This window comes from Phoca vitulina, unplaced genomic scaffold (genome assembly GCF_004348235.1).
Source record: "Phoca vitulina isolate PV1807 unplaced genomic scaffold, GSC_HSeal_1.0 scaffold10, whole genome shotgun sequence".
Taxonomy (NCBI): domain Eukaryota; kingdom Metazoa; phylum Chordata; class Mammalia; order Carnivora; family Phocidae; genus Phoca; species Phoca vitulina.
In genome coordinates, this window is record NW_022589713.1 from 40,664,708 (window position 1) to 40,808,886 (window position 144,179).

General features: G+C 38.0%; 2 protein-coding genes and 1 non-coding gene across 5 annotated transcripts in view; 1 reads left to right on the forward strand and 2 right to left on the reverse strand.

Annotated features, from left to right (window-relative positions):
- Positions 1 to 2,804: 2,804 nt before the first annotated feature.
- On the forward strand, positions 2,805 to 101,899 carry STT3B (STT3 oligosaccharyltransferase complex catalytic subunit B). Its single transcript, XM_032408849.1, has 16 exons — positions 2,805 to 3,553; positions 42,742 to 42,850; positions 46,229 to 46,516; positions 65,078 to 65,143; positions 66,857 to 66,956; positions 81,612 to 81,710; positions 83,283 to 83,429; positions 84,350 to 84,398; positions 85,782 to 85,936; positions 87,923 to 88,134; positions 89,823 to 90,010; positions 90,599 to 90,770; positions 91,637 to 91,810; positions 94,611 to 94,724; positions 96,985 to 97,197; positions 100,267 to 101,899. The coding sequence occupies exons 1-16, from the start codon at positions 3,240 to 3,242 to the stop codon at positions 100,345 to 100,347; spliced, it is 2,481 nt and encodes an 826-aa protein (XP_032264740.1). The 5' UTR covers positions 2,805 to 3,239; the 3' UTR covers positions 100,348 to 101,899.
- On the reverse strand, positions 88,975 to 89,073 carry LOC116635368. Its single transcript, XR_004300150.1, has one exon. It is a non-coding gene; the product is annotated as a U6 spliceosomal RNA (small nuclear RNA).
- A 15,942-nt stretch (positions 101,900 to 117,841) lies between the features above and the next one.
- OSBPL10 (oxysterol binding protein like 10) overlaps positions 117,842 to 144,179 on the reverse strand; it is a 307,285-nt gene continuing 280,947 nt past the window's right edge. For 2 of the 3 annotated variants that reach the window (XM_032408852.1, XM_032408851.1), the window contains exons 8-12: positions 135,661 to 136,138; positions 127,193 to 127,379; positions 124,969 to 125,151; positions 122,407 to 122,560; positions 119,980 to 120,090 (exon numbers count right to left, since the gene is read on the reverse strand). In XM_032408852.1, the coding sequence (XP_032264743.1) occupies positions 120,046 to 120,090; positions 122,407 to 122,560; positions 124,969 to 125,151; positions 127,193 to 127,379; positions 135,661 to 136,138 (1,047 nt within the window). In that variant the 3' untranslated portion in view covers positions 119,980 to 120,045. Of the gene's footprint in view, positions 120,091 to 122,406; positions 122,561 to 124,968; positions 125,152 to 127,192; positions 127,380 to 135,660; positions 136,139 to 144,179 lie in introns of all 3 variants that reach the window. The other variant, XM_032408850.1, reaches the window with a different exon arrangement.

Consider the following 144,179-nt stretch of genomic DNA (forward strand, 5'->3'; position numbering starts at 1 on the left):
CCAAAACACTTAGCAGGATGATCAAGAAGCTCAAGTGCAGAGAGGCAGAACAATATACTCAAGTTCATCCACAAACTGAGTCACTTTTCTATGTTGATGGCTGGAAATTGAGAATTCACCGTATTGCAATTTATTTTTATGGATTCCTTAGTGGATCCTCTGTAATGCATTCCTCACAAAAGTAACCTCTACAATCTCAGATGTTGGCACAGGTGGACTGAGGTCCCCTCTGCAACACGCTTTTCACATTGCACTCTCGGTAATCTTTTCAAAACACACAGCTGATGACACTCCATCTCATACACACCAAATTCTGCTTAAATCCCTTTATGGTTCCCTATTAGTCTCCCATTGAAACAAAACAAAAACACCTCTTAACATGACCTATACTCTCTGGCCATTTATTCAACTCCTATTTCACGTTGTCCCACTGTGTTGCAGCCATTCTGGCCATTTTCTGGGTTCCTTGTACCTGCCTCCCCAGGCCCAAAGCAGGGTCTTTGTATGTGCTTCTCTGGATAATTCTTTCCTTTCTTCTTCCCCTGGTCATTTTATCCTTATCCCCAGTGCTGCTTCCCTGGGTAACATTCTCATCTTGTGCAGATCAAATCCCCCATGTGTCTCTCTTTGATAGCGTATGTCACGTTGCATTTTGGTACTTAGCAGTGTGATGGTTTACTCAATGCCCATCTCCCTAGGACTGGCTGGTGAGCTCTGTGAGGGAAGAACCACGCTTCTCATGTTCCCTACTGCATCCCGGGCCCACATAGTGCTTGGCATAAAGGAGCTCAATAAATACTTGTTGAATGCATTAGTGAATAAGTGAATAAACACCAAGAATAACAGGGTTTTTTTCCTACTGCTTTTACACTCACTGCTAAGCTGCATTTGCTTATGATCCGTAACAATTTTTCAAAGTATTTTCAGATAAGCTATCTCACATGATATTAAGAACTGACTTTATGAGTAGAAGGGTAACCCATGCAGGTGACTTGGCCAATGTTACCTGGCTAGTAAGCAACAATGGGCAACTGGAACTGAGTCTTGTCACTTTTCAGACCAGGACTTCGGCGATTAAAAAACCAAAAAGGAAGCAAGATAATGTGTAACTTAATAGAGAGCATCTATACAAAAGATAGTAAAACGGAAATATACAAATAAATTAAAAATACAAAATAAATTTTATTTTAGGTTGATAGAACTTTGGTTCATGGAATATGGGCACCAATACTCTAAATGCTGGCATTTTAGCATGTACAGTTTGGCTCTGAGAAAGAGCATGTCACCTTTCTCCTACAACAGGTCTCAGTTAATATTCTATGATAATTCTCACTAAAATTTAGATGTCCAATAAATGTCAGCTATTAAATTGTTGGTGGGAAAGTCTACTTCTGGAAACCTTTCATCCTTTCCTTGAGACTATTTACTTATTTTTGTAAGGAAACCAGAGAAAAGTCAATCACTTAGGTTAAAAGAGTAGCTGGATCCATTAGTTTCAAAGACCAATCTCAAACTTAGTCGTTCATTTATCTAACAAGACCTACTGTTTAAACACAATTTCTAAATGTTTAAATTTGCTGTGTTGAAATTTAATGGCTTAATAATTGAGTTCTTTCATAATATTATGCGAACACAGGCTTTTAAGTTCACGTTATTCACCTAAATAAAATGGGCAATTACTTTACATGAAAAGTGAATCGAATATTTATGGAATCAAAGCTCCATGCCCTTCGCGGGGCGTATATTAGAGTAACTCTAGTCTCCTCACCACTCCATTTACGTTTTAACTCATTCTGACTTGAATTTAGTCTCCCCGGTGGCACTTTCCTGGGGGTAAGAAGAAGGGGAAGGAAGGTATAAAAATACAACCTAGACGTGCAAAACTTTGTGGACAGGGATCTTCAGTCCGTTATTATTCACTAAAGAAAATTCAGTAACAGCTGACAAAGTTTCACTCGTTCGGTGGACTGTATGCAGCCCGTTAACAATGAAGCCCTGCATCTGCTCGTACTTCCAGTGAACAAACACGACCTTTCCAATCAGAAAGATACAAGAAACGAAAAAAGCGAGAGAAAGTCGCACTTTGCCTGCCCCCTAGGTCTCTTCGGAGCTAGGAGCCTGTTTTCTGGCTCCGAAGAGTTTTCAGCGCCGGCAAAGTTGACTTCGCTCACAACCTCTTTAGCAGGACGCCCGGCACAGCCGGCAGGGTGGACCCGTGCGCCGCCGCCGACGCTCACAGACTGCGCAGGCTGTATTGGGCGCCCCGGGCGGCAGAGCCCCGCCAGCCAGTCCCACGCGCGCAAGACTAGTGTAACGCGCCTGCGCGCTCAGTCACGTGACGGAGCGCTCCGCGCAAAGCGGGTTAAAAGTCACGACCGCCGCAATCCGGCGAGTGCCCGGTCGGTCGGCGCAGCGCTGTTCGCCTTCCTTAAGCTAATTCTGACGGAGGTTGCTCCGCTGTTCTCGATCACCTCCCGACCCCTCGTCCTGGCCCAGCTTCATGCAACGAGCGGAGCAGCCTAGCACCCTTCCTTGCCGACAACACAGGCGCGCGAAACCGCGTCTTTCAACTGACAATGAAGTCGTAGCCGCGCAGCACGGCCGCCCCGGGCGAACGGGCGCGAGGCGGGAGGGGGAGGGAGTGGGGGAGAGCTGTTGGGCTAAGCCCCGCCCCAGCTCGCGCCCCCATTGGTGGGCACCGCGGTTCTGGGCCCGCCCCCTAACGGACCTGTCGCATTGTGACAGGTGGAAGGGCCAGTTCCTGTTGGGTCGGGGGCGGAGTCAGAGGTAGCCTGAGCTCCGCCCGGACTCCAGGGGGCTCCTCCCCCTGCTCTTCACCGCGGGGCGGGCGGCGAGTGTGAGGGGGAATGTCATTGCTGCTCCGGGCTGTGGTGCCGCCTCCGTCTGCTGCTTCTTCTCTGGCGCCCTCGTCCCGTCGGCTTTCGCCGCTGCCGCAGCTGCACGGGGGATACGGATGGCTAGTGGGGCGCAAGGGCCATCCGAGTTGAGAGCGCGGCGGTCGCGGCCGCTGCTGAGGCGGAGACTCCCTGCCGCCGCCTCCACCCCCTGTCCCCCGGCCTCGCGGCGCTGAGGGCGGGAGCGCGCAGCGCTCTTCCCTCCTCCTCCTTTTTCTTCCTCCTTCTCCTCCTCCTCCTCCTCCGGGTCCCCGCCCAGCACCCCTCGCACCAGGCGGCGGCGGCGGCGGCGGCGAGGAGGGAGACCCGCCGCCGGGGCACAACATGGCGGAGCCCTCGGCCCCGGAGAGCAAGCACAAGTCGTCCCTCAACTCGTCCCCGTGGAGCGGCCTCATGGCCCTGGGGAACAGCCGGCACGGCCACCACGGGCCCGGGGCCCAGTGCGCGCACAAGGCGGCGGGCGGCGTGGCGCCGCCGAAGCCGGCCCCCGCGGGGCTGTCCGGGGGGCTGTCGCAGCCGGCCGGCTGGCAGTCGCTGCTCTCCTTCACCATCCTCTTCCTGGCCTGGCTTGCCGGCTTCAGCTCGCGCCTCTTCGCGGTCATTCGCTTCGAAAGCATCATTCACGAGTTCGACCCGTGGTAAGTGCCCCGCCGCCCCTCCCCCGCCCGCGGCCCGCGGCCCGCGGAGACCCGGGACCGGCGCCTTTGCCCGCCGCGGCTCGCCCCGGACTTGGCCCGGCGCCGCCGCCGAGCCCCACTCGCACCCCGGCAGAGGCGAGCGCGGGTCCCGGAGCTCCGGGCGCGCCCCCTGCCCGTGGGCGAAGTTTCCCCCGCGCAGCCCGAGGCGGGGCGTCGGGGGTCCCCGAGTGGGACTTTGGCCCCCAGCCGAATAAGTGTGACGCCTCCCGGGAGGGCGAACGAAGCCCCCTTGCAGCCCTCTTGGGTTGCCCAGTCCAGAGTGGCCACGCCGGGAGCCGGCAGGTCTCCCCTCGGCCGACTCGTGGCGGACTCCCCGCTTCCCCGCCCGTGGCTTTCGCGTTCTCTTTTTTGCTGGCGCGTTTTTGCTGGTTGGGATGGGATCGCCCAGGGGTTGCCCTGTTGCCGTTGGAGGTGAGGCCAGATGTGCAGGAGCCCTGTCTACTCAGCCTCGCAGTTTTACGCTTTTAGTGTTTCTCCTCTTTTATACAAGAAGGGGAAAAGGGAGTGAGTAGTGAGGTGTTGTAGGAAAGGAAATAATACCCCTGAAAGTAATCTGAAAGCTAGGGACTCTATTTAACACTAGATATTTTCAGGAGTGGCTTTTTTCAAGGCCCCTAAGTGCACTCAGCACCTCACTGTTCCACAATTATCTTGGTTTGCTTTTTAGAGCAAGAACATTACTCTGTTAGCCCAACTGTCACCCTCAGTATGTTATGCACAATATCCGAAAGCATGGCATTAGTTCCTTTATTGGTGTCTGCAGGAAGGTTTGTGGTTAAGAGAACAAACTGCCACAGTGATGGGGAGCCTTAGGTTATAATACAGAAGTTGCACGTGGTATCCGGGACTGACCTGAATGTTTTAGGAAATTACCCTACTAAGAGCACTAGCTAATTTAGGCACTACCCTGGTTTGTGAATTCTATAGATAGGAAGATTGCTTTAATTTTTTACCCAGCTTTCCCAGCCTATTTGGTTTTTGTTTGTTTTTGCTTTATATCTGAGCCTGTGCCTTTTAAACTAAATTCATGTTGACCCGACTTGTCAGCCTTGAGTTAATCTTATATTCTTATAATTAGATCTAACTAAATTTTAGGATATTTATCATTTTAATACAAAGAATCTTCTTGAGAGCTACTAATATATGGATTACAAATATTTGGGGTCATGAATTATCCATATATTAAAATACTGGATTGAAGTTCTGTTATGGATAGAAAAATTGGTAGTGCTGCATCTGTTGAACACGACAGGGGCCCACTCATGGAGAATTCAGTTTAGGTAAACAATTACTGGGACATTCTTCGTGAAATGAAGAGGTTTTGATTTTTTTCTAACATTTAAAAAAAAAATAACTTTATGTTACTTGGAATCACAGAAGAAAATACTGTGAAGCCTTGGGAACTAGGTACAGTGTTCTTAGTCTTAGGTTTGAAACACTTAAGCAAATTAGATAAAAATGAAATTGGAACCGGAAAATGAAAACTGCTAATATTTTACTGAACAGTGTAAAAAGAGAAAGTTGTCTTTTTAGATTACAACAGCAGAAGTGCATGGCGACCAAACATCACGGGTAACAAAAATTGTGAATAGTATTTCTACAGAGAGTATCATTTTTACAAAGGATGAATATTGTTTAGTAGTAACTTTGAGGCTGCAATTAAGGATTGCAGAAAAATTCACAACTGAATGATGAGACAATTTTGTTATTTTTCCTTATTTTGAAGGAAGATTAGAAATTGCATCAAGTCAGCCCAAAATTACTATTGAAATTGAGTATTGTAATTATGAAGTCTTATCAGGTTGCTTCACCAATAATAATACTTTTTTCTTTTTTTAAAGTATGGCAGAGAATTAGAAGTTGATCTTTTTTCAAGTTTCAAGAATATGCTTGGAGAGCATAACCCTTTTTTATCCACATGAAAATTTGTTTCACTTCTATTTTTTTATGTATAAACACATTTATGTAGAAACACATTTCAGAAACACTGTCTTTTAGCTAAATGTATGAAATTTGAACTTTAATTCATATAAGCTAATCTAAAGATCTACTTTAGGTGTTCTGCTTACTAATAGTTTTGATATTTACATTTTATCATATTCCTAATTAAATGTTTCTGTTCATACTATTAGATAATTGTCATTAGTATTAGTCTTTTTACAATAAAGGAATTGTCCCTATCCCTTACTGTGAACAGAGATTTGTCAATATAAATTTGATGTCTAAGTATAATTTGGATTGACTTAATGAGAAAATTAGGTTTTAGACCAAAAAAATCCCTTCTTCGCTCACTTTTGTTTTTCTTTTTATATCTTTTGAAGATCTCAAGTAGTTAGGTATCTCATTCTTATAATCCATTCTTGGTGAAAAATTTTGAAAAAGGGTTAGAGTGTCTATCATTATTACTCTGGATTTTTTTTTTTTTTAAGATTTTGTTTATTTATTCATGAGAGACAGAGAGAGAGAGAGAGGCAGAGGGAGAAGCAGGCTCCCAAGGAGCAGGGAGCCCGATGTGGGACTCCATCCCAGGACCCTGGGATCATGACCTGAGCCAAAGGCAGACGCTTAACCATCTGAGCCACCCAGGCGCCCAATTACTCTGGATTTTAAAGCAGTTTTTCCTTCCAAGCTACTAAGAATACCAATATTTTGATCTTTAATCTAATACTCTAGTGTTATACTAGCTTGGGAGTCTCCCAGATTACTATTTTATAATACAGCAATGCCATGAACCTTTAATAATATTTAAACGTTTCTTTCAGATTTTGTATCAACAAATCAATTTGTTCTGGCCTTCTCTGTTTCCTTTTTTCATGTCTTTGTTACTGACTTCATTTCTGAAGTCTTTTTAGTGAAAAGTTTACTTTTTCTGTTTGATTATGAGTTATTTCTATAATTTTACAGTAGTTCTTAAATTGCGTAAGACTCTAGTTAGTTGCCAGAGGTGACTCATTGTCACAAAGTTATACTTGTTTTTTAAATTTGTCACTCAATTTATTTTATAAATCTTGCAGTTGTTGTAAGTGGTGGTATATAATGTTGGCTATTATAGATTTATTGAATTTTAAAGTACACTACACTTTTTTAGAACTTAGCAACATTTGTGGTATGATCTCCTTACCACTTTAGTAATTTCCTCCCTTATCAGTTGAGTTGATCAGACATGAGGAAGCAGTTTGAGAGTATGTTGTCTGTACTTGCCAGACATTTGGTTGAGCAACTAGTTTAACAGCACCTAATTTTACCTTCTTTTTATCTGGAGCAAAATGTAGTTTCTACTTATTTTTGTATGTTAATACTTTTATATTAACCAAGTACCTTTTTCACAGCCGTTATCTTGTTAAATTGTAGTAGCTTTTCCCACAGAGGTGATGTAAAAGCTACCTATATAAGGAGAGCTGCCCTTTTCCCTGCCTGCACAGGTTGCAGTGGGTTCTCCCTAGAGCCCCAGAGAGAATTCTCTGAGCCTCTCTGAGTTTTGGCTGCAGTTAGCTGTAAAAGGGCAGCGGATGTCTTTTTGCAGGGCAGAAAGCTGCAGCTTAGAATTGAAACTTGGAATACAATTTTTCAAAGAAACTATGGTATAAATAGATTAATTAGTGCAAACATGTTTTCAAAGGATTGATAAACCTTTGGAACATAAGCTGTTTGTAAGCTGGGAACTAGTTCCTGTACTTTGAGGTCTCCATGTTTTTCTTCCCTTTGCAGATGACAAAAAGGGGCTATTGACCTCAGTTCTGAAGAAGACAAAATGGGTAACAAAACCAGGTTTAGAAAAAAACATCCCAAATCTTAAAAAGTTACTTTGACTGTGGAATCATAAGCAACAGCAGTCCAGCTGCTCTTCAGAACAGGTATCCTGTCACTGGAGTCACTGTAATTTACAATTTTTCTAGCCTTGAGCTTAAAGTCGTTGTAAGTTACAAGAACACTTAGGGAGGAGATGCAGGGAGTGTCTTGACCTGCTGCATTGGATAATGGAATCGGACTTGCTCCCATTTGGTTTAAGTGTGGTGGTTCTTATAGGTTCTTATGCCTCATAGGTTTCATGAGGCATATAGAATAGGTCCTGGGGTAGTTAGGATCTGTCAGCAAAGACTTTGGAACTTTTTCTTTTTGTTCTGGATTTTCGTATTTTGAGTGCTAACCTGAGTAAGACTGCAGATCTCTTATTGCCATGAGTAGTTTGCATAAATTCAACATTGGTTGTAGACCAAGCATTAGAAGCTCATTATGGCTCTGACCCAGTTGTTAACGAATATGGGGAAACTTACTGGCCTGTCTGTACTTAATCTACTTCTGATTTTTATACTCCCTATAAGTTATGAGTAGTTTGGGATATGAGAAAATGTTAAAAGTTCTCTTCATTGTACCTTCTTAGTATTCATTAGTGCATACATGCTCTCAGAAAAAATGGAAAGATTAATATTCTGGAGTGACTGAATCATATTTTTTACTTGTTTACTTTGAAAACTTAATGCTCTTAGAGACCATACTGCTGTTAACCTAAATTATAAAGCATCCCACAATTCAACAGATTTGTACATTGCTAGATTGTTACATTATAAAAATTTTCATACAAAAAAGTTGAAAGAATTTTATAGCAAACACTGCTACACCTAGATTCTGCAGTTAGTGTTTTACTTAATTTGCCTTATCATATCTTTCTAATACTGCTTTTAAATCCTGCTTGTAGACACTGATAGTACATCATTCATGGTAATATGAAGAGTGTTATCTTTGTTCTCCAACTCCATAATTAAGAGGATCTCTTATTTCTGGACAACATTTGTTTTCTATAATACTTGAACATAATGAGTATAAATACTGTTTCTGTATCACCCTCAATTGGACTGCAGGTTAGAATCAAGATTTAATCTTTCTAGGTTTTGGTTAGTAAATTACCTGAGTACATCATAAGTCAATGGATGTCTGTTAAATGACCTGACTGCCAAATCTGATGTCACAGAAGAAACCCTGAAGTTGTTAGAAGGGTATTGATATTGGTTTTACTAGACTTAATTTTTGTGGAATACCTAAATTCCTTTTGGGTTATTAGAAGCCTTTTATTGGTCCGCCTGTTGCTTACTCTGAGTCATATTTATGCTCTTTTATTGCCATGTTTTGTCCAGATAATAATGCTTAATTTATGTATAATTGCAAAAGTGACTTCTTTCAGTCCCTACAATAAATAGGAAAAAATGAAAACATTTTCAAATAATACAGGGCCCATGAATACAATCTATGGGCCAAATTAATACTGTTGAAAGGGGAAAAAATGTAAATGGTTAACATGCTACCCCATCTTAACTCCTTTACTTCCTTTACCTGATTCTGGTGGATATTTTTTGTTTTTAAATCACTTATTCTTTTCTGAGAAAGTTTCTGTGTCCTCACTTGACCTAATTCAGACACAGATAATTTCCAGGGAGTTAGAAATTGATAGAAAGTGTCAATACCATAGGATTTTTTTTTAAAAAGTGTTAGGTGGAGGTAAGGTTGGAAGAGATAGGAACAACTGCCAGAGGTTCTCATATTTTAGGTAAATGTAAGTAAACTGGCATTTGTAGACTTGGAATTTTATTTCTTTGTAAAAACACCTTCAGAGTTTCAAATGAAAGGCATCTAAACATACTTTGGAATATAACCTATACATAGGTTGGTGAATGCCTTTATGTTGGTCAAGTTTATACTATTTTTAGAAATACACATTTGTAAAGAATTGTGACTGCTACGCTAATTAAATTGACCATATCATTAGTGACCATTTTTTCTTTCTGTGGAACTTAGTGCTGCAGGATAACTTTAATATACGTTCTAAATGATAGTAGATGCTTAGTTTTTACAGTGTCTTACAACTTGATTTTAGATCTTAGAATTAAGGAGATAAGGTAACATCTCTTATTTCTGTAGATAAAAGGTACTTCAGTATTCCACTAAGAATTGAATAATACAGGTTTGCTTGTCTCCAAAATCTATGTCCTTTTTACTGCATCTTCTGCCTTCAAGACAGGCTTAAATGAAAATGTCCTCCATTTAATTTATGTTTTTTAATCAGCTGCCCTGATTTAAGTCTTAACATATTGGCCTATCAGAGTGCCTGGGCACAATCCATGCCTAGCTAACTAAGCTCACTAGTTGGATGATGGCTAATTACTTGTTTTGATGTAGGGAAGAGAGAAGAGGTGATGATGACTTCAAGTTTTTATTTATTTTTATTTTTTGTTAAAGATTTTATTTATTTGTTTGAGATAGAGTGAGGAGCAGGGTCGGGGGCGGCGGGGTGGGGCAAAGGGAGAAGCAGGCTTTCCACTGAGCAGGGAGCCCGACGTGGGGCTTGATCCCAGGACCCTGGGATCATGACCTGAGCCACCCAAGTGCCCCTGACTTCAAGTTTTTAAACCGAATGACTAGGGAGTTTTCAGAGATGGGGCTTTTAAGGGGAATAGCTGAGTGAGAAGAAAAGATGAATGAATCCAAGTGAATGTTGTTTTATTTAGATTTATCTTGTCTGTAAAAAGTTCATTGTAATAAGGTTGGAAATATTAAGCCATTCCAGTTAAGGGACTTTTACAGGGTGGGAGTTCAGAGTAGACCCAGAATTCTATGGTCTGCAGGGCTTCCAGAGTGTTTGCTGGCTTGGCTTGTTTTCAGGGCAAAGAAGCTGAACACCAGAGGGGTGAAGTACTTTTTATAAGGTTGTAGTTTGGCTAGATTCTTTTCTGTTTTCTTTGCACCTTTGTTTGCATTAGAGGGCGTTTTGTGAGAAGTTGTTTGAAAATTGTTACTTGAGAAGATGAAGGGAAGTTTGTTTCTACCACTCATTTTAAATTGACAATATTGGAAATGTTGGCAATTGAAGTTCAGCTATGAAACTATTTTTATGTGAAGTTTGACTTCTTTAGAATTGGTGATATAAAACTTGTGTGCTTCACTCATCTGTAGTTTCGTTAATAGTTTTCATGCTTTAGGTTTTCAGTTTTTTTTAACTTTTTTTATTCATTCCTATCTGAGGAGAAAGACTTCATAAAATCATAAAGAAAATTTATGTTTATATTAATAAAGTATAAATGATTAGTTGATAACTAAATTGATAATGTTTCTTTTGAGGTTTTCTTTTAATTTCCTTTTTATGCCTTACAGGTTTATCAGTTTTTCTCCAGTAAAGATTTTTCTTCACAGTGCAGTGTTCTTTTCTTTAGTGATATCTAGCAATCTTTCCAACCTACACATGACTTCAGATGAATTTGGTTTTTAAACTTAAGTTATTGGGTCTTTCTCTCCGTAGATAGATGGATAGATAATATTGTAGCATATGCTGTTTTCTATACTATTTTTAAATTAAAATGTAGTAATTCATAATTTGTAAAGTTCCTGTATATGCACAGCTTAAATTATTGTTTGTTGCTGGCCAAAAGGGTAGAGTAGGATTGGTGAAAGGAATCACCACAGGGAAACTCACTTGTTACCACCATGTTTACTTCATGCCTATTCTTTTTTTTAAAATTGAAGTATAATTGACATGACATTTTATTAATTTCAGGTGTACAGCATAATGATTCGGTATTTGTATACATTTTGAAATGATAATAAGATGTTAACATTTGTCACCTTATATAAAGTTACAAAAAAATTTTTTATTGTGTTGAAAACTTTTAAGATCTACTCTCTCAGCAGTTCATGCCTATTCTTAAAATGCCAGTAACTCCTTAAAATAGAATAAATTCTATTTAAGTAGGTTTTATTATTCAGGTTAATTATTAAACCATCTTACTTGTATAATCCACAGGAACAGTAATGGAGCACAGAATTATTGGAAGGCAGCACTCTTGAAGTTTTTGAGATGTTCTTTGAAAATGTCTTAAATGTTTATATAAGCATGAGAAAAATGTTTTGCAAAGGCTTTTGCTGAGAAAATGTTTGGTTTCAGTCTTTAAAGAAGTTTTTCTTTTATGGTGAAATATAACACATTCTGAGAAGTATATAAACCAAATGTACAATGTAATGACTAATTATAAGATAAACACCCATGTGATCATCACCCAAATTAAGAAATAGAACATTGGCCCCACCTCAGAAGCCTTCATGTGTGCTTGCCTCCCTTGCTTCCCACTTGTGTAGTAATTACATACTTGCTTTTCCTCATAGGTGGTACAATTCTGTGTGCATTCCTAAATAATATAATTTAGTTTTGCCTGTTTTAAAACTTGAGATAAATGCACTTAGAGCTTTTGTGTCTTTTTTTTTTTTGCTCGGCATTGTATTTAAGACCCATCTTCATTAATCAAAGGGTTGTGGAGAGTATGTGGTAATAAGGTTTAGCAATAATTTGATTAACCAGGCTTCTTACCCCCCTGAGGAGGTTGCCTGCTCTTTTGCAACAGGAAGTACTTGTAGGAAAGGGAAAGCATCCTTCTCTTCACTTGAGATCAAAAATTATCGTAAGATTGATATTTTGAGCTGGAGTCAACCTTGTCAAGAGATAACCTTGACAGCTTTTCAAAAAGTACTAACTGGCCAGAGAGATTCAGTCTTTCAGCAGACACTGAGACTATAAGGAAGAGAGGGTGAGGGAGGAGACATCACTGTCATTCAGGAGACAAATGATAAATAATCAGATAAATGCAAAGGACTGGTTTTTAAACTATAGCTTTTGCCAACTATTGTCACTTTAAAACATATTAAAATTTATATAAGGTAGGGAGTGGTTGTTAGTTCTTGAAAGAAAGAAGGAAAGAGAATGTTGGAAAGAGATCTGAACTGAAGGAATTTAGGAGAACCCTAAGAATGGGCTGTTTAATAATGTATTGGTGTATTTGTAAAGGATTGCTCTCTATTCTTCTTCCAGTCTTCCATGGCTACTATTGTTTTTCTTTCCCATATCTTTATTTCCTTTATTGATTTATTAACTGTCTTGGTCTTCAGGAATAGGAGAGGTTTGATAGTAGTAGGTTCCTTTCAGAAACTGTCTTCAGGGGATAAAAAGTTTTATTCAAAGAATAGTAAAAGGCATTGAGTAATGTATACAATTGTCTAAGCACTATGTTGTACACCTGAAACAAAGGCAACATTGTATGTCAACTATACTTCAATTAAAAAAGAGAATAATAAAGCAAATGATTTTTTTATGTAGGATTCCACATGATTATTTATGTAGGAGCTTGGAATCTGTTGGGGCGTGGAAATTTGGCATTATGTGTTAGCAAATGATTAAGGATATTGGAAATGAGATTCTAGGCCATGACTGGCTAGCTGGATATCCTAGGAGAACTTTAACAGAGGAAGATTTTAGTTCAGTGAGTATTTCTTCCAAGTAAGCTTTTCTTTTAATTAGAAAGCAGTTCTTAAGTGAAATAGTAAACAAGAATGCTCTCTAACGCATGTCTATTTATTGGTCAGAATGATTTTGATCAAATTTGGTGGTATTTTTCTGCTGCCCGTTAGTATGTAACCCATGCTCCATGAATGGATAACAGTTGATTTCTTTTGTGAACAAAGCTTGTTTTATAGTTAATGCATTGTTGAAGAATTTAAATCTAGGACTGCCTTTCTTCAAACTCCCAATTTAGTCAGTATTTCTACAGAATTCAAACTTAAAATTTAAACCAAGTATCATAAGGAAGGTATATACATACTTACTATCCCTTGTTCCCTATATCCCTTGTAATATATGCCAAAGAGAAATATAAATGACTTTGAATTAGGCTGTATTTGGATATTGGTCCAACCTAATGATTTAAGCTTCTTTAATACCGCTAGTATTTCTCTTGTTTGAATTCCCCAGGGAAGTAGGGATAATTTTTTTGAAATGTATTAACTGTTAGGAAACATGCCAGGAATACTTCTTTAAGAAATAACAATCTAATATAGTTTATCTGCCTTGTGTGAGAGGTATAGATACAGGTTTTATTGATCCCACTATAGAACAAACTTACTTCGGTTAAATTTTGTTCAGGACTGTTCATTTAACTAAATAGGCTAGATCCGTTTTGAAGATTTTTAACACCTGTAATGTAAAAACATTCAAGGGGATTTAAGTTATTTGTTTTTTGCCTAAAGTGGTAAAATACTGTTACGGTGATATGGTTCTTATTTCCCTCTCTAATGAATAATAATTACTTACTGTTATTATAGAGAGATGAGATCCTTTCAGGTAAGAACATCATTTCTAATCATGCTAGAATATCCTACACTGTATTAGGAACGTAGTGGGTACAATTTATGTTTCGGTGATAAAGTAATAGCACAGGAAGTCTCTATTGTGTAATACCTTGATAAACCTTGGATTTGACTGTGATATCAGTAGAGTGTGGTGATATTGTGATTCATAATAAGAAGATATGTTTGGTCTTCATCCTCGTTTCTGGCACAGAGCTCCTAAAACCTTTGTAATTTTCTAAGTGATGGGGCGGGGGGGGGGGGGGGGGGGGGTTTGGCATCTTTTGTTATGTTAATGAAGTGATTTTGGAAAGCCTAAGGGGATAGGGGCTGGTTGCCAGTGGAACCTACCCTGTGATTAGAGGGTTGGAAGTGTTAGTTCTTCCTCCTGACCTCTGGGAAGGGGAGAAGGGCTGGAAGGTTGAATCACCAGTGGTCCCAATAATTTAATCAATCATGCCAATGTAATGGGAGTCTTCATGAAAACCCCAAAGGACAGAGTTTGGAGAACTTCCATATTTGTGACTGTGAGGAGATTTGGGGAGGGTGGTATACTCAGAGAGGGCATGGAAGCCTCGTGCCCCTTCCCACATAATCTTGCCCTATGAATCTCTTTTATCAGTCTTTTCCTGAGTTCTGTCCTTTTATAATAAATCTGTGATCTAGTAAGTTAAATATTTTCTCTCAGTTCTGTGAGCAGCTCTACCAAATTAATTGAATCCAAAGAGGGGGTCACTAGAACTTCTGGTCTATAGCTAGTTGGCTAGAAGCACTGGTGGCAACTTGGACTTGTGATTGGTTTGTGAAGTGGGAGATTGGGGGCTGGGGAGGTCAGTCTTGTAGGACTGAACTTTTGTGGGATTTAACACTAAGATAGTGTCAGAATTAAGGTGATTTGTAGGACAGAGATGTTAGAAAAATGATTTTTGGTGTGGAAACTCACCACCCCCTCATTGGAATTGTTGGTGGACCTCTTAGTAGTGAACATCATAATCTCACCATCAATAAAGGTGTCATTTTAATCTTACAGAAGAAGGAAAGAGTTGATGATGCAGAAAGGAGGTGATAATGCTTATGGAAAAATAATTTATGTGAGTAATTGCCATCAGCAATTGGGAAATGACTAGCTAGCTGAATATCCTAGAAGAACTTTAAGGGAGGGAGATTTTCAGTATTTCTTCTAAGTACAGATAACTGTCTCAAGTTTTAACTCACTGTTAAGGCATATTGAATAAGAAAAGACAGACCAGTTAATACTGCTAACTTTTGAGCTGATAAATGAAAAAAGACATGTCAGCAATAAAAGTAAAGTTTACAAGGTGGCATTTTGTTTGAACTTGAGAAATATATCTTGATGTGGAGGAATAGTAAGAATAGAAATGATCATTGGGTATGTAGGCATTAAATTCATGCAAGTGATGAGTTTGGGTGGGGTTGGATTAATGATCCATTTGCTTTCTTGGCTCTTGATTTAACTCTGTGATTACAGCATCCCCCATCCAAAAGTAGAGCATTCCAACGAAAACTTTTGTAAGCCAAAAATGCATAAAGCAAAGAACCATTCATTTATGTGGAAAAAATTGTTTTTGGTGTTCCTAGACCCAAAAAATAACCCTGCATTTTTCTGATGCACAAGAGGCTTAGGCCTAAAGGACGCACAAAGTAAAGAGAGATAAGGAATAGACAGACGCAACTCAAAACTATGGTGGCTTGATGCTGAGTGTTGTTCCCAAGGGATGGAGCTTGATGGTGCCATTCTCACTGCTCAGGGTGCAGGCTGCCTCCTTAATGGCATGCTGCAAAACAAATAGTGAACCCTGTTTTTCCTTTTTTCCATTTTCCTTAAGAGTGAAAATCCTCTTTGATTCTTTCGGTTATTGACAGTAGGTACTAATGTAGGTTGGTGGTGAAGTTGAAGGCGAAGTGGCAGAAGGGGAAATTTCAAAAAGCCCTCTATTGGTAATTAATTTGGAAATTAAGCAACACTTTAGGAAGCCATCACAGCTCTGACTGATTTCATTTAAACCTTCCCACAAGAGGTTAAAGGATACTAAATAAAAATACTCATTGGGGTTAAATAAATCGCCTGTCTCCAATAAAGTGTCTCTGCAATAGAAATAGCTTTGTCTATGTCTAATTACTGGGAGGATCATTGAATTTGTAGATCCCGAGAGTTAAGTAAGCCAAAATATAAAGTCATTACCTTTTTTTTTAATAGTTTTTATTTATTTAAGTAATCTCTTCACCCCATGTGGGGCTCGAACTCACAACCCTGAGATCAGGAGTCCTGTGTTCCTCCTACTGAGCCAGCCAGGAGCCCCAAGCCTTTACCCTTTTTTTTCTTTTTTTTTTTTTTTTTACTATGGATTGAACTCTTAACAAAATGACTGGTCAACTCTTTATAGTATTCCATGTAATAATAGCAACATTCCTGTGAGTCCTAAAACTGATAGGTTGTAATGGTCTCACCAGATGTTTTTGTGTACTTTTTTTTTTAAAACCTTTATCCATCAGTGTGCCTTTAAATCTGTTACAATGAACAGGGTTTGTTGAATGTACTGACAATTAAAATATTGCATATGTTCTTAATTTTTAAAAATTTAATAAGCTTCATGGAAGTTTAATTTTAATACTAAAATCATTTTTACTCTACACCATATATAGCTAAAGAAAACTGTATTTTAATAGGCCAAGCAGCTTTCTGGTATTAGAAGAAATAGGATAATGAAACAATGTGTGGTAGATGAAATAAACCTAATCTTAAATCTATAAAGGCCAGTTATTCACTGAAAGTAGAAAAATGAGCTTGAGAAGCAACGAAAATCTTTTTTTTTTTTTTTTAAGATATATTTATTCATTTGAGAGGGGGGGAGCACATGCAGGGGGAGGGGGAGAGAGAGAGGATCCCCAAGCAGATTCCCCACCCAGCGTGGAGTGGTGAAAGAGCTGCAAACCACACAGGGCTCCAACCCCACAATCCATGAGATCACCACCCTACCTGAAGCCAAGAGTCCAACACTTAACAGACTGAGTCACCCAGGTGCCCTGCAACTAAAATCCTTTTAAGTATTTTTTTGAAGGTTGTTAAAATGAATGGCTCACTTCTTTAGAAAGGGAGATCTTTTCTCTTGTTTAGTATACTTTATTTTGATTGTTGAAATAATTTACCACATTTAAATAAAGTGTAAATATAAATGGCATTTAAAACAAAAGGTTTTCCTTTTGAAGTAAAAATAATTCTAGACTTTTAAAAAGTTTATAAGTACTTGTTATAATTGTTGGATATGAATTGCAACATAATATAAAGCTATAAAAATTTTTATAAATCAAACTATATTGAAAATGGAAATTACATATAAAATAATGTGTATGCCATATATGTAATTATAAACAGAATGATAAACACCCATGTGAAACCCCTACCCAGCTAGGGTGTTACCAATTTCACATCCATCCATATTTCTTCTCTAGCCTGTCCTCCTGGTTTTCCTCTTAGCACTAAGAAACCGTTATCTGAGTGTTTAACATCTCCTTTGTCATTATTAAATATATATATATATACATATGTTTGTGTCTCTAGACAATGTGTTGCTAAGTTTTGCTTTGTTTGGAGCTTTAAAAATAGTATTCTGTATATAATTTTCTTTGATTTGTATTTATACATTTCCTAGATGGTGACTATTTGGGTTTCCAACTTTTTGCTTTTATGAATAATGCTACTATGAACACTGAAGACTGTTTTCTGATGCATATGTGTGGATGTTTGCTTGAGTATATACCTGGGAATTTTGTTGATTATTTTTGTTTCAATTCATAAAAATATAATACACCACCCCAAAATTTGGTGACAAAAAGCATTTCATTGTTTCACAATTCTGTGGGTGGAGTGGGAGTTTTTTCTGCTTCGCGATGTCAGCTGTGGTGCTGGGATGATAGTCATCTGGAGGCTCAACAGGCTGCAGTCAGCTGGGGCTAGAAGTGCTGGGATGCTATATTGCTTATGAGTCATCTGGAGTCTTGATTGGGAGCTCAGCTGCAGCTTTTAGTTCCTTCATGTGGCTGCTTAGGCTGCCTCACAGCATGGCAGCTGAATTTTAAGAAAGCATTCCAAGAGCAAGAAAGCTGCTTGTCCAATTAAGGGCTAGGCATAGAATGATCAGTGTCACTTCCACTATATTTTATTGTTCAAAATAGACACAGGCCTATCAGAGAGTCATATATACTGTTAGGGACAGAATTATTTCGGACCATCTTTGGAGACTGGTTACCATAGTGTATCATTTTTATTTCTTCTGTCATTCACAGAAGACTTTGTGCTTTTATGTTTTATGTTTGTGTCTCTGGTCAGTTTTCCTTTTTTTTTTTTTTTTTTAACTCAGTTATTTTGTATTTTGCGGGGAGGGATACTAAGTCTGGGCTAAATTTGTTGCAAATTTTAATGTATTTTGTGGCTTGTTGGTCCTTAAGCACTTTAAGATAGTTATTTTATTACCCCCGTTTTACAGATGAGAAAAGGAAGTACTGCTTAGTATATTGAGATAATACTTTGTGAAGTCAGAAGCCTCGGGTGATATTTTTGGTTTTAAAAATAGCATGTGCAAATGTGTGCAATTATGAAATGACATGATGCTTCCATCCATCTACTTATTACACCCCTCCACTTCCAAAAGAATGAGGCTTGGAAAAATTTACAAGTATTTTTTATTCACTTAGGATTTATTATAATATTCTCGGTAAAGTGCTAAATGACTTGGCCAGAGTGACAGAGTTAGAACCAGTACATTCATGTCTTACCTGTCTTGCCTATACCCATATTTCAGTTTTTTTCCCACTAAATTATTCAGTTGGATCAGTCAGTCACTATCTGCCAACACATTTCAAAACTTGTGTTTTTGATAGCCAGACTAGTTCCGCTATTAGTTCTCCCACTTTGAGGGTATGCTGGAGATCTCAGAAGACAGTGGTAAGGAATTGGCAGATATTTGAGATTTTCTTGACTGATCCCACTTCCAAACTTTATCATGGAAATTAAGTTTCTTAAGTGTTGTGGTCAGAATATTTTTTCAAAATAATAGAAGCCAGAGATTCACAACCAATATTCAAATATTTGCTTTATGTATTTTAAAAAGCACACTTTGAGGCATTGAGTGCAGTGCAATACAGTGTTAATTTTCTTTAATCTGGTGTTTACCATATTTAATTTAGGAATTACTGTAGGATTTTTTTTTTTAAAAATAAGTGTTCCATACAATGCATACTTAATGTTTGTTAGTTGGAAATCTTATTTCCATAGAATATGAATATATGTCCTGACTTAAGTATATGTAACAATACATATTTATATTTTTAATGCTTATTTGGAAATCTTATTTATATAGTATGATATGTAGCAATTATATAATATCAATAAGTAGATATATAATAACAAGTAAGTGTAAATATGACACATATATATATATGATGTTTGTTGGAGATCTTATTTCTATAGTATATGAATGTGTATCTGCGCTAAATATGTATTACATGCACATGTATGTGTGCTCTGTGGAGAGAAAGAGAATACATCCCAAGTGTGTGCAGCTCTTGCCTTTTGCCCAGGTGTTTTAGATTTCAGTATATATTGGATTTAACTAAGCAAAAAATATCATTGGATAGTTTTAATTTATCAAATCCACTATTTTATTATTTGATTTTATTTCTTTTAAAGATTTATTTATTTGTGAGAGAGAGAGCGAACGCACCAGTGGAGGGGAGGTGCAGGGAGGGGGGGGGGAGAGAGAGAAAATCCCAAGCAGACTCCTCACTGAGTGCAGAGCCGAACGTGGGGCTTGATTCTTGGGTGGCTCATCAGTTAAGCGTCTGAGAGCCACCCAGGTGACCCCAAATCCACTATTTTATATGTGATCCTAGAATTTTTTCAGATTTTTTTGAATGGCATTAAAATACTTTTATCAGTCTTATTTTGATATAATTTTTTGGTGCCAACTTTTCATTGTCCTTTTCTTTTTTCCAGTTAGTTTATTAAGTGCCCTTTTTAAAGCAGAACAGATTCTCCTTTTTCAAATGAATACTTAGGAAAATTGATAGCTGTCACGGTCAGTTACAGCAGAAGTTAAGAGATAGGACTGTAACATAGATCTTGTTTTCAATTAATAATGTTTGGGAGTTTTGCTCTGTTTGTTCTTATGAGTTCTAATATCTTTTTGATTTGTAATGCATCTCATCTTAAGTGAGAAGGTATGGAGAGAAGCTCAAAAAAGTCTGCAGGACAGTATCAGCTTTTGAACAACCCCCCCCCCCTTTTTTTTAAAGATTTTATTTTTTTGTCAGAGAGAGAGAGACAACACAAGCAGGGGGAGCAGCAGGCAGAGGGAGAAGCAGGCTCCCCGATGAGCAAGGAGCCCGATGCGGGACTCGATCCCAGGACCCTGGATCATGACCTGAGCCAAAGGCAGATGCTTAACGGACTGAGCCACCCAGGTGTCCCAACCCTTGTTTTTTGTTTTTGTTTTTGTTTTTTTACCGTCTGTTGCTCAAATAGAAAAACAGGTAGTTTGTCCATCTGATAAATACAGCATGGACTCTGCTTAGGGAAGATCTTGAATCATTATGACTGATTCATCGGTTTTAAGAGCGGAGAGGTTAGTGAGAGTAGTCTTAAGACCCAGTTGGAACTGCTTGTATATAAACGAGTAGTGGTGATTTGGTGGCATGGTAGTGGTCAATCTGTGTGTTCCTGGGTCTTTACAAACTTCAGAATTGACCTAGTAAAAGTAAAACAGTAGGAAAAAAATGACTACTTTATTCTGTATCATTAGTAATTCTTTGAAATTTTCTTGTTTTGCTGTTGTTAATTAAACAATGATGAATCTGTTACCCTACTAGGCTTGAATGTGTCCTTGCAGGAGTTTTCATTGTTTAAGTAATAAAATTGGCTATGTGTTTAATATGTTACCTAGATGGTGTTTATATGTAGAGGTGGTAGGACTGGGTTTAGATTATTAGTTTTAGTAGTCCTAGTAAACTGGTGTTTTTTTCTCCCAGGTGTACCTACCTGTTTTAGCCTGTCAGTCTGGTATGCTTTTGTTTTTGATCCTGCCACTAGATGGCAGGAATAATAAATGGTAGATTGAAATGCCATCTTCAGCTGGTGGCCTTAGCTGCTTTGTACTTTTCCTTTACCTTCATTCTCTATTCCCATTAGTGCTGAATTTGGGGTATATATGAAGTCTCTCAACTAGTGGGATTTAGGTAGATCTGGTACCTTGTAGCCTGAGAGTGTGCCTAGTGACAGGGTAAAGGAGAAGGAACAGAAAACCTTTAATCCTAGATATAATCATTGGTATTCTAATACTTTGCTTTTTACTTCTATTTTTATTTTTTCTTTGTGGAATTCTGTCCTTTCCTTTATTTCTTGATTCTCTTACACTTACATTGGCATCCATAATTGGTCGTTTCTGTTGGTGGAACTAGTTGCCTTCTCATTTACTAGGTGAATACATGTTAACTTGGCCAATTTTGTAAAATCTTAACACTACACTTTGCAAACAAACTCAGAGTTATAATTGACTATATGAATCTTTTCAGAGAATATTATTTTCAAAGTAGCCTGTTGATAGCCTTTGAAAAGTAGTGTGATGGACAAAGTCTAGGGTGGTGGGAATGTAGCTTCCATGATTATGTTATGTAAGACTGTGTTACTAGTGGACTTGTACCAGAGACTCCTTGCTGGCTTATGAAGTAAGCAGCCTTGTTGAAGTCCATGCACAAGGAACGGCAGGAAGCCTCTTAAGAGGCTCCAACCAATAGCCAGCAAGAAACCAGGGCCCTTGGTCCTATAGCCTCAAGAAAATGAATTCTGCCAGCAACCTAAGTAAGCTTGGAAGTCAATTCATTCCCTGAATGAGTCTCCAGATGAGAACCCAACCCTGTTAACTCCTTGATTTCACCTTCAGACCCTAAGCAGGGGATCCAGTTAAGCTGTGCCTAGATATGTGACCCATGAAACCATGAGATAATGTGTGTTGTTCTAAGCCATTGATTTTGTTGTAATTTGTTATACAGCGATAGAAAATTCATACCAAAAAAAATTTTTTTAAGAAAATTAATACAAATACCCTTGATAAACCTTTCACATCTCTGAATGTTACCTATTTGCCAGGGTTTTGTGGAAACAGTGGTGTGAGCCCAAATAGAAATGGTTCTAGTCTGGGGGAGAGAGAGACTTGTAACCATTAAGAATGACAAATACTCTGAAGACCTATGATGCCGTGAGAGCATCTGATAAACATAAATACCCCTTTAGGACTTAATTGATCTTTTTAAAACTTACTCTTCCTAGGTTGTTTTCTCATTTTTTTAGCATAATCTTGACATCACAAAACTTGATCTAGCTTTATTTCCTGTTAGTATTATGAAAATAACTTATGTGTATTTTTTAGCCCTTGCACATGCTCTTTCTTCTTTTTAAAACACTTACATTCTTTCCTGCCGTTTTGCTCAATAATCCATCCAGGGTTAAGTTAGATGTCAGTTGAGTTCCATGAGGGAGCTTTGTGAGGACAGGTCTGTTCTGTTTCTCCAGTACCTAGCACAGTTCAGGTAGGCCCATTAAAAAAAAAAAAAGAAAAGAAAAAACAACAAAAAACATTGATAGGGAGTATACCTTACTGGTGGAAGTATTAATGGTACACCTATTTTGGAGAACTGTTTGATGTTTTTAAATATATGTGTACTCTATAATCTAAGAGTGGTTATTGAGTGAAATGCTAAATATTTATCCAGAAAAAGAGTGGAATTGCTAAATATTTATCCAAAGAAATAAACACATGTCCTTAAACAAGACAGAATTTACTGTAGTATTCATAAAATGGAATACGATTCAGCAATAAAAAGAGAACAAACTGCTGCTACATGATAAATCTCAAAAACATGTTGAATGAAAAAAAACCAGACACTTATATAGAAAGTAGAAATATATAGAAAGTAGAATCTATGATCTATATTTATTTACTTTAATTTACTTTAAATTTAAGATTTATTTATTTGAGAGAGCACATGAGTGTGAGGTGGGGGTGCGGTGAGGGAGAGGGAGAGAATCTCAAGCAATCTCCCCACTGAGCACAGAGCACAGAGCTTGATGCGGGGCTAGATCTCATGACCCTGAGACCATGACCTGAGCAGAAACCAAGAGCCACTCAACTGACTGAGCCACCCAGGCGCCCCTATGCTATATTTATATGAAATCTGAGAACAAAATGAATCTATGGTAAAAGAGAATTCAAAGTGTTTGGGAGGGAGAAGTGACAGGAAAGGTTCACATGGGAACTTTCTGGGTGATGGTTTTGGGTGATAGTTTTGGTTGATGGTATATATAAAATTGTCAAAACTCATTGAATCAAACATGTAAGGTCAGTATATTTTAATGCTTAATATAAATTATTCTTCGGAGAAATGTTAGATGTCCTTTTGTATCCCTTCTGTCCCCTTCTCTGCTTGATTTTATTTGTTTGTTGCCTGTCCCTCCTGCCAGATTGTCAAAGATTGTCAGCTTTATGAGGTCACAGACCAAATTTGCCTTTGGTTCTTAGAATTGTGAATTTGTATGCATAATGCCCAGGCTTATTGGCTCTGAGGGAAAAGTTATTTGTGAACTCTAATTTATTCATAAATTGGTGTCTATACTTTATGGTTGCATTTTTAAGAAAAATATTTGCATTATTACAGAATCTTGTATTCAGTGTTTTTCTTTATGTAGCTTCTAGCTTTTTCTGCTCTAGGATGCACAAAAGACATCTGTTTAAGTGTTGGTAGAGTAATCTTGCTCCAATTACAGCTTTGCCAACCACAGTTTGAGATAGCACAGTGCTATATTTATATACCAAAATTTAAAAATCCAATCTTTTTTATAAATGTGAAGTTTATTTTATTCCTTTAAAACAAATGAAAACTAAATATTAATCTTGTTTTCTCCTGAATCTTTGTCATCTCTCCTTAATTTTTTGAGAATGGGCAAAAAAAGGATAACCTATTATTTTACTTTTTAATACAGAAAGCCTTATGCACCACAGTAATTTGAAAGAGACCCTTATTACTTCCCTTATTAAAATAATATTGTTTTAAATGATTTCATGGCTGAAAAATAACTATAGTCTTGATTTCCCAAAACTGCCTCAGTGGATCACAGGTGTAGTTTTTTCCAAACTATTGAACTACAAGGTAACTCACAGCAGATTTTTCAGTGCTGGAAAGAAATGCCTTTCTAATATGACTTATGTGTTGGGGGTCTTCTAAAATTAAGTTTAAAATTCTGCAGAATTTTTATGCACATCTTCTGGTGAGAGAATCTGTGTTTTCATCAGATTCTCAGAGGCCCTCACCCAGAAAAATGCAAAAACCTATCTCAATCTGAGGTTTTTTTTGTTTTTGAGGTCTTTTTCATTGCCAGTCCATGGTTTTGCCAACTTTTCAGAAACAACCAACTCTAAGGTCGGGAACTAATTCCTTCATATTGAGTGTTTACCTGTACTGAACACTGTGGAAGTGTATTTGATGTCTCTGTTGGTTCTCTTCATGTCTTCATTGTTGTTTTGACTGTTTTTATGACCTTTTTAGTTGCAGAACTAAATCATAATAACTGCCCTCTTTGCTTCTGTGTTCCAAACCATCCCAGATAATAAGAATGATGAAGAAGAAATACTTCCTTTAGTAAACCTGATTTTTTGGGTTTTTTTATGGACTCTCTGGTCAGAAATGCTTGTTCCCACTTATTATACCAGTTTTGTGGGGGAAATGTATACTTGGCAAGATTTTTAGGTATATCAAAATCTTAAACTATGTGGCTGCATACATATCTTATCTGTCACCTGATAACTTACTCTGTCCTGACTCTCCTATTTCTAATCTTGTTGCTTTTATCTTTGAGGTGGTACCTAGCTATAAAAACCTGTAAAAAGATAAAATGTCATGATTGTAAAAATTAAGAAAATTCATGTTAGAGTCACTGCGTTTTGATATCTGTTTTCTATTTTAGTTTAACAAATAGACTTTAGTATTGTAGTTAAAGACCGTGGATTTTTTTTTTTTTTTTTTAAGTAAGCTCTATGTCCGACATGGAGCTTGAACTCACGACCCTGAGATCAAGAGTCACATGATCTACCACCTGAGCCAGCCACGGGCTCCCTCCTATTTGGCTTTGATTCCTGGGAAATGAAGTTAGGTTTAGTTTTAGTCCATTATGACTACATTTTATGTGTGTCCTTATGACTTACATTTTTGTGTGTTTTTATGTAGTCTTGAATTTTTATATCTACACTTCTCTTGTCCTTTATCTTTCTGTGTTACCTTTATTTTATTATTTTATTATTTGTTTTTGTGGAATAAGAGATAAGATGTCTTACAAATCTTAGGATTTTAAAAATAATTTTTTATAGGCTTTGATTACAAAAGCTTTTAGTACTAAGGGTACATTCAACTTTCACGTCATTTTAACAAATATTTATTATGTGATAATTGTGCAGGCATAGTACCAAGGATTAGGAATATATATAGGGGTCTCTGTTGTAGTGGAACTTATTTTCTGGCAGGTAAACATGTAAACAAAGATCGAGGTAATTTCAGTTGTGAGAAAGGCTCTGAAAAAAAATAATATGGTAGCTAGTGTCTGGGATGTGGCTTTGGGACTACCACTGTAGATATGGAAGTGAAGAGGCCTTTTTGAGATGATATTTAAGCCAAGATCAAAATGACAAGGAGTTAGCTATCCCTGTGAGGATCTTAATTAAGAGCATCCCTCCAACCAGGAACACCTTGGAATGGTGAATGGACAAAATAAGGCCCCCATGGCTAGGATATAGTGACAAACATGGTATGGATAGTGTTAGGATAGGGCCAGATCAAGTGCTGAGATTGGTAATTATGGAAGTTAAACTCTTAATCAGAATTTCAAAAAAAAAGAATAAGTGGAACAGAAATTCTTTTGGTTGCAGCAGGTGTTTTTCATTTCTACATACAATACTGAATAGTTTTATGAGTGATGAAAGGCTTTAGAGGCCAGAACATAAAAAGGGATCCAAATGCATTGACTCAGGTATATGGAGTGTTCACACATGAAAATTTAATTAAATCAATTACACTATTTTTATTACCTTCTACCTGAATAGTATATTTTATAGAAAGAATAGTTTACCTTAGAGTGGGAGTTAAAACATTTTATACAGCTCCTAACCTCATACTAGCACTAACTCACTTAGGACATTTGTGGAAAATGTTTTACAATTGGATGATATATAAAATGTTCACAGGCACTTTAACAAACATTTATTGAACTTATTACATGCCAGGCAGTGTGCTTGGTGCTAGGGGTAGGAAGATCAATTCATTTATCTTTGCCTAGAGATCAAGTGAAATAGACTCTGGGCTTTGCTATTCATTAGTTGAATGACCTTGAGCAAGTTACTTAACCTCGTCATTTGTCTTTTCATCTGTGAATTGGGAATGATAATATCTATATCAATAAGTTGTCATGAAGATTAATACAAATGAAGGTACTTAGAACAGTGTATAATTCATAATCATTAAATGTTCACTGTTGTTATTATTTACTTATGTTGGAACCTACTAATAGTAAATTAATTCTGTTTAATATGTTGCATTGAACAAGGTAAAACAAAAAGTGCAAGATCGAGGTATAAAGGGGGAAGTGCCAGCTCTTACCTGAAAAGGATAGTTAAGGCTTAGAAAGAGGTGTCTTGAGTTAGGTCTTGAAAGATAGGTGTGGGAGGATACTAAAGGAGGATTTGCTCTTCGGTAACAAGAACAGCTTGTGCACAGGTATGGAAGTATGAAAAATCATGAATAGTATTTGTTTAGCGAAAAACCTGACGTTGAGGTATATAAGGTGAGAGAGAAGTAGGGAGGAGCCATTTCAGGGTAAGGGTAGGGAAGGGAGTCTTAAAAACATTAGGACTTTATCCTGTAGATTTTGGGAAACAGTTGAAGGATCGGTATAATCGTTTTAGAAATTTTTCTCTTGTGTGGGGGATGGATTGTAAGGTTGGAAGGAAATACCAGAAGCTAGGAAGTCTGTAAGAAGGCAAGTGAAATAGTCTAGATAAAATATGAAGAGAGCTTTAACTAGGGGAATTTAAGAGCTGGGTATAGGGAGTGAGGATTTTATGATTCCCAGATAAGATACCAGTGATAATGGTAACATTTTAACTAAGATAGAAAGCAACTTTTTTTAATTAACTTTTTTAGAGTGGGGCAGGGGGAGAGTGAGAGAGAGTGTTAAGCAGGCTCCACACCCAGCTCAGAGACCTGCAGGGCTCCATCTCACTACCCTGAGATCATGACCTGAGCTGAAATCAAGAGTTGGATATTTAACGGACTGAGCCACCCAGGAACTGCAAGAGCTACTTTATTAGTAGAGGGCAGAGTAAATGATGAGTTCAATTTTAAGTATGTTGAATATCATATCTGTGGAGACATCTAAGTAGATACTCAAGTAGGCTGTTCAATATATAGATTTAGAATTTAGAAAAAGGAATTGCGTACTTATACATTGTAGTCAAAGTTCAGGAAATGAACGAAGGAAAGAGGAGAGGTAACAGTGAAAAGAGAACAGTGAAGACCAAGCTTTGACATATTTGGAGCCATTTAGCATCGTGACTAAGAAAATCTCCGTCTTTGGCCCTCAGTTTTTTCATCCAAGGGATTTAAGGGCATGTGACACTTGTAAAAGAATTAATTTTCAGATTCTCAGCTTCTTTATGTACTTAAAACTGGAGTTTAGGCATCGTGCTGATTTTTTTCCCCATATCTTATTGCCGTTATCCATCAGCTGTTTTATAAGAGGAAAGCATATCACTCACCTGTCCTATATGTTGCCCTAAGATATGAAAATCTAGGGTTCCAAATGAAGGCACAATTCACAGTGTTGGTGTGGAAATACTGTGCTTTCTCTAAAGAGAACAAGTAAAATACATGTTACTGAGACAACTCTATGATTCTTTCTGACAATTTCAGTTCTTAAAAGTTTGTTTGCTGTATCATAATGTATAGAGATCAAGCATAGCAAATTTATCGTTAAGGTACTAATACATATCCTAAGATATTTATGAGAGCAACTCAAAAAAATTATAAAGACGATCTTATGAATTCTAAAGCATGAGGTAGAGCAGAAAAGTAAGTATTAGTTGAGAAGAGAAAAATGAACAGAGGTCAGCTTCAGGGATAGAAATTACAATTCAGATCTTACAATGCTTTGGTGAATTGTGTCTCATTTGGAATTTTGGTATTCAGATGGTCTTCCTTAGGACAGAGCGAACCTTTTATATAGTTAGCACAGATTTTCTCATTTTAATAAAGCTGATCATGGTTAAATAGCATTCTTTAGGAAGCAGTGTAGAATTCTAAAATTAGAAAAATAGGTCTTTTCTGTAAAAACAGTACCTTCTTTAAAAGACAGTGCTTTTTCTTCTTGTGTTTTCATACTGCAGTTTTTGCTACAGTAGTTGAAGAAATAGGAAAAGTCTTTTTCTCTTATGGAAGACCTAGATTAATGCTAGGAAGAAAAGAGCCGAATTGAAATAGTTAAGTATTGGACATATGTAATGGAGAAGGTGAACTTCCATTGCTTCACTTAAGGTGGAGATTGTATTTTTAGATAGATTATTCAAGTAATATGTTACACTAAGAGTGAAAGCCAAAAGGAGCTGCAAATTAGCTACTTCTACAAATTTTTGGCACTTTTTCCTTCAGAAAGAGGGAGAATGACTTAAAACAGACAAAATAAGCCATTTATAGACTTCATTTCTGAAATGGGTATATGAATAATTTTCTGACTTGTTAGTAGCAAGGTTGTTTAAAGATTTAATGAAAAATGAGAAACAACCATACTTGAAATTCCTATGGAATTAGAAAATACTTGATAACAGGGGAAAGAGGAAGAAATTCAAAACAAACTGTTAAACTAAATCTCATAAGTAGTTTGTTCAGGTCAAAATATTGATAGATGATTATGGTGATAATAATGGAAGTTGTATATCTCTTGGGAGATGTTGCAGTAATGGGCAGTAGAAACAATAGAATTTACATGTGTCTCTCTGTCTTGCATTCTTTCTTCTCATGAGAACTGAGACTTTGCTTTCTACCCAATAAATTTTTGATCCATGTATACTATAAAAGTGAAACAGCCTGTTTAGGTCAAATAGGAATTCCTAATTCTCTGTTTTATACCTTGTAAGCAGTTTTAAAACCATGAAGGAGAAAACTGTGTGAGAAAAAATACTCCCATCCTTTCTCGTTTCTTTTTTTTTTTTTTTTTTTAAGATTTTTATTTATTTATTTGAGAGAGAATGAGAGAGAGCACATGAGAGGGGGGAGGGTCAGAGGGAGAAGCAGGCTCCGATGCGGGACTCGATCCAGGGACTCCAGGATCATGACCTGAGCCGAAGGCAGTCGCTTAACCAACTGAGCCACCCAGGCGCCCTCGTTTCTTTTTGATACATTGAATATGCAAATGATAGCAGACATTATTTTCATGTTATCATTAGACATTGTCCAGGAGTAGTTGTTTAACATTTATGTGGCAAGCTTGTCTATAAGGGAGGAGAAATTGGGAAAAACAAGCCTGTGTTGATAGTGGAAGGGGAAGGAAGGATTGCAAGTCTTTTGGAAAATTATGTGTACCCATGCTTACATATAACTTTTAAAGATGAGAAATAGACTTTGAGGGAGTAAAGATTAGAAATTATTGTGTATGGGGCGCATGGATGGCTCAGTTGGTTAAGCATCCAATTCTTGGTTTTGGTTCAGTCATGATCTTGGGTCCTGGGATTGAGCCCTGAGTTGGGCTCCGCACTGAGCCTGGACTTTGCTTGAGATTCTTTACCCCTCCCTCTCCCTCCCCCCCACTATGTTCCTTCCCCTGCTCTTTTGCATGCCCTTTCTCTCTCAAATAAATAATAAAATCATTAAAAAAAAAATTAATAGCATACTGAGAAGAGTATGGTTGTCTGGAGACACACAGTGGTTGATTTGATTTCATATATGAAGCATAAGAAAGGTGCCAAGAAGGGGAGAAATTTGAGGCAGAGATGAGGACCACTTGCTTTGTATCTTCTTTATGAGAGTAGTATTTGTTGAAGGGTTTGGTAAAAGCATTTTGTAGATTGTGTGTGATGGTAATAAGATGGTGTGATAATGGTTATTATCGGCCATACAGTACTTAATAATGTTTTCTGGCTATGATTTTCTTTTTCTAGGCTTTTTGTGTTTTTTTTTTCTTTTTAATTTTTTCTTTAACAATTGCTCATTGTTTCAAAAAAAGTCAAAGAATGAGGCACAATCTATTGACAACTCATTATGTAACGTCCTCGGATTTTTTCGAAGGATACCCAGTCTTTGAAATATTTATGTGCATATACATGCACATGTAACTTTTAAGTTATTGGCATGAATAGGATCATATATATTAATGAATTTTGCTTCATCTACAAAACAGCATGACATATATGGTAGCCGTTAGTGCTGTTCACTAATGCCTCCTTTCCCTGTTTTCTGAGCACAAGGGAGCCATGTGACTAGAACTGGTAAATGAATTGAGAGTATAAATGGTATGTATTTCTTCCCAGCTGAGAATTTGCTGTGCTCCATCTTCTAAAGTTCTCTCTCTGGCAGAATGATTGTAACATTCAAGTTCATGGGTATTCTTGCTGTGATTGTTTAAAAGGTAATATGTACCAAAGAGTTGAAATCTAAAAAGATATAATCAGTGATATATTGGTCCTCTCTGTCCTTTTGCTTCCAAAGTGACTTAAGAAGGGGCATAAACTTCAGGATTCAAAGTTTCATCTTAACACATCTTAAGAGAACTGTGCTAATGGTGTTTTTGTGTATATAATTTTAAACATACCACTGTTTTTCAAATACTTGTTTCAGCTTTTTTGAACCCTTTCTTGAAGTGAGAATTTACACAAGAATCTAATATATAAACAAGTATATTAAATAGGATGGTGCCCTTTTCCAAAGTGTGTATCCCACTCCCCTCAAAGTTTATACCTGGCTCATGTCAGAAATGTAGTTCTAGAGGGGCACTTTGGAATCCCTGAGGTATAGGGAACTTTGAAATCCATTTATAAGGTTCTCCACTGTGCCCACCAGAGTCAGAGCTCCCTAGTTTAAATCACAGTTTGACCACTTAATTGCTGTATGACTTTGGATTTGACATCTTTGTGCCTTAGTCTAATCATCTATAGACTGGGCATAGAATCCTATCCTACCTCAAAGGTTTTATTTTTGTGTGTGAGGATTAAATGAAAGCTATTCTTTCATAGTACCTGACAATTGTTAACAATTTTTAAAAATAATTGTAAATAAATAGGGTAAATAGGGCCCAAAACTTGTCTCCTTACCACTCCCCTTCTTAAACCTCTTTCCCTTACTTTTTAAACATGCGCAACACACCCACCTTAAGGTCTTTGCCCTTGGTTGTTTCTCTATCTAGGGACAGCTCTTTCCCCCTTTTGGAATGGCTGGTTACTCCCATCCTTAAAAGTCTCACAAATATTATAAGACTCCACTTACACCTTGATTAAAGAAGTCTTTACCCCTTCCTCCCTCTTTCCCTTCTTCCTATTTCACTCTTTTATTTCGTCCCTTTAATTTCTTCCAAAGCTCTTGTTTCAATCTGAAATTACCTGGTTTGTGTTTATTGCACTTAAGCTCCAGGAGAGCTGTGACTTTGCCTGGCCTTTTCAGTGCTCTGTTCCTAGTGCCTAGCAGAAACCTGGTGCATATTTGTTGCTCAAGAATTTAAAAAAAAAATTTTTTTTTTATCTTTCAAAAATGAAAACCATACTAATGCCCAGTATAGAGTAGCCACCCTTAGAGGCACATACTGTGTTTTGACAGGCAAGAGTTTTGGGGAGGTTTTGAAGGACATGGTGTCAAATTGAGATGTTATCTATCCATAGAGGACAACCCTGAGCCCTCACTTGGAGTCCGTGTATCCTTATTTTTGATAGAAACTTAAGTTTAGTGAATCTGGTTTCTTATCTCAAGGCAAATTAAAACACTAGGGTGATTCAAGGCTTCTGTCTTAAGGGGACTGTGTTGAAATGTGGTAATACTTGGTATAGTACTCCACCACCTCACTCTCCTTTTTGCTCTATCTCCCTCCCTTCCTTCCCTCGTTTGCTACTTGTATTTGTTGTTCTTTAGCACCATCATTGATCAAAGCCGCTTGCCTCTCCTTTGTTTCTTTCCTCCTTTCTATTTCTGATTGATTCCTCTGTTTCTTAAGATTTTATTTGCAAAGGCCGAGTTAAACTAGACTTGTGTTGTCTTAAGAAAATTAGATTTGTGGACTGAACACTTGGGAGGTGGAACATGTTTGCCTCTCATCGCCTCTGTATTTATACTGGTTACTTCTAGTTTGAATCTATTCTATAAGTCCTGGTTTCTAAAGTTCTGACATTTTTACTGTGTTTATTTAAAACTGTATCAATCTTGTATCTGTATAGGAAAAAGGTAGGAATTATTATAGCAGGCACTTATTTGAGACAATCAGTTTAATGCCAGTGTTATGAAACAGCAACATCGTCTGCCCTCACCTCCCTTCTCCAGAAATGTCAAATAGCAAACTTTAAAGATTTAATTATTTGTATGCATTTGGTAGATAGTTTTAGAGAAGGAACATGGTTTAGGGAAAAGAATGACAGAATTGGCCCTTGGAAAACTTGTGTTTTACTTTCAGTGCTACCTTTAGCGCCTGTCTTGAGGCTAGAACTTTGTCTTTTACTTCCTCCTATAAATTAAGTGAAGCTTTTATTTCTTAGCTTTTCCAGTTCAAATTCTACACATACCATATATTACGTTTCAAAAGCTAGTCACAGGGTAAGTATTAGGTGCCTTGAGGTTGGTCATAGCATTAAGATAACAATATACTGACTGTTCTTCCCCTTAATTTATTCTTAGGCATTTTCCAATTATGTTAATATTTTTTCTGACACACTGCCATATTTTTGTAGAGAATTGGAAGTGTTAAACGTACAAATCCCTTTCCCACCTCAGAGGTTTCTGTTGTTTCTTCTTCTCCTTCCCCCCCCCCCAAAGGTTTCTTCTTGAAGGTAGAAAAGCTATAGGTTGATTTTAGGGCTGAGGCATAATTTTTTTTAACCCTCTTTAAGATTAAGAGTATATTGTGGTATGTTGCTTCATAATCATGAGATTCTGTTTTTGTTTTTATTGTTTTGAGTGTACATTAGGTAATTCATTTAGATGAAATAAATCCAAAATCAAATGTACAAGTGGTTACATCTTCAACAGGATTTATAGAAGGAAAATGCAGAGGCAGCTGTTAGTGGCTTTTTCTTCTTGTTCATAAAGGTAGTTAGTACTAGTTTACAAATAGGATGGAATTTAGTTTTTGTTTTCAAAAGGAAACAATACAGTATATGCCGGATAAACCTTAAACCAGCTTGTAAAATTCTTTTTAAGCTATAATGTTTTGAATACAGCATTGTAGTAATATCTCTACTAGAACCCAAGAAATACAACCTTTTTTTCATGAATAAGAATTAGGGAATAGTGCAATTGCTGGATCATAGGGTTTTTTGGGCACACCAATAATTAGAACACTGACTTAAATTTTTGTCTTCTATTCCTTTCTTCATTAAACTCAAGCAATTGTGTGCACAAAAGCAGTCTTCAATTTTAGCATGTCCAGTTCACATATTAAAAAATTTTTAAGTAGCTGGAGTGTTATAGACAAAAGGACCATCAAGTGGTAACTGTTGAAGCTGGGTGATACATACCTGGAGGTTCATTATAGTATTAGATCTACTTTTGTGTATGCTTGAAATTGTCCATGATATTGTGTGTGTGTGTATACATATAGTTTACATATACACACACAGGTATGTTATTAATTGTAATAAAATTTATATACAGATACATTATTTACATAATTATACAGGGAACACAATACATATATATGTATTTAAAAAAAAACAAACAGGTAGTGGCTTCCAGAAGCAAGTTCTTTATTCCTATTTTCTTACTTTTCATTGTTTCCTATAGATATAGGGAAAGGCAATTATGAAATACAGTGTCTCTGAATAGTCACACAATACATATATATGGAAACTTTATTATGGAAAATATCACAAATTGGATAGAACAAAATGGAAACAAACTATTACCTCTTACAACAGGGTTTTCAAAACCTGAAGTTTGCCAAGTTGTCTTTGACACATCTGTTTGTTTTTAACAGTCACAGGGAAGTTTATTGATTTTCAAATTTAAAGTCTGAAGGAATCTAGTGATAAATTATTAGAATTAATAAGCATTTGCAAGGTTTCTGGTTACAAAATCAATGTAAAAATATCAAGAGATTTCATGTCAATGTCAAACAGAATTTTTAAAAATTAAATGAAGATACCATTAAAGATAGGAAAAAATCTAAGCAAAGATGTGCAAGACCTCTAAGGTTAAGTTATATATTTTCTGGAATGACATTAAAGAAGATTTAAATGAAGGAGATAAACTGTATTAATAGGTTTGATGAGTCAGTATTGTAAAGATGTTAATTCTCCCCAAACTGTTGTGTGGAGTTAATGGATTTTCAGTCAAAACGTCACTTTTTTTTTTTTTTTTGGTGGAATTGACAGGCTTATTTTAAAATTTATATAGAAATGCAAAAGGACAAAATAAAAAACACAGTTAAAAAAAAAGTTCTACCAGGTATCAAGATATAATTTAAAGCTCCAGTAATGAAGCTTACATATTATTGATGCAAGGATAGACATAAAGACCACCTGAACAAAAAAGAATCCAAAAACAGATCTGCACATTAACGAACCTTAATATATGATGGAGGTGGAACTGTAGAGCAATGGAGAAAAGATAGTTGTTTTAATAAATGATGGTGGAATGATTATTTATAAGGAGAAAATAAAAATAAAAATAAAATTGAATCCCTATTTCACACCATGTGAAGTAACCCATTCCAGGTGTATTAAAGATCTAAATAAGTAAGTTGAAATTATCACGAAGAAGAAAATAAAACAAAATCCTTATGACTTTGGGGTAGGGAAGGACTTTATTTTTAACCAGGAGTAAAGCACTAACCCTATAGCAGAAAGTTGGTAAATTAGGTTTATGTCAAGAATTTCTATTCTTTTGGGGTGCCTGGATGGCTCATTTGGTACAGCAGCTGCCTTTGGCTCAGGTCACGATCCCAGGGTCCTGGGACTGAGCCCCGCATCGGGCTCCCTGCTCAATGGGGAGCCTGCTTCTCCCTCTCCCTCTACCTGCTGCTCCCCCTACTTGTGCTTTCTCTCTCTCTGTCAAATAAATGAAATCTTAAAAAAAAAGAATTTCTATTCTTTTAAATACCATTGCAAGTGAAAAGAGAAGCCATGGAAAGAAGCTTACAGCTTATAAAAAACTTATTTAAATCACCTAGAAAAAAAAGTGTGCAAAGTATTTCAACACACACTTTACCCAAGAGGAAATTTTAATGACCAGTAAATATATGAAAAGTATTCAACCTCAGGAGTTCTCATGGAAATTTCAAACATAGTTACCATTGTTGGCAAGAATTAACTTTGGTGATCCTGTGTTGGTAATATTACTAAGCAACAAGAACTCTTGGATAGAGTGTCCACTTTTTATTTATTTATCCCTATAGTCATAGTTAATTTAGCTATCACACTGGGCTTAGATTAGTTGAATGGTATGTTGTGTGGGGGAAGGATGAGAATGGCGTACTATATTATGGGTCTAAAAAAACTAGTGACTAACACTGAAAGTGCCCGGTGAAATGAGTGTACTGCCTTTTATAGTCCTGTTGTTTCACTTCCAGGAGGTAAGAGATGAAAGCCATAAGGGCATTCAGAAGAACATTCATGGTGATGGGTTGGAAACTGAGCCAGAAAATGGATAGAAAAACAAATGACGGGCGCCTGGGTGGCTCAGTCGTTAAGCGTCTGCCTTCAGCTCAGGTCATGGTCCCAGGGTCCTGGGATCGAGTCCCGCATCGGGCTTCCTGCTCGATGTCAGGAAGCCTGCTTCTCCCTCTCCCACTCCTCCTGCTGTGTTCCCTCTCTCACTGTGTCTCTCTCTCTGTCAAATAAATAAAATCTTAAAAAAAAACAAAAACAAATGACAATTCAGGCAGGAGGAAGTTAACTGAAAATCAAAGAGAATGTGTATGTAAGAATCCATAAAGGAGTTCTGGGAGTCTTGCATACCAGGAGAAACTTGATCTTTGGGATAAAATTGGACTAAACACATTCTACTTATGTTTATGTTTAGTTTTTAGGTACCTTGACTAGGTTTTCAATAGAATCTTAATGAGCTTTCTTGTTTGTTCTAACTTTTTAATTATGCCTTCAGGCTTGGATCTCAGAAGTATAGTTAAATCTGTCTTTGTCTTTAATTTGGGGATACCATTTAAAATTGGCATTAGGTACAGGTACCTATCAAGATAGCTTGATTGTATCTCACCCCCACTGAAAAACATATTTGTGAAATCAGTTATTCATTTAACATATTTGAGGGCTACTGTGTGTTACGTGCTGTACCAGATGTTGGAGACACAGTGGTATCCTAGTGGGAGCATTTATCTAGTGAGGTGAATATTAAGTGAACTAATGTGAAACTAGATCTGTGGCAAGTGCTAGGAAGAAAAGTACACTGAACCATTTCAGAACAGCATCCCTATAAATGCTGAAGTTTGAAGGATGAGTTATTTAGGCTAAGAAGGGGAGATATTAGTGATCCAGGGAGAGGGAATTAGCAGTCTGAAGATCTTAGGAAGGAATAAAGTGAGTCTGGAGAACTGAAAGATGGTACAGTAATCCCCCCCCCCCCCATATGTGATTTCACTTTCTGTGGTTTCAGTTAACTGTGGTCAACTGCAGATGATCCTCCTGTCAGAAGGTCAACAGTAGCCTAATGCTACTTCACAATGCCTACATCATTCACCTCACTTTATCTCCTCTCATAGGCAGTTTATCATCTCAAATCATTATAAGAAGAAGGAGTGGTACCACACAATAAGATACTTTGAGAGACCACATTCACATTACTTTTATTATAGTATATTGTTATAATTCTATTTTATTATTATTGTTAATCTCTAACTGTGCCTAATTTATAAGTTAAACTTTATCATCATAGGTATGTATATGAAAAAATGTAATATATATAGGGTTCCATACTCTGCAGTTTCAAATAGTCACTGGGGGTCTTGGAATCTATCCCTCACAGATAAGGGGGGCTACTGTATATGGGAAGTAGGGAGATAGTAAGGTATGAAATGAGACTGTAGTGTTATATAAGAGCTAGAGTGTGTGTGGCTTTATGTTAAGAAGTGGAGGTTCCTTCCCTTAAAATTTTTCTTTTTTTTTTTTTTTACTTTTAAGAGAGGAAGCCTTTGAATAGTTTAGCAGAAGGTTGCAATATGATCACATTTGCATTTTGAAAAGATGTTCTTTGTTGAGATGTATACAGATTGGAAATTTAGGAGATAGGCAAAATGGATCTAGGGAGATGAATTGGAGACTACCACTATAGTCTAGTTACGATGATAGCTTGGATTAGAGTGCTAGTATCAGAGTAGGAAAAGAGTGGACAAATTGTCCAGTTTGTTGGTGTATACTTGTTCATAGTAGTCTCTTATGATCTTTTGTATTTTTGTGATACCAGTTATAGTGGACAAATTTCAGAGATACTTAAGAAGTAAAATGACAGGGCGCCTGGGTGGCTCAGATGGTTAAGCGTCTGCCTTTGGCTCAGGTCATGATCCCAGGGTCCTGGGATCGAGTCCCGCATCGGGCTCCTTGCTCAGCAGGGAGTCTGTTTCTCCCTCTCCCTCTGCCTCTCCCCCTGCTTGTTCTCTCTCTGTCTCTCTCGCAAATGAATAAATAAAATCTTTAAAAAAAAAAAAAAATGGAAGTAAAATGACAACTTGATTATGATCTGTGTATAGGATGTGAGAGGGAAGGAACTATCAAGGACGGCATCTAAATTTTTGTCTTTAACTTAGGTGGTAGAACACCCTGAAAGCAGACAGAGTGTATATATATGTTTGGAGGAGTCTGATCATGAGTTTAGTTATTGAGTTTGAGATGCCTTTGTGACATTCAAAGACAAAACCAAACTCAAACAAAAAAACTGACGTAGGCAGGGAGAAAGGATTGGTAAATTGTTGGGCATGCTGGTAATAATTACTGAAGAGACCCAGGTGTAACTGACATCTCTTGGGGGAGAGTTAGAGTGAGTTAATGAGAGGGTAAAGGAGGCTGTCTGTACAGAAAGCAGGAAGAGGACTGGAGATGTGGGGTAAAAATCTGGAGACTTGTAGTAATCCTTAGTGTTCTGAAATTTATTGAGATGTGTATGCGGTTTCTTTTTCCCAGTTAAAAGAAATGTAAAAACTTTCTGGATTTATCTTTAGATTTCTTAATTTTTTTCATAATACTTTTTCCAGCTTTATTGAAATATAATTGACAAAGTTGTATAAAATGTACCGCTTGATGATTTGATAGCCCTACATTGTGAAATAATTACCACAGTCAATTTAATAAACATATGCATTGCTTGGATGAGGACCCTGAAGATCTACTCAACAAATTTCAAGTATATAGTATATTATTATTAACTACAGTCACCATGTTGTACATTAAATCCTTAGAATTTATTCGTGTTATAACTGAAAGTTTGTACCTTTTGATCATCTCCCCATTTGTCCATTCCCACATCCCCTGGCAATCACCATTCTACTGAGTTAAACTTTTTTTTTTTTTTTTTTTAGTAGTTCACTTATGAGTGATAGTATTTTTCTTTCTCTGTCTGGCTTATTTTTTCATAGCATAATACCCTCCAGTTTCATCCATGTTGTTACAAACCAAATGACAAGATTTCCTTCTGCTTTGTGGCGGAATAAGATTCCATTATATGTATTTACATTTTCTTTTTCCATTCATCCATTGACAGACATTTAGGTTGTTTCCATATCTCTGCTATTAGGAAAAATGCTACAATGAACATGGGAGTGCAGGTATCTCTTCCAGATACTGATTTCTTCTTTAGGATATATACTCAGAAATAGGGTTGCTGGTGGTTCCATTTTAATTTTTTGAGGAGCCTCCATACTGTTTTCCATAATGGATGTTTTCCATAATTTATATTCCCACCATCCCTGTACAAGGTTTCCTTTTCTCAAACCCTTGACATTTGTTACCTCTTATCTTTTTGATGATAGCCATCCTAATAGGTGTGAGGTGTATCTCATTGTGGTTTTGGTTTGCATTTCCCTGATGGGTAGTGATGTTGAGCACCTTTTCCTATACCTGTTGATCATATGTATATCTTTGGAAAAATGTCTGTTCGGCTCCATTTTTAAATCAGATTTTTGATTTGGGGAGGTTTTTGTTGTTATTGAGTGGCATGGGTTCCTTTTATATTTTAGATACTACTCTCATTCCATAGATTGCCTTTTCAGATATTGTTTATTTTTTTCTTTGCTTTGCACAAACTTTTTGGTTTGATACAGTCTCAATTTTGTTGCTTGTGTTGCTTGTTTTTGGTGCCCCCCCCCCCAATCATTGCCAAAGGCAATGTCAAGGAACTTTTTCTCTGTTTTTTGTTTGTTTTAGAGTTTTATGGTTTCAGGTGTTAACGTGTAAGTCTATAATGCATTTTGAGTTAATTTTTTGTATGGTGTAAGATAAGGGTCCACTTTTATTTTTTCACATATAATGTCCAGTTTTCCCAACACCATTATTGAAGAGACTATTCTTTCCCTGTTATTGTTCTTGGCACCCTTGTCAAAGATTAGTTGACTCCATATGTGTGGGTTTATTTCTTGGCCCTGTATTCTGTTCCAATGATCTATTTCTTTTCTTTTTTCTTTTTTTTTTTTTAATGCCAGTACCATACTGTCTTAATTACTATTGCTTTGTAATAGAGTTTGAAGTCAGGAAGTATGATTCCTCCACCTTTGTGATACCACCTTCTTCTTTGTCAAGATTGCTTTGGATATTCAAAGTCTTTTTTGGTTCCATATACATTTTTGGATTATTTTTTTTTATTTCTGTGAAAAATGTTGTAATTTTTATGGAGATTGCATTGAATTTATAGATTGCTTTGGGTACTGTGAACATTTTAACAATATTAATGGTTCAATCCAAGAACATGGAATATCTTTCCATTTACTTGTGTCTTTCATCATCTTACAGTTTCAGTGAACAGGTGTTTTACTTTGGTTAAATTTATTCCTAAGTATTTTATTGACTTTAATACTATTATAAATGGGATTGTTTTCTTAATTTCTCTTTGAGATATTTCACAGTTAGTGCATAGAAATGCAACTGAGTTTTGAATAATAATTTTGTAACCTGCACCTTTACTGAATCCTCTTTGTTAGTTCTAACGGTTATTTGGCGGAGTCTTTAGGTTTTTCTATATATAAGATTGTGTTCTCTGCAAACAGTTTTGCTTCTTCTTTCCCAGCTTGGATGCCTTTTATTTCTTTTTCTTGCCTAATTACTCCGGCTAGGACTTTAGTTTTGTCTTGAATAGAAGTGGAAGAGTGGGTACCCTTGTCTTGTTCCTGATCTTAGAGGAAAAACTTTCACCATTGAGTTTGATGTTAGCTGTGGGCTTGTCAAATGTGACCTTTATTATGTTGAGGTACCTTCCTTTTCTACCCAGTTTGTTGAGAGTTTTTGTCATGAAAGGATGTTGAATTTTGCCAAATGCTTTTTCTGTATCTATTGAAATGATTAGGTGATTTTTTTCTTCATTTTTATTAATATGGTCTATCACATTGATTGATTTCCATATGTTGAACCATCCTAGACTCCTAGGGATAAATACTTGTTGATGCTGTATGATCATGGTGTATTGAAGAATGTGCTATTGAATTTGGTTTGCTTGTATTTTCTTGATTTTTACATGTATGTTCATCAGGGACATTGGCCTGTAATCTTGTATCTTGTAGTGCCCTCATCTGGCTTTGATAAGAGGGCAAATCTAGTCTCAAAGTGGGGGTTGGAAGTGTTGTCTCTTCTTTGATTTTTTTGGAAGAGTTTGAGAAGGATTAGCATTAATTATTCTTCAGATGTTTGGTAGAATTTGCCATTAAAGCCATCTTGTTGGTTTTCTTTTTGGGAGGTTTCTGATTACTGATTCAATCTCCTTGTTATGGTTCTCTTTAGATTTTCTATTTCTTCCTGGTTCAGTCTTGATGCAGGTTATATGTTTTTAATTATTCATTTCTTCTAGGTTGTCCGATTTGTTGGTATATAATTAATTGTTCATAGTAGTCTCTTATGATCCTTTGTATTTTTGTGGTATCAGTTATAATGTCTCCCCTTTCATTTCTGATTTTATTTGTCTGAGTCTTCTCTGTTTTCTTAGTCTAGCTAAAAGTTCATCCATTTTGTTTATCTTTTCTTAGTTTTGTTGATCTTTTATGTTTCTAGTCTCTATTTCATTTATCTTTGCTCTGATCTTTGTTATTTCCTTTCTTCTGCTAACTTTGGGAATAGTTTATTCTTTTTTTTAGTTCCTTGAAGTGTAAAGTTAGGTTGTTTGAGATCTGGTTTTATATTAATGTAGATATTTATTGCTCTAAACTTTCCTCTTAAACCTGCTTTTGATGCATTCTGTAAGTTTTACTATGTTGCATTTCCATTTGTGTTTGTCTCAAGATATTTTTTATTGTCCTTTTTATTTCTCCTTTGGCCTATTGATTGTTCAGGACTGTATTTTCAATTTCCACATGTTTGTGAATTTTCCACTTTTTTGATATCTAGAGTCCTACCATGGTGGTTTAAAAAGATACTTGATATAATTTCAGTCTTCTTAAATTCGTTAAGACTTGTTTTGTGGCCTAACATATAATATATTCTGGAGAAATTCTGTTCGTGCCCGAGAATAGTATGTGTTCTGCCACTGTCAGATGTAATGTTCTATATTAATCTGTTAGATACATTTGGTTTGAAGTGTGGTTCAAGTCCAGTATCACCTTATTGATACTCTTTTTGTATGATCTCTCCAGTATTGAAAGTAGGTATCGAAGTCCTCTATATTATTGCATTGCTGTCTGTTTCTGCTTTTGGATCTGCTACATTTGCTTAATATATTTAGGTGCTCTGATGTTGAGTGTGTATATGTTTACAGTTGTTAACATCCTTTCAGGCTGCTGTGGCTTGTCTTAGTCTCTGCAGATAGTCGTATTTCTGCTTCCTATGGTATTCTTCCATTGGTTTTTGATGCATAGCTTTCGTGTTGCTTACTTTTCTCCAGTGTTTGGTTTGGGGGTGTGCTTATTTTTGTATTTGATGAAATTTATCTGAAAATGCTGCAGTGCATTTCTTCTCATTTGTCTTTTGTCTTCCATTGATTAAATTTCTCATTCCTGAAGGTCATATTATTGTTTCACAGTGCTCTTATAGTTTATTTATAGTTTATTCTCTTATGGTTTTAGTGCTATTATAATTTATTCTTTAGTCCTGTTATTTTTAGGGTTGTAGGATTGGAGGCGATCATGTCAAGTGTGCTCCTTTCATTTTGATGCTGTCTTTTGTTAGTGGTTCTTAATCTTTTGAGAGTCACTGACTTGGACCATGTGGTGAATTCTGTGTACCCTCACCGTTTTTTGTTCAAATGCATAGCTGTGTACCGCTGCCGGTACCCTAACAATGGCCAAATGTTAATTTGAGCATTATTAATTTTGTAGGCATGGTTTTTTTGGGGGGGGATCTTTGTTTTTGGTTTTAGGTAAGTGGTATAAGCCTATTCCTTGGAGAATAATGTCAATTTCTATGAAAGAAATATGTATGTAGGCCATACAGTTAAATATAAAGATATTTACATTTATAATAGAAAGATAGGGCTATTTCTTTCTACTAAGCAAACTTTTATAACATTTCCTTTTTTCCTCTTTTCTCTAGGTTTAACTATAGATCAACACATCATCTTGCATCTCATGGGTTCTATGAATTTTTAAATTGGTTTGATGAAAGAGCATGGTATCCACTAGGAAGAATAGTAGGTGGTACTGTAAGTATATCTGCAGTTATTTGTTAATCATAGTAGTTATGTTAATCATAAAGTTTTTATAGCTATTTGAGTAAATCATTAGTTGCTAAGGTGATGGAGATTTTTGAAACCTTTGTATAGTTAACTAATACAGTTTTCTGTGACTGATTAGTATTTAATATACTAAATCTCTTTTTGACACTCGTTCTCTTCCCCCACCCCTTTCCCTGCACTTGTTTGGGTTATCTCACACTGGCCATTATTTCTGACAAGTGGAGGCTGGGAGGGGACATTTCTTGTCATAGTACATCTTAAGTTCATGTTATTTGTGGTTTTGTTCTATAGCAACTTCATTGAAAAAATATTTTTTGGAAGAAAATACAAATTTAGAAGAATCAGATAATTTTATTTACATTGGGGGGTGGAGGCGGCAGAGGGAAAGGGGGAAGAGAGAATCTTAAGCAGGCTCCACGCCCAGTGCAGAGCCCAGCGCGGGGCGCAGTGTCACAACCCTGAGACCATGACCTGAGCTAAAATCAAGAGTCAGACACTTAACCAACTTAGCCACCCAGGCGCCCCCAGATAATTTTAATTTTTAGGTCCTAAAGCTGCCCTAAATTATTTCAGGTAATTGAGTACTGATCATATAGCTCATAGAGAGCGATTATATTCAGAATGTGACATAAGGGACATATTTTTACGGTCTGGAATGTAAGGAGAATGTTGAAGAGAAAGTGCAAGATGGATATCTTTGGGGAAATAAATGTTTAGTCTTATTTTTTTCTTGAAATTTTGTCAAATGTTTATCAATTTTATTAGATCTCTTAACCCAAAGAAACTAACTTTGTTGATTATCTTTATTATGTGTTTGTCTTTTATTGTATTTCAGTTTATTTCCTTTCTCCCATTTTCTTGAGTTTATTTTGATGTTTTTCTGACTTCTTGATATAGTTTGCTCATTAACTGTTCTTTGTTATTAATGTATTTATTTTAAAGCTATAAATTCCCACTAATCACTGTTTTAGCTACATTTATAATGCCTAAGTTTTGATACGTAGTACTTTTATTTTCATTCAAGTTGAAATTTATTTCAATTCCCCTTATCATTCCTGCTGCTTCATGGGTTATTTAGAATTGTATTTAACTTTTAAACGTAAGAGGACTTCCTGGTTATCTTTTTTTGCTTTATATTATGGTTAGAGAGCAAATTCTGTAATTTCAGTCCTTTGAAATTTATTGAGACTTGATTTGTGGCCTAGCATATAGCCACATTTTTAAATGTTCCCTCTCTGTTTGGAAAGAATATGTTCTCCGTGATAGTAAGATGTTGTTTCTAATCTGGGGCATTTTCTTATCCTTAATGTAAACAGAGATAGAAGGAGAGGAGTCGTGGTCTCCAGGGCAAATTAGGAAGGTATTGAGTGGTAAGAGATGTGATAGATGACTATTATCTGCACTTCATGGTGCTAATCCTGTTATGTACCTTATTGTAATATTTGATGACTACAGTTTGTTTCTGGGTGTGTTTATAACTTTTTATTTTGAATGCATACTTACTAGAGGTTTGTTTTCTGAGACTCCTGGTGTCCCTAGTATTTAGGACCATTTCTATAATAATCTTTCTCATTTGCTTTCACTAGAGCCCATAGGGGTTTCACTGGTTCTAGGACAGTTTTCAGAGGTTATTTCTTAGCTTGAAGTTTCTCACACCTGAAGTTGTTATAAATGTGGAACCCATATTCATAAATGTATTGAATGAGTTTATTTCTCATTTTGTTTCTATTCAAAGCTTTGGAAGTAAGGCATAAAGTTCCTTACTGCTTCCCTTGGTGGATGGGTATAATTTGTCTAGTTTCATAAACAGGCCCTGGATTTGTGCCGGGAATTAGGCATTTTCTCTGATCCCTGTATTGAGCAATAATCCTACCAACCTAAGGTGTGTATCGGCTGGAGTGCTTTTTTCCTCTTTTGGGCTCCCTTGGCTTCAGTACCTACTTTGAATTCCCTCTTTATTTTTGGAGAGTTCTCTTTCTTTTGAGCTTAAATATGTTTTTTTGTTGTTGTTAGACAGGTTTTTTGTTTGGTTGGCTGGTTTTTAAGGTCCTTTGATCCTATAGTTGTATGTGTTTTGGCTGTATTTTGTGTCAGTTTAGTCTACCATATTATCGTGGATGTATTGACTACCTTTAGAGGTATTTGGATTTTTTTTCATTTTCTTTGAATATGACTGTCAAAATCATACACTGGAACCTGGTATTATATGTGAAAAGGAACAAAATTTTAATTTTTAAGAATTGTGATGATTGCCACACTTTACACCCTTCTTTAATTCTATCCTCCTTCCATGCAACTCAACAGGTATTGTGTGTCCATTTTGTGCCAATCATTGTTCTGGGTGCTGAGGAAAATTTTCCTGCTCTTCCAGAGCTTATATTCTTGTGAGGGTGTTGAGTTAATAGACAATAAAGTAAGTAACATAAAAAGTATGTGAAATGGTGATAAGTATGAGGGAGAAAAAGCAAGGGAAAGGGGTAAAGACCATAGGGAGTTTGCAGTTTTAAATAGTATTGCTAGGAAAGGAAATTTATAACTTTTTTTTGTAGTTTCTGTGATGGAGAAAGGAAAGAATCTTTTAGGATTTAGATAAGGATGGAAATGTAATTACACATTTTAATCAGCTGTCAATAGCTCAAAAATAATATCCTACTTACTTTTCTCATCTTCCTCTTTCAGGATGAGGGTAAGGAGTATAACTGTTAACTGGCTTCTTCTAGTTTATTATTATTCTCTTCCATCCTTAAATACCTTAAGTGGTGTAAAAATGTTCAACCTTCCAGGAGTCCAAAAACATTTCTTTGAATTCATCAGCTGACTAGGTTTTTTGTCCCTAGCTAGAGTTGTTTACATTCCAAATCTTGGCTTTGAAGGGAGGGAAGATACTTACATAATATTGCACGTAACTTTTCTTATCTTCTCTTTTTTTTCTCATTCCCTTATATACATAAAAGTGTGGGCAAAGTTGGAGCATGTTAAAACCCTAAATTTAAGAGTAAGTTAGACTAGGACCCTGTTTTATAGTGAAAAAATAGTGAGTAGAATTAATAAGAAAGTTGCCTACTGTTTTTCATTTCTAAACATTTTCATTTTTAATGATTCATTTTGTCTGATCTTCCTTTATTTAAATATCTGTTGCTCCATATATGAGCTTTTCCTTTGTATCCAATATAAAAGAACGTTTAATTTTGTTGTATAGGAATGTGGTGAAGAAGGCAAACTGTTTTGAGACCTTATTCTCAAGCTTACTATAAAAAACAGTGTGTAATAATAAAAGAACTCATGTTAGTGTTTTGAGCTACCTCATTTTATATGTAATTAAATTTTCCATTTTTATCTTCCTAGGTTTACCCAGGGTTGATGATAACAGCTGGCCTTATCCATTGGATTTTAAATACATTGAACATAACAGTTCATATAAGAGATGTATGTGTGTTCCTTGCACCGACTTTTAGCGGCCTTACATCTATATCTACTTTCCTGCTTACCAGAGAACTTTGGAACCAAGGAGCAGGACTTTTAGCTGCTTGTTTTATTGCTATTGTACCAGGTTACATTTCTCGGTCAGTAGCTGGCTCCTTTGATAATGAAGGCATTGCTATTTTTGCACTTCAGTTCACATACTACTTGTGGGTAAGTAACAATGTTTTGCTTCCATTTAATACTCATGAACTTTGTGTGGAAATGCTGTAGGTTGTACACATTTGTCCTTTATCAATTATAGTTCCATACAGGGATCTATTACTGTTCATAGTAAACTTAATAATGAATAACATTTAAAAATGTCATGTACTGCTGCTGTGCACACTCTCCCTCACCCCCACTCCCCCATGTGTATATGATTGTTTTCAACAATCCTGTTATGCCTGTTTTACAGATGATGATAATATATCCTTACTTTTTATGTCATAGCTCCAAAAAAGAGGTTATCAAAAAGCCATCTAGTGGTTTGTTTGTTTCTTTTTGAGTCGAGAAAGGGGCCAAAAATACTTAGAAAGGTTGAAATGTGATTTAATGACTTGGGATTTTGAATTCTGTTGCAAAACTAGCATTATTTTGCTGTTTCCAAGTTATTTCTTCCCAATCTATATACCTGTTATTGTCTTTTTGCATTAGCTAGTACTTACAGTACAATGTTCAAAAGAAGTGGTGAGAGGGAACATCCTTGCCTTGTTCTTGAGCTTAGTGGGAAAGCTTTGAGCTTCTCAACATTAAGTATGATGTTAGCTGCAGATTTTTGGTAGATATTTATCAACTTGAAGAAGTTCCACTCTATTATTAGCTTGCTGATAGATTTTTATCATGAATGGATGGATTGTGTCAGATGTTTTTTCTGTAGCTATTGGTAATTTCCCCCCCTTTTTTTGATGTGATACATTAATTAATTTTCAAATGTTGAACCAGCTTTTCATACCAGAGATAAATCTCACTTGGTCATGGCATATAATTCTTATAATACATTGTTGGATTTGATTTCCTATTATTCTGTTGAGGATTTTTACATCTGTATTTATGATACATATTGGTCTGTAGTTTTTTTGTAATGTCTTTGCTTGGTTTTGATGTTAGGATAATACTGGTCTCATAGAATGAGTTAGGAAAGTATTCCCTTCACTTATATTTTCTGAAAGATTACAGAGAATTGGTATAATTTCTTCCTTAAATGTTTGGTAGAATTTACCAATGAACCCACTTTGGCCTGGTGCTTTCTATTTTGGAAGGTTATTATTAATTGCGGGGTGAATTTATTTAATAGATACAGGCTTATTTAGATTGGCTCCTTGTGCGAGTTTTGGCACATTTCTCTTTCAAGGAATTGGTCCATTTCATTTAGGTTATCAAATTTGTGGGCATTAGATTGTTCCTAGTATTCCTTTACTATCCTTTTAATAAACTGTCTGTGGGATCTGTAGTGACATCACTTCTTTTATTTCTAGTAGTAATTTATGTCCTCCTTTTTTTCTTTGTCTAGAGGCTTATTGATTTTGTTGATCTTTCAAATAACCAGTCTTTGGTTTCATTGATTTTTTCCTCTATTGTTTTCTGTTTTTTGATTTCTGTTGTAATTCTTTTTTCTTCTACTTCCTTTGGATTTAAATTGTCCTTTTTTTTTTTTTTCTAGTTTCCTAAGGTAGAAACTTAGGTTACTGATTTAGATCTTTCTTTTTTAATATATATGCATTCAGTGCTATAAATTTCCCTATAAGCACTGCTATTTCTGTATCCCACAAATTTTAATAAGTTGTGTTTTTATTTTTAACTTTGTTAATATTTTTAATTTTTTCTTGAGAGTTAATCTTTGACCCATGTGTTACTTAGAAGCATGTTGTTTAATCCCAGTTCTTTAGTTATCTTTCTGTTACTGATTTTTTAGTTTGATTCCTTTGTGGGCTAAGAATGCACATTATGTGACTTCTATTCTTTAAATTTGTTAAGATGTATTTTATAGTGAATGTTCCATGTGGCCTTGAGAAGAATGTATATTTTCCTGCTTGTAGATGAAGTAGTTTGTAGATCCAGGATACCTAGTTTATTGATGATTTTGAGTTTCACCTACATCCTTACTGATTAGCTGCTGCTTCTGTCCGTTTCTGAGACACAGAAGTTTTGAAGTCTCCAATTATGATAGTGGATTCATCCATTTCTCCTTGCATTTCTATCAGTTTTTTCCTCGCTTAGTTTGATGCTCTGTTGTTATGTGCATAGACTTTAAGGGTTGTTATGTCTTCTTGAAGAATTAATCCCTTTATCTTTATGTAATGCCTTTTATTATCCCTGATAACTTTACTTGCTTTGAAGTCTGATCTGAAATTAATATAGCTACTCCTGCTTTCTTTTGATTAGTGTTAGCATTGTACATTTTTTTGCCATCTGTTTATTTTTAATTTATATATATCTTCATATTTAAACTAGGTTTCTTGCAGACAGCGTATATTTAGGTCTTGTTTTTAGATCCACCCTGTCAATTCGTTTTTTAATGGGTGCATTTAGACTATTGACATTCAAAGTGATTATTGATGCAGTTGGATTAATATTTATACTAAATGTCTTACTGTTTTCTATTTATTACCTTGATCTTTGTTTCTTTTTTTGCCCTTCACTCTTTTTCTGCCTCTTACGGTTTTAAGTGAACATTTTGTAGGATTCCATTTTCTCTCCTTTCTTAGCGTATCAGTTTTTGTTTTGTTTTTTATTGTTTTAGTGGTTGTCATAGAGTTTGCAGCATACATTTACAACTATTCCAAGTCGCCTTTCAAAGAACACTGTACCACTTCACAGGCAGTGTGAGTACTTTATAATAACATAATCCTAATTCCTCCCTCTTGTTCCCTGTATCATTACTGTCATTCATTTCATGCATACATAATCATATATATATGTAAGGTATACTCACTAGCATACATAATAGAATACATAGTTGGTATTATTTTCAAAAAACTTATGCGTTAGCTCAATTAAGAATGAGAAATAGTGTTTTTTTAAGATTTTATTTGAGAGAGAGAGAGAGCATGAGCAGGGGGAGGGACAGAGGGAGAAGGAGAAGCAGACTCCCTACTGAGCAGGGAGCCCGATGAGGGGCTTGGTCCCAGGGTCCTGGGGTCATGATCTGAGCCGAAGGCAGATGCATAACCAACCGAGCCACTCAGGCACCCTGAAATAGTTTTTATTTTAATTTATTCCATCTTCAGTGCTCTTACTTTCTTTATGTAGATCTTAGTTTCTGATCTATGTTATTTTTCTTCTCACTAAAGAACTTTTAATGTTTATTCCAAGGCAGGTCTACTGTCAACAAATCCTCTCAATTTTTGTTTGTCTGGAAAAGTCCTTATTTCTCCTTAAATTCTGAAGGATAATTTCACAGGGTACAGAATTCTGGGTTGGTGTTTTTCCCTCTCAGTACTTTAAATATCTGATTCTGTTCTATTCTTGCTTGCTTGGTTGGTTTCTGAGTAGATGTCATATAATTCTTTGTTCCTCTCTAGGTAAGGTGTCTTTCTTTTGGCTTCTTTCAGGATTTTTATTTTTAATTTTCTGTAGTTTGACAGAGATGTGCCTGGTACAGGGTAGTTGGATTTTTTTTGGCATTTATTCTTTAGTGCTTGAATTTCCTGGATCTATGGTTTGGTGTCTGACATTAGTTTGGGGAAATTCTCTATCATTATTGTTTCAAATACTCTATTCTTTCTCTCTTTCTTCTCCTCATGTACTAGGTAAAAGGAATTATGGTAAATAAGCCTTTAGTAATGTGGAGTTAAGGTGTGTGGAGAGGGAAAGCATTCTGTAGTTGTAAGATTAGGTCTGAGTCTTTTAATAAGCAGGATTGTAAACTTTATGTGTTGCCCTTCTCCCCCCTGCCTTACTTAAGTAGACAGGGTTGGCTGGAGCTGACTGGAGTTGGATATTCCCCTCCCTGACGTAAGTTTCTCCAAGGATAGGCCTTGTTTTATTTATTTATTTTTTTAAGATTTTTTGTTTATTTATTTGTTAGAGAGCACAAGTAGGCAGAGCAGCAGGGAGAGGGAGAAGCAGACTCCCCAATGAGCAGGGAGCCCGACGTGGGGCTCGATCCCAGGACTCTGGGATCATGACCTGAGCCGAAGGCAGTTGCTTAACCAACTGAGCCACCCAAGCGCCCCAGGATAGGCCTTGTTAAGAACAGAATGCTCAGGCATATTTCAAAATGGTTCCTTTTCCCTTCCTTGTGCTGGAAACAAGGGGATTTGTTTCTTACATTTACTTGTAAGAACCTGGTGGAGACCCTGGAGGTAAATCCCACAGAATTGTGGGGGCCTTTGTATGACTGGGTCCACCCTGTACTTTTTAAGTTTCCACACTGAGCTTCCAGCCATTCCTCAAACAGTTTAGGTTTTCCTGTGTTCTGTGTCTCATACTGTTTCCCATATCAATTCCCATTCGTGTGACTGTGTGTTTGCATGTGTCTCTAATCTCTCTCTTTTTTTTAAGATTTATTTATTTGTGGGAGAGATACAGAGCAGCAGGCAGAGGGAGAAGCAGGCTCCCCGCTGAGCAGGGAGCTTGATGTGGGACTCGATCCCAGGACCCCGGGATCATGACCCGAGCCCAAGGCAGACGCTTAAATGACTGAGCTACCCACACACCCCTGTGTGTCTCTAATCTTGTTGATTAGAGTTATTGATTTTTCGACTGTTCAGCTTTTTACTTTTTGTTAGGATAGAATGGTTCCTTACATTTGGAACCAGAAACCAGAAGTATGTTGCCAAGTTATCTAAACTTAATATTCTTTTTAACATGTAAAAGGAAGTTACTTAGTACTGGCTTCAACTTAAAGCTTGCATTTATTTTATTTTACCTGTAGCCTATGCTCATACTTTTTCAGTGTTGAAAATTGCCAAATTTTTTACATGTGAATACTTTTTTATATGTTAAGTATATTTTTAGGTATCTAGGTGAATTGGAAGTGTTATTTTCTCTTTAATAATTACATCTTTTAAAATTACTTAGCCCTTGGAAATTTTTACTTTGGCAAGAAATTTCAGAGGAGAATGTTTTAGTCAACAGTGTAGATGGTTGCTTGATTTTGAGTTTCAGAAGAAAACACCCATGGAGATGAATATGATGACAAGCAGTAGGATGCTGCTAATGCTGCTGTATTCATCCAAAAATGTTTAAAAACATAGTCTTTATTTTGTGCATATGAAGAAAAAACACAAAATTTGGAACATCTGTTTCAGGCCTTTTAACATACAATTTAAAAAATTTTAAAAGTATGTATGAATGTTGATAGATCTTTATAATATAATGCCAAGTGGAAAAATAAGTTGAGGTGCAATATGTACAGTATGATATCTTTATTTAAATTTTAAACAGTACAAATCATACCATATGTTGTGTATAAAAATATAGCATATATATCCATCATGTACATGGTAGTAGGTATTCTCAGTATGAGTGAGTGATTTTGAGGAAGGAATTTTAAGGGAGGTTCAACTATGTTGTTAAAATTTTTAATAAAATCATCTGAAGCAAATAAGTATTCTCATTTAGAAGTCTGTGTGGCTATTCTTTACTCTTCTATATATTTTGTAATTTAAAAAATAATAATAATAATCAAAAATAATATATCCTGGTGTGCCTGGTGGCACCATGCTACATTCCTACCAACAATTTAGGAAAGTTTTAATTTCTCTAAATCCTTGCCAATACTTATTTTTTTCTGTGTGTGTGTTTTTAATATGTCACCTGTTGGTATGAGGTCATATCTCATGGTTTGTTTTTATTGTAAAATACACATAAAATTTAACCATTTATAAGTACATTAAATACATTCACCATCACTACTATCCATCTTTATAACTTTTCACCTTATGAAACTTGAAACTATATCCATTAAACAGTAATTCCCCATTCTTCCCTCCCCTGTCCCTAGACAACCACCATTCTACTTTTGGTCTCTGTGGTTTTGATTACCCTGAGTATCTCATATAAGTGGAATCATATGGTTTTTGTCTTTTTGTCACTGGCTTATTTTACTTAGCATAATATAATGTCCTCAAGGTTTATAAATGTTGTAAGCATATGTCAAAATTTCCTTCCTTTTTAAGGCTGAATAACATTCCATTCTGTTTATATACTGCATTTTGTTTATCCATTTCATCTGTTGATGGACACATGGGTTGTTTTGTATTTTAACTATTGTGAATAATGTTGCTATGAACATAGGTGTACAGATATCTGTGAGATAATATTTGCATTTCTTTGCGGTATATACCCAGAAGTTTGAAATGCCAGATCATTTGATAATTCTGTTTTCCATTTTTTGAGGAACTACCATTCTGTTTTCCATAGCCACTGTACCAGTTTACATTCCCATTAGCAGTACACAAGGGTTCCAGTTTTTCCACATCCTTGTCAACACCTGTTATTTTCTTTTTCTTCTTCTTCTTCTTCTTTTTTTTTTTTTTTTTTTTGGATAGTAGCTATCTTAATGGGTATGAGATGGTATCTCATTGTGGTTTTGGTTTTGGTTTTGGTTTTCACTTTCCTGGTACCTAATGATGTTGAGCTTCTTTGCTTGTGGTTAAAAGGCCATTTGTAGGGTACCTGGGTGGCTCAGTTGGTTAAGCGACTGCCTTCGGCTCAGGTCATGATCCCGGAGTCCTGGGATTGAGTCCCACGTCGGGCTCCCTGCTCAGCAGGGAGTCTGCTTCTCCCTCTGACCCTACTCCCTCTTGGGCTCTCTCTCTCACTCTCTCTCTCTCAAATAAATAAATAAAATCTTTAAAAGAAAAAAAAAAAGGCCATTTGTATATCTGGGGAAATGTTTATTCAAGTCCTTTGCCCATTTTTGAATCAGGTTTTTGTTGTTGATCTGTTTTAGGAGTTCTCTATATATTCTCAATATGAATCCATTATAAGATACATGACTTCTGAATATTTTCTCCCATTCTATGAGTTACCTTTTTTATTGTATTGTCTTTTGACAATTTTTAATTTTCCCTGAAGTCCAATTTGTCTGTCTTTTCTTTTGCTGCTTTGCCTTTGGTGTCTTATCTGAGAAATCATTGCCAAATTTAATGTGATGAAGCTTTTTGCCCTGTGTTTTCTTCTAAGAGTTTTAGGTCTTACATTTAGATCTTTTTGAGTTAATCTTGTATATGGTGTTAAGTAAGGGTTCAACTTCATTATTTTGCACAGATGTCCCGCTTTCCCAGCACCATTTATTGAAGATTGTCCTTTCCCCATTGAATGGTCTTGGCATCCTAGTTGAAAATCAGGAAGTGTGTTTTCTCTAGCTTAAACTTTTTCAAGATGCTTTTGTTTATTAGGGGTCTTTAGAGATGCTATATGAATTTTAGAATGGATTTTTTACTTCTGCAAAAAACATCATTGGGATCTTGAATCAGATTACATTGACTTTGTAGATCACTTTGAGTAGTATTATCATCTTAATACTGTCTTTCAATTCATGAATGAACATGGGATGTTTCCATTTATGTCTTTAATTTTTTACAGCAGTGTTTTAGAGTTTTCATTGTTCTAAGTCTTTTATCTCATTAGTTAATTCATAAGTATTTTATTCTTTTTGATGCTATTGTAATTGAATTTTTTCAGTAATTTCCGTTTCAGATTGTTAATTGTTGGTATAGAAATACAACTGATATTTATATATTGACTTTGTATCCTGCAGCTTAGCTGAATTCATTTGTCAGGTCTGACAGTTTCTGTGTGTGGAATCTAGGGTTTTCTACATATGAAAACGTATTATCTGCAAATAGGAATCATTTTTCTTCTTTCTAATTTGGATGCCTTTTGTTTTCCTTGCCTGATTGCTCTGACTAGAACTTCAAGTACAGCTGACCGTTGAACAACACAGATTTGAACTGTGAGGATCCACTTAAGTGGTTTTTTTTTCCAAGAAATACAGTACAGTATATAAATGTATTCTCCTTATGATTTTTAAAATATTTTCTTTGGCTTACTTTATTATAAGAATACATTGTAAAATACATGTAACATATAAACTATGTGTCAACCAGCTGATTATATTAGGGGTAAGGTTCCAGTCTACAGTAGGCTATTAGTAGCTAAGTTTTTGAGGGTCAAAAGTTATATGCAGATTTGCAACTGTGTGGGGGCCAGTGCCCCTAACCCCCCTGCATTGTTCAAGGGCCAACTGTATTATGTTGAATAGAAGTTGCAAAAGTGGGCCTTGTCTTATTCCAGATCTTACAGGAAAAACTTCAGTCTTCTACTATTGAGTATGTTTGCTGTGGGTTTTTCATATATGGCTTTTATATTACATGTTGTATATTAACATAATGTTACTAAGTATGTAATATGTATTAATACATATTTTGTATATTTAAAAAATATTTTTAAAGGTTTATTTATTTTAGAGCATGTGTTCCACATGTGCGTGTCGGGGGGGGGCAGAGGGAGAGAATCTTCAAGCAGACCCCCGCACTGAGCACAGAGCCCGATGTGGCCCAGTCCCACCACCCATGAGATCAGGACCTGAACTGAAACCAAGAGTCGGTTGCTCAACAGACTGAGCCACCCAGGTGCCCCTTAAAATATTTTTTATATATATTTCTCAGTTGGACCAAGGTATTCCTCTAGTAGACACCTTAGGAAGGTCTCAAAGTACAGTATTTCTCAAGTCCTTGCATGTTTAAACCTGTTTTTCTGTAGCCTCATACTTGATAGTTGGACTGATATAAAATTCTAGGCCATATAGTCTTTGCTTGAATTTCTTGAAATTGTACCACCCTCACTTTATTTTGTTTCCTACTGTCAAGAACCTAATTTTATTGTTTAATAAGAAACATGGGGGTGCCTGGGTGGCTCAGTCAGTTAAGCATCTGCCTTCGGCTCAGGTCATGCTCTCAGGGTCTTGGGATTGAGCCTCTCATTGGACTCCCTGCTCAGCAGGGAGTCTGCTTCTCCGTCTCCCTAGCTCCCCCAACTCGTGCATGCTCTCTCTCTCTCCCTCAAATAAATAAATAAATAAACTTAAAAAAAATAAATCTTCTTGGGCAAAAAAAAAAGGAAGAAATGTCTTCTAATCCTGAAGTAATAGAGATTTTTTTTCTGTATCAGTAAAGTAATAAATTTCCTAGATGTGTCTGAAAGCTGACCTTTCTGGTAATGTTGATCCCTTTCAGCATGTAGATTGGTATTATTTCTGAGAAGTTGTTTTGTTGCTGTTGTCTTTGCATGTTTATTTGTTTTTAAGATTTTATTTATTTGAGAGAGAGAGTGCAGGCACGCATGAGCAGGGGGAGGAGCAAAGGGAGAGGGAGAAGCAGGCTCCCTGCTGAGCAGAGGCTCATTCCCAGGACTCTGGGATCATGACCTGAGCTGAACGCAGATTTCTTAACCAACTGAATCAACCAGGTGCCCCTCTGAGAAGTTGTTTTTGATTGTAGTTTTAAATATCAGTTTGTTTCACTGTTTTTCTTGGATTTTCTAAGTGCCTTCTATATCACTTGGTTTATGACCCTTTTTCTTTATCTTGGCTGTTTTCCTTCTCTCCTTATAACATGCTGCTGAATTTGGTTTTTAGTATTCTGTTGAGGGTTTTTACATCAGTGTTCATAGGTGATAACTGGTCAGTAGGTTTTCTTCTAGTGTTTTTTGTCTGTTTTTGATACCAGGGTAATGCTGGCCTGATAGAATGAATTAGGAACGATTTCATCCTCTTCAGTTGTTTTTGGAAAAGTTTGAGGATTGATATTCTTTCTTTTAATGTTTTATAGAATTTACCAAGGAAGCCATCAAGTCCCAGGCTTTTCCTTGTTGAAAGATTTTTGATTACCAATCCAATCTATTAGTTACAGGTCTATTCAGATTTTCTATTTCTGCATGATTTAGTATTGGTAGGTTTTATATTTGTAGGAATTTGTCCCATTTCATATAGGTTATCCACTTTGTTGGAGTACAGTTACTCATAGCACTGCCTTATAATCCTTTTAATTTCTACAGAATTAGTAACGTTTCCATTTTTATTTCTGATTTAGTAATTTGACTTTTTTTTTTCTTAGTTCGTCTAGCTAAAGATTTGTCAATTTTGTTGATACTTTCAAAGACTACTTTTCGGTTTTATTGATTTTATTATTTTTTTTAAAGATTTATTTTATTTATTTATTTGTGAGAGAGAGCACACAAGCAGGGGGAGCGGCAGGTAGAGGGAGAAGCAAGCTCCACACTGAGCAATGAGCCCAATGTGGGACTTGATCCCAGGACCCTGGGATCATGACCTGAGCCGAAGGCAGACATTAACTGAGCCACCCAGGTGTCCTAATTTTATTATTTTTTTATTCTCTAGTTTACTTATTATGTTATTTATTCTAGTAGTTTTGGGTTTAGTTTGTTCTCTTTCTAGTTCCTTAAATTTTACAGTTAGGTTGTTAATTTGAGATCTGTTCTTTAATGTATATGTTTATAGGTATAAATTTTTCTCTTAGCAATGCTTTGCAGCATCCCATAAGTTTTGGTGTGTTGTGTTTTCGTTTTCATTCCTCTTTAAGTATTTTTTAAATTTCCTTGTTATTCCTTCTTTCATCCATTGGTTGTTTAAGTGTTGTTTCATTTCCACAAATGTGTGAATTTTCTAATTTCACTTCCATTATTGATTTCAAATTTCATCCCATTGTGGTCAGAGAATATACTTTCTATGACTTCTGTCTCTTTAGAATTAATTTGTAGCCTAACATATGGTCTATCCTAGAAAATGTTCATGTGCACTTGAGAAGAATGTGTATCCTGATCTTATTGGGTCTAGTTGGTCTATTGAGTGAAGTCCTCTGTTTCTTTACTTATGTCTAGTTCTACCAATTGAGAGTGGGGTATTAAAGTCTCCAACTATTATAGAACTATTTCTCTCTTAATTTCTGTCAGTTTTTGCTTCATATATTTTGATGGTCTGTCATTAAGTGTCTAAATGTTGTAATTGTTATACTTGGAGTATTGAATGTTTTATTAATATACATTGTCCTTTTTTGTCTTGCAGCCTTTTTTGATTTAAAGTTTGTTGTGTCTGTCATTAGTATAGTTACCTGTTCTCTTTTAGTTACTGTTTGCATCGAATATCTTTTTACATCCTTTAACTTTGAATATATTTGTGTCTTTGGATCTAAAGTGAGTGCCTGGTGGAGAGCATATGTTTAGACCATGTGTTTTTATCCATTATGCCAGGCTTTATCTTTTGATTGGAGAGCTTGACTAAACCATTTACGTTTATTCCTGATAAGAAAGATCTTATTTGTCATTTTGCTATTTATTTTCTATATGCCTAGTAGCTTTTCTGTCCCTCATTTCCTTTATTACTGTCTTTTGTGTTGAGTTGATTTTTTTTGTAGTGAAATGTTTAAATGCCTTTCTCATTTCCTTTTGGTATATATTATATTGCTGTTTTCTTTGTGGTTACCATGGGGGTTACATTTAGCATTCTAATATTATAAAACTCTTATTTCAATTTATATTAGCTCATCTTTAATAGTATATAAAAAATCTCCTTACAACTCTTTTCCTACCCCTTTTGGTTGTTGATGTCACAAAATTTAAATTTTTATACATTGTGTGTGCAAAAACAAACTAATAATTGTTTTGATTGTATTAGTCTCTTAAAGTATCTAGAAAACTAAATTTGGAGTTACAAATCAAAGTTAAAATAATGCTAGCTTTTATACACTGATAATTTTTGTTTGGACATTTAAGGTCCTTTGTATTTCCATATGAATTTTGCATTGGATTCTCCATTACAACATTGTTTTTTAAGTCGCATAATTTTTTTTATTAATTCAACAGGTAATTTTGTAGAACACAGTGTGGAACTGGTGCTATTTTATATGTTGATTATACAGACTTAAATGAAGTTGATGAGCTGGTAGGGGAAATTATGAGTATCCTATTGCTTTTAATAATAGCTTGACAGAATGATAAAGCATACTCACTAAGGACTAAAAGATTATTTTGTGAGTTTTTCCTTTGTTCTGTTTTTTAAAGCAACATATTTAAAATAAACTAGGTTTAAAGTAGAAGCAGCTCCAGTATTTGAAATGAGGAGTTGGTTTGGAGTTCTGGCATAAAAACTCATTTTCTGACTTGTGGCAAGGTGTTTGACACTTTACTATCCTTCACTTTTCTTATAAATGAAATATAAAAAATGTTTTAGCTACAGAGTTGCATTAGATAATTAACGTTTATGTCAAATTTGATCTTTACCAATTGAAAGTAAAAATAATAACAGCTCTGACTACTCTGAAAAGTTTTTTGTAGCCAAATGACATGAAGCTGAAACATTTTACATTAAGTTGTCTGCTAATTCCTTATCTGGTGTGTTTATTTTTAAACTGCTCAACAGTCTTTAAAATTTTTTAAATACTTTGTTTTCAAAGCACCATTTCCAGACATTTTTGTGTATGCTAATTTGTGTTCTATAGTTTCTAACCTTTTTTTGTCAGGATCAAGTGCTTAAGAGTAGAGTCTTTGGAGCCAAACTGCCCTGGTCTGGTTTCCTCTTTCCTGGATTTCAGTTCTTATCACTAGGAGTTATTTAAACCATCCCCATGTCTATTAAATCAACTATAAAATGGAAGTAATAATAGTACCTACCTTATATGGTTTAAATAAGTTAATGTGTAGAACATTATAGGAACACAGAAATTGATGAGTACATGTTTGTTTTTACCTCTGTGTTACCACTCACCAACAACAGAGCTGATGCAAGTAAAATAGTACTGAGAACAGTACATATCATTGCGACCTATAGAAATTTTTTTTTAAGGTTTTCTCCCCTGCCTTTGTAATCAGTCCTCTCCTTAACCCATATTTCTTGCAACCGCAGATCTAATTTCTGTCTTCATATTTTTGGGAGTTTGTTTTCCATAATGCCATGTTGTAGAAACATACAGTGAGGGGTGACCCTTTATGTATGGCTTACTTCACTTAACATAAGACTTTTGAGAGTTATCCATGTTGTTGCATGTTTTAGTAGTTTGTTACTTTTTATTGCTGAGTAGTATGGGGGTACTATATGGATATACTATTGCTTATTTTGTTTCCCAGTTTTTGGCATTTATGAATAAACTAGCTATAAATATTTGCATACAGTTCTGCATATGGGCATATATTAGTATTCCTTTTGGACAGATGCCTAGGTGTGTGGGGTTGCTGGTTTGTAATATAAGTACATGTTTAATTTTATAAATAGCTGCCAAATAGTTTTCCAGAATGGCTGTGTTATTTTTCATTCCCTCCACCAAAGTATGAGGCATTGCATTTACTCTGCTTTTACCAGCATGTGGTATGTTCAGATTTTTAAATTTCAGCCATTCTAGTAGGTGTGTAGTGGTATCTCATGGTTTTAATTTGCTTTTCTCCAGTGAGTAACAATTGAGCATGTTTTCATGCTTATTTTCCATTCTGATTCTTCTTTGGTGAAATGTCTGTTCATACCTTTTGCCTACGTTTTGGTTGGGTTGTTTTCTTATTATTGAGCTGTAAGAGTTCTTTATATATTTTGGAAACAAGTTCTCTATCAGATGTATGTTTTGTAAACATTTGCTCCCGGTTTGTAGCTTGTCCTTTTATTTTTTTAACAATATCTTTCTAAGAGCAGAAATTAAATTTTTTTTTCTTGCCTCATTATATACTGGTTGGAACCTCTAACACAGTGTTCAGTAGAAGCATTGAGAATTTTTTTATCCTTTCCTTCCTGATTTTAAAGGGAAAGCATTCAAGCTTTCACCATTAAGTATGATGTTAGTTGTTTTTTCTAGATGTCCTTTATCATAACTTAAGGAAGCTTTCTTATTTTTAGTTTGAGAATTTTTATCACGAATGGGTGTTAGATTTTGTCAATAGCTTTTTTGTATCTATTGATATGATCATATGGTTTTGTCCTTAATTACATTAATTCAAGGTTTCTCTAGTTTAATACTATTGACATTTGGGGACAGGCAGTTATTTCTTGTGTTGTAGAGTGTTTAGTGCATCCCTTACCTCCACACACTAGATGCCAGGAGTACTTTCTCCCTATTCCTCACTTGGGAACCACCGCATTTTTTTTTTTCAGATGTTAAAACAACCTTGAATTCATGGAATCAATTCCATGTTCATGACACATAATCCTTTTTTTTTACATTGTTGGTTTTGTATTTATATTTTGTTAAGAATTTTTTCATCTGTATCCATGAGGGATATTAACATGTAGTTTTCTTTTCTTGTGATATCTTTGTCTGGCTTTGTTTTTTGTTTTTTTTGTTGTTTGTTTTTTAAGATTTTATTTATTTGAGAGAGCGTGCACGCGCACATGAGAGCACAAGCGGGGGAGGGGCAGGAGGAGAGGGAGAAGCAGACTCCCTGCTGAGCAGGGACCCTGATGTGGGGTTCAATCCCAGGGGCTTGATCCCAGGACCCCAGGATCATGACCAGAGCCCAAGGCAGATGCTTAACTGACCTAGCTACCCAGGCGCCCCTGTCTGGCTTTGATATCAGAGTTACTACTGGGCTCTTAAAATAATTAGGGAAGTGTTTCCTTCTCCTCTGTTTTCTGAAAGAATCTTTATAAGATTGGTATTATGTATTCCTTAACTGTTGATACTTTTCACCAGTGAAGCCATCTGAACCTGGGAAGATTTTTAATTACTAATTCAATTTTTATTGACATAGTTCTGTTCTGATTTTGTTTCTTTATGAATAATTTGGTAAAGTATTTCTTTTTTGAAATTTTTCTTTTCATGTATATGATATTTGTTGGCACAAATTATTCATCATACTCCTTTATAATTCTTTGAATTTCTGTACAGTCTATAGTGATGTTACCTCTCATTCCTAGTATTGGTCATTTGTATCTTCTTTCTTGGTCAGTCTAGTTAAAGTTTATTCACCTTTTGGTTTCATTTATTTTTCTCTGTATTTGGTTTCTATTTCATTGAATTCTTGACTTTTATTATTCTATTTTGTATTTGGTTTGCTCCTTTATAGCTTCTTTTTTTTTTTTTTTTTTTTTTAAAGATTTTATTTATTTATTTGAGACAGAGAGAATGAGAGAGAGAGAGAGCACATGAGAGGGGGGAGGGTCAGAGGGAGAAGCAGGCTCCTTGCTGAGCAGGGAGCCCGATGTGGGACTCGATCCAGGGACTCCAGGATCATGACCTGAGCCGAAGGCAGTCGCTTAACCAACTGAGCCACCCAGGCGCCCCCCTTTATAGCTTCTTGAGTTTGAAGCCTAAGTTATTTATAATAGCTATTTCTGTTTTTCTAATGTGAAATTTTTTTTTTTTATTTTTTAATTTTTAAAGATTTTATTTATTTGACAGAGGGACACACAGCGAGAGAGGGAACACAAGCAGGGGGAGTGGGAGAGGGAGAAGCAGGCTTCCTGCTGAGCAGGGAGCCCGATGCGGGGCTCGATCCCAGGACCCTGGGACCATGACCTGAGCCAAAGGCAGTAGCTTAACGACTGAGCCACCCAGGCGCCCCCTAATATGAAATTTAAATTATACTTTCATCATTGCTTTAGCTACATTCTGTATATTTCAGTATGTTGTGTTCTCATTGTCATGTAGTTAAAGTATTTTTCTAATTCTTGATTTCTTCTTTGACCCATGGGTTCTTTAGAAGCGTGTTGTTTAGTTTCCTAATATTTGGAATTTCCCAGCCTTTTTTTTCTCTTGATTTCTAGTTCCATTGTTGAAGATTTCTGATTCAGGAGTTTTAATATTAACATGTCAAAGACTGAGTTAAAAAAACCCCTATCCAAACCTACCATCTCTTGGTCTTCCTCCTCCCTGCTGATGGGTAATACCTCAAGGTAGGAAACTAGGAGTTCTCAACTTCTTTTTCTCTACTACTAATTCTAGTAGTTCACCAAAAAAATGTTGATTTGGCCCTTAAACATAGCCTCTCCTTTATGTCTATATTCCTACCACTGTAAATTTGGACCTCAACACTCACTTAGTCATATACCATCCTCCTGACTTGTATTTCTGTTACCAACAGGATCTATAAGGACCTTATGCCACTCAGTGTCTACACTCACCCATGTGGTTTCTGTCATATTGTGCTTTGACTGTAGTTCTTGCTTTTGTGTCTTACCTCTCCATTTGGGGCATGACTGAGTTATAATTTGTGTGTCCAACATAGCCTTGCAGAGTTTTGTGTGTATTGGTAAATACAGCAGAATATGTCTGATTCCTTTTCTCATTCTCTTTCAGCCTATACAGTTGGTTTTGGGGTTTGAGGAAATTTCAGGGTATGGACTATATTTAGTGGTTATAAGTATATTTTGGTTTTTTGGTAATAGATTGTAGCAGGACTGGGCCCAATCAGTCACAGTAGATTACATAAGGGGAGTTTTAGAAAAAGAACTATTAACTATGATAGAAGAGTAATACAGAAGGAAGCCCTATATGATATGCTAAGGCTGAGGGAAAGTACTCAAGGAAGGACAAACTTAGGATTCAGATTTCATTAGGGTGTGGTTCAGCCCACCAACCCCAGAGAAGTTTGATGGTTAGGCCAGCCTAGAGCTTCTTTGGAGCTGCCCGACGGGCGATTGACCACCCTCTGGAGTGTAGGCATTCAGGAGTGGGGAGTTGGTAACCTGTAGCATAGTGTGCAGTGGGAGTCTGGGTACCAGCATGGGCAGGAAGCTTTTAGACTGTGTATGGGGCTTTTTGTTACCATGTCAAGAGGACTGCAGAAAAGTTATTACTAGACCAAGGCTGCAGAGTCACATAAGGACTGTGTTCTGCCCCATGGCTGGGGTCAGCACCACCAGATGTTCTCACACCTATACCACCAACGCCAGCCTACACCTAAAATGATTGGAGAGCCTCTACTGCAGTGTTCTTTCAGCACCCTCTACCGAGAAAACTTAACATCATACTTACTTTAAAGGAGAACTACTTAGAAAGTATTCTGTTGTTTATCATAGAACATATATTGAAGGGTGCATTTGGAGCTAAGAGGCAATAAAATGATAACTGACACACAAATATAAAGCACTGAATGGTCATTTGCAAGCTTTCTCTGTCAACATTTATCTTCTCTACCTCCAGTTCACTGGATAGCCTTTTTTTCTCCGTCACTAGGTAGAATCATTTTTTTCTTCTTTATTCTATTGATCTACCTGCTATAGCCTTCGTGCCCCTGTTCTTGGGATTCCATTTTGTTTCTGGAGCATCTCGTCCTCTGAGAACACTATTTCTTCTAATCTATCCATTTAGAATTAGGCCTTTCTGGAGCACCTGGGTGGCTCAGGTCAAGCCCTGCGTCCTCAGGCTCCTTGCTCTGCAGAGAGCCTGCCTCTCCCTCTCCCTCTGCCCCGCTCCCCTTCCCCCCTCATGTTCTTTATTTCTCTCTCAAATAAATAAATAAAATCTTAAAAAAAAATAATTAGGCCTTTCTGAGCATTCTTTCCCATTTCCCTGGTAGCTGCTTTCCTTTCTAAAAATCATCTTTGGTCTCTCTAATTTATCTTTTGGTCTCTGTGATTTTGGCATTAGCACTTGGTTTCAACTCACTTCTCCACTCTGTAGAGATTGGATATTATAGGAATAATTTCTAATGAGCCCTGGTAATTTTTTTCACTTTTAAAATGTCAGTATTTTAATATACTGAGACATTTTAACATAGATCAAGCTGGTTTCAGTGGGGGAAGGGGGGATGTGTTTTGTCACACACATATACTATGATGTTGAATTCAAAGCAGTCTTTCATTAATTAGTCTAATAGAAGTCAGCCTGATAATATCTTTAAGTGCTGTAAACTAGGAATGTTTTCTCTTTCCTTCCTCTCCCCCTCTTTTCATTCCTGTGTGTGTGTGTGTGTGTGTGTGTGTGTGTGTGTGTTTGCTTTACAGTTCCCCCAAAGATTACATGTCACCTATAGTTTGTTTTAATGTACTAGTAGAAACTCATTTTAAAAGTAAATTCCTTGAGATCAGGTATATATATAGTTCTTAAATAAAGATGACATTTTGCTCTTGGCATAAATAAGTATTTAGAACTTGTGTTTTTGAAATTTAAAATTCAGTTTTCTGAACCAAAGCATTATTTTCAGAGGAACATAGAAACTTATCTGGGTATTATTTCTTTGGTTAGTTTTTTTTTTTAGACGGTAGAGATTTGTCATTTTTTTGAATCTTTCATTGATTGTAGGTTCTCTTTCTGGTTCAGGGTAATTGAGAATTTTACTGACATATCCTAGAAATTATTATAGGACTGTCAGTTTCTTGAGGATATAGATTATTTATTGATCATTGTTATTGGTTATGGTATATGAAAATTCCTAGATGATAGGTTTTCAAAAATGGATGCTCATAATTAGAATTATATAGAAAATCAACCATATGTAAAAATGTAGATTTGCTGAACAAATTTATTTAGTTAAAATCTCAATTTGTTGATATTAATCATTTTAAAATAGAAAATAAAGCAAATAGAAAAATATAGTTTTGCTTCTTCTAAGATGATTTTTACTGAAAACTGCATAACAACAACAGAAAAATCAGGGCTATTCATAAAATGTCTGACTGTTTCCCAGTGTTCTAAATGCATATATTAAGTGGATCTGACTATCTGAATAACCACTGTACTTTTTTTAAGTATATAACTTTGGCTTTTTGTAGTACAAGATTACTAAATATTTAACTTTGTTTGAATAGCAGGAACATTTGTAAACATTTGCTTGTTTGTATTTTAGGTAAAATCTGTAAAAACTGGGTCAGTTTTTTGGACAATGTGCTGCTGCTTATCGTATTTCTATATGGTAAGAATTCATATTAGAAACTATATTTGAAACTATATGAGGTCTAGCAGGTATTCGGAAATTAGACCAATTCCTCTTCTTCATCATTTTCTTCTCATCTGGACTAGTTCTTCACTTCCTTTCTCCTGAAATTTTTAGGATCCTAATTTTAATGTATTCCCATTCATTACTGCCATCCTCTTCTCTACCCCCATCCTTGGGTTGTGTGGGAGGGCTAATACTCAAGCCCTCAGATATAATATTTGCAGGAAGTGAAACAAAAATTTTCCTTTTCAAATGTATAATTTATCTAAATAATGTTCCTATCTTCTAGGAAAACTTACCTACATACTTTTTTCAATAGATAAGATTGGGGCTCAGAATTACCTCTTCATTCTCCTGCCTTTTTTCCCCACAGCACAGCCTATATAGTAGTCTTGTGCTGAAAATTAGTGATAATTTTAGGTAGCTTTTTTTCTGATTTTAAACAAATATCATGGAATTTGTGCATCCAAATCATCCATGCCCCTTTTAAAATGGTTGAAGCCTGAGACACATTCTGTGCAGTTGTACCCAAGTACTAGCAAACTCATTCTCTTCGAAGCTTACATTAAAATTTTGAAGGTAATTTGAAGTCCTTCAGTTAGGACTTGTGCTCAATCAGAGTAACATTGTTTTTGGTGCAAAATAGCATTTGACTGAAGCACTAAACTGATATTCTTAATATGCATTGCACACTGAAGGCAGGTAGTTCATTACAAATGGTCCTGAGATATTTTAGACAAGGGTAGCATCGTTACAATATATATGTGAACGTCTAGTCTCCTGTTATGACTGTTGGTAAAATGGTTCTTCTGAGCTTTTAATTATTAGAGTACACCTAAAACTTTGATACTGACAAGAGCTTATTGCCTATTGAATGTACTCAAAAAGGTAATACTATTGGTTGAGAATAAACCTTATCTTTAGAATTTTTATGAATTTAGACCAGAATAGGGATGGCTGGCTGACTCAGTTGGTAGAGCATGCGACTCTTGATCTCAGGGTCGTGAGTTCAAGCCCCACTTTGGGCATATAGCTTACTTAAAAAATAAAGAATCACATAAAAAAATTAGACCAGAACATACTCATTTATTCTGATTAAATAGGCTATTCTAATTTTATGATACATGCTAAACATTAAAATGGAATCTTGATTTGTAATCCATTAGTAGGAAATAATTTATACTCAAGGTAGCACTTTTATTTTGAGTATCTCAAAGCATATCCAGATTATCTGAGTGTTCCTTGTAGTTCACTTGTTGGCTGATGCTAACATTGATTGTTCTTATTCTCAGTCAAGCTTCTTGCAATGTACATATCAAAAATGGGGGAAGTAAAACCCTTTTTTTCTTTTAAAAATTTATGATCTGTATCCCAAGAATCCTTACCTTCATGAAAGACTTATTACTGATTCACAAATTAGTGTTCTTAGAAGTGTTCTTAGTTTAATTTGACCATTTCTCCAGTGAACATAGAAAAGCATGTTGGATTTATGGATTGTGTTATTTTAATAATCAAGAAAAATAAGTAGAAATAGGTTTTTTGTAGGTTATATAAATCAATTTTAAGCATATCTCACAATTGCTAAGAATCCTAGTGTTTATGTCTATTCATTATATATTTAGATTGTCATGACAAATAAAACTTACTAAACATCTTAAATTATTTAACTTTGCATTTCTTAACTCCTAGGTCTCTGCTTGGGGTGGCTATGTGTTTATCATCAACCTTATTCCGCTGCATGTATTTGTGTTATTACTGATGCAGAGATACAGCAAGAGAGTCTACATAGGTAAGTGATCTGACTTTTGAAATTTCAGCTTGTAAGAGATGTTTCATATACATTCTTTTCCTTGAACAGCTATTTCTGTTTGGCCATATTACCCATAAGAAGGTAAAAATAATTTCATGTATTTTTTTGCTCTTTTTGTATTAATAAGGTGGGTCAGGCATTTTTACCTAAGTGCATTGTTACCAACTTTTCCTTGATGAGTTTTTCTTTTGTTTTTGTAGAAATTAGTCTACACATACTAGATTTAATATTTGTCAGCCTAGCCTTTTTTGGGGTGGGGGGAATGGGCATTCTGTTGTGAAAATCATTCATATATATGTATTGTTCAGATTCGGCTTAGTCACTATGAGATTGAACATCCTCAAAGTAAACAGTTTTATAAACTTTTGAAAGCCCTCTCTGTATAATATATGGCAATCTTAGTCCATTTGGGCTGCTAAAACAAAATACTACAGGCTAGGTGGCATATAAACAACAGAAATTTCTGGTGGAGCCTGGGTGGCTCAGTCGTTAAGCGTCTGCCTTCGGCTCAAGTCATGATCCCAGGGTCCTGGGATCGAGCCCCGCATCGAGCTACCTGCTCAGCAGGAAGCCTACTTCTCCCTCTCCCACTCCCCCTGCTTGTGTTCCCTCTCTCGCTGTGTCTCTCTCTGTTAAATAAATAAACAAAATCTTAAACAAACAAAAAAAAAAAAACAAAAATCAACAGAAATTTCTCACAGTTCTGGAGGTTGCTGGAAAGTCCCAAGATTAAGGTACCAGAACGGTCACATTCTAGTGAGGGCTGCTTTCCTGGTTCATAGGTGGTACCTTTTTGCTTTGTCCTTACCTGATAGAAGGGATGAACTAGTTCTCTGGACCTCTTTTAAAAGGGTACTATTCCCCATAGCCCACAGAACCTTATTACCTCCCAAAGGCTACCTCCTAATACCATCACCTTGGGCATTAGGTTTTAAACTTAAGAATTTGGGGGGTGGGGGGATGACACACTCATTCAGACAGTAGCATAGACTGAACTTTTTTTCTGTGAAATCTTTTTCTCTCTAGGTTAAAACATGTCTTTTGAATAAGATGCTTAATGATAGATGTTGTCTCAAATCTTAGAGCTCCTTTTCTATGACAGAACTTTTATGTGTTGAATTAATCAGAAGTTGTGATCTGAACCCAGTGTCTTAGTAAAATAATACAGTTCCATTATGGTAATGTTGTTGGTAAGCAGTAACACAAAAATATAAAGCTTATTTACTTAAAGAAAAAAAAAACCATAGTAGTTTGGCAGTTCCTCAAAAACTTAATCATAGAGTTCCCATATGACCCAGCAGTTCTATTCCCATGTATATACCCTAGAGAATTGAAAGTAATTATTCACACAAAAACTTGTACACTAATGTTCATGGCAGTATTCATTATTTCTAATAGCCAACAAGTGAAGACAACCCAATGTCCATCAACTGATGAATGGGTAAATGAAGTATGGTATATTCATACAGTGGAATATTTAGCCACAAAAAGGAATGAAGTACTGATACTTCTTGAGCCTTGAAAACATTATGCTAAGTAAAATAAGCCAGACGCATAAGGCCATGTATTGTAGGATTCTTTTTGTATGAAATGTTCAGAATAGACAAATCCTTACAGACAGAAAGTAGGGGACACCTGGCGGCTCATTCGGTTAAACGTCTGCCTTCAGCTCAGGTCATGATCCCAGGATCCTGGGATCAAGTCCCACATCAGGCTCCTTGCTCAGTGGGGAGCCTGCTTCTCCCTCTGCCTGATGCTCCCCCCTCCTTGTGCTCTCTCTCTCTGACAAATAAATAAAAATATTTTTAAAAAGAGAGAAACAGAAAGTAGGTTTAGTGGTTACCAGGGGCTTGGGGAGTGGGAAGAGTGACTGCTGTTGGGTATGGGGTTTCTTTTGGGATGAGGAAATGTTCTGGAATTAGATAGTGGTAATAGATACACAACTTTGTGACCATAATGAAAAAAAACAACCACTCAACGGTACATTAAAAAGGGTGAATTTTATAGTATATGAATCATATCAATTAAATTCATATATAGTCATTTTTATCATACTTTATTACAGTCACTACTGAAATTATTAATATATATTGAGTGCTTATTTTACACCACAAACTGTCCTGAGTTTTTTACATGTAGTTAACTAATTTTCATAACCACACTGTGTGTAGTACATACTGTTACTATCCTCATTTTTACAGATGGAGAAACAAGGACGTAATTTGTTCAAGATCATGTGGGTGAAGCTTGAACTTATGGCTACATAACCCATGATGTTAAAAATTACTGTAACTGTGTGCCTACCATATAAATAAATACCTTACTGTTGAAATACATCAACCTGTGATATATTTCTACTCTGAACACACTGTAAACAGTCTTTGGGATCCAGAAAGGAGAATGATAGATTCAACTATAAGTTTCAACTTTCTGTTTTAGAAATATATAAGGAAAGGATTTTTTTTTAAGTTAAATGATAATGGGGGGGAACTATGAGGTTGTTTAATTTAAAAACTTTTGGGTCTTGAAAATTTATTTTTTTTCCCCAAAGATTTATGTATTTATTTTAGGGGGTGGCAGAGGGAGAGAGAGAATCTCAGGCTGACTCCCATTCGAGCACAGAGACCAACTCAGGGCTCAATCCAATGACCCCAAGATCACAACCTGCACCAAAATCAAGAGTAATATGCCCAACCACCTAAGCCACACAGGTGCCCCAGGTCTTGAAATTTTAATGGTCAGGGGATTAGAGTGGGCAGCAGATTAAGGGATAGACTTGTTAAATGTCCTTGAATCAGGGAGAGGAAGAAGAGCCAAAGTAGTCAGAAGTAGCCAGATAAATACATTGTTAAAGAGGTCAAATGAAAGGATTTTCTACATAAAAGTTTAAAACATGAGCAGTGTCCAATTCCTTTGAGTATTAGCACCAAGATCTAGTAGGGTGAGAATTAAGAAAAGACCTTGTATTTGATGAATAGGATTTCTCTGGTAACTTTACAAAAGTACTCAATACTGCTTTAGTTGGTTCTTGAAAATATTTCTTCTTTTCAGGGGGAAGAAAAATAAAATAGTTTGGGCATATTATATATATGTATGAAGTTAGATTAGTGAACGCCTCAGGTAATTTCATAGTATTCAAACTCTACACCATCTTCCTTGTTCCTTAATCGCTTATTCCATTCATATAACTAAGAGTATTTTAGATGATTTTTATGCTCTTTTATAGTTTACTTCTAAATAGATGGAAAGTGATGGTATAGAACAGTCAATTCTCTTTCTTTATCCTAAATGTATCAAGATTTAAGTTCAGTTTGGGGTGCCTGGGGGGCTCAGTCGTTAAGCGTCTGCCTTTGGCTCGGGTCGTGATCCCGGGGTCCTGGGATCAAGCCCTGCATCGGGCTCCCTGCTCCGTGGGAAGCCTGCTTCTTCCTCTCCCACTCTCCCTGCTTGTGTTCCCTCTCTCGCTGTGTCTCTCTCTATCAAATAAATTAAAAAAAAAAAAAAAAAAAAGATTTAAGTTCAGTTTAACCTAATGGTCCTGAAAAATATGAAAGCATTATAAAGTATATATACAGGTTGTCCTCTGATTTTACCACATAACGTCCTTTGTTTGTAGTTCTCTCTCCTTATGAGTAGAAACATTTAGATAAAGAAATAATGATTGATAAATGACAAACTCATAACCATACGTTTGATTGAGTTCTCAGTATCAAATGAAGTAAAATGAATCATTTGAAATAATTATGAAAAATGGTTTTCCCTTTCAGTAAATTTTTTGCATGAGTATTTAGAATCTGTTGGTAAGCCAGGGAAAACTCAAGTTTGTTCATATGTGGAAAGGGGGGCACATGGAAGATAATGTGGTTGTATAGGGTAGGTGTGGCACAGGAGTGGGGGGAATTGGGGGTTAAGGGATAAGAAAAGCCCCTACTACTTGAAATTTGGGTGGGGAGGAATTGTATAAAATTAAATTATTTTGTGAAGTTATATTTTGTACTTGGTATATGTCACTATATTGGGATGTGAACTATACAAAATTACGTTACAAATAAGATTCTGATGTTTTAACAAGAAAAAAGAACACCGATATCTTATTTTGCATTTATAGAAAGACTGGTTTACAGGTATCACCTAACACTAATGGGATGTGAGGTTATTTAACCTTTATAAAGTTTATCACACTTTTTATCATGAAGAAATTATTAAAGATATGAAGACATATTTAGGGGTGTTCACTATGATATAACTTATAATTGTGAAAATAGTTTAAATGCCCAGATTTAAATTTTATTTTCTCTATTGGACATTTAAGTTACACTTAAATTGTAGTGTTGCCATATCATATGAAATATTATGGCATCATTAAAGTTGGTATTTGATGATATAGGAAAATGTTAATAAAAGGCAGGAAGACAATAAGGATTACTACTGATATTTTTTCTTCATACTTTTCTCTGCTTTCCAGATTTTCTACAATGAGCATGTACTGAATTCACAATAAATGAGACTTGCTTTTTCATTTACAGGAATGTGAATTTTATCTCTGATGGTTGTTAAGGGTCTCATTAAATTAGAATAATAATTTAATGAGAAGGAAGAAATTAGTTTCTAGTATTGATAAATGATTTTTAAATGTCACTGAGGAAATTGTTTATTGTCTTTTTTTTTTATTTTTTAAAGATTTTATTTATTCGTTTGAGAGAGAGAATGAGATAGAGCATGGGGGGGGAGGGTCAGAGGGAGAAGCAGACTCCCTGCTGAGCAGGGACCCTGATGTGGGACTTGATCCTGGGACTCCAGGATCATGACCTGAGCCGATGGCAGTCACTTAACCAACTGAGCCACCGAGGCACCCCTATTGTCTGTTTTAGTAAGGTCATTTGAGTAAGGAGAGTAACAGAATCACTTTTTTTTTTTAACAGAATCACTTTTTTATCTAAAATGTATTTTTATGGTAATATTCACTGGTGGAACCATCATATAAAGAGTTAAGTATTAGAGACATACCATATATTTTAGTTCTGTACAAATTATTCTAGGATTGTAGAGTTTGTGAGTGAAGAAAGAGAATCCTGCTATTAAGTGAATTAAAACTAGAAAAGCACCTGGCTGGCTCATTGCATGGAGCATGTAACTCTTGATCTCAGGGTCATGAGTTCAAGCTCCACATTAGGCATAGAGCTTACTTAAAAAAATTTTTTTAATTAAAAAGTAAAACCAAAAAATAAAAGTAAAACCATAAATTTTAGGCATCATATTTATACTTGGCATATATAAGCAAAATATATCTAATGCTAACCAACAGAAAAACTTAAAAGAAAAATTGCATGTAAAAATTCTAGGATACAAAAGCTGGAAGCACTAAAATTTAGTTTGTCTAATTTTACCTTTTTTTGGAGGAAATTTAAGCAAATCGGTTCACTAGAGAATTAGATATTTAATAGATACTATGTTTTGTGCCAGCCATTAGGATGCACAGATGATCAAAAGATGGTCTTTTTCTAGGGAGCTTATATTATACAACATAATTTCATTATTACAATGTAATTATAGCATATTAACAAAATGGAAATGGGAAAGAGTCTGTGAAAATCAGTTTTGACTTTTGAGTTTCAGGAAAGTCTTGTTAGGCTTTCCAACTAACTATGTCCTGAAAGTTTTAGAGATAAATCTTGATCTTGAGAGAAGAAAATAGTATAGAAACAGACTTACAGAGGGTTTGTGATGATGTAACCATAAATGAGAGGTGCCATAATGGGGTAAGAATATGAACTGCAGAGCCAAATTAACAGGATTCAATTCCTGGTCGAGTCACTTACTAGTGGTGCAACTTTGGGCAGATTTTCTTTATGCCTTAATGTCCTCATGAATCAAATGGAGATAATTCCCACCTTGCAGAATTTTAAGGTTAAATGAAAAGTGCTATTTAAGTGTTTGCCTCTTGCTGTTGATGTTAAAATTATGAAGGAATAATTAGACAAGAGGAAAGAATTCCAGAGGCTGAGAGGTGATTATAAAGACTGAGGATATCTAAAGATTGTTCCTTTTTTTTTTTTTTAATGAAAATAAACTTTCACTACAACTATTTTTGATTATGAGAAAAATAGCAGAGAAATAACACTGGTCTGTTACATAAAGTACCAAATAGCAACTAAAACACAACTTAATAATAGAGTGGTGTGCTTATTTTTATTTATAAATTTAAAATATAATGTATATAATTGAGAAAGTCAAATATTACTACAAGGCTTATAAGCAAAATCAGCAGGTCTTTTTTTCCATTTCCTTGATTGGCTCGCTCCCTAAATTCTTATGTGAGACAGCCACTTTCAGTTCTTCAGTGGTTTCTTTTGCTTTTTACCACTAATAAGCTTCTAAAGGGTTCCTGTCATCAGTTCCAACGTGTGGGGGTGGTTTTCCCACACCATCAAACAGTTCTCTGACACCAGCAGAGTGTCCTACCACTCAACTCATTTCTGATACCATCTATCCTTAGGTAGCATCAGATGCCACAGGTTAAGGGTTCAGTCCCACAAGACTAGCCTCTGCTTTATATGCCAGTCACAAGTCCAGGTTTGTTACCTGTGCTTCTGACCATATGGCTGTGAGTCAGAGGTTCCCATGATCCCCTCCTTGGTTTGACTAATTTGCTGGAGTAATTATAAGATTACAAGTATATTATAAAAGGATGTAATTCAGGAACAGCCAGATGGAAGAGATGCATTGGGCCAGGTATGGGGAAGGAGCATGGAACTTCCATGCTCTCGCTTCCATGCTCTTGCCAGGCACTCCACTTTCCCCAAATTCCACTTATTCAACCTGAAGCTCTTGGAACCCTGTCCTTTTGAGGTTTTATGGAGGTTCATTACAGTCATGATTGATTAAACCATTGGCCATTGGTGATTGAATTCAATCTTTAACCTCTCACCCATCCCTGGAGGTCAGGGGGGTGGGATTGATATTCCAACCCACTAATCATGCAGTTCCCTTTGGCAGCCAGCCTTTATCCTTATGTGAGATGCAAAAGTCACCTCAGAAACATAATAAAAGACACCTTAATCATTCTCATCACTTAGGAAATTCCAACGGTTTTAGGAGCTCTGTGCCAGGAACAGTGGATGAAGACCAAATATATATTTCTTCTTATAAAACATAGTAGCACAACTTGAAACTCCTGTTTCTTGATTTTTATTTTCCAGTATCTACCCTTTTAAGATTTAGCTACCATCATTAATTTCTACTTAGACACAAATACACTTTCCTATCTCTGCTCCTAAATGCATTCTTGTTAAAAATAAAATCTGATATCTGCTTAAATAGGGAAGACTACCAGTTTTATTTTTTGAAATATATAGAATTATTTGTTTTGGTAATGTCCCTTGAAAAACACTATGACAGGCTTTAATTTTGTTGGCTTAAGATCAGAAACAGCTCCCATTCGTTCACATGAAGTTTAACAGGTAAAGTATTTATGACACTGACTCTTTATTATCTGTACTAGTACTTATCTTTATTAACATATTCCATTCTAAGGCCTTAGGAGTATTGTCAATCAAAGACTATAGGGCAATAGCGTACTGAGGTAGATGCATGGGGTAATTGATGGAATAGAAGAGAAGTGTCATTCCTGGTCTTGCACATAACTTCTATTGTCTTACAGGGTAATTTTCCCAAGAAATTAGAGTTACCTGCATTTTACATTTAAATAAATGAAAACTCAGAGAAGAAAAAAATTACACCTAGACATAGAATAATTTTTTCTAAAATGACATCTCTAAATCAGCTGAGAATTCAAAAAACAACATAAGAATTATGTTTCTTATACAGAAATACAATTTTTTTAATTGCCAGTAACAATTGATGGGCTAGAAATGCTAAATATCAAAGTGGTGCCTTTCCCTTTTGTGCTGATACACAGTTATAGGTAATAGAACATCTTTAAAACCTACTCTAAATAGTAACTTTTATTATAAAATCTTTTTTTTTTTTTTTTAAAGATTTTATTTATTTATTTGAGAGAGAGAGAAAGCACATGAGAGGGGGGAGGGTAAGAGGGAGAAGCAGACTCTCTGCTGAGCAGGGAGCCCGATGCGGGACTTGATCCAGGGACTCCAGGATCATGACCTGAGCCGAAAGCAGTCGCTTAACCAACTGAGCCACCCAGGCGCCCCAGTAACTTTTATTATAAAATAACTCCTAAAAGCGATTCCGTATGTAAATAAACTACAATCATTTTGATAGTTTTGATCTGGGATATTGAAAGTAATAAAGTATAAAAGTTTTATATTTGTGGCAGATAAATTTTTACCACAATGAAAGATTACATTTATAGGTTATAACCTATGAATAGATTTTTATAAGGAATGAATATGTCCATATAACACTAAAGCATGATTTTCCCATGCTACCTAGAATGTTCAGTTTGTCAGTGAATGTTTTATCTTGAGTTAATTGGTTTGCCTTTCTTCTTTATTGTACCTTCAAGGGAACATGAGCCAAGAGCAGACAGACAAACAGGGACTACCATAATTGCCTAAATTTAGCAATTTGTCCCCCCCCCCAATTTTTGTATGAAGTTTTCATTTTAAAGTTCTGTTGCAGTATGAGTTCAATAAAGTGAATTTTCCAGATGACTGTCCTGTAGTAAGCATTGAAACTAATTATTGGAGGAAAGGGATGGGGAAATTTTCCTTAGCCTAGATTATAATACTTAAGGATTCCTTTTACAGCTTTTTCAGTGGGTACTTTAAAGGTTATTTAGAGGGAAATTTTATATCTAGGTGTGCACTTGAAGATGCTGTTGCTTCTGCTATCTGTATTGTTAATATTATTTAGTTTGCAAAGGATTAGTCTTCTACTGTTGTCTTATTTTAAGACCCAGGATATATAGAACAAGAGTCTTACCTATGATTTAGCAGTAATCATTAGCTTAATCAAAAAGGTTTCTTCAGTGAATAGAAACAACGAATGTTCATGTTCTACAAACTAAACAGAAGCAGTGAATCATTTTATACTCTCATCTAGAAGAATAGATCTGAGATTTCCTTTAAGGATCTGTTCTTACTGAGAATCTTGTTTCATAGTCCAGAAGACTTGCTTTTGTGTAGTATAAATTAACAGATTCTTGGTGGTATTATTTAAATGAATTTAGAAACCTAGTTAGCAATAGTAGTTGACATTAAGAGATACATTAAGAAGAACCTAAACAAATTTAGTTTTTTAGTGATAACGTGATTTGTGACTCTGCATGGTTTAAATTCTTCGTTTTGTTTGTTTTACTTAGTTTATGAGTGAATTAAGGTTGCTGATATTTGTCTGTTACTGCTTCTTTGCATATTAAGTTTAGTAACTAATCTTAGCTCTAAAGGAGTTAATTATTTAAGGGTCCTGGCATCGAGCCCTGAGTCGGGCTCCCTGCTCAGTGGGGAGCCTGCTTCTCCCTCTTCCTCTCCCTCTCCCTCTGTCTCCCAGCTCGTGCTCTCGCTCACTCTCACTATCTCAAATAAATAAATAAAATCTTAAAAAAAAAAACAAAACCCCACAAAGTTCATTCTCTACATAGTGGTGGGCAGTGTTTTTGGAAAAGAAAAATTATTTTCTTTATATATGTTTGTTAATCATTAAGAAGAAGAATTCATATTTTTATGTGGGTTTTTTTTTTTGTTTTAAGCTTTAATTCATACGAGTTTCTTACCATTCTTCATCCTGCTTATTTACCTAGGATTCGCAGTAACCAAGTAGTAGAGTATCTTTATGAAAAGGCTTCAGCAGTCTTACAGTCCTTTAATCATATTTGTTAATAATAAAGCAAAATTGGTTGGATTTTCAAATATTTCCCCACGGTGTTTCTTTTGGTTAATACTGTTTTGGTTGAGAGAGAAGAAGAATGGCAAAGGAATATTTTGTTAGCCCTTTCCATTAAATATCAACCAGGAGATGAAGGAACTCAGAAATGCTACGGTGATTTAATGGTGGATCCTAGTTTTGTTTTGTTTTGTTTTGTTTTTATTATGTTAATCACCATACTAATCATTAGTTTTTGATGTAGTGTTCCGTGATTCACTGTTTGCGTATAACACCCAGTTCTCCATTCAGTACGCGCCCTCTTTAATACCCATCACCAGGCTAACCCATCCCCCCATCCCCCTCCCCTCTAGAACCCTCAGTTTGTTTCTCAGAGTCCATAGTCTCTCATGGTTCATCTCCCCCTCCGATTTCCTCCCCTTCATTTTTCCCTTCCTGCTATCTTCTTTTTTTTTTTAAACATATAATGTATTATTTGTTTCAGAGGTACAGGTCTGTGATTCAACAGTCTTAACAATTCACAGCGCTCACCATAGCACATACCCTCCCCGATGTCTGTCACCCAGCCACCCCATCCCTCCCACCCCCCACCATTCGAGCAATGGTGGATCCTAGTTAATGGAAATTTATTATTCACAAAACCTTTTCCAACTTTAAGTAAAAGGAAGTACAACAGTATCTTATAAGTATAGAGTACCATCAACATAAGTCTTTGCTTTGTCAGGGAGAAGGTACTTAAAGGTTATTTTGGGGAACAACAGGAGCTTCTTGACAACTTAAAATTTTAATGGAGCTTGAATCAGAAGTTTCTGTATCTTTTATTTTATAGAACAACTCATTTGTGTGCCTTAAGTCAAGGACGGCAGTTTTCTGTTTCATTTTGGCCCTACCCCATACATACCCTTGGATAAAAAATAAATAAGGTATTTTAACAGTGAAAGATGTTTAGGCTCTGTTTAGAAATTAGTATTTGACCCAAGTCAAAGAGATTTTCTTTGGCTGGAAATAATCAAACAGAATAGTATACCTTGTAAATATCTAATGGCAATTTTTTCTGGAATTCTTTGAGTACATTGAGAATATCATGTGCAGTAGTGAATGCCAGTAACTGTGCTTCCACAGGATGGCAGTGTGGTAACATTTTCATGATGTAATAAATGATTTACAACATTTTTGCATTGTGCATTTTCTTAGAGTTCACTACTTTGATGGAAATCTTTGTTCTTCTGGTTTAAAGGGTAAAAGAAGTAGGTTAACATGGATGGATAAAAAGTTGTGCTAGATATGGATAGTAAGTAATTTGGTCAAGTTTCCTTAGAGAGTTCATAGGAAGAATTAGTGGGGAATGATTGCTCTCTGTGGGTTTGTGTTGTTGAGGTCTTCTGAGAACATTAGAGAATGGCAGAGATGGTTTCCACTGCCTCTTCAGTGCTGATGTCAAGAAGAGATCTCTCCCTCCTTGAGTTTTTGTAGAGTCAGGCTTTTTCACCGATGTGACATGTACTTGCTTCATTGTATTGTAGTTTTGTACATCTCTGATTTTCCCAATTAGATGTCTAACTCTTAGAGGATGGAATTGATCTTAATAGCTTTTTTGTATTCTTAGAATGCCTTGACCATAATGGCATAATATTTGAATGAATTAATTAGGTAATTTTTAAACACACTGTTAGATGCTATTGTACAAAGCCTGGAGGAAAACGTTTTCACTTTATAGTGAAGATTTTGTTTATTTTTAAGAATTGAGAGTCACTTCACTATTTCTTTCCACCCAAGTATATCTAATTCTTATTTTCTGTGTTTTAAAACCTAGCTTTGTAAATGGAATTTAAATTGAGATACAGAAATGCATATTTAATTTTACAGAGTCAAGGAGAAGGACAATATTAAGTAAGATGAGTTTGTGATATTTTTTATTATCTGGCAAGCAATCCTGACTTTTTTTAACAGAAATATTTGTCTGTGTAGTAAAAAGTGCTGTGAGGAGGAACATACATCCCCCTGTGTAAACATCACAGGATCAGTGATCCAAAAAATAGAAAATTAGGGAAAACATGAATCCAGTTCTCTTAGAAGAAAATGGTGACTTTGGATTATTACATATATCATTTACCAGCTTTGTATCATTGGTGCATATCTAATATGGATAAGGGCATTCAAAGGTAAAATATTGTTGAACTTACCCCTTTTTATTAATTCATTTTTTTTATATTAACCTATGTTTACAAAGTAATACAAATTAAAGTCCCACCTGGTCTTTTATGTTTTCTGAGATTGAGGTTCTTTTTCTTGAACAACTCTCCATCACTCTTATTAAATAACTTGAATTCTAGTGCATCTGTTTCTATATGAAGAGTTTTTTCTTTACCAATGCCAGTGTCTCTGTGGGGTTGCATAAAACCACCGAATTGAGAATATTATGAGGTTTATTCTTCTTTTTGAATAAGTCTGGAAATGAACTTGAGCAGATCCCTGAGAGGAAACTTCGATAGTTCCCAAGCAAGTGGTTGCTTAAGTTTTTACATTGCCAAGCATATAATAGTCCAGTCTGAAAAGAGAGAATATGAATATGTTTATGTGTGCTCACCATACATTTTAGTGATTATTTCTCGAAAATGTGACTTAAAGAAGTAAATGGGCTAGAGACTTTCTACTTTTTTTTTTCTAAAACACAAAACATATTGCCTTTGCAATTAGAACAAACTAGTAACTCATAGAGACAAATGAAGATTTGTGTTTACCTTGCACTAGGATGGGGGGAATGGGGAGCAGCTGCTTAATGAGTGTGGGGTTTTCTTTTGGGGTGATGAAAACATTTTGGGACTAGAGAGCGGTGGTATTTGCATAACATTGTGAATGTACTAAATACTTCTAAAATGTTCACTTTTAAATGATTATACATAAATATCTCAAGTTTTTTTAAAAAGGCTTTATTTTTTATTCATCATGTGCCATTTATCATATTTAATACAAATTTTGTGACAGTATTATAACATTCAGTGTTCATTAGTGTTTATAAGAAAGAGAAATCTAGCCTAAGAGGTGATGATGCTGTTTGGACATAAGTAGACTTAACTCTAAATAAAATACATAAATGACATAAGGTTTTCCCAGACCTGGCCTTTTTAGTGTGCCTTTGTGTGTTCAGTATTTGTCTAGGGCTTGATTTCTCGGCAGTAGGTGTCTAGTAAGGCCTGTTGGTCATAGAATCTTAGGTTATTATTGTAAGGGTGGGGGTCGATCTACAAATCTTTTTGTCCAAACCCTCATTCTGTAGTGAGAAAACTGAAATTTTTTAAGTAGGTGTTCAAGATCAAGATCACTTGTTTCCGTTTTTTTCTGTTTCTGCCTCAGTGACTCTTTGCCAGTGCGTTTACACAACACTGATAGAAACATGCTGGTACTAGAAATCCCATTAACCAAATTGATTGACAGTTTAAGTCACATAATAAAAGACTTAACTTTTATGCATTTGTGTTCAAGTACCTCACTGAGGATAATTCCATTCCATAATTAATATTCCTGGAATGTGCATTATTAGGTGGACTACTTTTGTAGTCTCCTCTAGACAACCAGTTCTCCATTATCTTGAGCATATTGGAAACTGTTCACATACACTGGTCCTCCCTATTAAATTTACTTGAGCTTCTTAGCCCTTTTCGTAACACTGTAGTCATCTCTTACCATACAGCTTGGGAGACAACTTAACATTTGAACCATTAGCCCATGGTTTACCTTCCATAGATGGGTTTCTTTTGAAAGCAAATAAACATTCTTTCTCAGCTGAGTTGGGGGAAAGAGAAGTGTATGCTGAATGCTGTGCTACATACAGTGTAGAATATGGATAGATAAACTATAACAGTTCTCTTCCTAAATACACCGCAGTCTTTTTCCTAATAGAGTAGTTTATTTGCCAACAACTATGGACTGTGTTTCATAAAATAATGTGAATAAGCTTTTATTATAAATGGAATAAGTTTCATATTAACTTATTTGAGATGGGTTTTATCTTCATTTCTAAATAACTGCCAATTATAATGATTCCTAATTCTAACTTTCTCTGTAATGAACTTAATCAAAATAGTGATCTGTGAACACCTAAATGCAAAACAAGTTATTACACAAATTCTAATCCCTCCCCCATGTCCCTACATTTATGTTTATATAAGCCAAGAATATTATAGTTCACTCAATGCCAAGAGCAAATAGTTTTCCTTTATTAGACCCTAGTAAATTCAGAAACTAGTCTGTTTTATGGCTTGACTTTTGTATACTTAGTCTTTTTCTTCTTTTATGACAGAAAACTTGGTGGACAGACATGGTGGGGGTTGTTTCTTACTGAGAGGTACTGTGCAAAGTGTCAGACTATAAAAAGGATGTGGAATACTTGAGAGTTTTTGAGACGATAGCAGCTATTTATATATGATGAGGATCGGTATTCTTTAGGTCATGCTTCAGAGTAATGCCAGTAGGAATAGTTTTTAATTATTTATAAATATATAAATAATTATATATTTCATGTCAATTATTATTGATAGATTGAACTTGATTCCATTTTAGGAAAAGGAAAGCAGCACCAGTCTTCTAAACTGTTCTAAGTGATATTTTACAAAATAAAGTACTTTAAAGATTGGTAGAAAGAATTTTCATGATTTATAATATGCGATTAACCAGCAAATATATATCAAATAGAGCAGTCATTTCAAGATTCTATTCTTAAAATAAGGTTAGTTAAAACTTTGCTAAAAATGTGAGCTATTGTGTACATTTATGTTTGAAGTACTTAATGGTAGTAGTAAATTATCCTTGTTTCCTATTTTGTCTTTATAGCATATAGCACTTTCTACATTGTGGGTTTAATATTATCCATGCAGATACCCTTTGTGGGATTCCAGCCAATCAGGACAAGTGAACACATGGCAGCTGCTGGTATGAAAAAATATGTATTTTCCTTTTTCTAAAGAATATATGAATGTATTACCAGCCAGTCTTCAAGGGAATTAAGTTTTTTTTTTCATTTTCTTTTTAATTTTCATCATACGGTTCTAAAACATTGCCACTATAAAATATGAAGTCATAGAGTTTTATGGAGACTTTCTGATACTGTGTTCCCAAATGTGCCTATTTTCCCAGCACTGTTGTTTTGAAAAGGGAAAATATTCCTTTTTGCACAATCCATGTTATTTGCAAATACTAAATAACATATGCTTGGTTTAAACAAATATTAAACAGTGTATCTACACTGAGTGTACTGCATTTCAGCAAATTTAGATGGAACATTTTATTTTTATGTCCCTTACATCTCCCTAAAATATTTTATCTACTAACTGAAATTAATGACTTTTATATTGATTATGAAGTAATATCATTCCTTTCCATATGAGCAGACTACTTTGCCATTATTAATCTAGGTCACAATTAACAAGATAATGGGAGACCTTTGAATAAAACTTTAACAGAGATTCTTAACACAAGGTCCATGACACCCACAGACTTCCTGTGGGTAGTTATTTGCAACATTTTATAAATTATCAGTATATTTAATATCTGATATGATATTCCATAGCTTTTATGAGATTCTAAGTTAGAATCTTGAACTCCAGCCCCAAAAAAGTTAAGAACCCACACCTTACTGTTACATAGCACTTTATGAATACTTTTACTTACATTTCTAATTTGATATTATAAAATTACCGGGTAATTTTATATGTAAGAAATGTATATCCAGTTTTGAGTATATAATCCTTTATAGCAATGTGTGTAAAGATACACAATCACCTGACTTTTTCTGTTTTATGGGTTATTATATTTCCTAAAATCTAAATCTATGATTATACTTAACTTTTAATCATTCTAAAATGGTTAAAATTCTAAAATTCTGAAAAATAAATTTTTTAAAAGAAAAATCAATATGCCATATGGGTTTAGGATTCTCTCATGTCTTTTAGTTTTACACCTAGTGCTTTTGTATTATGTTTTGTATATTTTAACAATTAAATACTTTTTGCTCTTACTGCTCTAATTTTATCTTAGCACTCACCCTTATATTCAGTAATTTAGAATCTTATATAAGTGTGTAACTAAGGTCACATCCTATCACTCAATCATAAAGAGTAACTATCAGGATTCTCCTGGTCCAAGTCATTTGTATCCTTCAGTAAATCTAAGGACTCTTTTTGTAATGACAATTCTATTTTTTTTACCCCTAGAAAACCTGTTACTAAAATATGGGACAAGGGAGGAATTTAATGGATTAATAGGCTCTAGTTATGGAAATGAGATTTTTCGTATCTGGTCCATATATAGGGATTCTGATCATTTTTAAAAATGTAAAACAATTTTTTAAGTGTTTTTGACAAAGGAAATGTTGGTTAGATGAAATGACTAGGCTTTGATATGTATGATACAGGGTATTTTTAAGAAGCTCTTCAAATTAACCTTTTTAAGTATCTTTGGAAAAGTGCTTTGTTGATTATTTATATCACCCTTTTCTTTAATTAGGTGTCTTTGCATTGCTGCAAGCTTACGCTTTCTTGCAGTATCTGAGAGACCGATTAACAAAACAAGAGTTCCAGACCCTTTTCTTTTTGGGTGTATCACTAGCTGCAGGTGCTGTGTTCCTTAGTGTCATCTATTTGACTTATACAGGTAGGTGTCATCACCTGTAGACTGTGAATCTTGTCTTTAGATTATTCAAAAAGGTAATTATTTTACAAATTTTGTACATTTTCTATTTATCCTGGTTAGGTTAAATACTGTGGTGGTAGTCTTTACGAACAATATGAAAATAATAGTCAAAGGTTCTAAAATCTGAATAGCACTACAAATTGTAATTTTTTTTTTTAAACTGTATCTTAACTTTAATGCTTCAGTCCCAGATAAATACACTTTCAAGCATCCTTCTCTTGATAGATAAATAGCCCCAAAGTACTTAAATTCAGAGTTTCCAGTGTTACCTACTGTAAGCTTGCCGTTACTCTGTGTGCATACACTCTTTCTCTTTCCAACTTTTAAACACTCAACCAAATCAGTTTCCATCTGTGTCTAGATTCCAAGTGACTTTCTAATCCTGAACTTCAATAGTCCCTAGAAACAAATCAGATTCTCTCTAAAGGCATTCCATCTGTCAAATTAATGTACTTGCCTAGCTCAAAATCAAGAAGGATTAATTGACAAGAGTGAAGGCAAGAATGTTTAAAATCATCTTTGCACTTTATCTAAATTTGGATTAGATAATTTAGACATCTTCCCCCTTTTTAAATTATCAAATGCTATCTTAATGTCTTAGCTTTATTTTACTAGTCAACTAGAAGTTTAAAGGAGAATGGGAAAACTTTCTATAATTTTATCTATCAACTTGTATTTCTCTGGAAATGTGATCTCCATGGATATTTGTTTTTATATAATTACTACCCTTATTTTATCTGACTGCCAGCTATATGAAATATGTTGTCACCTACAAAAGAAAACTGAACTTCTTTTAGTATTAATTTACATTAGTCCGTAACAATCAGTTAACATAAACAATAAAAAGGCAGATTGATTTCCTCTACATTTTTCCTTCCAAGGTTACATTGCACCATGGAGTGGCAGGTTTTACTCATTGTGGGACACGGGGTAAGTGCAGATAAGTTATTTGCCCTAATATTATTTTAAAATACCTTTTTCCTCTGTTGCTGTATTTCAGTATCTCTGTCAGTACTTGGGCAACATTTCTGACATACCTAGCATATGCTAGTTTAATAAATTTTGAATCATCCCTTGGAATTTATCTTTGTTTAAAACTCCTGTTTCTTAGAATGCACCTTTAGTATGATATATATAAGTCATACATTTCTGTTCTACATGTTCAACTCCTTATTTTAGTTTTGTTTGTCAAAACATTGCAGGTAACATTTGTGCCCTTTTAATAATTGATTTTTGCTTTTAACCATTCAGTTTCCATCTTAAGTAATACTTAATTTTTAATTCTTAAGGTGCTATGTTATAAACCCATATGCTGTAGTTATGAGGAAAAAATTTAACTTTTTCCCTAATAACACATTAAGTTCTTGATATTTTTAATCTATCAAATACACTAGAGGATATTTTTGCATTTTTAAAGAGTGCTATTATAAAATGAATTAATAAAAAATTTTGGTTTTAAATTAGTCAACCAGTTCAGTAAAACTTTTTGTGTCTAAAATGTTTTCCTAAGGATAAGAATATAATCTGTTGATGATAGTTTATCTCTCTTCCCACTCTTTGTCTTCTTTATTACTCCCTATGTGGCCCAGTAAACCTGCCAATAAACAACTTCTTGATTGGGCCTGCTTGATACAATACCAAAAGGGCTCATGCCCAGGTCTAATTAAAGGCATAAGTAAATTATGTATAAATGACAAGCTAACATTTAGACACCTATTTCAAGAGATCAGCCTGTGGATCACGAAAAAGTTTGAGGGAGAACCCTGGTTGTAGACAGTTATTCTGATGAGGTTAAATTACTAGGTCAAATTTTTATAAGTCATTCTTATTTAATTGACTATTTTGGAATCTCAGGGCATTTCAGGAGCAATTTGTCCTGTCCTTTCAGTTTCCCTCCCCTGCCTTTGTGCCATCTTGTTAAGAAAGGTATTGTGGCAATATGGTATTTTACAGGATAAGGTATTTCTGCTAGTAATAAGTCTAAAAGATGTGAAACTTGTTGATAACAAACATAGGAGCTAAGCAAAACTGCAGAAAATTTGTATTTGAACAAAGATTTTTGTATTGAAAGTCAGAGCCAACACTTTTATAACTGGCTTTAGATAAGTCTTCCAATTTTAGGAGTGGCATATTGGTTTTTAGTTTACCAGTGTAGACCAGATTTATTTCCATTTGTAGGTTACATTGGAATATACTTTCAAGCAAGAAGGGATGGGGGATAGGAACCATATTTATAGTCAAAGGAAATTTCTTCATCTAAAAGAAACTCCTGTTTTATTTAATTTTAAACAATATTAACTTTTTAAATGCCAGGTATGCAAAAATACACATTCCAATTATTGCATCAGTGTCTGAACATCAACCTACGACTTGGGTATCTTTCTTCTTTGATCTACATATTCTTGTGTGTACCTTCCCAGCAGGCCTATGGTTCTGCATTAAAAATATCAACGATGAAAGAGTATTTGGTAAGAGATTTTTAATAAATACTTTGATTTGGAACAATTATTTATTTTCTTTACTGAGGTTATCACTTTAAAGTTTTATTTTTCTTTGCTTGAGTCTATGCATATTCAAGATAAATTTCCTCTCTCATTTTGCGTGTTTAGTGAAGAAAAATTCAGTTAATTTGCATTATATTTACTCATATTAAAATGTTTTAAATTAATTTAGAACAGTTATATAAAATTTTCATTCAATTGAGTATGTTTTCTGAGAGATGAATGTTACTATAGTCTGTGGCTGAGAATTGGAAATTATAACTTTGTTGACAATATAGTCTATTTTCTGAATTAGATCTGGTTAAGTAGGAAGAAGTTCACAGCCTCATCCATTGTCCATATTTCAGTGTAAAGTCATTTTGTAATGGAGTAGGAATCACCTTTAAGTTAACATCCTCTTCACTGATAGATTTGTGTTTATTTCAAACTAACAAGGTGGTATTTTCAAACTATTTTAAAGCCAAGTGTTTAAGATTTGACATTCAAGATATAAGTAGACAAAATAAGCAGATACTAAAGACCTTTACTTGATTAAGTCATCACAAGAAGTATGTGTTAAAACCTGAAACTTTAAAAAAGATTTGTAACATGCACACTTGAACTTCTGCAAGTATGATGTATGAACCATGAGTGACACTCAAGTTACTATTCTAGAGTAAAGTCGGGAGAGAAAAATAGCACCTGCATGAGTTATAACCGAGGATAACATTCATTTTTGTCCTGTTTATATAGATTAGTGACTTTGGATAAGGTCTTGTTAATATTCTTTCATTCAGAAGAATGATAGAATTAGCTTAAACATTTTGCCCACCTCATTAGTCAGCACTCCCAATCCCAGGTATATACCCAAGAGAAATAAGTGTGTATGTCCAACAAAGGACATGTTTAAGAATGTACATAGCAAATTTATCCATAATAGCCCCTAATTAGAAACCTTCCAAAGGTTATCAGCAGTAGAACAGACAAATAAATTCTGATGTATTTGTACAATGTAATGTAACACAGCATTTAATAAAAGAATAGCATGGGTAAATAAAAGAAGCCAGTACAAAAGAGAACATTTTTATATAATTTCATTTTAAGAAGTTCAAGAATAAAGAAAACCGAATTAATGCTTTAGAAGTTCAAATAATAGTGATTACCTTTTTTGATAGAGAGGAGGGAGGGCAGCTATTAACTGGGAAGAAGCATGAGGGTTCCTTCTGAGGGAGATATACAAATATTCTATATTTTGATATGGGTAGTAATTACATAGGTGTGCACATATGTAAAAATTCATTGAGCTGTACACTTAAGAATATGATATAATAAATCTGTGGTCAGAAAAAAATTTAGTTGCAAAAGAGCTCTGATGACCACTGACTTTCGAAAGTCATAGAGCCTTTAGCCAGAATTGGTGGAGCCTTTCCCTTGGTTAGCACATTATCTAGAAGGCTTTGACTGTTAAAAATTACTTTCAAAAATTTAAGTCTCTTGGCAGTAACTTTACAGGTTCCTCCTTTGGTTAATAAATTATATTCTTTTCATCCCATTCCTACTTTAAAGCAGGCTTTATGCCAGATATTTGCATTGGCTTTTCATAGACTGTTTGATTCTGTAAACTTACTGTGCCTAATAATACAATTCACCAAGTATGTTTTTGTCTATTAGCTATGGATTTTCTAATGTGTGATGCTATTGACAAGTACTAAATTGTCATCTTTCCCATGATAATTAAATGTGAATCATGATATACTAACCTAAAACTGTTGATATGTAGTGTTCAGTCAACTGCCTTATAATTTCTAAATATGACTATTAAATCAGTTGGTCTGTATTATCAATTTAAAAACAATTAGCTCTTTATGGATGTGTGTCTCTTTTTTAGCTTTGGTTTATAATGTAGTATTAAATACTGAATTCAGTTTTCTGTGGACATTTTCTGAAGTGTTACAAGCGAACTTGTCTTTGCAGTTGCTCTGTATGCAATCAGTGCTGTCTATTTTGCTGGAGTGATGGTGCGGCTGATGTTGACTCTGACTCCGGTCGTCTGTATGCTGTCTGCAATTGCCTTCTCGAATGTTTTTGAGCACTATTTGGGGGATGACATGAAAAGGGAAAACCCACCTGTGGAAGACAGCAGTGATGAGGATGATAAAAGAAACCCAGGAAATTTGTATGATAAGGTGGGCATCTAAGGCCTTTAAAAATTTTATGTGCTTTATTTTTCTACCATGGTAAGAACTATACATATTAAGAAAAATGATTAAACAAGGAGTTAGACAACCTGTGACATTTCTAGTTGGTCTCTACTATTTGCCTCAACATTTGGGCCCTGTTTGGTCTTTTGGTCTTTTAGCTTAGAATAAGAAAATACAGTGTAATCAGAGAAGAAATTCTCTTTTTTTGTTGGTCAGGTTTTATCTGAAACCCCTCCACTTTTGAGAGTTAAAAACCTCGTGCTCTACTTAATTACACAAAATTTAGCACACTCTAAACCCTTCTGAAACGATGTGTACAAGCATTAATCCTTTAGGTCTGTATTTTAAACTTTTTAAATATTTGGTTGATTGAAAAGTAAAGGGAATAAAGTGCGTTTAAAGAAAAAAAAAAGCTTCTTGCGCACCTGAGTGACTCAGCTGATTAAGTGTCTGACTCTTGATTTTGGCTTAGGTCATGAGATTGAGCCCTCCATCAGTCTCCACACTAGGCATGAAGCCTGCTTAAGATTCTCTCTCCCTCTAGCCCCCACCCCACCCCCCCCCCCCCCCCCCCCCAGCTGGGAGGAGGGTGTATACTCCCCCCCTTCTTTCCTTCTTAAAAAAAAAAAAAAAAAGCCTCTAGTTTGTTAGTAACAGGTGGCTGTCTGGTATAATGTAATTTACTTTTACCCTCTCACATAACACAGCAGGATTATATTTGGTGCTGGTATAGAAAAGACTTGTAAGAGCACTTGTCTTGGATGACCTTTTTTTTATCCCATGTTATTTATTTTCATGAGCAGGGCAAAAAAGAACCTTTTATGAAAAAATACGGAATGTTTCTGAATTTGCGTGTCATCCTTGTGCAGGGGCCATGTTAAACTTCACTATTTGAATATTCACTAGGTTTTTAAATACCAATAAGCAATGAGACTTCCCATTATAAGTATTAACTTTGAAGTTCTTCTTTTCCTTTTTATAGATCCAATAGAATTCATGCAGATTTGTGTTAATAAAGCACATTGTTGCTTTTGTGGTTGTTATGTTTTGTGGTTTTTTTAAAACTAGCCTTGCAATTTAGAACCTGTGACTCAGTTTTTGGTGGGATTTTCTTGTTGTTTTCAAAAATGTAATCTTAACAAGATTGTAATCTTAACAAAATAACAAACCTGTTATTTTGAGGCTTTGGTAATTAGAAGATTATGATAATGCAGGTTTTCCCTATACTAAAGTCCTGCAATCTGAATTATAGGTGGACATTGCCATTTTCAGGATAATAAATTCAGATTTTATAAGAAAAGGTTGCCAGAATGAGGCCAAATATTTAGAGATAACCAAAGTTATCTCCTTTGTCTTTGTTTTGTTTTCTCCCTTTGTATTTAAGTAAAACATAAGGGCACCTGGGTTCAAAAGTTTCATACTAGAAGTATTTTGCTTTGTGATCAGCTCCTGAATTGGGTATAGTCCCAGAAATCCTTCTCATTCACATTTGACTTTAAAATCTACCTTGATAACTTTTAGAAAACATACCACCCACACAAGAATACCTGATGGTTATACATTTTCCTTCTCAAAGAATTAAATTGATTTAACATTCTCCCAACATTTTCCCTGAATGTCTTAATGACACAAGTGAAATAATTGATTTGTTTAACCAATTTTTCTATTTTCAGGCAGGTAAAGTGAGGAAACATGTAACTGAACAGGAAAAAACTGAAGAAGGATTAGGTCCTAATATAAAAAGTATTGTCACCATGTTGATGCTGATGCTACTGATGATGTTTGCAGTCCACTGTACCTGGGTCACAAGCAACGCCTACTCCAGTCCAAGTGTGGTCCTGGCCTCTTACAATCATGATGGGTAAGAAAGTAACTTGGCGGGGCACCTGGGTGGCTCAGTCGGTTAAGTGTCTGCCTTCGACTCGGGTCATGATCCCGGTGTCCTGGGATGGAGCCTACCATCGCGTTGGGCTCCCTGCTCAGCAAGCAGGGAGTCTGCTTCTCCCTCTCCCTTTGCCCCTCCCCCTGCTTGTGCTCTCTCACTCTCTTCTCTCTCTCAAGTAAATAAAGTAAAATAAAAAGAAAGCAACTTGGCTATAAAAGGATTTTTTTACCTACCCTTTTTTTCTGTCTCAAAAGATAGAATTCAAAGATAGAATGATGTTTGTGAGGCTCTGCATTTGAATCCACCATGTTTTTCTTTTACCTCCCTACGGACACTTCCACCCCAGAACTACTAAACCAGAATCTGCTTTTTTTCAAGATGGCCAGGTGATTTGTGTGCATATTACAGTTTAAAAAGCACTAGTCTAGGTCTTCATGGATTTTTCCCCCCTGTTGTTGGGGCTTTTAAAATGTGAAATTACCTAATGGCTTAGCCCCTCAAGATTTTAAGTGACCCTCTTCACATTTAAGATCTTATTTAAAAGAATATTGTGATTCTTTTCAGCACCAGGAATATCTTAGATGATTTTAGAGAAGCTTACTTTTGGCTAAGGCAAAATACAGATGAACATGCCCGAGTGATGTCTTGGTGGGATTATGGCTATCAGATAGCTGGAATGGCTAACAGAACTACTTTGGTGGATAATAACACCTGGAATAACAGCCACATAGCACTGGTAAGCATTTGATAAACAAAAGATTAAAAACTACAAATCTTTATTTACTACTTAGCAATCAGGCTTCACTTTGTGTTTGAGTAGGGAAAATGTGGGTAAAAGTATTCTTTGCTTGCTGAATTCTCAAAATAATATTTCACACATTTATTCAATAAAGTGAATTCAAGGTATGCTAATATACTTTGTTTTTAAGAATGGTGTCTACTTATTTAAATATTCAGAATTGTAGGCTGATTTCTGGCATATCACATGATAAACTTAGCTCACTGGAGAATTAGGTAAAATCTGGAACTTTTAAGTATTATTTAACTTTTATTTTCCATTTTTAAAATTAAAATTATTTGCAAGTATATAAAGCCAAATGTACTGCATTTTTATGGGCATGTAAATTACGTTCACTCTATTAAATAAGTAATTTGCATAAATTAAGGTAATCACCTCTCTGTTCTTTAAAGATTTTAAATAGATAATGGATGTTAAGCAAATGAGTTCTATTTGTATTAGCATTGTAGCTAATCATCTGGTAGACAGAGAAGAAGAAAATATTTGCGTCAGCTAGATTGCTGGTCATCCCTGGCCTTGAGGTTATGAGAAATTGTATTTTTTTATATTAAAATATTAATTTCATGAAGCTTTAATTAATATTAGAACATGTATTCAGATGTTGACATTCCTGCTATAATTGGTTATAGTAAGTGAGGTGCTTATAGATCTTGGTAAATTTGTTGAATTCATAGCAGATCATCTCTTTAGAAAGAATTCCATGTAAATAAACTCTTGAGGTGCATCCTGTCCAATGTACATTCATTTTTATTTTTAGTGTACTATGGGACTAAGTACACACATTGTCATTTTTTATTCTATAGGTGGGAAAAGCTATGTCTTCAAATGAATCAGCAGCCTATAAAATCATGAGGAGTCTGGATGTAGATTATGTTTTGGTTATTTTTGGAGGAGTTATTGGCTATTCTGGTGATGACATCAACAAGTTTCTCTGGATGGTTAGGATAGCTGAAGGGGAACATCCAAAAGACATTCGGGTAAGAAACTAGATCATTCTACATGTGTGAGAGACAGCTGTCAGTGTCCAAGTAATTTTCTTATCTTGCTGATTGTATTGTATTTGTTTTTATCATCTTATCCCCTAAATTAGTCCCTTACTCTGACTTTACTTTTTTTTGAAATAGTAAAGCATTGAGCATTTTTCCAGGTTTAAAACTTTTGAAATTCATTGATACGACTGTTCTTCCCTATGAAACTGTCCCCTCTCAAGACTCTTGCTTTTTACTCCTTTATAGCCTCTCAGTTCTGCCCTTTCTTTCCATTTACATTGCTTCCACTGTGATACTAACCCTAATGATTATAAACCTGAAATGGGACAGTAACCTTGAGATTGCTCTCTTTGCCTTAATCTTGTTTCCTGTCCCTATCTAACATGACATTGATCATATCATTGTCCAACTTAAAAGCCTCAGTAGATTAATAGTCTTGAAATCAGAGAGATAGGAGTTAGAACTAAAACCCTGCCACTGTCAGCTTGGTGCTATGGGCAGCTTATTTTTGGCCAGGCAGCATTACATGTTTGAAGCACTAGGTCGCATTCTTGGTTCTGGTGTTATAATGGTGACTAAGGTAGCATAAGATTGTCACTAATGGGGAGGTCAGGAATAATTAATTTGTGGTGCTGTTATGAAAATTTGTAGGGATGTAGATGAAGCTCAGCCTAGGGGTTGGTATGAAATAATCTCTGTAATGAAACAATGGTATGAAATCCAAACTCCTTCACTTGGAATGTAAACCCCTTAATACTACTTTCCTTTCCTTTGCTGGCCTCTTGTCTATCAACTTTTTTCCATCCGTCAATCTACTCTAGCCTGTGAAATTTGCCTTGTGGTTTCTTTCTTTGACTTATGTGATACCTGTGTTTATATACTCTCCTCTTTCTTGGAATACTTTCCCTACCACAGATTGGAATTTCCACTCTCCAGAAGCCCTTCTCTGGTGCATCTGTGTGTTTATCATCAAATCACATGTAGTCTGTTTTGTTAATAGATTCTAAGGTATCTCTCCCTCTCAGTTGTGAGCTCATAGAGGATGGGCACCCAGCATTGTGGTTACATGATGAAGGGACAAAAGATGAGAGTAAGATTACCACTGATCCAGAATAAAAGAAACTTTTGGGAAAATGTATGTATGTGTGTCATGTGACAGGGATGAAGTAAAGCTCCCAACTTTCTGTTCAAATGTAAATGGTGTGATATTTTCCCTTAACTCTTATTTTAAAACACCACTTCATTGTATTAATCTTAATTTTTCCAGTATGTGATTTTCATTTATTTGCTTTAGCAGTGTTAAAATTGTGACATATGATAGATCCAGTTACCATGCTTTCAAACTGGGTATTTTTGAACTTTGAGAATAGATAATACATTCACATGGTTCAAAAAATAAAATATAGGGGCGCCTGGGTGGGTCAGTCAATTAAGTGTCCCTGTCTCAAAGTCCTGGGAGTCTGCTTCTCCCTCTCCCCCTACCCCCAACTCGTGCTCTGTCTCTCTCTCTCTATCTTAAATAAATAAATAAAATGTTATTTTTTTTTTAAGATTTTATTTATTTATTTGAGGGAGAGAGCACGAGTGGCAGGAGGAGTAGAGGAAGAGGGAAAAAGCAGGCTCCCTGCTGAGCAAGGAGCCTGACAATGCAGGGCTTAATCCCGGGACCCCAGGACCATGACCTGAACCACCCAGGCACCCCATAAAATCTTTAAAAATAAATAAAATATAAAGAGATATACAATAAAAATTTATCCCCTCCCCCAGGAAAAGGAAAAAAAAGTCCCATGTTTTATTTTCTTATGATTCTTATTCAAGCAGGTAACTAGTAGCGAAGTATACACTTTGTTTTTGCTTTCTTCACTTTGCAATATATCTTGGAGATCTTCCCATATTAGAATATGTGGAGAGCCTTCTTCATTCCTTTATTGCACATCTGCACCTAAAGGAATGGTATTATCCTCACCCACCACCATTCAAGGAGCCATCCTGAGGTCCCCTTCTCTGTCAGATTGCCTCTCCAAGTGGTTGCTCGGTAGTGTGTGTGCACCACGATTTATTTAACCTTTCCCTCTTGATGGATACTTAGGTTATTTCCAGGTTTTTAGCCTTATAAACAGTGGTGTAATAAATAACTTTCTATACTCATTATTTTGTCCATATATAAATATCTCTGTAGGATAAATTCCTAGATGAGAAATTTCTATCTAAAATGCCAGTTGGCCCTCTTAGAGGTTAATTTATAAATTTTATGTAATCCCAATAAAAACTACCACAGTTTTTTAGACATTTCTCCTCCCCAACCAAAGAACTGATTAGAGTTCATAAGGAAAAATAAATAATTTTTAGGAAAACTCTGAAAATGTGTAATGGGGTTGAGGATGGAGCAGTTGGAGAGAGCTAGCCTACCTGGCATTAAACCATGGCATTGGCACCATTCTTTTTAAATAATTGAGATTTTATAACATTGTTTAAAATCTGCCCTCCCTCATCCAACAAAGACTTGTTCTTTTCTTGTGTTTTCTTAGACACTCTTGTTTATTTTTTATAAATGATTTCTAGACTCAGTTTAAAAAAACTCCCATGGTAGTTTTTGCAGGTTTCTTTTAGGGGTCATGTTAAATTTATGAATTAATCTTCTAATACCGTATTTTTTTGAGATAACTAAATAATGGCTTTTTGAAGATACCTCAAGAGCTACTTCTTATGGGGAAATGAGAGGGGGAAACTGGTAGCTTTGAATGTGTTAAATTGAACTGACACAGAAACTTGATTTCTTTTTTTGTAGGAAAGTGACTATTTCACCCCACAAGGAGAATTCCGTGTGGACAAAGCAGGATCCCCCACGTTGTTGAATTGCCTTATGTATAAAATGTCGTACTACAGATTTGGAGAAATGCAGGTTGGTTATATCACTTTTCCTATAATCTTTATTCAAAGGAATATTTTTAAAGTAGTCTTGTTTGCCTCCAGAAAACAGGATAATGAATGTTTTAGTTGTGCTGTAAAGAAAAATATGCTATCTAAAGATTCCACACACCCCCTTAAATTTAGATTTCTGAAACTACTATGTAAAAAGTTAGGGGGGAAATTTTTTTAGAGCAAAGACTTCTTCCCAAAATATTAATTAACACTAGGCTCAAATTCAGCCTTCGCTTGCCATCTTACCTTTTGATCTCATGCTTTTGGAAGACATTTTTCTGTAGGGGAGAGGTCTTCTAGGTAGGAAACCACATGATCGTAAGTAGGCTACTTTGCTGTTTTGTGGGGAAAAGCCTGAAATTAAAGAGTCGAGTTATATAGTCACTTCGGATATTCTATCAGTGTTCTGTTATCACAGCTAGCTGGGACTATCTGGGTAAGAGTTTCCTAGAATATTAGAATGATGTGCGTACAAAAGCTTAAGAGTCCCCAAAATGAGTGAATGTGCAAAGAGGCACTGTGACAAAAAGAAAACAGTGGACTTCCTGCCATAATACCTGGGTTTTAGATCTGGCTCTGTCATGTTACGTAACCCTTGGACAAGTCACATCCTCCCTGGACTCATTTTTTTCCTTGTCTTTATATAATAGGTGCTGGACTGATGACTTGATTTCTGGCGTTCTTTATAGCTCTCTTAGATTATATGACTATAATGCCAAGTTAGACCTTCATGCTAAGATTTCAGTGAAAACTGCCTGATTTCATATTGCTTTCTGGTTGATACTAGAAGGTAGAGGAAAAATTGCTTGTTGAACTTTATGCAGGTGTCAAGGTAATTATTATTCATTCGGAATTACTCTGTAGGTGGCTTTTTTTCTGTTTCTGTTTCTGGTTTTTTTTTTAAACTACAGTTGGCAACATAATATTACACTAGTTTCAGGTATACAGTGTAGTAATTGGACAAGTTTAGACTTTGTGTTCATTCACAAGTGTAGCTACCATCTGTCACCATACAATGCTATTACAGTACCATTGACTATACTCTGCAGGTGGCTTTAAAAAAATAGACAATAATTTTACTGCAAGATTTAGGCTTTTGTTTGTGTTTTGATTTTCTTTGAAGGCAACTGTGTGGTCTCTAAATTCATGTAAGAAAGAAGCACTTAAACCATGATAATTAGCTCTCTCAGAAAATGGGTCAAAGATTAGTTTTTCTGGTCATAATGATAGCATCAAAAGACTTTTTCGTTTGTGTGTCCTTTAAATTTATCAACAGTTTCAAGTCACGCTTCTAGCATGCGTTCATTCTGATGTCTTCCCTATTCAAAATAATAAATGTTTAAGACATGAGTACAACTTTTCTTTCGTATAGATATGCAAGAACAAGTTCCGCCCTTATTAGCGTTTGTTTTTGTTTTAAAGTTGAATTTGCTTACACTCTTTGTGAACATAAACTTATTCTGAGAATTTCTTAAAATCTTCTCCCCTTCCCCCATTTTTTCCTTTTTTCATTCCTCATAAATCCTCCCGTGGTTTGGCTTTTCTAACTTCCTTTATAGTTTCCACTTTCTGGATGTAGTATCGCTGCTTACTTGTGCATTTATTTAACAAATAACACTGGGGAGATAAAGCCACACTCTGAATAAGATAAAGTCATCATGCAGCTTACATCCTGGTGGAGGATACAGGTAATTTTAAAAATAAATAAAAAACTTTAGCAGTGAATGCTGTAGAGTAAAAGATGAGGAAACAATGGGGGAGACTTCTCAACCACCAATTTCAAGAAAATATTTCCCTGAATAGATGGTGTTTGGGCTGAGACTAAAAGATAGAAAGGAGCCAGCCCAGCAAAAGAGCTGAATGAAGAACTTTCAGGCTGAGAGAGTAGATAGAGCAAGGCCCTGAAACAGAAAAGAAGTCCCTTCTGTGTGTTTCTCTGTTACCTATAAAAAGGGCTTTGATGGATTTCCTTTGGTTGGCTGTTTTCGGTTTTTTATGCCCGTAGGCTGCTCATGTACTCTAAGGGTTCGGTGAAATTCTAATTCTGCTCTATTTAATTTCTCTCTTCCTCATTTCTTCTTATCTAGTTAGCAACATATGAGAAATGTTACGATATATTGCTCTGATTTTGTTTTCCTAGTTTAAAGGGAGAGTTTCGCTCTGATTATAACATTTACTATCTTCTAATACTGAATGTTTTCCAATACAGTTAACATCTCATACTAATGCCACTTTTGCAGCTGGATTTTCGTACACCCCCAGGTTTTGACCGAACACGTAATGCTGAGATTGGAAACAAGGACATTAAATTCAAACATTTGGAGGAAGCCTTTACATCAGAACACTGGCTTGTGAGGATATATAAAGTGAAAGCACCTGATAACAGGGAGACACTAGACCATAAACCTCGAGTCACCAACATTTTCCCAAAACAGAAGTATTTGTCAAAGAAGGTAGGTGCCAAGGGAAGTCATGTCTATAAAAGGGTAACTCAAAGTTGGTTTGTCTGAAAAACAGTTACTAAAAATTACTAATAAATTTTCATTTGTCTCTCCTGTCTTTGAGGCAGGAAAGAAGGCCCTCAAGCCCTGTCCCTTCCGATATTTGACGGGGTTTGGATGTGTATTGTGGGGTTTTGTTTGTTTGTTTATTTTGTTCTGAGATTAAAGTATACAAAATAAAGAAGATACAGTTTTATACAAAAAAAAAAAAAAATTTCATTTGCCAGATCTGTGTAGACTATAGCTTATATACAAAGTATCAAACTAGCCTATTAGGGCCATTCCTTTCAAACTGAGCACTTGAGATATCCAAGCAGCAGCCTTTTCTGGATAGCATTGTGATTATCAGTGAACCAAGCTGAGATTTTCCAGAGGCATTCTGGCTTTAGTTTGGGTCATTCCCATTAGTAAGACTTACTTGAAAGTAAGATATATCTGTGGCCATCACTTTCCGAACTTTTGTGAAAGTAAAAAATGTGATTGTTTGTCATCTTTTGGTCAAAGCAAATTTATATTGCATTTTCATGTTCCATTCTTAGTATGTTGCTACTATATTACTCACTGAGTAAAGGCCAAGTCTGAATTAGTAGTCTTGAATTTAAAAAAATCATTTATCTTAAGATAATTATTTTTAAATGTAATTATCATGACAAAGGTTGTAGATGGGAATTATAATGATGAGACTATTCTAGTCCTTTTGTAATAAATATTTAATAAGATATGAAGTATTTTATTGAAGGTCATTATTGCTCACTTAAGCCAAATAGATCTAATCTTTGCTGTAATAGGCTAGTAAAAATGAGTATTTATATAGGTTGCTCTCTATGGGAGATGGGAAATAATGAGCAGTCAAGTAAAATATTAAGGTTGTATTTTAAGGTACTACTCTTATAATACTAATTATTAGACCCATTTCAGTCTTAAGTCTTGAAAAATGCTTAGGTTTACATTGCTTGGATGAGTTTTTTTTTAATCATTAATGCAATGGTCTTTCCCTTTGCATTATTTAAAATATACTTAAAATATATTCAAAGTACAGATTATTTCAGTGTGTATTATAAAAGGGCTAAATATGAATTGTATGATACATAAATAGAAACTTTTTAAACTAATACTTTCTGTCAGATATAAAGTGCCATATCTAGACTGATATATTTAAATATGTCAGATGGAGCTGACATGCATGTGTTAGTCATATCAAATTCACTGAACAGTATTTACATCAAATGACAGATCAAATGATCTGGTTTTTCATAGCCATGTGGGTGGAGAAACTGGTGAGTCACATCAGTGCAGAAGTCAAAACAAATGCTGCTAGTCTCAAGGCACTTACTCCTGAGACATCTAAGCCCAGTTAAAGTCTACCCTTTCTGAGAAACAAAGCCACTGAACTTGCTGTCTAACTGATGATAGTGAATTTTTTTTTTTTTTTTACAGTCCTCCAATAGTGAATTTTCTTACTCTGAGCTCTTTTGTCTTCCCATCATTTCTCTAAAATCAGTAAATGAATGGATAAATAAAAATTAGTGTGCCTTGTATGCCCAAAACATACATTCTAGTAGCCAACAACATGGATTTTGAATTTCAGGTTTCCATGTCTTTATATTCTGTTTTATACTAGCACTAGAGGAATATTTGCTTTCCTCTCCCCACCCCAGTTTTTACTTTTGGGGCTGTATAGTCATTTGAGGACTTATTCCTGCTACTACAAAGCTGACAAGGCTGAGGCACTAGGAATTGTTATGTAGTCCAGGGCTGGATAAAAAGACTTTTTGGCATGGGTCACTGAGGTCTAGTTACATACTTACATAGACCGGGGGCATTTTACAAGGTCTTATAGAAAAGGTTTCATGTTAGAAACCTTTAGGTGATGATGATAAGGAAACTAACACTTTGACCTGGTTTGAATCTTTTTAAATTGTGCCCTCTGAAATTTTTTACTTTTTTGCCTTTATAAATTAATAATAAAGTAACATAAATTATGGACAAGTTAGCAGAAGCTAATTTTTATAACCTTAGGAAGGACTGCATTTTGCATTTTATTCTTGTGCCTGTTAGAAAAAAGTTATAAATTGTTTTAAACTGACGACATATAAATTACATGATCTAGCATTTACCCTGAATTTCTGAAACCACCTGCAAGAGTTTTTAAGTATTTAAAAGTCTTCAGCCTCTTCTAAGTGCTTTAAATTATTTGTTTGCAAAAAGTATTTGCTCTTCTCAGTATCTGTGGCTGTCAGAGTGGTAGACACGTGGTCTGTCTGATTTGTCTTCAAAGAGTCTAACGTAGCAAATATTTTTGCAGTAAGTTCTAACACCATTTGTAGTGATTTGTTTCTTACACCAGAAAACATCTGTTGAACGTATTTTAGTGGGATCCTGAAGTGTTTAGAAAAATGTTATTTTTTAAAGATCTATGAAACTCAGTGTTACAGCTTTTCTTTTCTTGGTGTTTGGTTTTTAAGTTATTTTTCTACCTAAATTGGGAGAATATGCCAAGTAATTTTATTTCTTTCATTTTTGTAGATGGTTATAATCATCCTCATCATACACATAATGAAAGTTCCTAAGTTAATTTGTATTTCTGATACACACACACAGCTAATTCTTGGAGGTCAAACCAGGAGCCGTATTAACATTTCCTGATTCCTTAGTCTAGTGTCATATTCTATCGTGCTTGGAAATATGAGTAATAATTACAGCTAAGCATTTAGTGGTTGAGAGGGGAGGAAGAGTTCATTTACCTGATGGTAAGGAATATATGATATGCATTTGAGGCATGCTGTGGTAGTGCTTTCATCTTAAAGCTAGGGACCTAGTCCAGTTTACCTTGGATCTCTCAGCATACTTCACATAGAACTATTATTGGTGCTCATTGACTGTTCAAGCAATCCAGTCACAGGACAAACTAAGGGTTTTATTAAGGCAGTCTTCATCACAATGCTATAAACCATGTGTGTATATATTTTTTAATCTGTGGGAAACCTACACTAATATCATCTGTTCTGTTTTCTTTTTTAGACTACAAAAAGGAAGCGTGGCTACATTAAAAATAAGCTAGTTGTTAAGAAGGGCAAGAAAATATCTAAGAAGACTGTTTAAATACACTGTTCTGGTTCCTAACTTGAAGCGCAGTTGTCCTTGTGAGAACCGGTCTTTGCCTTTAGCTCATGTCATGTTTCACAACAGAGGGTACAGAACCATCACTGGTCCAGATTAATGTACAAAATTTTCTGGCAATGTCTGATTTAAAAAATAAAATTGGCTTATTGAGAACAGCTATTTTCTATTTGTAGTGTGAAGCAAGACAGAGCACTGCTGTAAATGTCTAACAGCAGATTTTTTTTATTGGTACATATTATCCTTCAAATCTGAGAATTTGGACTAATTGCACCAAAGAACCCTCTAATTTGGTCCCTGGCACATGCATACTTGTCAATGTTTTTATTTTTTACAAGACCTACATTTTATTTGAATTACCCAAATAGCAATATGTAAAATACAAATGACAAAATGTGATGTGAGTTTCTTGAACCAGTAAACTAGTACAGGTCTGAAAAAGAGATATTAGAAAAATAATTATACTTCCTTGAACTATATTTATTTTCATGTTTCTCCAGTGCAAAGATTGTTTCATCAAATGTACATTTTCTGTTGCTTACTGTTTGCTCTGTCAAAGAAGAAGCTGCTGTTTCAAAGATGGACCTCTGAGTAACTAATTGATGCAAATAGTCTTTTATGTTGACACATTGCTGCTGTTAGCAGTTGTTTTCACCAGGTACTTAACAGAGCAGATCTCATGCATTGTTCATTCAAGGGCTAAATTTATATCCTTTGGAAGGCATGGCAACTGCACAGAATGTTGCTTACCAGGATGGGGTTTGGTATCACTGAGATTAGCACTATGTTTACATGCAAAAGATTAAGGAAAAAACCCTTAAAGTGGACAGGTATCCAAAGTTCATTTTCTGTGACTCTTCAAAATGACAAAGGATTTGTAAACTTTGCCTGGATTTCTTTCATTTTATAATAGTTTCATCCATCACAATGATTTTATCCTCTGCTCCATTTATTTTTTTAATCCCTGAAGCATTTGATGAAACACTCTTTAATGCTATATGCATTTTCTTACTTTTATTAAAAATGTGACAGTTGTCAAAAAATGCACTAAAATATAAATGGAGATTGAACATGTTCATTTTCCAGCTTATAGGCAACTTTATATAGACTTGAAAATTTTCTCCAGTTGTTTAGTAAAAGTGAAAGAGAAAGGGTTTTTCCTGCCACAGGATATAACTTTTTTTTATATAAACAAGCATAACTTACCACTGCTTTTGGTGGAAAAGTACAGAATAGTATGTACCTTTTATGAAGAAAAGTGTAATTTACAATATTCAGTGAGAATGTTACTGCTGATTTTCTTTTCCAAAGTGTAGAATATTCTTTGATTTATAGAATTCATTTTTGACCCAGATGATGGTTCTTTTACAGACCAATAAAATGGCTGAACATTTTCACAAATAAAGTGTAACTAAATCTGGATTTCTGATACCTTGTCATTTGGGGGATTTTATTTTACTTTATTGCTTTAAAATTCAATGCAGAGAAGTTGTTGACTGTAGGGGAAATAAAGTTAATTCAAATTTTGTGTTAAGTGTTGTCTTTCATAAAAATTTCATTTTTGAAAGGAGTTACAGAGTACTGAACACATAATTCCTTCCTTGTTCACTTTTACAAAGATTTTAGAGAATATGTGTACAGTAGTCCTACCCCCTTGCTTGTGGTTTGGCTTTCCTCAGTTTCAGTTTCCTGCAGTCAACCGTGATCCAGAAGCAAATGATCCTCCTTATGATGCATCTTCAGAAGGTCAGTAGTAGCCTAACTCACATCACAATGCCTACATCATTCACCCCACATCATCTCATCACGTAGATATTTTATCTCACATCATCACGAGAAGGGTGAGTACAATACAATAAGATCTTTTAAAGAGACCACATTCACACTAACTTTTATTACAGTAGATTTTTGTCATTCTATTTTGTTAATCATTGTGCCTAATTTATAAATTAAACTTTATTATAGGTATTATGTGTAGGAAAATACAGAATGAATGTATAGGGTTGGGTACTGTCCACATGCTTAGGCATCCACTGGAGGTCTTAGAACATGTCCCCCTCAGATAATGGGAGGACTGTTGTAGAAAAGAAGTGCTAGATTACTTCAACCTCGACCTACTATTTTATTTTTCCTTCTTTCTACTCAAGAATTAAAATCTTATTTTGACTTTTTATGAATGAGTGAAAGGGAGAGGGGGGAAGATACCTAGCCAAGTAGGAACTTTATCTCCTTTAAATGAGGATAGGTCTTTAACAAAAGCCCTGCTCCATAAAGTATATAACCAGTCAAGTCTTCATTGTAGAATTTTCTCATTAAAGGAAATGATCGTCCACCTTTCTCAGTTTTAGGGAACACCATTTTGGTTCAGTGGTTCAGTAAAACACCATACTGTAACCCCATGTGTGGTTTTATTGTAGCACAAAAGTGAAATTATAGTAGTTTAAATACATTGCAATATACAATAATTGGCTCAGAATATTCTTTAAATCTCTAAATTCATGTGGGATCACTAACCCCATACATCACAGAGGGAGGTATTAAAGATCATAGCTTTGAATTTAGGCTATAAAACAGCTTTTGTTTTTGTCCCACGTTTTAGAACTGAAAAAGCTGAGTGCTTTGGAGTATAAATACGTCAGTGAGACAGCAAATCCAAAGATAAAATTCAGCTTTCAAACTTATATTATTACCTACTTGAGTTTGCATTTGTAGAGATTTACTTCATTTGAGTCCCTAAGCCATGACCAAGAGGCCAGAGGGCTAGATAGTATAAAAGCATCTTCTAGCGTATTACTGTTTTCATAACTAAAGGGCCATAAGATGAGATTTGGAGCTACTGCACGTTCTTCCTTTTTTTTTTTTTTAAATTTTATTTGTGGCAAAAAATATATAACAATTTACCATCTCACAACTGTACATTCTTAAATGTACAGTTCAGTACTTCTGAGTACACTGTCATGCAACCGGTCTCCAGAATTCTCTTCATCTTGCTGGAACTGCTGCTTCTTGATGGGGGTTTTGTCAGACATCTACCTTGCTGCCCATAATCCTCAATTAAGGTACTTAGGTGGAATAGTGGATAGATGGAGAGCTCAACAGCAATTACAATTGAGATGGTAGGAAATTGAGACAGACCATCCCTAAACAAATGTCATGATGTTTAATTCTCTTGAAATAAACTTCTGTTACTGTGAAATGTAACACACAATAACACAAAACTATACCTTAGTGAATTACCACAAAATGAGCAACTTTGTAACCACAACCCAGGTCAAGAGAACAGAATTGTGCCAGTACTCCAGAAGTTTCCTCATGCTGTAACCCAGTCACTGGCCTGTCCTAGTTCCCCCGCCCCTCCAAAAGGTAACCACTCCCCTAGCTTTCATAGTAATTATGGATTTCTGATTCTAATACTTAAGTATTTCTCTCTAAACATAACTATTTAATTGCACCTACATTTTAAACAGCATAAATGGAATCAAAGTATTTTTTGTATTCTTTTCCTCAGTTTTTATGAAATTGATCCAGAATGTTGCATGCAATGTTTTTATTTTCACTGATAAATAGTATTCCTTGTGTGTGTCACTTTCTTTCTCTTCACCCCGCTTCACACATATTCTGTTGTTGGTAGATATTTGCATTATTTACAGTTTGAGGATATTACAAATACTATAGGAATATCCTTTTGCATCTCTCTCTCAGCATATATGCATACATTTTTTGGTGGGTATTTACCTAATAAAGTAGAATTGCTAAGTAGGATATGAAGGTTCTTGTAATTCTCACATCCTAATTAGCCCATATCAATCTTTCTAATTTTCCCTTTCTGGTGGGTGAATAATGATTTCTCATTTTGTTTAATTTGCCTTTTCCAGGTTATTGGTGAGGATGGCCATTTGGAAATCCTTTTATATAGGTTTTGATTCTAGTCCATTTTTCTGGTTTATTATTTGTCGTAGTTCTTTATATATCTTGTATATAGGCCCTTCATCATTTGTGTTGCAAACTGCCTAAGAATTTATTATTTTAATGTAGCCTTATTTTTCAATCTTTTGTATGCCTATAGCTTTCTATACCCTGTATAAAAAACCTTCTGAGATGTGAAGATAGTCTCTTGTATTCTTTTCCAGAAAGTTACTCTTTTGTATTTAGCTTTGTAGTCCGCCTGGAATTCATTTGTTGAGTAGTGTGAACTGTTGTTGGATGCTTTTTGTTTTGTTTTGCATATGTATATATAATTATGCACCATTTCTTGAAAAATATATATATACTTTTCCTACACCTTTGCAGTACTCCTATGCAGTATAAATCAAGTGTCCATGAGTCTCTTTCTGGAGTCTGTTACATTACAGAGAGTTCTTACCTTTGGGTCTTGACTTACTGTAGGCTTAAGATAACTAAGATACAGTAAAGCAAGTCCTTCTCCCATCCCAACCTTGTTCTTTAATCTTCCTTGGTTGTTTATGGCCCTTTTTTGCTTTTTTATATAAATTTCAGAACCACGTTATTAAGTAACACCATAAAAAGAAAGAAAAATCTTGTCAGGCTTTTGATTGGGCATTGAAACTGTAGAATAATCTGAACACCTTTAAAATATTGTGTCTTCTATGAACATGGGATATCCTTCAATTTATTTAGGGCTTGGTCATCTTTAATTTCTTATTTCCACTTTTTAAATAGGCCTTGCACATTTTCATAAGTTTTATTACAATATATGTTATTTTTTGATGTCTTACAAAATTTTATTTTTCAATTGTCAGCATATAGGAAGTTTGGTTTTGTATGTTGAAATTATACTCCACAACCTGTTAAATTCTAACAATTCAGATTATTATAAACGTGCTGTCATAATTGAGGAATAATGGCAGTTTTATCTCTCCCTTTCTAGTGGTTACATTTTTTTTTCTTATGCTGTACCGATAGGACATCTAGTATAGTACTGCATAGAAAAGGTAACATTTGTGTTTTGTCCTGTCTCATATGGGAAGTTTTTTTTTTTTAAGATTTTATTTGAGAGAGTGACAGAGATAGCGAGAGAGAGCACAAGCAGGGAGGAGAGGGAGAAGCAGACTCCCCACCGAGCAGGGAGCCCGACTTGGGACTCAATCCCAGGACCCCAGTATCATGACCTGAGCTGAAGGCAGATGCTCAACCTACTGAGCCACCCAGGTACCCATTTTTTAATTTTTTTTAAGATTTTATTTGAGAGAGAAAAATAGCGACAGGAGAGAATGAATGAGTACAAGCAGGGAGGGGAGGGAGAAGCAGGCTACCCGCTGAGCAAGGAGTCTGATGGGGGGATGCTGGCTCAGTTCCTGGGATCATGACCTGAGCCGAAGGCAGACGCTTAACCCACTGAGCCACCCAGGCACCTCACATGGGAAGTTTTTGGTATTTTTCCATATGCTGAGTTTTTATCATGAATGAATCTTATCAAATGGGCTTTTTTTTTTTTCATTTACTGAGACGATTCTGATTTTTCTTTTATTCTGTTAATGTAGTGAATTAGAGACTTTTTGTTCACAGTGTTAAACTAAATTTGCATGCTTGAAATAAAAGTGTTTGATAGAATTTGCTAGTAAAACATTTGGGCCTAGATTTTTCTTTGTGCAAAGGTTTTTAATTGCAGATTTAATTATTTTATAGACACAGGATGATTTGTTTTTTTACTTACGTCAGTTTTGTTGAAATTGTGTTTCTCAAGGAATTCGTCCATTTCATCTAAATTTTCAAGTTAAAATTGTTGCTCATGTCCCTTAATTTTAATGTTTGCAGATTCTATAATGATGTCCTTTTCATTCCTAACATTGGTTTTCTTTTTTTGTCTCACATCCCTATGTGTTTCTGTCTCTGTTCTCTCCCTCATTACCATGCTCATTTGCTTTGGCAGTTTTAAATCAATTTTGTTAATTTTTTTTCCTTTCAAAAACCAGTTTATGGCTTTGCTGACACTTTCTACAGTATGTTTTTTATTTCATTAATTTGTGTCAATTTTCTTCTATTTCCTTGGACAGGAGGTGTTCTTTTTAATGTGTTGATTTCTTTTCCCAATATGTGAATTTAAAGTTATAAATTTACTCCAAATATAGCTTAAGAAGTTCCATTCTCACAAATTTTTGATGTGAACTATTATTCAGTTTAATGTATATTTTAATTTCCATTGTCCTTTCCTTGAACCATGGGTTAGATGTACATTTCTTGATATTCAAATGTGGTGATTTTCTAGTTACCCTTTTATTATCTGTTTTTACCTTAATTGCATCGTGGTCAGATACTCTGACTTTAACCCTTTGAAAATGGTTGAAATTTGCTCTGTGGCCCAACATATAGTCTACACAGGTGTGTCTATAAATGTCCCTGAAACTTACTACTTGCTGAGGATGATGTGTTAAAATTGTAGGCAATTAACAGGTTTGCCTAATTGTCCTTGAGCTGTCAATTTTTCTTTATGTGTTTTGAACCTATATTATTAGGTGTTATATACACTTGGAACTTTCTTGATAAATTGAACCTTCAGTTTTTTGGGAATACCAAATCTTCAGTAACACTTTTTGTTACAGCCTATTTTGTCTGATAAATAAAATAGTGTTTTGTCAGCTTTATTAAGATGATTGGATGATGTATCATTTTCAGACTCCTAATATGTTCTACTTTGGATTTGTTGAGCTTGTTGGTTTTCAACAGCAAGGTTTAAAATTCTTAGTCATCTTTTTTTTTTTTTTTAAGATTTTATTTATTTATTTGATAGAGACACAGCGAGAGAGGGAACACAAGCAGGGGGAGTGGGAGAGGGAGAAGCAGGCCCCCCGCCGAGCAGGGAGCCCGATGCGGGGCTCTATCCCAGGACCCTGGGATCATGACCAGAGCCGAAGGCAGATGCTTAACGTTAGTCATCTCTTTAAATATTGCTACTCCCCCATTCTCTTTGCCTTCTGAGATTGATTAAACACAAACCCTCTTTATTTGGGTCTCTCCTTTTGCTCCTCCATTCTGTGTATTTTCTCCTTAAATTCTCTCATTACTTATGGCTGATCTGATGTTAAACCCATTCACTGATTTCATTTTACTTACTTACTCTGTTTTTCAGTTCTAGAATTTATCCCATCTTTTCCTTTTTTTTTTTTTTATGGTTTAGAGCTGACCCAATGACATTTTCAATCTTTTGTTTAACATAGTGGGCATAGTTGTTTTAAGCTTATATGAATAAATCCATGGTCTAGAGCTCTGTGGGTCTTGTTTCTATTGTGTGGGGTTTTTTTCCTGTCGTTCATGTGATCTTATCTCCCAATGTGCAGGCCTTTTTATGTGTTCTAAACATATTGAAGAAATTGTATGAGGAAGTTCAGGCCTAGGTTGTTTCCCTTTCTAGAGAGGATTTGGTTTCTGCTAGGTTATCTAGGAAACCAGCAAGCCAGAATGATCTTAATCCAATTTAAGGGACGATATACAAAGCTAGCCTGCCACCCCTAGGTAAGGGCTGGCTCATTATTCCTAGATTGAAACTCTTCAAGGATGATATCCATGCAGATTTAAATATCAGCATTTATCCTCCTAGTTCTGCAAAGTTACTGAAATTATTGTTTGGTGTCTCCCAATTTCCAGGAGGAAATGGCACCAAATGCCAAGCTTCTCTCTCAGGATTTCCATCTTTTCCTAGATTATGGGCTGGTGATTACTATCTTAGTTCTATGAAGTCTTAAAGCAGATGTTATGTCTTGTCTAGCTTTTCTACTTGTCCTTAGCCCAGGAATTGGCCCAAACTCCCTAATCCACCACTGTCAGGAATACTTTACTTAGAAAATAAATATGGAATTTTCTTGGAGAGTTATTCTTAAATCTTAAAAAGAACCTGGAGGTCATATCAAGTCTCTGCCTTTGTGAAATTGGCTTCAGTGAAAGCTGGAGATCAAATGGGAACCAGAGTGACTAAGTGTGACACTGTGCATTCTCTTGTAACCTCAGTACACTCTCTTAATTAATTATTCAAACAAGCTAGATAGATAAAACATCTTCTTCTGTTCTTTGCAAAATGAGATGAACATGGATCAGAGCTCAGGCCTATATCCTGCTGAAGGAAATACATACTTTTTTAAATGTTTTTATGGCCCTATTGAGAAAAGGACTACACTAGGAAACATTACAGAAGGCAAGCCCACTTTCCATTTTGTATCTTTCAGTTATATAGAATTAACTTTTAGGTTTGTAATCTGTTGAGTTCCTTTTTGTATATGGCTTGATGTAGGAACCACATACAAACTATATACTAACTTTAAGTCTTGAAATCCGGTAATGTGAGTCCTATACCTTTGTTCAGTGGCCTTTTAATACTTACCCTAGGCCCACAAACACACACTGGGTATTTTGGGCAACTCGGTATGTATCATCACCTAACCTGCAACTATCTAGAGTTTGTGTAGTTCTTAAGAAGAAATCCAAATGGCAGTATATGTAAAGGAACATACTATCAGGTTAGCTAAAATGCGTAAAGTAAGTTAGGATGTACAAAAAATGTCCCATATTGTTGGTGGAACTTAAAACTGTTCAGACCACTCTGAAAATACACATTCCCCATTTCCCAGTAATTCTAAGTCTGGCAAAAATAGCTGATAGCAGTATGTTCATATAAGGGAATAGTATAAAATGAAAAAGAATGAACTACATTTATAAGAAATAACTGATCTTAAAAATGAGTTAGACTAAAGGATTATATAACATGATTTCATTTATACACAGTTCAAAAAAAACTAATATATAGTGTTTAGGAATGTATTTAGGAATGTAATAGTGTTAAAGCTGTAAGGCAAGGCAGGATGTGACTATTTTTTTGTGGAGGTGGAAGGGATAATTTGGGGGCTTTGATTACAAATGGGTAAGTAGAGTGGTTCTGGAGTGATGACAATGTTCTGTTTCTTGAGTTGGAGTGTGGTTACATGTGTCTGCTTTATTACACTGTACATTTGATTTTTGTATTGTGCTTGTATTATACTGCACACAAAATGAGAGCAAAGTTGCAGACTAGGAAGCTCCAGGCGCTCATTTGTTTCATGAAAGTGTTAAAAACAAAACCAAACCAACTTTCCCAGAAAACCAGCAGTGGTCGATAGCACTGAGTAAATGTCCAAGACAAAGTCACATTCAAAAATGTCATGTTTTTATTCAACCTTTCTCTACGCCGCCTCCCCACCCCACTCTTGTGGAATGGTCAGGAGAAAGCAGCCTCCCAAGCTCCCAGTGATCTTTCTCAAATAGGGAACAGGACAGACCTTATTTGCAACACTGTAATATGTCTAGGGCTGCCTGAAAAACTGGTCTGGTTTTCACCTAACTTGGCTCAGGGAAAAGTGTTATAGGCTGGGGAAAGCTGCAGGGATACTACAGACCTGGAGATGACCAGGCAAGAAATTATGGGTCCAGGAACGAGAACAGCTAAGGCCATGTATAAAAGGGGAATAAAAAAACAGCACACAGCCCTAAGGAAGACATGGCCAGAAAAGACCTGAGATGACCTTAAATCTCCCCCTGGGCTGATCCCAAGGCTCAGACACTGCAAGTTAATGAAGGTCTTTCTGGCACAGAGCCAGTTTGAAAAGACTGGAAGAGATTTTTTCAGATGCCTAATTTTCAGCAAAAGATCACAAGGCATATGAAGAAACAAAAACGTGGCCTATTCAAAGGAAGAACAATGTGACAGGACTCATCCGTTAACAAACAGGCATCAGGCACACTAAAGACTTTAAACCAGCAGTCTTAAATATGCTAAAAGTAAAAACAGTCAACAAACTAAACTGAAAACATGAACAAAGAATATCAACTAAAATAGGAATTATCTTTTTAGAAAATCAAATTCTGTGGCTGAAAAATGAAAAGTTGACTGGGGGTTTAACAACACTGGAACAGAAAAATCAAGAAAGCCAGTCAACTGAAGTTATTTGGTCTCAGGAGAACAAAAAATTTTAGAAATCTGAAAACTGCCTACAGGTCACCATTAAATGGATGAAAATACATTATGGGAGTCCCAGAAGAAAAAGAGAGAAAACTGCAACAAGATTTGAAGAAATTGTGGCAGAAAATTCCCCAAATTTGAGGAAAAGTAGGAATCTACAAATTCAAGAAGCTCAGTGAACTCCCAAGTATGTTAAACCCAAAAGAACCCACAGACCACACTGAGACATTATAATCAAACTGTCAAAAGCCAAAAGCAAAGAGCATCTTGGAAGCAGCAAGAGAAAAGTGATTTATAACATAAAAGCGATTGGATTATCAGTGGATTTCTCAGCAGAAACTTAGGAAGCAGTAGTGCTGAACGAAAATAACTGTAAACCAAGAAATCTATACCTGTCAGCACTGCCCTTCAAAAATGGAGAAGTTAAGAAATTTCTACATAACAAAAGCTGATGGAGTCCATAACCACTACCCTTGCCTATAAGGAATTAAGTCTTTTAAGTAGAAATAGAAGGCTTTAGATAATAACTCAAAGGCATACAAAACAATACAGGTAAATACATGGGCAAATATGAAAACCAGTATTATAGTTTTGGGTCATAATTCCAGTCCTGTAATTCTACAGGACTTAAAAGTGCATAAAAATAATTGTAAGTCCATGGATACACATACAAAGATGTAATTTGTGACATCAGTAACAAGGGTAGAAGTGTAAAGGAGTAGAGTTTCTGTGACTGAAGGTATTAATTTAAAATGGATGGCTATTACTTTAGGACGTTCTGTGTAATCTCTTGGTAACCACAAAGATGACTAGAGAACACAGATAAAAGAAAATGAGAATAAAAATGTAGCACTACAAAAAATTAAGTACAAAGGAAGATAATTGAGGAAATGAGAGACAAATGAAGTTGGAAAACATAAAATGGCAAAGTCAGTCCTTATCTGTAATTAATTTAGATGACATTCACCAATCAAAGGCCAACACTGGCAGAAGAGATTATGCTGTCTACAAGAGACTCACTTAAGATCTATGGAAACATGCATTCAAAGTGAAAGGATAGGAAAAATATTTCATGCAATCAGGATTGGCTATACTAATATCAGATAACAAAGTCAAACATTTATAAGACACAAGGTCATTACATATTGATAAAAATTAACTTGCTACTATAACATAAACATAGAAGCACCAAATATCAGAGCTCCAAAATATAGGAAGCAAACATTTACAGAATTGAGGGAGAAATTGCCCTACAATAATAGGAGACTTCAATACCGCACAGTCCATAATAAAACAACTATGCAGGATCAATAAGGAAATAGAAGACTTGAACAGCTCTGTAAGGCCAGCTGGACCTAACACGCTGATACAGATGGTTCCACCTAGTAAGAGCAGAATATTCATTTTTCTTAAGTGTGCATGGGACATTCTCCAGGACAGACCATGTGCTAGTTCACAAGTCAATAAATTTTAAGACAAACCATACAAAGTATCTTTTCCAGTCACTATTCAATGAAACTAGAAATCAACAGCAGAAGGAAAACTGGGTAATCCACAAACATGTGGAAATTAAACAACACACTCTTAACCAGTGGGTCAAAAAAGAAATCACAAGAGAAATTAGAACATATCTCAAGACATAAAAATAAAAGCACCAAAATGGGATGCTGTGAAAGCAGTGCTAAAAGGAAATATATAGCTGTAAACACATTTAAAGATCTAATACCAACAATCTAATTTTGAACCTTAAGGAACTAAAAAAAATAACTAAACCCACAGCTAGCAGAAGGAAGGAAATATTAAAAGACTAGAGCAGAAATAACTAAAATAGAGAACAAAAATACAAAAATGAAATTAAAAACCGTTTCTTCAAAAAGATCAACAAAATTGACAAAGCATTAACTAGACTAAGAAAAAAATCAAATGAAAGTGGGGCCATTACAACCAATTTTGTATAAGTGAAAGGCTTTTAAGAATAAATACCATGAACAACTGTACATCAATAAATTGGGATGATCTAGATGAATTATACATCAACAAATGGAACAAATTCCTAGAAACATTACCTATCCAAGACTGAATCATCAAGAATCAAAATATGAAGAAGACCTATATCCAGAAAGAGATTGGATTGCAATTTAAAACCTCCTGAGAAAAACCCAGGACCATATGACTTCACTGGTGAATTCTACTAAATATTTAAAGAAGAATTAACCACCAATCCTCAAACTCTTCCAAAAAACTGAAAAGGGAACACTTCCTAACTCATTCTGTGAAGGCAGTATCCTGATACCTAAGCCAGAAAAGGATACTACAATAAGATTATAGATCAATATCCCTTATGAATACTGATGCAAAAAATCCTAAGTAATAGTAAATTCAACAACATATTAGAAGTATTACATATCATGACAAAGTGGGATTCTCTGAATGCAAGGATGGTTCAAAATAATGAAATCAAAGTTATACACCACACTTTACCAGAACAAAGGGAAAAACACATCTCAATATGATGCAGGAAAACCATTTGACAAAATTCAACAAATCTTTCATGATAAAAATACTCAACAACTAGGAATAGAAGGAAGTTATCTCAACATAATAAAGGCTGTATATGAAAAAAGCACAGCAAATGATGAAAGATTAAAAGTTTTTCCTCTTAAGAATCAAGATACCAGCTTTGCCACTTCCTTTCATGTATTGGAAGTTCTATCCAGAGCTATTAGACAAGAAAAGGAAATAAAAGTCATCCAGGTTGGAAAAGCAGTAGTAAAACTGTTCACGAAAGATATGATTTTATATCTGGAAAACTCTAAAGATTCCATACAGGGCTCCTGGGTGGCTCAGCTGGTTAAGCGACTGCCTTCAGCTCAGGTCATGATCCCAGAGTCCTGGGATCGAGTCCCACGTCGGGCTCCCAGCTCAGCAGGGAGTCTGCTTCTCCCTCTGACCCTCTCCCCTCTCATGCTGTTTCTCTCTCTCTTGCTCTCAAATAAATAAATAAATAAATAAATATCTTAAAAAAAAAAAAAGATTCCATACAAAATTGTTGGAATAAATACAGCAAAATTGCAGGACACAAAGTCAACACATTAAAATCAATTGTTTCTGTATTCTAACAATGAACAATCCATAAAAGAAATTAAGGAAACAATTCCATTTGCAATTGCATAAGAGTAAAATACTTAGCAATAAACTAAGGAGGCAAAAGTCTCGTATAGGCATACCTCAGAGATACTGCAGTTTCAGTTCCAGACCTCCACAACAAAGCAAATTATCTCACTAAAGCAAATCAAATGACCTTCCTGGTTTTTCAGTGCATATAAAAGTTACAGTACACTATTAAGTGTGCAACAGCATAGTGTCTAAAAAGCAAGGTACGTACCTAAACTAAAAAATACTTTTTGCTAAGGAAATGCTAACCATCTGAGCTTTCAGCAAGTCCTACTTTTTTTTGCTGGTGAAGATCGTGCCTTGTTGCTGATGTTGATGGCTGCTGACTGATCAGGTTGGCAGTTGCTGAAGATTGGAGTGGCTGTGGCCAATTTCTTAAAATAGGACAAGTTTGCTGCATCGGTTCTCTCATGAACAATTTCTTTGTAGCATCTAATGCTATTTGATACCATTTTACCCACCAGCAGAACATTGTAATCAATCCTCTCAAACCTTGCCACTGTTTTATCATCTAAGTTTATGATATTCTAAATCCTTTATTGTCATTTCAACAATTTTCACAGCATCTGCGCCAGGTATAGGTTCAACCTCATGAAACCATCCATAAGATTGCTTGCTGATCTATAAGTAGCAACTTCTCATCCATTAAAATTTTTTCATGAAATTACAGCAATCCAATCACAAATTCAGGCTCCACTTCTATTTCTAGTTCTCTTGCTATTTCCACCACATCTGCAGTTACTTCTACTGAAGTCTTGAACCCCTCAAAGTCATCCCACGAGGATTGGAATCAACTTTCAAACTCCCGTAAGTGTTGATATTTTGACCTCTTCCTATGAATCATGAATGTTCTTAATGGTGTCTAGGATGGTGAATCCTTTCAAGGTTTTCAATATACTATGCCCAGATCCATCAAAGGAATCACTATCTATAGCAGTTATAGCCTTACAAAATGTATTTCTTAAATAATAAGACTTCAAAATTAAAATTACTCCTTGATCCATGGGCTGCGGAATGGATGTTGTATTAGCAGGCATAAAAACAACGTCTTGTATATTTCCATCAGAGTTCTTGGGTAACAGGTGTATTGTCAATAAGCAGTAATATTTTGAAAGGAATCTTTTTTTTTCTGAGCAGTAGTTCTCAACAGTGGGCTTAAAATATGCAGTAAACCATGTTGTACTGATGTGCTGTCATCTAGGCTTTGTTGTTCCATTTCTAGAGGATAAGCAGAGTAGATCTTAAGGGCCCTAGGATTTTTAGAATATAGTAAAGGAGCATTGGCTTCAACTTAAGTCACCAGCTACATTAGCTCCTAACAAGAGTCTCAGCCTGTCCTTTGAGGCCAGGCACTGACTTCTCCCCACTAGTCCTAGGTGGCATCTTCTTCCAATAGAAGTCTGTTTCATCTACACTGCAAATCTGTTGTTTAGTGTAGCCACCTTCATTATTTAGCTCGGGTCTTCTGGATAATTTGCTGCAGCTTCTACATCAGTATTTGCTGCTTCCCCTTGCACTTTTATGTTATGGCTTCGATTTCTTTCCTTAAACCTCATGAACCACCCTCTGCTAGCTTCAAACTTTTCTTCTGCAGCTTCCTCACCTCTCTCAGCCTTCCTAGAAGGAGAGTTAGGGTTTTGCTCTGGACTAGGCTTTGGCTAAAGGGACAGTGTTGTAGCTGATTTGACCTCCTGTCCAGACCACTAAAACTTTCTCCATATCAGCAATAAGGCTGTTTTGCTTTCTTATCATTTGCGTTCATTGGAGTAGCACTTTTAATTTCCTTCAAGAACCTTTCCTTTGCGTTCACAACTTGGCTAACTGGTCCAAGAGGCCTAGCTTTTGGCCTTTCTCAGTTTTCAACATGCCTTCCTCGCCAAGGGTAATCATTTCTAGCTTCTGATTTAAAATAAGAGATGTGTGACTCTCTTCTCCTTGAACACTTAGAGGCCATTGGGAGGTAATTAATTCCAATATTGTCTGTCTCAGAATAAGGAGGTCCAAGCAGAGGAAGAGAGGTGGGGGGGTCAGATGGTTGGTGTAGCAGTCAGAACATACACAACTTTTAACATTTATCCAATAAGCCTGCCACCTCACTGGGTGCAGTTCATGGCACCCCCAAACAGTTAACAATAGTAAGATCAAATATCAGTGATCACAGATCACCATAACAAGTAAAATAATGAAAAAGATTAAAATATTGCAAAAATTACAAAATGTGACACAGAGACATAAAGTGAGCAAATGCTATTGGTAAAATGGTGCTGATAGCCCTACCTTAAGGAAGTCTGCCACAAACCTTCAACTATAAAAAAGCAGTATCTGCAAAGCACAATAAAGCAAAATGCAATAAAACTGAAAACCACAAAATATTTCTGAAGAAATGGAAGATGAAATAAGTAAATGGAAAGATCACCTGTGTTTATGGATTAGAAGACAATATTGTTAAGATGTCAATACTGTGCAAGGTAATCTACAGTCAGTGCAACGCCTAACCTATCAAAATTCCAGTGATGTTTTTAACAAATCTAGAAAATTCCATCCTAAAATTCATATGGAATCTCAAGGGACCCCTAGTAGCCAAAACAATCTTGAAAAAGAAAAAAGTTGAAAGTCTCTCACTTCCTATTTTCAAAAATTTCAAAAAGCTATAGTAATCAAAACTGTGGTACTGGCATAAAAACAGATATCTAGACCAATGTAATAGAATGAAGGGCCCAGGAATAAGCCCTTGCATCTTGGTCAAATGATTTTTGTTAAGGGTACCAATACCATTCAATGGAGAAAGGAGAGTCTTTTCAACAAATGGTCCTAGGAAAACAGGATATGAAGTTGGACCCTTAACACCATATACAAAAATTAACTTAAAATGGATCAAAACCCTAAACATAAGAGCTTAAAATATAAAACTGTTAGAAGAAAACATAGGGGAAAAGCTACATGGGGGTGCGCCTGGGTGGTTCAGTTGGTTAAGCATCTGCCTTTGGCTCGGGTCATGATCCCAGGGTCCTGGGATTGAGCCCCGTGTCGGACTCCCTGCTCAGTGGGGAGAGTCTGCTTCTCCCTCTCCCTCTGCCTCTCCCCCGCTCAAATAAATAAATAAAATCTTAAAAAAAAAAAAAAGAAAAAGATGAAAGAAAGAGGAAGGAAGGAAGGGGAAAGAAAAAGAAAGAAAGAAAGAAAAAGAAAGAAAGAAAGAAAGAAAGAAAGAAAGAAAGAAAGAAAGAGAAAGAAAGAAAGAAAGGAGAAAGAAAAGAAAGAAAAGAAAAGCTCCATGAAGTTAGATTTGTCAATGATTTCTTGGGTAGGACAATTCAAAGTACAAGCTACAAAAGAAAAAGTAGATAAATTGGACTCCGCCAAAACTAAATACTTTTGTACATCATGAACCCTATCAACAGGGTAAAAAGGCAACCTACAGAATGGAGGAAGCATTACATATCTGATAAAATTATAAATCAGAAAATATAATCTGATAAAGAATATCCAGAATTTATAAAGAACTACAACTCAACACACAAAACCTAGTTAGAAAATGGGCAAAGGACTTAAAAAGTCATTTCTCCAAAGAAGATACAGAAATGGCCAATAAGCACATGAAAAGATGCTCCACATCACTAATCATTAGAGAAATGCAAAGCAAAACCCCAATGAGATGGCACTTCACACCCTTTATGATGATTATTATAAAACAAAAAAACAAGTGTTGGGGAGGCTGTGGAAAAATTCAAACCCTTATGCATTGCTGGTAGGACTGCAAAATGATGGAGGCACTGTGGAAAGCAGTATGGCAGGTACTGGAAAGTTAAACAAGGAATTTTCATATGATACAGTACTTCTACTTCTGGATACGTATATCCCCAAAAGAATTGAAAGCAGATATTACTCAGATATTTGCACTCCCATGTTCACAGCAGCATTATTCACAATAGCCAAAAGATGTAAACGACCCAAATGTTCATGGATAGGTAAAGAGATGAACAAAATACGGTATATATACATACAATGGAATATTATTCAGTCCTAAAAAGAAAGGAAATTCTGATGAGCTTTGAACACATTATGTCAAGTAAAATAAGCCAGACACAAAAGGATACGTGTAGAATGATTCCACTTATATGAAGTACTTAGAGTAGTCAATAAAAACAAAGTACAATGGTGGTTGTTAAGGGCTGCAGAGATGGGGGGATAGGAACGCAGAGTCATTGTTTAATGTGCAGGGAGTTGCAATTCGGGAAGATGGAAACTATGGACACAGATGGTTGTGCTGGTCACACAATACTGGGAATGTATTTAATGCCAATGAACTGTATACTTAAAAATTGCTAAAATGGTAAATTTTATGTTACATACATTTTGCCACAATGAAAGTATAAAACAAAATGTGAATTCAGCAAAAAAGAACAGAAAAGCGAACAAATAGAGTGACTCATAACATAGATTGACCTATAAACAAAATGTTAGCTCTAACAGGCAAAACCAAGCATGCTCTTTATAAATCCACAGAGCATGTGTGGTGGTTTCAAAAGAAAAAAATTACTCCAAAAATCAGGACAGTGGTAGTGTTATCTCTGTGGTCAAGGAGGGGGATACAATTTTGTAGGGACACAAATGTGGCATTTAAGGTACTAGCAAACTTGGGGGTCTTTACTTAGGCACTGGGTACATGGGTGTTTATTCTTGGAACTGTAATATATTTTATATAAATCTTCTGTATATATTTCACAATTTTTAAAAAAGGCAAATTGAACCCTCTCCCACCCAAAACAGAAAAGAAAGTGAACCTTGTCCATGTTTAATTTCCCAGATGGTTCATACTTTGGCATAATGTAAGACTGGAAAAATCTAAACACACCACAGTGATTATTTTGCAGTCTTCTCTTTGAAGATTTTCTTCCTCAAAATAGCATCTATTCTGTTTTCCTTCTCAGAAATAAAATGGTTCCACACACTTTATTCTCCCAGATGTCTTAAGACTATGAACCTGAACAGGCCTACTACACTAGGACTTTGGCCAGTAGTAACTTCTCACAAACCATAAAATTCACTAGATAGGAGTTAAATGTTCATATCAACTTGTCAGAACATTTCCATAAATAATGTTTATCTGGTAGATTATTTTTTACTGTGTTTAAAACACCGTTTTGATCTAAATATGATTGCTGTTCACATCAAATTAGCAATATCTAACCAATAAAATCTGAGCTCATTCAGAGCCACCAGTTCCAACTGAAATTTTGGATCCCTAAAAATAAAATACAGACACACAGATAGGTATAGTACTTAATCGAAATATATTGTCTAATATCTACAAAGTGAACAATTGGTCTTAAGAAAGCAGACAAAAGGCACAAAATCAGTATTACTACAGAGAAGCATTCATGCTACTGGATTTTTATAAATATTCTGAGTGGCACAGTAAAAAATAAATTAAGCATTGAGCAAAAAATCAAATACTTCATTTTTTCCTTGCTTTATATTCTAGTCATGTCTTGACCTCATTTGTAAAGGCTGAGGACTGAAATTCAGCTGAAACCATGGAACGCTTTTGCAGGCTTTATGTGTGTGTCATTTAATCACAGTGGTTTTCTTGCCGAGTTTGGGTCAAATAAGAGAGGCGCGCTTAAAAAAAAAACCCACAGGAAGTTCTTTTCTCTTTCCCCAAACGAAATACAAAATTGAGGCTATGGTTGTGCAGTTTTGTATATGCATGCGTGTATTTAACTTCTAAAGCCCTTTTTCATCACAAAAGTAGTGAAGTCTTCATCTGACTTGTTTTCTACTGTAAAAGCAGCAGCTTCTGAAAAATGTCTAACGCTTTGCGCAGGAGAAATTGTCAGAAAGGTTCTGGGACAAGGACACGAGAGGCAAATTCCAAGACGAGCCTGCTTCTCCCAAAGATGCCCCATCTCGGAAGGCCCTGGCATAAACCTTTAACAGCTTCTTGCCCACTCACCATTCAGCAGGAAATAGCTTCTCTTTCTTAAGGACAAACAAAATGCTCAAGTGGGGAGAGAGGTGAGAATCACAACACTAATTGTGAAGTGACAACCACCTACACTTCTCCCAGGAATGAGCCACTTTCCACCATTGGGACCTCACCTGGGCCAAGCCAATTCACCTCTGTTTCGACAGGAGCTGACTACACGAGAATACTTTTGTGAGTGCAAAACATTTTTGGCAAAGTGAAAAATAGAAAACTTCAAACCTCATTGATAAAAAGGAGCTCATAATTACCCACTTAAATCTCAGTAAGTGCAGTATTTACATGTGTAATAATACCTAGTAGACATGTGTATATAGTGCATGTGCGTGAACATACCGTGTACTGAGAGCTCACACACAGACCTGTGTACACACACATGCCCCAAATGGCTCTTGAATAAACTCAATCCCGGAGTAGTTTGGTGGTGCATTTTTCACAGTATATCATTTCTCTCTCAGGTACCATTTCTTGAATGGTATCAAGAGGTCTTAGTGAATACCAGCAGAACCGTGATACTGTACCACTTTAATTCCTACTAAAACAGGGCTGTTTCTGAACGCTCTACACCTCCACCCCATCAGTGCGCCTTCCACAGAGGATTGAAGTATACCCAGCCGTCACCCTGTAAGAGAAGGAAGGAGACATTTTATGAAGACCTCTCAGCTGGGCAAGGGGAGAAGCAAAGATGTTTCCCCAGACTCTGCTATGTTAAAAGCCGAGCACCAAGCAAAGCAGTGCTCCCTTAGCAGCCGTTCAGGACTGCCATTAATGCAGCTCACAGCCACGCCATGCTGGTGGCCTCACTACCCCTCCTCGGCCTGGCTGCTTTGTAGATACCATAAATCTTCACATCTTGGCATTTCAGGAGGAAACCCCAGAAAATAACCAAAATAACATAAGAAGGGGGGCTTTGTTGGTTTATATCACATAAGATTAATTGGCCAGAAAAGCTCTTCGATACAGTGGAGCAAGAGAAAAAAAAGCAGACAGAAGAGAGAAGGCAAGGCCTGCCTCTGAGGAATTTGCCCAAACCAGTGATTTACAGCCCACCAGCCTGGAGGGGAGTGCCTAACCCAATCAGCACACACAAGAAATGATACCAAGTATCAGAAAAAGGGCAAGAACCAAAATGGTATACACAATCTGGGGTTTACCTAGAGGGGGATGTACTGAATGGTAACGATTCTGGTATTGGGATGATTTTTGTTCTTTACATACTCTCAAGCTTTCTGTTATGAACATACTGGCTTTTTATTAAACCCCAGAAGAACTGTATGGGTTTCTGGGGTTTTTTTTGTTTTGTTTTGTTTTGTTTTGTCATCTTCTGGGTTTTTCTATGTCCAACTTTTCCCAGAAGCCAGGCAAACTAGTTGTCTCAGAGAAACCAGATCCACCTCACAAAAGGATCCTTGACTGATTTTGTGATGGTTAATTTCGTGTATTAACTTGATTGGCCATGGTACCCAGATTCAACATTATCTCTGAATGTGTCTGTGAGGGTGTTTTCAGATGAGATAATAAGCACTCAGTCAAGCTGATTTCCCTGCCTAGAGTGGCTGAGCATGATCCAATCCACTGAGGGCCTGAAAATAAAAAAAGGTAAAGGAAGGAGGAATTCAGCTCCTTTTTTTTTTTTTTCTTCTGCCTCACTTCTTGAGTTGGGACAGCTCATCTCCTGCCTTTGGACGCAACTGAATTCTACCACTGGCTTTCCTAGGGTTCAGCTTGCAAACAGCAGATCCTGAAGCTTTTCAGCCTCCATAATCTCAGGAGCCAACTCCTCATAACAAATCTCTATGTATTTACATCTCATGCTTCTGTTTCTGTTGTTTCTCTGGAGAACCCTGGCTAATACAGATTCGCCTCACCTAGGCAAGGCTTCCCAATGTGGTCCTCGCTCAGAGCCTTATCATAAGGCAGTCTGCTCAAGCAGGCTTCCTGTCTGAACCAGAATCCAACCTTGAAGTGTCGGAGTTCCTGCCTGTGGGGAGAACAGCAGCTGCTTCTGTTCCTGACCAGAAGTCCACCTCAAAGCTCCTAACTCACCCTGCCGCCTGCCTGCTACACAGAGTAACCCTTCCTTGTAGCTCAAGCCAGACGCTAGTTGCACCTGGGCCAAAGAAAGCCTCAACATACTTCGATAGGCTCTCAGGGTTGCAACTTGCTAAAACTCCTTGCTCCCATGTGAATATGTGATTTCTCACTTCTTGTGAGGAACGGGACAGTCTGTGATCGCCTGGTGGTTAAGTGGCCTCCACTCCCTTTATGGACTCCTGTGTCCGCCCCGGTCCTCACGGGGCCTTCTCTCATTGATGCTGCCAGGCTCCTGAGGGCCTGCATTCAAAATTGTGGCTGCCACACTTTCGTTATTTCTAATCCTGTTCTCAGAAAGCTTCCCAACTGCTCCACAAACAACCTGAAAAGCTAAGAACCTCAACGGGGCCCGGGGTACCTTGCCCGATTGCCCAGGGGGTGGGCACCCTGGTGGCTATTACTCTTCCAGTGTCACTTTCCCAGGTGACAGCAGAGGTACCAAGGACCCAGGACTCATGCTGGCCTTTCGTGGCATATCCATCCCCTTTGGTCCATTTGAGGTGCTTCACAGCTAATTTGTTACTGACGATAAAGTAGCAGGGGGTGTGTTTTGGGTTTTGTTTTTTTTAAATAGGACAGCATCCAGATCTCCACCCCATTCATTCCTAGCACTCCCCGCCAGGCTGATGGGCTATTCTGACATTAGATGTCAGAGGGGAAGCGTCAGGCGCTCTGTTGTGCCCCTAGGACGGCCTGGCCCAAAGCTGGGGCTGAGCAAAGCCACCCCAAACCTTCCCAGGACCTCCCCTCCCCCACCCTCATCCATCCAAATGGCTGCATTGGCAAGACAAACCCATGCGCCCCTCGCTTGGGACAAGTCCCCAAAGGCAGGTGGCAGAGTTACCTCCTGGATGAAATACTTGGGCTGCCACGGTGTGTGGAGGTTCTCCCGTTTCCGTTCCTCCACCCGCTGCTTCTCCTCCAGGCGCCGCTTCTGCTCGGTGGCAGCATCAATGTTCCCCAGCCGCAGGTATCTGGTCACCTCCTGCCAGAGGTTCCTGGGGATGCATGGAGGAGAGGAAGTGGTCGGGCAGGGGCAACTGGCTTGACAAGGGCGGTTCTCAGCAAGAACTGGGGTGGGGAGGGCATTTGGGCAGGGGGAGCGCATCCCAGGTGCCTCAAAGACCCCTAGAGCCAGGATGAGAACCCAGGGCTAACAGGTGCCCAAGTTTCCAGTCCCCTCTTGTCCTGAGCAGCATGCATCTCTCAGGGCTCTGAGTGTCTAGCAGTGGAATCTAGTCATAACAGCAGTGGTCAGCAGTATGAATACCCTTCTGCCACAACTGTCACAGCAGACACACTGCATATCGTGTTTCTAACACTGTCATGTATCTTAGCTCATTTCACCATCACAACAACCCAGTGGCATGGATGCTATATTACCATCCCCATTTTAAAGAGAAAAATAAGATGCACGTAAAGTGACGGGCCCAAGGTCAGCAAGCTGATAAATATGAACAATGGCTGCTGACCCACAGGGGAACCCGGTATTAGGAGTGGTAGGCTGGGGGGAGTGGCCGTGTGTGTTTATGTGGCACGATCCATCACGCGCCCCTGTCTACATGGAAAATCACTTCTCTGCCTCTTCATTCATTCACTGCAGAAGGCAGCCTAGAATGGCTCCTGTCTGATGGATAGCTTTGCCCCCCTCGGAATGTCCCAGGCCCATCCCTGATTCATACTCTGCTCTAGAGGCGGAGGAAGGGGACTGAGGTAAAGCAGGATACCATCACCCGTGCGCTTCCTCATGTAAATGCATCCGGGCAATTTGGGATTTTGCATAAAAGGAACTATCAGTACTCTCAGCTGCCAGGACTCCCTCCCTGACTTTGGGGAAAAGACGCCTCGGCAGCCAGGAGTAAGCGAACATTCCATAATTAGATCCACGGCCAGGGAGCACTCCCACAATACCCTTGGCCTTGTCCACAAGAGGGCCAGAACAGCGGGAAGCACAGAGTGTTGGCATGATGACGCCGAGAAAAGGCAGACAAGGCTGCCAGCAAAGTGGGGACAATGAGCAACCCCTTCTGAAGGGGATCAGAATCAGGCAGCTGACAAGGGGCGAGCTCCTGCTGTAAGCTCAGCCTGCCCACTGGACCTGCCCTGAGTCCCACCATACACAGCCCCAGGGAGAACAATGCTCTGGCTTCCATTTTACAGCAGGAGAAACTTCTAGAATTGGACTATAAAGCTAGGTCCAACTGGCCAAAACAGTGAGGGGAGGGGAGGAAAGAGTGAGGGAAGGGTGCTGGGTCAAATCATGGCCTTTTCATCACCCACACCCTCCACACACATCTAGAGCTGAGGGAGAAGCTGGGCACAAGGACATCCAAGGTGGGGGTGCTCTCAAGGGCAGGACCTCCCATGATGAGTCTCATCATAAGCTAGTGGTCCCAAATTTAGAGGGCAGAGCCCTCTAAAAGAGGTCAGCAAACATTTTCTTTAAAGGGCCAGAGAGCAAACATGGTAGGCTTTGCAGGCCATATGGTCTTGGTCGCAACTGCTTAAATGCCGTGCAAAGGGGCAGCCATAAACAATATGTAAATTAAGGATCATGGCTGTGGTTCCCCAACATTTTATAAAAATCAGCCATGGGCTGTAGTTTGCTAACCTCCTGGACTAAAAACTTTAAAAAGGCATATTCTAAGAAGATTCTGCTTCTGTACCTGCATAAACATCCCTTTAAGTGGCTGCAGTATATTCACAGCACGGAGTAGACCTATTAACTGGGGCGACACTCCATAATTTACTTTAACCATTTTCCTCTTGTTGGACAGGTAGGTGGTTTCTTCTTCTTCTATTAGTTTTCTTTTTCGAAAAAAAAATACCCAGTTTTATACTTAAAACCTTTTCTGAACTTAAGAATTCTCCTTCAGAAGAGATCCCTACAAATTTAATTTTGGACTACAAAATTAAAGTGAATTCATGAATTTGAAGCCAGGGACCCATGCAGCTACCCTGCGCACACTGTCACTCTAAGTGGAGGGTACAGAGTATCAGTTTGATCCCATTCTTGCCACTGCTGCATTGCTTTTTTTTTTAATCATGTCGCTAATCTAGTGAGAAAAACAGTCTCTCATGGCTTCTAGGCACAGTTCTTTGATGACCAGCAGCCCCGTACCGAACTCTGCGATCAAGCAACAGACCAGCTGAGTGGACAAACTCTTTCAGGACGAGCATTAAAAGTCTACTGCAGACTATCCTCACAACCCACCCCTACTTACAGAAGAACTGAGCTGAAGGCTACAAAGGATCTACCCCAAAGCTACATGCAGTGAGAAATTCAAGTAAGAACACTATTCCTGGCCCATTTCTGTTAGCTGAGCGCTCAGCGGCTTCTTCTCTGTCCCTAGGGTCAGGTGCTGAGGAGAGCCCAGCCCCGATAAACACCCCGCCGGGTCCCCACCTGGACTCCATGGGCCCCTGCTTCTCCAGGGGTCTGATCTTCTTGGGGTACACTGGCAGTGTGGTCGTGTCGATGACCCTGGTCTCTCCACTGTTGTACGTGAACTCTAAGGTACCGTTCCATTCCCCGTGGGCTTTACAAACAATGGTGTTGGTTGGGTTGTGCTTCACTTCGGCCGTGACCCTGAATGAATGAATGAGTCAAATGAACACACTTTGCGAGATTCTCAAAACAGAGGCTCACACTTGAAAAGCTGTACTCACATGCAGAGATTCTTTTTCATGGGGTCACAAGGGGGAGGGATTGCATTTTGCCATTTTGCTTAAAGACTAGCTCTTAAAATGTGACCTACTATTCTTGATCAGAGAAAGCAAGCGTTGGTAGACAAACTGGTGAGGGTCTGTAGGTTAGTTGATCGCAATGCAGCAATGCTAACTGCTTAATTTTGATAAACACACAAAGGTGGTGTGTTTTTTATTGGGGTGGAAATCAGGCAATTCAGTAGAAACAAAGTATATACTTCTCCCTAAAATAGCATCGAAGAGTGCTACATTTTAACCACCAACAGGGCCTGAGAGTACACCCACAACGGCAGGCCAAACAGGACTGCCCACAAGCGGCCTGAGATCCCAGGGAAAAGGAGGGAACCCTTCACCCTGGCACCTGCACACTCCTCTGAGCGAAGGCGGGGCAAAAACCGCAACTCTCGGCACTGAACGCCATCCTCCTCCCAGCAGCAGTTCCCAGGGACCACGTTTACAAGGGCCTTTGTGGAGGTCTGTGCCCTCCCCTGCCTCTCCGGCCTGGCCCGAGGGGGCTCCAGGTCTGCAGCTCCAGGAGAAAGCTGACCCCAGCTCCCTCTCCACCTGGAAGCTTGACCCGCGGTCAGAGTCATGCAGTGCCAACAGGAAAGCCCGCTCCGAAGCAGCCAAGGGTAGGAAGGAGCTGAGCTCCTCTCTTTCTAATGGCCCAGCTCAGGCTGAACCCAGGGTTTTCAAACACAGGCTTGGAAGCTCTGTCCCTGAGCCTGAGCACAGCCATGGCTCCTGGGTGCCGAGGCCAAGGCTCACGGGCGGCATCAGGAATCTTCTGGCTGCATGTAGTGGGAGGCTGCTAGTGGGGTGCTGGCAGGGCTTTAATAAATGGTTCTCCACGGGGAAAAACACCTGATTTGTAGCATCTGCCATCTTCGGGGGGTGCCCTCCACAGCTGATCTCAAGCTACTGACAGGGTCTGAGGGACGGTGGAGCCGTGGAGAAACAAATGCACACCGTCAGCTCGTGCGAGCCAGCGCGCGTGCCTGGGAAGCAGCCACTGTGGGCACCCCGGTTCCCGGGGGGCACCCGGACACCTCGCGTGAACGCCATTCGGAACAACACTTCCCAGGAGAAAGGGCCAAGATGGGAGCCTGCTTATACGGTGATCTGTAACTGCAGCAATAAGAACAACTTAAGGCTCCCCTCAAACAGCAGACTTTTCCTTCCATTTCCTAGGATCAGGCTTCCCCAGCTTCTACAGTGGTCCTGATTTCATAGATGATACGGGGTTTGGGATATTTCATGGAACCAACCTAACATGAAATGAGCTTTCAGGGGCGTCCTGATTTCATAGATGATACGGGGTTCGGGATATTTCATGGAACCAACCTAACATGAAATGAGCTTTCAGGGGCGCCTGGGTGGCTTAGTCGGTTAAGCGTCTGCCTTGGGCTCAGGTCATAATCTCAGGGTCCTGGGATCAAGCCCCACGTGGGGCTCCCTGCTCAGCGGGGACCCTGCTTCTCCCTCTCCCTCTGCCCCTCCCCCGTTTGTATTTTCTCTCTCTCAAATAAATACAATCTTTTTTTGTTGTTGTTTTTTTAAAGAGCTCTCAGGCAGCGTCTGAGCTCACAGATGAAATTGCTTCAGAGCAGAGAATTGGGCTGTGGCCTCAGAAGGGAGAGGTTATCTTGAGAAATGGAAGCAGCTTTGATTCCCTGCTGTGGGTCCTGTGACTCGATCACCAAAGGATTTCACTGGAAGAGTAGACTGGGGAGGGCTTCAAAAACCTGCCACGTGAAGGGGGGCGGTTGGTGGTGGGAAAGAGGCGCCCTTTTAAACAAGATCTGTTAACTTAGAGTCTCAGCTCCTCCCAGGGCGGAAAGCCCAGCTCCCTCTGGAGGAAGGAAAGTCAGGGCGTCGAGTGCAGGCAGACACACAGCCCTCGGCGGCCGCCTCCTTCCTACCTGTGCACTTTCCCTCCGTAGAAGGGCTTCGTGTGGAACGTCACCGTGGCCGAGTAGCCGGTCTTCGCACAGCTTATGCTGACTTTGCCTCCCAGCTCCACCCAGGGGATGGTGAGAATGGAGCGCGCGTAGGCACTGGGCAGGGTGAACACGTACTCCTCCCCGTGTTCCAGGAGCCTCAGCACACCTCCAGGGAGACAGGAGGACAGAGTCAGGCACACAAGGAGAGGGCAGCCGGGGATCAAAGGACATCAAGATGACAAACCCAACAGCCTCTGGCAACAGACATCGCGTCTCCCACCCCTGCGAAGGTCGGCCGCTCACTGGCCACGTATTTAGTTATTCCCTGCCCTCCGGGTTGCCAGACCTGCTGCGAATACAACAGTGAGCAGACCCACTTTCTTCCTCCAAGGAGAACAGGAAGGTGGCCATTAATCACCAACTGTGATGAAGGCGGGAGGGCGAAGTGCCCAGTGCCATGGGGGCCTCCGATAGGAGTTGACCTGGAAACAGAGTTCTCCCTAAGGAAGGGACGTTTGGACCGACCGGGTAAGAGTTGAGAAGCTAAAGAGGGGAGGGAAATAGTCCAGGCAGAGGGAAGACCATGTGCAAAGGGCCTGTGGTGGGAAGGAGTCTGGGGAGCAGGGAAGGGCTGAGGGAAGGGCCCACGTGCACAAAGGGAGGGAGTAGGTGTACAGGCTGGCCAATTCGGCAGGGGCCAGACCTTCTTTTAAGCTTTGAAATAGCATGCGGGGCGCCTGGGTGGTTCAGTCATTAAGCGTCTGCCTTCGGCTCAGGTCATGATCCCAGGGTCCTGGGATCGAGCCCCGCATCAGGCTCCCTGCTCAGCAGGAAGCCTGCTTCTCCCTCTCCCACTCCCCCTGCTTGTATTCCCTCTCTCGCTGTGTCTCTGTCAAATAAATAAATAAAATCTTAAAAAAAAAAAAAAAAAGCTTTGAAATAGCATGTAAAGGAGTTCTGCCTTTTCCTGAGAGCAGCACAGACCTTCACGGTTCTCATGAAGCTAGAGAACTCAGACGGGACACTGCTCTCAGCAGCCCAGGGCAGGCATTAGCCACACGGGCAACGTCCCTCCAGATGAGGGCTTCTCCAACGCAGGCTCCAAGCATTAGGTGTGGACAGGTCTTAGTCTTCTGGAACAATGCAAAATTGTGTGGGTTTGTCTATTTTCTAGGGAAAGGGGCCACGGCTTTTGTCAAGTTCTCAAAGGCTGACATGACCAGGCTTTAAATGCACCAACTCCCAGGGCTGGGAGCCTAGCTGTATCCTGTCGTACAGTTTATGTACCACACAAGGTGCTGTTCTGTGAGGGCTGAAATCCAGCCCTTGCTATGGCCTGCCAGGCTGGGCACCCACAGTCGAGGGGCAGCATTTCGCTGCACCCCGAAGCCCAGACAGGCTGGCAGAGGTCCCAAGAACCAGGCTACGGGCTGACATGTGTTCCGTGCAAGGAACCTTCTCCGCCTCCCACTCCAGCCCTGGGGCTCAGGGACCTGCACACGGCCTCGCCTCTCTCCCAGCTCATTCCCAGCCTGGCAATCAGCAGGTGCACTGTGTGTCTCAGGAAGGAACGTGCTGCCCTTTCGCCCCTCCCTGGTGGTGGCCCCTGCCCGGCCCCCCGTGGGTCAGTGGTGCCCGTGTGTGTTGGCACTTTCTGCCTGCCAGGCATTCCTGGGGGCTTCCCACGCATTATGTCGGTTAAGTTTCACGATGACTCCACTTGGCAATAATTGTCATTTTTAAGTAAGGAGGAGGAAATTGAAACTCAGGTTTCAAGTCATTTGGCTGGTCAGTTCTTCCCTCTCAGGCTAGACAAGCATCTGTATCCACTAGAGCTAGAACGTGCCCAGTCGAGACGTGTGGTTCTTAGTGCTGATGAGCTTGCCCGGGGGCCTGAGGACAGATGGGGCTGAACTTACAGAGGAGTCCTGAATGCTGAGTCGCTAAAGTCAGCGTGAAGGCGCGTACATAAGTCAGTTTACCCCTGACATCCCCTTACTCGCGGATGTGCTACCGTCTGCAGATTAACCGACGACGCTCTTCTGGAACCAGCAGAAGCCCTCTCCGTTACCTCCAGTAAAGTCAGTTCTGCCAACCCACAGAAACAGAGAACTGGCCTGCAAATCTGGAGGGACATGCTCAGGTGTGCGTAGGGGTCTCGAGCACCCCCAGAGTGGAGGGATGCTCACACACGTGGGGCACGTGCAGGAGCAGAGATCATCAGGGAAAAACAGATTTGTGGGTCACTCACGATCACGTGGGCAGGACTGGAGGACAGATATCACGGCAGCATTTAAATCTCAGTCAACCTCTCTCCCTCCCCCCCCCCCCCCCAGGAGTGTAACTGAATATATGTAACATAAACGCACAAAGAGGACGGCTCTACCACCACGCCAAATATACCGAACATCAGCGCAGACCTCCTCCCCACTTCGCCACCTTGCCTTAGCGCTCGTAACTGAATTAACGCATCTCCCTGAAAGTAAAGCCCCCAGGCCATCGAATGCTCTCCGGCCAGACCCTCGTCCCTCCTCCTACGGGGCGGCGAGTAGCCTCCCCAGGTGGCCCGAGGCCCTGCCCTGTGCGCACAGGGACAGCGTGTCTGGCAAGAGAATTACCCTTTGCCGGCTCAGTTCTTACAGCTTCTCCGCAGGACCCTTGGAGGAGAGCAGCTGGGGCTGACACACTTTTTGTTTCGAAGCCCACTTTGTGTGTCTGACTTCCTCATGTTCGGCTGCTTAAGAAGACAGCCCAGAGCAGGTGGAAAATCACAGCTAATACCAGACACAGGTAGGACGCCAACAGGCAAGAAGAATTGGAGAGAGCAGAGAGAGAGAGGCCATCTCGGGCTTTCCTCTCTGCCCCAGTTCTACCCACAAGCTTCCAGGTGCTCCGGGGCCAGCCACATTCGCACGGTCTCTGGGCCTGTGGCAGCTGGGAGAGGACCCTGGGTCCCTGCAGAGGCGACTGCCAGGCCCTCGGCCAGCCTGCCTCTGAGGTCCCGGACAAGAGGCTTCCCTGTCCCCCCATCCCCGGCCTCCGTGCTAAGGGACTACTTGCTCGTAGAACCCTTCCAAGGTGGCCAACGTGTCCTCAAGAGCCCCACCTCGGCTCCGATGCCTACGGTGTCCCTGGGTGGTCAGCCCTGCCAGGCCTCAGCTGGGAGCGCCCCGGGGGCTCGCGCCCAGCCGCCCAGCCCCCCAGCAGCCTTTCTGCAGGCCAGGGCCTCACATCCTGAGCTCCACGTGCTGCACCTTCCTGGCCTCACTCACCAATGTAAATCTTGTGGTGTGGGGTTCTACAGCTGATACTCTCTTTACAACACAGTCACATGGATCCTGTGCCCCAAGTTTTCACAAAGAGCTGGATGAGATGGAGATCTCTGGGGGGGGCGTCGGGGGGTCCTTCCAAGCCCTCAGTCACTCAGCAGCCTGGCAACCTTAACTCCTCTGGGTCTCAGTTTCCTTATCCATGACACAAGGATGTGTGATGTACCTCCCAGGGCTGTGGTGAGGAGCAGAAGGCGATTCTAGAGCTCAGCTAAAAGCATCAGCCTGGCACACAGCCAGGATCCTGGAGGCTTTATATCCTAACTACTCCTTGCTCTCTGGGGTGGCTTTCTTGGTGGGTGAACTCTGAGCTGCGGTATTTCCATTTGGGAATAAAGAGTGAATCACAAAGGGGCAGCAGGCTGCACACGGCGGGTGAAGAGGTAGGTGGGAGGCATCCTCTTCCTACTCATCTTTAGAAAAATGTCTTGCAGGGGCACCTGGGTGGCTCGGGCAGTTAAGCGTCTGACTCTTGATCTCAGAGTCGTGAGTTCTGCCCTGCGTCGGGCTCCACTGTGGAGCCTACTTAAAAAAGGAAAAAAGAAAACGGAAGAAAGAAAAAGGAAAAAGGAAAAATCTCTTGCAAACCTGAAGTCCACAGAAATCAGTGAGCCCCAAAGCTGAGTTGGTAGGAAAACACAGGGGAGACCACACTCCTTTAGCTCTTCTCTAAAAATCCATAAATGTGTGCTTTCTCATTAATCACCCGCAATTATGCCTTCTCAGTCCTAACTCTTCTGTCAGGGCTGCATAAAAAAAAAAAAAAATCTGTCCCTAATATGAAATAAAGACTATATTAAAACTAGACTTACAGATGGGCTCACAAATGAAAGTTCCTTTTTAATGAGCCTAAGAGCTCGGAGAAGCCAAAAAAATGCCAAATAATCAATACTTCCACACCGTGGTTAGTCTTCAAGCTGCAAGATTTCCATTTTAAATCCCACAGATTGATTTACCATTAAACATAAGGCAAAGCATTAAGATTTTCAAACTGATGATACTTTAAAATAATTTCACACCCGCTTTCATTCTGAGGAACCAAACTATTCCAGTAGGATGCTGTCTCTGGGAAGCCCCGAATGGCAGAAAGGAACTCGGCATGGGTCCGCAGGCCCGGCAGCGTCGGGACTCCCAAGCACCCGGCCGACCTGGCGTTCTCTCACTAGAACTAGCTAGAACTAACTGCCTCTCCCCACAGACTCAATTAAGAAGCCATGCCATTTCCCCGGGCTCTGGCTCTGGAGTTTTGGGGGGGAGCAGGTTGCAAGAGCAGCTGAAAGCGCCTCGGCTCCCCCACAGGGCGGGTGATGAGCAGAGGGGTCTCACTTCCCTGAGGACCAAACTGCCGGGTGGACTGAACAGTGTCTCAGTTAGGGGTCTGAGTGCCAGGGCTGAGGGACCTGGGCGGGGGCGGGGAGCAGTCTCTGAGCTGCGACCTAAGTGAGTTCAAGGCGTAATGAAGCATTGTATAATGGCATTTTACTGTAGCCAAATATGGCACGGCCTAAAGGCAGTATTTTAAAAGATAAGCCCATGTATTTACATACAAAAATTTCCTGTGGACCCACTGAAGATCTAATTTTTAAAATGAGGGGGTGGAAAAAACATTACTTCAGACCCAATCAACAAATTCATGGAATGTGCTAGATCAGGACAAGGAATTAGTGAGGAAAAGAAAAATATCCTGGCTTCCCATCCCCCCAGCCCCCCAAAGGAGCTCTGAATACCGGAACTGGAACCTTTTGCTCCAAAATTTGGGGACTCTTAAAAGTATTTTCGGGGGGGGGTGCCTGATTGGCTCAGTCAGTTAAGCATCTGCCTTTGGCTCAGGTCATGATCCCAGGGTCCTGGGATCGAGTCCCTCATCGGGCTCCCTGCTCAGCGGGAAACCTGCTTCTCCCTCTCCCTCTGTGCTTTCCCTCTCTCGCGCTCTCTCTCTCAAATAAATAAATAAAATCTTTTTTTTTAAAAAAAAGTATTTTCTGGGAAAAATAAGGATCCTGGGTGTTACAGAGTGCACATTTAATTAATATGAAAGGGGGATGTAGCTTCTGGAAGGATTTGGGGAAACTTAAGGCCTCACAAGAATGAGCCAAGGGTCTGTCCCCTGACCCTTCCCAGGTCCATCTGCAGCAGGAATGCACTGGGTGGCCAGAAAAGGCCATGTCCAGGGAGGGCCCTTCCAGAGTCTCTCTCCAGAATTTTCTTTCTGATTTCAGCATTCTACCAAGAAGTTCTAAGTAGAATTTTCGAGCAGCAGATTCTAATTCTACTTCAGGGATGGCTACAGTGAGGGCCTCAGGAGAGGGTGTTATATGATCTCCCACCCACTGCATTAAGACACTCATCCAGCGTGCCCAGAGCTGTGCCAAGTGAATTGAAGGCCCCAGGCCCTATCCGCCGCCTGTTGGGACAGGGGAGTGAACACCCTGAGACACTCTCACTCATCAACCACCAGCAATAAGACAAAGTGAAGATGTTGGCTCACCTCTGGGTGCAGGGAGTGAGGGACATGGTGGGGGTAGAAGGACCCACCATTCTCAAGTATAGTTCCAGAGGAGAGGAATGGAGGTCATGTATGCGGCTGGGTGAAGGAAGGAGCCCCAGCCCAGGACGGAGCAGGGTAACAGAGAACCCAGGGAAGGGGAGAGAGGCGCAGAATGTGCTGGAAGGGCCGGGCTAGCACGACAACACAGTCGGACAGGCAACACGGCGGTACACAGCCTCCTCACCAGAGCCCACTCCTGAGGTGGATGGCTGGGGAGAGACTGACTCTCACTGACTGAGAATTCCCTGAATCCCTAGATTTGCAAATCTTCACCTTTATGGAAAATTTCTAGATCTTTGTCCAAAGTCAAGAATCCCGACTCCCGGGCCCAGAGACTGGGAGGCACCTGCCCTGTACTCCTATTTCAGAATCTGTGGTTTTGCCTTGCCTTGACCCGGGGCAGCAGGTATTTCTGCTGAGCGCAGGGGACTCCCCAGAAAGGCACTTGAATACCTCCTCTGTGTACCTGAACGTGCATTTGGCTTTATCGGAAGATTAGCCTGGCCAATCACCGACTGAAAGTATGTGTGTGGGGGAGGGAGGCCGAGAAAAGAAACAACTCGTCTGTCTCTCCCAGCCTGTGCCCCCGGGTCCTCCCCGCTCCCAGCTCCTCTGTTCCACCCAGCACCGTCCACGGACTCGCACCTCACTCAGGGAAAAGCCCGGGTTCCTGCAGCCCCCGAGCCAGCCCTCGTGGCCAGGCCCCTCCTCTCTGACCTGTCCCCTCTGCTCCAGCCACAGCAGCCGCCAGAAGTTCCTAGAACAGCCCCGCCTCACACGCTCATCCCGGGCACACGAGCCTCCTGCTCTCCGGGCCTGCAGCGCCCTTCCTCCAGCCGTCCACACAGCTCCTCTCTCTCAAAGGCTGCATTCTGGGGGCTCCTGGCTGGCTCAGTCGGTTGGGCGGCTGCCTTCGGCTCAGGTCATGATCCCAGGGTCCTGGGATCGAGCCCCGCATCGGGCTCCCTGCTCGGCGGGCAGCCCGCTTCTCCCTCTGCCACTCCCCCTGCTTGTGCGCTCTCAGTCAAATAAATAAATAAAATCTTTAAAAAAAAAAAACAACCGCGGCTGCCTTCTCGGGGAGGTCTGCCCTAGGAACAGTGGTGGCACCCACTCCCCGTCCCACCAGCGCCAGTCCCCGGGCACTTGGCCGGCACGTGCCTCAGACGTCAGCTGAGCGGCGAGCCTGCCACCAGGAACAGCACCACGCCTTTCCCAGGTGAGCCAATAACCCGGCGGACTGACTGACCCGCCCCGTTAGAGAGCAGGGAGGAAACACACTGGAAACAGGTCTGCAGAGAAGGTGCCGGCCATCTGCGCACGCGGCCGGTGAGGGCACACGAACGTGGGAACGGCCCCCACGCTCCGTCTCCTCCCGCAAACAAACATTTCGCCTTCCGGTGATTCCTGACGTGGGAGACTTAGGATAAGGAATGAAGTGAAACAGGATGAGGTCTGAATCCGGATTTTTGTTTCTAAATCAAAGGGAAGACTTCACCAGTACAAACCAGGGGGCATGAGGTGGGCCTTTGGCAACTGGCAGAAGGCTGCCATCCCATCCCATCCCATCCTAAGGCCCCTCTGCCCTATCCCCACTGCTCCCCGCTTTCTCCCCCTTGCTTTATTTTTCTGCATAGTACCTCACACCTTCCCACACAACCAACATAATTTCATTTACCAGGAAAATAGAAGTAGAATGGAAGCTGAATGAGAACAGAGATTTATTTTTGGGGGAGAGGTCTATTTTGTTCATACAAGTATCCATAGCCCCTAACACAATGTCTGGCATCTAGTAGGTACTCAATAAAAATGCCCTAAGTCAATGAGAGGTATTCTTAATCTCATGGGCTTTTGGAAGGGCTTCCAAGGAGTCATGTACTCCCTGAAACTGAAGACTAAATTTTGGGTTGGATTTTTTTCTTTCCCTTTCTCGAGAAGAGAATCCATAGTCTCAGAGTCTCAAAGGAACCTGTGACCCAGAGAAGTTGAAGAACCATGAACACAGACGCCTCAGTTTAACAAGGATTATTATAGGTTTCTTCCAACAATGAATAAATTTCATTCACAGCTATTTGCTAAAATAAGAATGTGCGATCCACGCGTGGTGTGATTACATTGTTCTTGCTTCAGAAATCTCTAGCAGAATCCAGAGATTTGCCTTGGGAATGTTTATGAGCAGATTCGGAATAGGCAGCCCTATTATCCTTACTGTCTGTGAGCCAGAACACAGGTGAGAATGAACAAAAATGTGTTTTCACAGATTTGGAGCCAACTCTTAATATTCATGCAAAGCTGAAAATAAAAATAGTACGTAAGGTGGGCCCCATACACGCATAATGTGTAAAGATCCAGGTGCATCCCATCTACTCTGCAACCTTGGCCCCACTGGGAAATTACCAGGGCCTGGTCCCAAAATAACAAAACCTGTCCCTCTTTACTACTCAGCCACCCCCAATCCCAAAACAAAACAAACACAAAGAATTCTACACACACAATCATCAATCATCTCTCAGGGGTACCAACACCACCGTATAAAAGCCAAGCTCTGCCAAACGTACGACATGGCTTACCTTCCCCTATCATGGAGACCCCCACGGACATGCCCATGAACTTGCTTTTGGTCCATACGTGAGTGTTGACGCACAGTCTCTTCTCCTTGCACTCACAGTAGAAGCAGGAGATGGGTGGGTGATGGGACACCTGCTCGGCCACAAACCTCAGTTTGTAGCTTTTGGAAGGGTCCTCGGCCATGGGGTGTTCGTGGCCAGCAGGAGAATGGGGAGCAGTCCTCTTTGGCTTGACCCTGTCTTTGGGGACCTCCCAGGAGCAGTGAAACGTCTCACCGATGATGGGGTTGTAGGGCTTCTTGGCCAAGGCCCCCTTGCGGCCCTCATGGAAGGCCGTGAGATAATACTCCACGAAGCAAATGACCCTCTCCTCCGGTGTGGCCCCAGCGGTGACGGCCAGCAGCAGGTCTGGATGCGCCATGAAGTCTGCGTACATCTCCAGCAGGGACCGCTTCTCCAGGATGAACGTGGGAAGCACCACCTATGTTCGGAAGGAGACAAGGTCAGACAGGAGACCCCGTGATTCCATGAAAGAGGCTGCCACCTCCACCAAGCAAACCCTGATCATGGCTTCAGCCAGGCAAGGTTTCTTTTGCTACGGACACAAATGACAAATCAGGGGAAACAATGTCCAAGAAAACAAGATCGGAGACGTGGCTGCAGGGGTGGCAAAATGCCAACCCGCTTTCGTGGACAAGATGGTTCGGAGCAGCTCTCTTCTCTGCTCAGCTGGACTGGAACGGTGGTCTCTGCCTCCCTCTCCACCCTTGTCACTGTCCTCACACAAAACCCTCTTTTAGGCACCCGGGCTCAGTCGTTAGGTGTCTGCCTTCGGCTCAGGTCATGACCCCAGGGTCCTGGGATCAAGCCCCGCATCGGGCTCCCTGCTCGGCGGGAAGCGCGCTTCTCCCTCTCCCACTCCCCCTGCTTGTGTTCCCTCTCTCGCTGTGTCTCTCTCTGTCAAATAAATAAAATCTTAAAAAAAAAAAATACCCTCTTTTACTCCTCATTACTTAGAGATGTGAAGAAAAGAGCTCGAAGGACTTTTTCCTTTTCTTCCTGACATCAGACACAACCAAGGGGGGGTGCCAGTGTGTCCCCACGAACACAGACCCTGGGGCTTTGCTGGTGCCGCATCAGAGGGGGTCCAGGTCAACCAGCACACACCACCACTGAGAGTGCCTACTTGGAGATCTCTGTTAGCAGAGTAGCATACAAATCCCGACATGATCAAGGGAGAGCAGGAGTGAGGAAAGGGCCCCTTGGCCCAGGTCTCTGGGAGGGAAGGCCAATTAGTGGGCCAGCAAATGTCCAGAGAGCTGCCATCGAGGACAGGAGCCACGTGTGAAGGCTGCTCGGCAAGGCTGGCCCAGAAGAAATAAGCAGAAGTGACAAAGAAGTGAGCTGGGGTAAGTGCGTACAGCATCTTCTGGTACATGGACTGGGACAGGGGCTACCGCTAGGTTTGTTACCGGTACCACTACTGAAGGGGAGTAGAGATCTGGATGACTCCGTCGGGGACAAGACAGGGACTCCTCGTGGGTCCAGACTGGCCACGTGGTCATCAGGGGCCCTACAACCCCAGTGAGGAGGTCAGGTAAAGCCAATGAAGGCCATTGTGAAACTGGGCTGGAAAGCAGGTCACTCATCACTATCGTTTCTCACTGCTCGAGAGTGATCTTAAAATGACTTTCGTTATTGGGTATTAATAGTCCACCCACTTGGCTGCAAGGCATAGCTCGCTTTGATGTTCTCCTCCTCATGTGGAATCACGGGGGTGGGGGCACAGGAGATCAAGGCCATGCAGCTGGCTTATACTCCCTCCTCATGACTGAGTCTGCCCTTCCTCCATATAGGCCCCAACTCCTGAGAAAATATTCTCTGACCGCGAATGTCAGAAGGCTTAGAGATCTGCAACCCCACCTCCACCTGGGTTTGCTCAGACCCTTCCTTGCAAAAGATGTAGATACAATGGAAGAGAGATGTCCTGAGAGAAAGAGACAGACAGGCAGACAGGAGATCAGCAAAGCATAGAGGTTTCTAAGGAAACTGGAAAAAGCCCAGCCCACTGGAGAGGTGACTCTGGTATCTTTTCTTTTTTTTTTTTTTTAAGATTTTATTTATTTATTTGACAGAGAGAGAGCACAAGCAGGGGGAGCAGCAGAGGGAGAAGGAGAAGCAGACTCCCCGCTGAGCAGAGAGCCCGATGCGGGGCTCGATCCCAGGACCCCGAAATCATGACCTGAGCCGAAGGCAGACGCTTAACAACTGAGCCACCCAGGCTCCCTGACTCTGGTATCTTTATTAATGCTTCTGAAATATTGTGTTCGAGGAAAGAGTATGTACACGTGTCACGTAAAAAAGCAGCCAGATGTAAAGTTAAACATGTAACACCATGATAAAAAGACCCCAAATGTTAACATGTATTTCTTGCTGTTAAATCTGAGTGATTTTTACATTTTTTTCTGAGTATCTTTCCGCTTTCCATTTACAATATACTGGAAGAAAAATACATCACTTAAAACACAACTATGAAGATCAATGGAGATTTCTGCATTTCCTTTCAGCCAAAACTTGACAACACTGAGGACCTGGCTGCCCAAGGATCTAAGCTGGCCAGGTAAAGTACATTCTGGCTCAGAATGGCCTTCACAGTCCACTGTGATTACGTCCTACGTCTTTTGTGGGGACAGGTCATCATTCACCGGCCATCACTGTGCGTCTGCTCTTCCAATGGGGCTCTCAGGGGCCCAAATTCTTCCCATTACCCCTGACACATCACAGGTATCTGCTTCTGGCTAACAGCAGCCTTTTCTTTCCCTCGGCGGACTAGGGAGGTAAGAATTCACTGAGCAGAACAACTGGGATGGCTGGGCCATCCTCACCTACTGCCACTGATTAATTAGTGGGGGGCAAGGGGGCGCCTGGGAGCCTCAGTCGGTTAAGTGTCCGACTCTTGATTTTGGCTCAGGTCACGATCTCAGGGTCCTGGGATCAAGCCCCCCATAGGGCTCCATGCTCAGTGGGGAGTCTGCTTCTCCCTCTCCCTCTGTTCCTGCCCCCCACTTGCACCTGTATGTGTGCTCTCGCTCTCTCTCTCTAAAATAAACAAATCTTTAAAAAAAAATAAGTGGGGGGCAGGAAGTGGCACACAGGAAAGGGGGGCACACAAACCCCACCTTCTGGCCCATTCTACTCCTCCTGGAATGACTAGGCAATCCACCTGTCCAAAAATTATTAATTACCACTGGGAGGGAGACCATCGGCAAGGAAAAAAGGCAAACACAGCCTCCCCCATCTGGAAAAGTGTGGCTACGGCTTCCTAACTGGCCTCCCTGCTTTTTGTCAGGCCCACCTTGATTTCTACTCTATACCACAGCCAGGCCCATCTCTCTAGAATCTCTACAAGAGATGAATGAAGTCCAGTCTCGCCCCCACCTCCCTCACTTTCCGCCCCCAGCCGTCCCCTTACAAGTACCCACCCCTCCAAACACACACTCAAATCCTGTTTTCCCTTTTCTGCCCTCCTCCTGCCTTGTCTGAATGATGGACAGCTATTCCGCTCAAGGGTAGCCTCCTCGGTGAATCTTCTCCTGACAGCTCCTGGTCCCAAGGCTAAACCAACAACTCCCTCCTTCAGATCCTTGCCACACCCCACACATCTCCACCGTGGCATCCACAATGCTTGTTGTGATAAACAGCATTACTGGGGGGCTCCTGGGAGGCTCAGTCAGTTAAGCGTCTGCCTTCAGCTCAGGTCATGGTCCCAGGGTCCTGGGGTGGAGCCCCGGGTCATCGGGCTCCCCGCTCAGCAGGGAGTCTGCTTCTCCCTATGCCCCTCCCCCAGCTCATGCGCTCGCCACACTCTCTCCAATAAATAAAAATATTTTAAAAATTAAAAATAAGAGGAGCAAGATGGCAGAGGAGTAGGAGACCTGGATTTCGTCTGGTCTCAGGAATTCAGCTGGATAGGGATCAAACCATTCTGAACACCTACGAACTCAACAGGAGATCGAAGAAAAGAATAGCAACAACTCTCTGAACAGAAAAGCGACCACTTTCTGGAAGGTAGGACGTTCAGAGAAGTGAATCCGAGGCGATATTCGGGAGGATAGATGGCGGGGGAGGGGGCCTCCATCGGCCACTTCTGGCAAGTGATAGAGCCACGGAGCACAAAATCGGAACTTTTAGAAGTCGGCTCCGCTGAGGGCCGTCGCTCCAGTAGCTAAGCGGGGTGTGGAACCCTCGTGGGACAGTGTGGTCTCAGGACCCTCCGGGTCACAGAAAGACTGGGGGTGCCTGAGTGCAGCAGAGCTCCCAGGTATCGGAGCGGGGAGGCTGGCTGCAGAGACGGAGCCGAGGTGCGGGCTCTCAGCTCGGGGTTCTTATAAACCGTGATCCACAGCGCAATTGGGCCACTGCTCATCCAGCAGGGACCCAACAAGCGGCAGATCCAGAGAGACTCCCCTTCCTCCCCCAGGAGGAGCGGCGCGGGAGCGCACCGCAGGGATCTGCTGGGTTTGGAGACTCCACACGGGGTTGGGTGCGAGAGACAGAAACGCTTGGTCACAGGCCGGGTGAGCACAGAGTGTGGCCGGAGACGGGGGAGACGGGAGTGACTGACTGCTTTTCTCTGGGGGCTCACTGAGGAGCGGGCCCCGAGTTCTCGGCTCCTCCGGGGTTGAGATTGGGAGGCCGCCATTTTCACTCTCGTCCTCCAAAGCTGTACGGAAAGCTTGCAGGGAACAAAAGCTCCCGAGAGCAAACCCGAGCAGATTACTTAGCCCGGACCGGCAAGGGCGGGGCAATTCTGCCTCCGGCAAAGACATTTGGGAACCATGGCAACAGGCCCCTCCCCCAGAAGATCAGCAAGAACAGCCAGCCAAGACCAAGTTTACCCATCAATGAGAATGGCAGAACTCCAGCGCTAGGGGAATACTGCACATAGAATTCATGGCTTTTTTACCATGATTCTTTAGTCTTTCAAAGTTAATTTTTTTTAACTTTTTTTTTGAATTATTCTTTTTCCCTTTTTCAACCAACATCTTATCAATCCCTTTTTTAAAAAACATTTTTATTTTTCATTTCTAGAGTCATATTCTATCCCTTCATAGTAGTTACCCTTGTTTTTGGCATATATATAAGTTGTACTCTCTTTAAAATTTTGAGATACAGTTTCTTCTAACAGATCAAAATATACCCTAAATCTCTAGTGTATGGCTTTGTTCTAGTCTCCTACCTGATCACATTCTCTCCCTTTTTTTTTTCTTTCTTTTTAAATCCTCTTCTTTCTTTTTTCAAACAACTTCTTATCAATTCCTTTTATAAAATTTTTTATAATTTTCATCTTTACAGTCATATTCCATCCCTTCATTGTATCAACCCTTATTTTTATACATATATAAGTTTTTCTTTCTTTAAAATTTTGGGAGGCACTTTCTTCTAACAGACGAAAATACACCCAAAATCTAGTGTGTGGCACTGATCCATGCACCAGCCTGATCATATTGGATCATATTCTCGTTTTTTTTGTTTTGTTCTGGTTTTGTTTGTTTTTATCCTTTTCTTTTTTTTTTCTTTTTCTTTTTTCTTTCTTTCCCTTTCTTTCCCCCCAGTTTCAGGTCTTTTCTGATTTGTTTAGAGTATATTTTTTGGGAACATTGTTACCCTGTTAGCATTTTGTTCTCTCATTCATCTATTCTCCTCTGGACAAAATGACAAGATGGAAAAAATCACCTCAACAAAAAGAACAAGAGGTAGTACAGACTGCCAGGGACCTACTCAATATGGACATTAGTACGATGTCGGACCTAGAGTTCAGAATCATGATTTTAAAGATACTAGCTGGGCCTGAAAAAAGCATGGAAGTTATTAGAGAAACCCTCTCTGGAGAAATAAAAGAACTAAAATCTAACCAAGTAGAAATCAAAAAGGCTATTAATGAGGTGCAATCAAAAATGGGGGCACTAACTGCTAGGATAAATGAGGCAGAAGAAAGAATCAGTGAGATAGAAGACCAAAATGATGGAAAATAAAGAAGCTGAGAAAAAGAGAGATAAACAACTACTGGATCACGAGGGCAGAATTCGAGAGATAAGCGATACCATAAGATGAAACAACATTAGAATAATTGGGATCCCAGAAGAAGAAAGAGAGAGAGGGGCAGAAGGTATATTGGAGCAAATTATAGCAGAGAACTTCCCTAATTTGGGGAAGGAAAAAGGCATCAAAATCGAGGAGGCACAGAGAACCCCCTTCAAAATCAATAAAAATAGGTCAACACCCCAACATCTAATAGTAAAACTTACAAGTCTCAGAGACAAAGAGAAAATCCTGAAAGCAGCTCGGGAGAAGAGATATGTAACCTACAATGGTAGAAACATTAGATTGGCAACAGACCTATCCACAGAGATCTGGCAGGCCAGAAAGGACTGGCAGGACATATTCAGAGCACTAAATGAGAAAAATATGCAGCCAAGAATACTATATCCAGCTAGGCTGTCATTGAAAATAGAAGGAGAGATAAAAAGCTTCCAGGACAAACAAAAACTGAAGGAATTTGCAAACACGAAACCAGCCCTACAAGAAATATTGAAAGGGGTCCTCTAAGCAAAGAGAGAGCCTAAAAGCAACATAGACCAGAAAGGAACACAGACCATATACAGTAACAGTCACCTTACAGGCAATACAATGGCACTAAATTCCTATCTTTCAATAGTTACCCTGAATGTAAATGGGCTAAATGCCCCAATCAAAAGACACAGGCTATCACATTGGATTAAAAAACAAGATCCATCGATATGCTGTCTGCAAGAGACTCATTTTTGACCCAAAGACACCCCCAGATTGAAAGTGAGGGGGTGGAAAACCATTTACCATGCTAATGGACACCAAAAGAAAGCTGGGGTGGCAATCCTTATATCAGACAAAATAGGTTTTAAACCAAAGGCTGTCATAAGAGATGAGGAAGGACACTATATCCTACTTAAAGGGTCTATCCAACAAGAAGATCTAACAATTGTAAATATCTATGCCCCTAACATGGGAGCAGCCAATTATATAAGGCAATTAATAACAAAAGCAAAGAAACACATTGAAAACAATACAATAATAGTGGGGGACTTTAACACTCCCCTGACTGAAATGGACAGATCACCTAAGCAAAAGATCAACAAGGAAATAAAGACTTTAAATGACACACTGGACCAAATGGACTTCACAGACATATTCAGAACATTCCATCCCAAAGCAAGGGAATACAAATTCTTCTCTAGTGCCCATGGAACATTCTCCAGAATAGATCACATCCTAGGTCACAAATCAGGTCTCAACTGGTACCAAAAGATTGGGATCATTCCCTGCATATTTTCAGACCACAATGCTTTGAAACTAGAACTCAATCACAAGAGGAAAGTCGGAAAGAACTCAAATACATGGAGGCTAAAGAGCATCCTACTAAAGAATGAATGGGTCAACCAGGAAATTAAAGAAGAATTTAAAAAATTCATGGAAACCGATGAAAATGTAAACACAACTGTTCAAAATCTTTGGGATGCAGCAAAGGCAGTCCTAAGAGGAAAGTATATAGCAATTCAAGCCTTTCTCAAGAAACAAGAAAGGTCTCAAATACACAACCTAAACCTACACCTAAAGGAGCTGGAGAGAGAACAGCAAATAAAGCCTAAACCCAGCAGGAGAAGAGAAATAATAAAGATCAGAGCAGAAATCAATGAAATAGAAACCAAAAGAACAGTAGAACAGATCAACGAAACTAGAAGCTGGTTCTTTGAAAGAATTAACAAGATTGATAAACCCCTGGCCAGACTTATCAAAAAGAAGAGAGAAACGACCCAAATCAACAAAATCATGAATGAAAGAGGAGAGATCACAACCAACACCAAAGAAATACAATTATAAGAACATATTATGAGCAACTATATGCCAGCAAATTAGATAACCTGGAAGAAATGGATGGATTCCTAGAGATGTATCAACTACCAAAGTGAAGCAGGAAGAAATAGAAAACCTGAACAGACCTATAACCACTAAGGAAATTGAAGCAGTCATCAAAAAATCTCCCAACAAACAAAAGCCCAGGGCCAGATGGCTTCCCAGAGGAATTCTACCAAACATTTCAAGAAGAATTAATACCTATTCTTCTGAAACTGTTCCAAAAAATAGAAATGGAAGGAAAACTTCCAAACTCGTTTTATGAGGCCACCATTACCTTGATTCCAAAACCAGACAAAGACCCCATCAAAAAGGAGAATTACTGACCAATATCCTTGATGAACATGGATGCAAAAATTCTCACCAAAATGCTAGCCAATAGGATCCAACAGTACATTAAAAGGATTATTCACCACGACCAAGTGGGATTTATCCCTGGGCTGCAAGGTTGGTTCAACATCCACAAATCAATCAACGTGATACAATACATCAATAAAAGAAAGAACAAGAATCATATGATCCTCTCAATAGATGCAGAAAAAGCATTTGACAAAGTACAGCATCCTTTCTTG

Excerpts from the sequence above, each read along its gene's own strand:
- STT3B (XM_032408849.1), top strand. The coding sequence starts at position 3,240 with ATGGCGGAGCCCTCGGCCCCGGAGAGCAAGCACAAGTCGTCCCTCAAC. Across the intron at positions 3,554-42,741 it reads ATTCACGAGTTCGACCCGTG|GTTTAACTATAGATCAACAC; the intron begins GTAAGTGCCCCG and ends TCTTTTCTCTAG. Across the intron at positions 84,399-85,781 it reads TACTCATTGTGGGACACGGG|GTATGCAAAAATACACATTC; the intron begins GTAAGTGCAGAT and ends TTTAAATGCCAG.